The sequence below is a fragment of the Abrus precatorius genome, unplaced genomic scaffold, assembly GCF_003935025.1.
Source record: "Abrus precatorius isolate BTA unplaced genomic scaffold, Abrus_2018 Scaffold10, whole genome shotgun sequence".
NCBI classification, from domain to species: Eukaryota; Viridiplantae; Streptophyta; class Magnoliopsida; order Fabales; family Fabaceae; genus Abrus; species Abrus precatorius.
This window is the reverse complement of record NW_020874292.1, coordinates 28,122,328-28,243,976: the sequence shown is the minus strand read 5'-3', so window position 1 is coordinate 28,243,976 and position 121,649 is coordinate 28,122,328. Positions and strand designations below refer to the sequence as shown.

General features: G+C 32.5%; 19 protein-coding genes and 2 non-coding genes across 29 annotated transcripts; 11 read left to right on the top strand and 10 right to left on the bottom strand.

Moving 5' to 3' along the window:
* Positions 1–659: 659 nt before the first annotated feature.
* LOC113852468 (pentatricopeptide repeat-containing protein At4g16390, chloroplastic-like) lies at positions 660–3,897 on the top strand. The gene is made up of 2 exons (XM_027482749.1): positions 660–2,301; positions 2,449–3,897. Exons 1-2 carry the CDS (start codon positions 675–677, stop codon positions 3,717–3,719), a joined length of 2,898 nt encoding a protein of 965 aa, XP_027338550.1. The 5' UTR covers positions 660–674; the 3' UTR covers positions 3,720–3,897.
* Positions 3,898–6,034: 2,137 nt separating this feature from the next.
* LOC113852193 (pentatricopeptide repeat-containing protein At4g16390, chloroplastic-like) lies at positions 6,035–13,698 on the top strand. The gene is made up of 2 exons (XM_027482433.1): positions 6,035–8,138; positions 13,547–13,698. The coding sequence occupies exons 1-2, from the start codon at positions 6,035–6,037 to the stop codon at positions 13,573–13,575; spliced, it is 2,133 nt and encodes a 710-aa protein (XP_027338234.1). The 3' UTR covers positions 13,576–13,698.
* A 2,139-nt stretch (positions 13,699–15,837) lies between these two features.
* LOC113867614 (microtubule-associated protein 70-5-like) lies at positions 15,838–21,042 on the bottom strand. Of its 2 annotated transcripts, XM_027503023.1 has the most exons (12): positions 20,906–21,042; positions 18,674–18,759; positions 18,393–18,458; positions 18,126–18,296; positions 17,875–18,045; positions 17,631–17,786; positions 17,377–17,523; positions 17,025–17,096; positions 16,645–16,942; positions 16,361–16,458; positions 16,132–16,280; positions 15,890–16,034 (listed from the first exon to the last, which is right to left on the bottom strand). In XM_027503023.1, the coding sequence occupies exons 1-12, from the start codon at positions 21,003–21,005 to the stop codon at positions 16,016–16,018; spliced, it is 1,533 nt and encodes a 510-aa protein (XP_027358824.1). In that variant the 5' UTR covers positions 21,006–21,042; the 3' UTR covers positions 15,890–16,015. The 2 variants fall into 2 exon arrangements, with proteins under 2 accessions (XP_027358817.1, XP_027358824.1); XM_027503016.1 differs by having other exon boundaries at positions 15,838–16,034; positions 16,361–16,942.
* A 9,077-nt stretch (positions 21,043–30,119) lies between these two features.
* Positions 30,120–32,933, top strand: LOC113874854 (putative protein FAR1-RELATED SEQUENCE 10). 4 transcript variants are annotated; one of them, XM_027513078.1, is made up of 4 exons: positions 30,140–31,270; positions 31,460–31,540; positions 31,619–32,045; positions 32,105–32,912. In XM_027513078.1, exons 1-4 carry the CDS (start codon positions 30,521–30,523, stop codon positions 32,767–32,769), a joined length of 1,923 nt encoding a protein of 640 aa, XP_027368879.1. In that variant the 5' UTR covers positions 30,140–30,520; the 3' UTR covers positions 32,770–32,912. The 4 variants fall into 4 exon arrangements, with proteins under 4 accessions (XP_027368876.1, XP_027368879.1, XP_027368884.1 ...); XM_027513083.1 differs by having other exon boundaries at positions 31,619–32,062; positions 32,158–32,906; XM_027513075.1 differs by having other exon boundaries at positions 30,120–31,540; positions 31,619–32,062; positions 32,158–32,933.
* A 3,791-nt stretch (positions 32,934–36,724) lies between these two features.
* Positions 36,725–37,710, bottom strand: LOC113853023. Its single transcript, XM_027483453.1, has one exon. The coding sequence runs from the start codon at positions 37,549–37,551 to the stop codon at positions 36,850–36,852; it is 702 nt and encodes a 233-aa protein (XP_027339254.1). The 5' UTR covers positions 37,552–37,710; the 3' UTR covers positions 36,725–36,849.
* Positions 37,711–41,481: 3,771 nt separating this feature from the next.
* On the bottom strand, positions 41,482–41,861 carry LOC113852192. The gene has a single exon (XM_027482432.1). The coding sequence runs from the start codon at positions 41,818–41,820 to the stop codon at positions 41,482–41,484; it is 339 nt and encodes a 112-aa protein (XP_027338233.1). The 5' UTR covers positions 41,821–41,861.
* Positions 41,862–47,272: 5,411 nt separating this feature from the next.
* On the top strand, positions 47,273–54,261 carry LOC113868886. Its single transcript, XM_027504861.1, has 6 exons — positions 47,273–48,253; positions 51,248–51,342; positions 51,438–51,554; positions 51,667–52,482; positions 52,679–52,895; positions 53,033–54,261. The coding sequence occupies exons 1-6, from the start codon at positions 47,959–47,961 to the stop codon at positions 53,590–53,592; spliced, it is 2,100 nt and encodes a 699-aa protein (XP_027360662.1). The 5' UTR covers positions 47,273–47,958; the 3' UTR covers positions 53,593–54,261.
* A 1,000-nt stretch (positions 54,262–55,261) lies between these two features.
* On the bottom strand, positions 55,262–60,864 carry LOC113870023 (transcriptional adapter ADA2b). 4 transcript variants are annotated; one of them, XM_027506622.1, is made up of 13 exons: positions 60,474–60,864; positions 60,155–60,210; positions 59,389–59,567; positions 59,037–59,102; positions 58,784–58,909; positions 58,627–58,702; positions 58,226–58,286; positions 58,088–58,146; positions 57,890–57,997; positions 57,254–57,476; positions 56,907–57,117; positions 56,287–56,553; positions 55,262–55,984 (listed from the first exon to the last, which is right to left on the bottom strand). In XM_027506622.1, exons 1-13 carry the CDS (start codon positions 60,524–60,526, stop codon positions 55,793–55,795), a joined length of 1,677 nt encoding a protein of 558 aa, XP_027362423.1. In that variant the 5' UTR covers positions 60,527–60,864; the 3' UTR covers positions 55,262–55,792. The 4 variants fall into 4 exon arrangements, with proteins under 4 accessions (XP_027362423.1, XP_027362427.1, XP_027362435.1 ...); XM_027506626.1 differs by having other exon boundaries at positions 55,573–55,984; positions 57,890–58,000; positions 58,103–58,146; positions 59,389–59,570; positions 60,474–60,837; XM_027506634.1 differs by lacking the exon at positions 57,890–57,997 and having other exon boundaries at positions 55,573–55,984; positions 56,287–56,382; positions 56,422–56,553; positions 58,124–58,146; positions 60,474–60,837.
* Positions 60,865–63,395: 2,531 nt separating this feature from the next.
* On the top strand, positions 63,396–65,472 carry LOC113852191. Its single transcript, XM_027482431.1, has 6 exons — positions 63,396–63,893; positions 64,096–64,314; positions 64,573–64,671; positions 64,953–65,042; positions 65,134–65,332; positions 65,423–65,472. The coding sequence occupies exons 1-6, from the start codon at positions 63,396–63,398 to the stop codon at positions 65,470–65,472; spliced, it is 1,155 nt and encodes a 384-aa protein (XP_027338232.1).
* Positions 65,473–66,696: 1,224 nt separating this feature from the next.
* Positions 66,697–68,188, bottom strand: LOC113853100 (probable stress-associated endoplasmic reticulum protein). Its single transcript, XM_027483555.1, has 3 exons — positions 68,070–68,188; positions 66,917–67,064; positions 66,697–66,761 (listed from the first exon to the last, which is right to left on the bottom strand). The coding sequence occupies exons 1-3, from the start codon at positions 68,070–68,072 to the stop codon at positions 66,715–66,717; spliced, it is 198 nt and encodes a 65-aa protein (XP_027339356.1). The 5' UTR covers positions 68,073–68,188; the 3' UTR covers positions 66,697–66,714.
* Positions 68,189–72,279: 4,091 nt separating this feature from the next.
* Positions 72,280–74,589, bottom strand: LOC113852696 (CASP-like protein 2B1). The gene is made up of 3 exons (XM_027483040.1): positions 73,750–74,589; positions 73,528–73,660; positions 72,280–72,691 (listed from the first exon to the last, which is right to left on the bottom strand). The coding sequence occupies exons 1-3, from the start codon at positions 73,971–73,973 to the stop codon at positions 72,443–72,445; spliced, it is 606 nt and encodes a 201-aa protein (XP_027338841.1). The 5' UTR covers positions 73,974–74,589; the 3' UTR covers positions 72,280–72,442.
* Positions 74,590–79,930: 5,341 nt separating this feature from the next.
* On the top strand, positions 79,931–80,407 carry LOC113852190. Its single transcript, XM_027482430.1, has one exon. The coding sequence runs from the start codon at positions 79,931–79,933 to the stop codon at positions 80,405–80,407; it is 477 nt and encodes a 158-aa protein (XP_027338231.1).
* Positions 80,408–82,236: 1,829 nt separating this feature from the next.
* Positions 82,237–82,683, bottom strand: LOC113852189. The gene has a single exon (XM_027482429.1). It carries the CDS (start codon positions 82,681–82,683, stop codon positions 82,237–82,239), a length of 447 nt encoding a protein of 148 aa, XP_027338230.1.
* Positions 82,684–86,641: 3,958 nt separating this feature from the next.
* LOC113868181 (NADH-ubiquinone oxidoreductase 20.9 kDa subunit) lies at positions 86,642–87,434 on the top strand. Its single transcript, XM_027503788.1, has 2 exons — positions 86,642–86,867; positions 86,948–87,434. Exons 1-2 carry the CDS (start codon positions 86,714–86,716, stop codon positions 87,097–87,099), a joined length of 306 nt encoding a protein of 101 aa, XP_027359589.1. The 5' UTR covers positions 86,642–86,713; the 3' UTR covers positions 87,100–87,434.
* Positions 87,435–96,071: 8,637 nt separating this feature from the next.
* On the top strand, positions 96,072–100,012 carry LOC113868175 (scarecrow-like protein 13). The gene is made up of 2 exons (XM_027503774.1): positions 96,072–96,261; positions 97,929–100,012. The coding sequence occupies exon 2, from the start codon at positions 98,132–98,134 to the stop codon at positions 99,785–99,787; it is 1,656 nt and encodes a 551-aa protein (XP_027359575.1). The 5' UTR covers positions 96,072–96,261; positions 97,929–98,131; the 3' UTR covers positions 99,788–100,012.
* A 1,262-nt stretch (positions 100,013–101,274) lies between these two features.
* Positions 101,275–102,275, top strand: LOC113852188. The gene is made up of 3 exons (XM_027482428.1): positions 101,275–101,629; positions 101,912–102,091; positions 102,211–102,275. The coding sequence occupies exons 1-3, from the start codon at positions 101,275–101,277 to the stop codon at positions 102,273–102,275; spliced, it is 600 nt and encodes a 199-aa protein (XP_027338229.1).
* Positions 102,276–103,855: 1,580 nt separating this feature from the next.
* TRNAT-AGU lies at positions 103,856–103,929 on the top strand. The gene has a single exon. It is a non-coding gene; the product is annotated as a tRNA-Thr (tRNA).
* Positions 103,930–104,751: 822 nt separating this feature from the next.
* LOC113846975 (thymidine kinase a-like) lies at positions 104,752–114,170 on the bottom strand. Its single transcript, XM_027475780.1, has 4 exons — positions 113,715–114,170; positions 107,328–107,472; positions 107,002–107,123; positions 104,752–105,998 (listed from the first exon to the last, which is right to left on the bottom strand). The coding sequence occupies exons 1-4, from the start codon at positions 114,017–114,019 to the stop codon at positions 105,743–105,745; spliced, it is 828 nt and encodes a 275-aa protein (XP_027331581.1). The 5' UTR covers positions 114,020–114,170; the 3' UTR covers positions 104,752–105,742.
* LOC113846967 (pentatricopeptide repeat-containing protein At4g16470) lies at positions 110,537–114,157 on the bottom strand. Its single transcript, XM_027475768.1, has one exon. It carries the CDS (start codon positions 113,270–113,272, stop codon positions 112,139–112,141), a length of 1,134 nt encoding a protein of 377 aa, XP_027331569.1. The 5' UTR covers positions 113,273–114,157; the 3' UTR covers positions 110,537–112,138.
* Positions 114,171–114,623: 453 nt separating the features above from the next.
* Positions 114,624–114,704, top strand: TRNAL-CAG. Its single transcript has one exon. It is a non-coding gene; the product is annotated as a tRNA-Leu (tRNA).
* A 3,443-nt stretch (positions 114,705–118,147) lies between these two features.
* On the bottom strand, positions 118,148–120,374 carry LOC113874549 (U-box domain-containing protein 4-like). Of its 2 annotated transcripts, none has more exons than XR_003506091.1 (2): positions 118,779–120,315; positions 118,148–118,694 (listed from the first exon to the last, which is right to left on the bottom strand). XR_003506091.1 is itself a non-coding variant. In XM_027512773.1 (2 exons), exons 1-2 carry the CDS (start codon positions 120,191–120,193, stop codon positions 118,632–118,634), a joined length of 1,374 nt encoding a protein of 457 aa, XP_027368574.1. In that variant the 5' UTR covers positions 120,194–120,374; the 3' UTR covers positions 118,148–118,631. The 2 variants fall into 2 exon arrangements, 1 of the variants encoding a protein (XP_027368574.1); XM_027512773.1 differs by having other exon boundaries at positions 118,883–120,374.
* Between the last annotated feature and the right edge of the window lie 1,275 nt (positions 120,375–121,649).

Genomic DNA, 121,649 nt, shown 5'->3' with positions numbered 1-121,649 from the left:
TTTAAAAGGGTTAGTTTTATAATCTAAGTATTATTGTTGAGATTAATTTGGAGTAAATGAGAGACCTTTATGGTGTGTTTGAATGTCACAAAAATACAAAGAAAAAATAATAATTTTAAGATAAAAAAAAGGCAGTGAAGTTCACAACAAACTTTTCCCTCTTACACTTTGTTTGATGTATCATCATATAGATTCTTTAAATATTTTATGGTTAAAATAATTCTTTATGACATTAAGTTATTATTAAATCAGTCTCTTATAAGTGTTTTACACAGTATTTTAATCTTTTGAAAACAAAATATAGTAACGTACTGACATTTTTTATAATTTTGAAAGACAAGGAATTTACTCTCTTATCTTCTAATATAAAATTAGTGGAGTCCAGTTTTTGCCAAATATTTAAACTTAAACTATGTATAATTTAGAAAATACTTTGAATTTTTTAAAATTACATTCACATTATTTATGTTTTATTTTTTATATTTTTTCTCACATTATTTTTTTCATACAACTGAGAAAGGCAAGCAATATTATGTTATTATATGAATTAAAAATATGTATATTCTATTAAATTTTTAAAAAATGTGTATAATTTGCTTGTTTTTGTTTTTTATCATATTATTTTTTTTCCTTATCGGTATCAACTTTCAGGAACAGTAACACGGAGAGGGGAAATGGCTAAGGTTTACCCTCTCTGCTCTTCTTCTTCTTCCTTCCATTATCGCAAACCCACCATCACCACTTCTCATTCCAAAACCCTTCTCTGCGCCTCACGCTTCTTCTTCCAAGCTAGCAATGCTCTACAAGACGAAAAACTCGACGAGCCTCATGCAAAGTCTTCATCTTCCTCCAAAACTTCCATCTGGGTCAACCCCAAAAGCCCCAGAGCCAAACAACTTCTCAACAATTCCCATGAAGCTAGGTCTTCTCTTGCCAAACTCGCCAACTCTTTGGACTCGTGCAGTCCCACTGAGGTACACGTTTCTGAAATTTTGAAGCCTTTAGGGGACAATGTTTCAGAGCGTGATGCTGTGTTTATTCTCGATTCCATGGTGAATCCCCACACTGCACTCGTTGCTGTTAAGTACTTGCAGCGAAAGGTTCTACCCGCTGAACATGTTGTTCTTTACAACGTTACCCTCAAGCTGTTTAGGGAGATTAAGGATTTTGAAGGAGTAGAGAAGCTGTTTAATGAAATGCTTCAGAGAGGGGTTAAGCCTAATCTCATTACATTTTCAACTATAATTAGCTGTGCTTCCATGTGTTCTTTGCCACATAAGGCTGTGGAGTGGTTTGAGAAAATGCCCTCCTTTGGGGTTGAACAGGATGGCAATGTATCCTCGTATATGATACCTATTTATGCACGTACTGGTAATGCTGATGTGGCTTTGAATCTGTATGATCGTGCAAAAGCTGAGAAATGGCGCCTTCATACAGTGGCATTCTCTGCATTGATTAAGATGTATGGGATGTTGGAGAATTTTGATGGATGCTTGAATGTTTACAATGATATGAAGGTTCTTGGTGTGAAGCCTAACATGGTAACTTATAAAACTCTGTTGTATGCCATGGGGAGAGCTAAGAGGGCCTTGGAGGCCAAGGCTATATATGAGGAGATGATAACTAGTGGATTTTCACCAAATTGGCCTACATATGCAGCTCTTTTACAAGCCTATTGTAAAGCACGTTTTCATGAAGATGCTCTGAGAGTTTACAAGGAAATGAAGGAAAAGGGAATGGACGTAGATGTAGTTCTTTATAACTTGCTTTTTGACATGTGTGCGGATGTTGGCTGTGTGGATGATGCTGTTGAGATTTTTGAAGACATGAAAAGTTCTGGGACTTGCCCGCCAGACAGTTTTACGTATTCATGCTTGATCAACATGTACAGTTCTCATGTCAGACTCACTGAGTCTTTGGACTCGAGTAATTCGTGGGAGAAACGGGTCTCCACAATTTTGATGGGTCTTGGGGATGAGGTTTCACAACAAGATGCTATATTTATTCTCAACAGGATGGTGAATCGCAATGCTGCATCCTTTGTTCTTAGATACTTCCTGAACAAGATTGATCCCACTAGAGACAAAGAGGTGGCTCTATACAATGTGACCCTGAAGGTGTTTAGGAAGTATAAGGATTTTGAAGGAGCAGAGAAGTTATTTGGTGAAATGCTTCAACGAGGGGTCAAACCTGATAATATTACATTTTCAACTATGATCAACTGTGCTTGTATCTCTGGTTTGCCTGATAAGGCTGTTGAGTGGTATGAAAAGATGCCTGGCTTTGGGTGTGAACCAGATGGTAAGACATGCTCGACTATGATATATGCTTATGCACGTACTAATAATGTTGATATGGCTTTGAACCTATATGATCGTGCAAAAGCTGAGAAATGGAGCCTTGATGCAGTAACATTCTCAACATTGATTAAGATGTATGGCTTGTCAGGAAACTACGATCAATGCTTGAATATCTACCAAGAAATGAACGTTCTTGGTGTGAAGCCCAATGTGGTGACATATAACAATCTGTTGGGTGCCATTTTGAGAGCTAAGAAACACCGACAGGCCAAGACTATATACAATGAGATGAAAAATAATGGAGTTTCACCAGATTTTATAACCTATGCATCTCTTTTGGAAGTCTATGTTAGAGCAGATTGTAGTGAAGATGCCCTCCATGTTTATAAAGAAATGAAGGGGAACGGAGTGGATATGACTGCAGATCTTTATAACAAGCTTTTAGCTATGTGTGCTGATGTTGGCTGCATAGATGAAGCTGTTGAAATTTTTGAAGACATGAAAAGCTCAGGGACATGCCGGCCTGACAGTTGGACATTTTCAACCTTGATTACGATATATTCCCGCAGTGGAAAAGTTTCAGAGGCGGAAGGAATGTTGAATGAAATGATCCAATCTGGATTGCAGCCTACTATTTTTGTTCTGACATCGCTTGTCAATTGCTATGGAAAAGCAAAGCGAATTGATGATGTTGTGAAGATATTTAATCAACTCCTGGGTTTGGGCATTGTTCCAAATGACCACTTCTGTTGTTGTCTTCTGAATGTTATGGCTCAAACGCCAAAAGAAGAGCTTGGTAAGCTAAAAGATTGCGTTGAGAAGGCTAATTCAAAACTTGGGTCCGTGATAAGATATTTGGTGAGAGAGCAGGAGGGTGAAGGAGATTTTAGAAAGGAAGCATCAGAACTTTTAAATTCTATTGATGCTGAAGTAAAAAAGCCTTTATGCAATTGTCTAATTGATCTTTGTGTCAACCTGAAAGTGCTGGACAAAGCTCGTGACCTTCTGGATCAAGGACTGATGCTTGAGATATATACAAATATACAATCCAGATCACAAACTCAGTGGTCTTTGCATCTGAAGGAACTGTCAGTAGGAGCTGCTGTGACTGCATTAGATGTTTGGATAAATGACTTGTCTAAGGCATTGGAGTCTGGGGAGGACCTTCCTCCAATACTTGGAATTAACACTGGGCAAGGAAAACACAAGTATTCAGACAAAGGTTTAGCTAGTGTACTTGAATCACATTTGAAGGAACTTAATGCTCCATTCCCCGAGGCTCCAGATAAGGCTGGCTGGTTTTTGGTTGCAAAAGAAGTAGCTAAATCGTGGCTGGAATCTAGGGGTTCAAGTGAATCCATTGCTGATTTGAAGTCTTTGACTTTGGATGTTTCAAATTCGGCTCTTCAATATCAATAGTGCTGTTCTTCAGTATCAATAGTATTGTTTATGTACCATGTTAATTTTATGCATTTTTCTATTGCTTTTGTGGAAATTTTGTATTCATAGATTATGTATATGAAGATAACAATGCTGGAAACTTTTCCCATATCCATACCTTGTGCCACGTTAATAAGTTTGACAAAGTGGATGTATTTTTATGGCATTCAGCATTTATTAAAGTTGAACATGTATATTGATAAACAACTTTAAAAAAAATGAAAGAGATCAAGTGGTTACTAGCTGCATATGCACGACTAGAAAAACATCAAGTAACTGAAGATCTTGCAAAAACAGAATCTGCATTTAAAACGGAGAGTATCCCACACTTCGTAACCCAATTCTTTCACTTGGTTTTCATTGGTATAACAGATAAGAATAGTAAATAAGGAACTTCACATAAAAGGAGGCAATGAGAGTAGTGAAAGAACATCATTCTTGTTATTTTTTAAATATCTTATCTAGGATAAACTCTTCTTCACTGATACATTCAATAAAAAAAAGAAAAGAATTATTTCATTTCATAAGAAAAAAGCAATATATATGTCAATGATATAAATTTACGTAAGTATCTAACTAATTCACATATTAACTTCCTTTGTTATTTAAATGGAAGAGAATAAATAATAATAAACATAAAGGGGTCATGATCAAATGATATCAAACAGAATTGAACAAAATCTTTGTTGATTAAAATTTTAAAGCACAAATAATTTTAAAATAAAAATAATGTTTTAATAATTTTAATGGTTGAATAAGAAAATAGAGAGAAACTTATTTCGATATTAAGTGTCAAACTTAACAAAATGACATATTTAATAATTTTCATTAAAAGTAAAATTTGTTAATTTAACCATTCAATAGAATATTCAATTTTTTTTTAATTTTATATAATTTAAATACTAATTAATATTTTATTACTTAAATATATTTTAACAAATAATACATTTTTAAAATATAAATAATTACTATTTAATTTAATATCTATAAATATTTCTATTACATAAAATTGTGTATAAATTATTTTTCTAACGATGTTACATGAATAATTTATCTATGATAGAAAAAGTGAAGTAGTCATACTTGGCAAAAGAAAAAATGAATTTTGTTAACTTTGATTATTGGGATTGAATTTTAGCATTTAAATCAGTAATTTTTTATTATAAAATATATTTATTACCTTAAAGTCATAAAAATATAATAAATATATTTTATTAATAAAATCTTATTACTTTTAAAACTCAGCTCTTACAAATGAAGTTAACATTTTTTAAAAATTATTTTCTTTATAAAAAGGACTAATAACACAATTTTTAACACATTCATAATTATTGACTAATTTTTTAGAAAAACATAAAAATAGGAATGATAATCAATAAATTAAAAATATAAATATTAAATTAAAGTAAAATTTACATATTTTTATAATTTGTAATAAATTTTATCCAATTAAAATAAAGAGTAAACTCCTAAGTTTCAAGCTACTTACTAAGATGAAATAAAATCATCTTTAAAGAATAGAAATTTTGAAATGGAAAGAAAGAAAAAATTAAAGAGAGAGAAAGAGAGAGGGAGAAAAGGGTAAACGAGGTTATAATGTTTTTGGGTTAGAGGCAAAGAGCAACAAACTCAAAACCTTTCAATAAGGTCACCGCGGTGTAGCGGTCGAACAGTGGAGACTTAGCGACAAAATATTTTTAAAAAAATGTCTTTATGAGAAAGAAGTTAAAGCTAAGAAGAGTGAGAATGGTGAAGAAGTTATGGAAGAAAATGTTTTTTTAGTCACAAAAATGTTTCTCAAGGCTACGTAGCTAAATGGAAAAGAAGATGATGTTAAATACAATGGTAGTTTCTCTTAATAATAATATTAAAGAAAAACAAAAATAAATAAATAATAAATGTTAATTTTTTAATAAATTTTATAAATTAAAATAAATATAATATATATATATATATATATATATATAAATTTTTATGTAAATTTAACTTAAATCTAAGTTTCAATAAAATAATAAATCATGTATATCTTCTGTTATTATCATATAAGACATATTTTTATCACGCATTTGATTATGTATATCTTCTATTATTATATCTTATATCTTAATTTTAAGGACTGAACCAAAGAGAAAATAATAATAACTATCAAAGACATTTAAATCGACTAAAATTAACTATATCTCAAACTAAATTTAAGAGTTTACTGAAATAACGAGTGTTAAAGAATTAGTTGCCATTGTCTCTCACTTGGCCGTAGGCAGCCATGTCAATCTGAATCTGGCAGATTTAGGAAAATGGCTCAGTCTTATCCTCTCCCTTCTTCCTCATCTCCTTCTTCTTCTTCTCTCTCCCACTGTGGCATACCCATTGCTTCATTCTCCTTCGCTGATTCCTCACTCAATCTCAAACTTCCCTATTTTCCTTCATCCCTTAACCTCTCTCTTATATCCCCTCATTCCAAGACCCTTCCCCACGCCTTTAAAAACTTCAATTCTCTCTCAGATGCAGAATTTGACGACCCTCATGCAAAGTCTTCGTCTTTCTCCAAAACTTCCAACCGTTTCAACCGCAGAAGCCCCAGACCTAAACACCTTCGCTACAATTCCGATGAAGCTAAGTCTCCGCTCCCCAAACTTGCCAAGTCTTTGGACTCGTGCAACCCCACTGAGGAAAACGTTTCTGAAATCTTGAAGCCTTTAGGGGACAACATTTCAGGCCGCAATGCTGTGGTTATCCTCAATGCCATGGTGAACCCCTATACCGCACTCCTCGCTGTTAAGTACTTGCAGCAAAAGGTTCAACCCGAAACGCATGTTATTCTTTACAACGTTACCCTCAAGCTGTTTAGGGACGCTAGGGATTATGCAGGCGCAGAGAAGCTGTTTGATGAAATGCTTCGGAGAAGGGTTAAGCCTGATGTCATTACCTTTTCAACTATAATCAGTTGTGCTTCCGTGTGTTCTTTGCCACATAAGGCTGTGAAGTGGTTTGAGAAGATGCGCCAATTTGGGTGTGAACCGGATAGCTTTGTGTTATCATCTATGATATTTGCTTATGCACGCACTGGTAATGCTGACAAGGCCATGAAACTGTATGATCGTGCAAAAGCAGAGAAGTGGCGTCTTGATACAGCAGTGTTCTCAGCATTGATTAAGATGCATGGGATGTCAGGTAATTATGATGGATGCTTGAATGTTTACAATGATATGAAGGTTTTTGGCATCAAGCCTAACATGTTAACTTATAACACTCTGTTGTATGCCATGGGGAGAGCTAAGAGAGCTTGGAATTCTAAGACTATATATGAGGATATGCTAAATGATGGATTTACACCAAATTGGCAAATTTATTCTGCTCTCTTACAAGCCTATTGTAGAGCACGGTTTCGTGGAGATGCGCTGGGTGTTTACAAGGAAATGAGGCAAAAGGGAATGGATGTGGATTTATTTCTTTATAACCTGCTTTTTGACATGTGTGCTGATGTTGGCTGTGTGGATGAAGCTGTTGAAATGTTTGTAGACATGAAAAGTTCTGGAACTTGCCAGCCGGATCATTTTACATATGCATCCTTGATCAACATGTACGCCTGCTTTGGGAAAATTTCGGAGGCAGAAGCGTTGTTGAATGAAATGATGGAATCTGGATTTCAGCCTAATATTATAATTCTGACATCACTTGTCCATTGTTATGGAAAAGCCAAGCGAGCAGATGGTGTTGTGAAGACATTCAATCAACTCTTGGATTTGGGCATCAGTCCTGATGATCGCTTCTGTCATTTTCTTCTGTATGCAATGACCCAAATACCAGAAGAAGAACTTGGTAAGATAACAGTTTGCATTGAGAAGGCTAATCCAAAGCTTGGGTCTGTGATAAGGTATCTGACGGAAAAGCGGGAGGATGCTGAAGGTTTTAGAAAGGAAGCAACAAAGCTTTTTAATTCACTTGTTGATGATGTAAAGAGGTCAACGTGCAATTGTCTAATTGATCTGTGTCTCAAATTGGGTGTGCCGGACAGAGCACGTGACCTTCTGGACCTGGGGCTGACTCTTGAGATATATCCAAATTTACAATCTAGGTCTCAATCTAATTGGTCTTTGCATCTGAGGAGACTCTCGGTTGGTGCTTCTCTAACTGCCTTACATGTTTGGATAAATGACTTGTCTAAGGCTTTGGAATCAGGGGAGGACCTTCCACTACTACTTGGGATTAATACTGGGCAAGGGAAAGACAAAGTTGTGCCTACTGCATTGGAAACTTATCTGAAAGAACTTAAGGCTCCATTCCGTAAGGCTGCTGATAAAGCTGGCTGGTTTTTAACTACTAGGGAGCCAGCCGTGTCATGGCTGCAGTCTTGGGGTTCAACTGAAATGGATACTGCTTTGAGCTCCAAGGTTATAGGTGTTTCACTTTCAACAGAGTCTCTTCCCTATTGATTTTGTTGTTTTATTTTTAGGGAGTCTTGTGCTATGTTAACTTTATGCATTATATTTTTCCTTTGGAGAAAATTATGGTATAAGTAGATTCAGAAATTAATGTTTTATTTTGGATGTCCTAATTTGTGAATGAAAGGTTCATCGATACTAGTATCCTGTGTAGTGGCTAAATGGAGTTGCAGCTGTTCAGTAAATGATGCAAGTTTCTTCCAGATTATATTATGTTCACGTCCCCAAGATTCTTTTATTGTTGTGTTGCAAATTTCGTGGGTCGTTCTCTGTAGAGGTTACTACACCAACTGGGAAAATTGGTTCAATGATTATGTTGGGCAAAATGCAAGAATGTTCTAGTATTCATCCTTGATCAACGTTTACTGTTCTCATGTCAGACTCACTGAGTCTTTGGACTTGAGTAGTCCGTAAGAGCAACATGTTTCCACAATTTTGATGGCTTTAGGGGATAAGGTTTCAGAACAAGATGCTATGTTTATTCTCAATAGGACGGTGAACCCCAACACTGCATTCTTTGTTCTTAGTTACTTCCCAAACCAGATTAACCCCATCAGAGACAAAGAGGTGGTTCTTTACCATGTGACCCTGAAGGTTTTGAGGAAGTGTAAGGATTTTGAAGGAGCAGAGAAGTTTTTGATGAAAGCTTCAGCGCAGGGGTCAAAACTGATAACATTACATTTTCAACCATGATCGACTGTGCTTGTATGTCTGGTTTACCTGATATGGCTGTTGAGTGGTTTGAAAAGATGCCTGGCTTTGTCACTGCATGCTCCACTATGATATATGCTTATGCACGTACTAATAATGTTGATATGGCTCTGAACCTATATTTTTCGTGCAAAAGCTGAGAAATGGTACCTCTATATAGTAACATTGTCAGCATTGATTCAGATTTACGGCATGTCGGGAAACACCAATACATAACAATCTGATAGGTTGCCATTTTGAGAGCTAAGAAGCACCGACAGGCCAAGCCTATATATGAAGAGATGAAAAGTAATAGAATTTCACCGGATTTTATAGCTTATGCATCTCTTTTGGCAGTCCTGTTAGAGAGCATGAGGGTAATGGAGATTTTAGAAAGTAAGCATCAGAACTTATAAATTCAATTGATGCTGAAGTGAAAAAGCCTTTATGCAATTGTCTAATTGATCTGTGTCAACCCGAAAGTGATCTGGACCAAGGATTGATGCTTGAGATATATACAAATATACAATCCAAATCACAAATTCGGTGGTCTTTGCATCTGAAGGAACTCTCAGTTGGAGCTGCTACGATTGCATTACATGTTTGGATAAATGACTTGTCTAAGGCATTGGAATCTGGGAGGAGCTTCCACCAATACTTGGAATTAACACTGCGGAGGGAAAATACAAGTATTCTGACAAAGGTTTAGCTATGTACTTGAATCACATTTGAAGGAACTCAATGCTCCATTCCTTGAGGTTTCATAAATTTCATAATGCAGTGCAGTCTTGCCGTGTGTCACATAAACAAATTGGGGTGGATATGTTTTTGCGGCGTCCAGCATTATTGAAGTTGTATATTGATGAACAACTTTAAAAATATGAAATAAAATAAAATGAAAGATATTAAGTGGCTACTGGAAGCATATGCTACCGGTCTACCATGAACAAGTGAAGGAACCAAAAGCTCTTGAATTTCCCACTTTATATGCAAAAAAGCCAAGGAGGCCCATAAGCAAGAAAAAATCATTGAGGGAATAGAAATAGAAACTGCATGAAAACGGAAGAGAGGATATCCACTTGATGGGTTCGGTCAGTGTCGGGGCCAAAACAATTCGATCCGAAGAAAACAAAATATGTTTATATTCTGAACAGCTTTCCTCCATAATGATCGTCGAGTTGACCAGGTGATGGGTCTAACAAGTCGGGTTTAGCGGTTTGGTTAAAACGGGTCACAATCCCAAACCAAAATGAACACAGTTATTTGTTGAGACTCAACAAGAGCTATGATGTGAGAATGAGCATGGTTCTGCCTCTACATGTCCTACCAAAAAAACACCTTTTGCACTCATTTTCTTGAATGTTTTTGCCCTCGATAGTCACCTCCTATATTTGTCGTGTTCTTTCTCATGGTTCTATTGACCATCGGTGGTTTGCTTGCACGACAGCACAACATCCATGGGACTTCTTTGGTGGGGATGATGCAGTAGACGCCCGAGGGATGGATAAAAACTAAGAAACATGTAGAGGAGCAGATGATGCTGTGATAGAGGCTAAATCAAATAGAGCAGGTTTGCAGGTGCACTTACACACAACCAAAATGACTTACACTTGAAATATAAAGTGAAAACCCGTTTTTAACTAACTTTTCATCAGAACAAAATCGATAATCACCTGACTTGCAAATGATGCATGTTTGCATGCTTCGAATATTGCAGGTTCGGTCAGAGACTAGTATGCTGCTCACCCCTTACGCAAATTGGGTTTCCTCAAGTTCTTAATGTATTTGGAAACGAGGGAAGCATGCTATTATCTCTTTCACTCGATTTTCATTCGTATAACAGACACGAAGAATCATAAAAACTTCACATGACAAAAAATTGAAAGGAGGCAGTTAGTAGTGGAAAAACATCATTCATATCTTATCTTTGATATATATATATATATATATATAACAAACTCTTCTTCACTCATATATTCAACAAAAATATAAGTAGTTTTTATTTCATTTCATAATAAAACACAGTAAATATGTCAATGAGATATAATATGCGTAAGTATCTAATCAAATCCACAAAATTATTTTCTTTGATTTGTAAAAGGAAGAGGATAAATAATGATAAACTCAAAAGGGGCATGATCAAAGGACGCCACGTTTAAAAATAAACATATTTAACAACTTTCTTTTTTATAAAAAATGAATTTTATTTTTTCATTATTTAATTTAAAGTTTCTATAAAGTAGAATAAGTTTATAATATTTTATACAATTTAAATACTAATTAATGTTTTATCACTCAAATATATTTAAAGAATAATATATTATATAAAATATAAATAAATAACTACGATTTAATTTCATATGTATAGAAATTAAATTTATAAAATTTTATATAAACTATTTGCCAAATAATATTACAAGAATAATTGATGGAAAAAGTGAAGTAAATGGAGAAAAAAAAGTGAAGTAATCATGGTTGGCGAAAAAAAAAAAACCATTATTTTCTCTCCGAAAGCCATATCGATTTATGGAGGATAATTGACCGTTGCAGTGACTGAGATAGGAAAAATGGCTCAGTCTTACCCTCTGTGTTCTTCCTCTTCTCCTGCTGCTGCTACTGCTGCTGCCTGCAAACCCATAACTTCAATCTCCTTCTCTTATTCCTCAGTCAATCTCAAACTTCCCTACTTTCCTTCTTCCCTTCACCTCTCACTTATCGCCTCTCATTCCAAAACCCTTCTCCACGCCTTTCAAGACATTAATTCTCTTTCTCTCTCAGACGCAGAACTCGACGACCCTAATGCAAAGTCTTCGTCTTTCTCCAAAACTTCCAACCGGGTTAACCGCAAAAGCTCCAAATCCAAACACCTTCTCGACAATTCCGATGAAGCCAAGACTCCTCTCGCCAAACTTGCCAAGTCTTTGGACTCGTGCAACCCTACTGAGGAACAGATCTCTGAAATCTTGAAGTCTTTAGGGGACAATGTTTCAGGGCGCGATGCTGTGGTTATGCTCAATTGCATGGTGAATCCCTATACCGCACTCCTCGCTGCTAAGTACTTGCAGCCAAAGATTCAACCCGATTCACATGCTGTTCTTTACAACGTTACCCTCAAGCTGTTTAGGGACGCTAGGGATTATGCAGGCGCAGAGAAGGTGTTTGATGAAATGGTTAAGAGAGGGGTTAAGCCTGATGCCATTACCTTTTCAACTATAATTAATTGTGCTTCCATGTGTCGTTTGCCACATAAGGCTGTGGAATTGTTTGAGAAGATGCCCCACTTTGGTTGTGAACCGAATCGCATTGTTTTATCACCTATGATATTTGCTTATGCACGCACTGGTAATGCTGATATGGCTTTGAAATTCTATGATCGTGCAAAAGCAGAGAAGTGGCGTCTTGATACGGCGGTTTTCTCAGCATTGATTAAGATGCATGGGATGTCTGGTAATTATGATGGATGCTTGGAAGTTTACAATGATATGAAGGTTTGTGGGGCCAAGCCTAACATGTTAACTTATAACAGTCTGTTGTATGCCTTGGGGAAAACTAGGAGAGCTTGGGATTCTAAGGCTATATATGAGGATATGCTAAATGATGGATTTACACCAAATTGGCAAATTTATTCTTCTCTCTTACAAGCCTACTGTAGAGCACGGTTTTGTGAAGACGCGCTGAGTGTTTATAAGGAAATGAGGGAAAAGGGAATGGATTTGGATGTATATCTTTATAACCAGCTTTTTGAGATGTGTGCTTATGTTGGCTGTGTGGATGAAGCTGTTGAAATTTTTGAAGACATGAAAAGTTGTGGGACTTGCCAGCCTGATCATTTTTCGTATGCATTCTTGATCAACATGTACGCCGGCTTTGGGAAATTTTCGGAGATAGAAGCCTTGTTTAATGAAATGATGGAATCTGGATTTCAGCCTAATATTATAGTTTTTACATCACTTGTCAATTGTTATGGAAAAGCCAAGCAAGCTGATGGTGTTGTCAAGACATTCAATCAACTCTTGGATTTGGGCATTAGTCCTGATGACCGCTTCTGTGATTGCCTTCTGAATGTAACCACCCGAATGCCAAAAGAACAACTTGGTAAGCTAACAGGTTGCATTGATAAGGCTAATCCTAAGCTTGGGTCTGTGGTAAGATTTCTAACGGAAAAGCGAGAGGATGCTGGAGATTTTAGAAAGGAAGCAACAAAACTTTTTAATTCAATTGGTGATGATGTAAAGAGGTCAACATGCAATTGTCTAATTGATCTGTGTGTCAACTTGGCTCTGCCAGGGAGAGCACATGACCTGCTGGACCTGGGGCTGACTCTTGAGATATATCCAAATTTACAATCTAGGTCTCAATCTAATTGGTCATTGCATCTGAGGAAACTCTCAGTTGGAGCTTCTCTAGCTGCTTTTCATGTTTGGATAAATGACTTGTCTAAGGCTTTGGAATCAGGGGAGGAGCTTCCACCACTACTTGGGATTAGAACTGGGCTAGGGAAAGACAGAGTTGTGGCTACTGCATTGGAACCATATCTGAAGGAACTTAAGGCTCCATTCCGTAAGGCTGCTGATAAAGCTGGCTGGTTTTTAACTACTAGGGAGCCAGCCGTGTCATGGCTGCAGTCTTGGGGTTCAACTGAAATGGATACTGCTTTGAGCTCCAAGGTTATAGGTGTTTCACGAGAGTCTCTTCCCCACTAATTTTGTTGTGTTACTTTCAGGGAACCTTATGCCATGTAACTTTATGCATTATATTTTCCCTTTGGAAAAAATTATGGTATAAATTCAGAAGTTAATGTTTTATTTTGAATGTCTTAATTTTTTAATGAAGGCTCATTGATGCTAGTATCTAGTGTAGTGGCTGCATTGAGTTGTAGCTGTTCAGTGATCTTGGAAAGATGTAAATTTGTTCCAGATTATATAATGTGCACGGCCCCAAAATTCCTTTATGTTGTGTCGCAAACCATTTGGGTCGTTCTCTGTTAGAGGTTACTACACCAAGTGGGAAAATTGGTTCAATGATTATATAGTGCTCAGTGCATGAATGTTCTAGTATACTCTCCATGAATGCTGTAAAGCATACATGTGGTGGAGATCCTTATGCTCAAATCAAGGACCGCAAATTTAACGTGGCGGAGATCTACAAAGTGAGGAGGACAACCTAGCAATCAACATTACTGAGTTTTCGATTTCGGAGAGTTAGTTACAAGAAACATAAACGGCTTGGTTTTACGCTATGAATAGAAAGTCATTCCATTTCAACCGTTTCGATTTCCTAGAGCACGGTAAACAACTGAAAAGAAGCATGTGAATTATATGCCTTCTCTTCTCTTGTTTTTCAAAGTGCTTGAAACAGAAAAAGAAAAGAAAAGAAGACAGACACGGTTGAGGTTGACCTATATTGAATATGTGATCGGACTTTATTAAGTGAGATTGACTTTGACTTTGAGTTTATGGTTTGAATTTTTGTTATTATTATTATTATATGGAAAAAGGTTGGTAAAACGAAGAAAGAAGAAAGAAAGGGCTTTTGACTTTTGTTAAGAACAATATTTTAGAGGTGATGTGCTTGGAACATGAGTGCCTGCTCCAGTCACACCCCATTTGACTTTTTCTGGCCAAATGAAACTTCTGCATATTTTTATTTTAAAAGGAGTCAAACTTTTTACAAAAGGTATGTGATCAGTGATTCAGTGGTGGTTTGCACGTTAATATTATATCCAACTCAAGTTGACCCAACCCTCTCTATATAATGGGAAGTCTTTGTTTGTTTGATCATATGCACAATGGGAAACTGTATGGCTTGCCACTCTCAACCGAAACAAAGCAGAGTCCTCTAATCGAAGCAAGGAAAATAGAGGTTGATGCCTCAGTGCCACTTGAAAAGATGAACTCTGCTTCAGGTAAACGTTACATATTGGTGCGTAGGAAGCTGCAGCAAGGGGAGTTTTACCAGCTTGCACCATTCATGACGCAATCTGGTAGGACAACTGACAACAGAAAGATAAAGGCAGGGAATGTGAAGATTGTGGTGACTGCAGAACAATTGGAATTGCTGTTAAGTGGATCAAAGAAGTTCCATACCAAAAGTAGAGTTTCCTGTATCAGGGGAAGTTCTGGGTTGAGAAGGTGCCGAAAATGGATGCCTTCTTTACCAACTATTCAAGAGGTGCAGAACTATTAAATGGTGGGATGGGTACAATTTAAGCATTCCTATTCTCAGTTGTGCAACTAGTTTTATTTGTAGTTTTTTTGCAAATTTTCCTGAAAGATGTCAGGTTGTATTTGCTCAGGAAATTAGGATGTTTACCTGCTCAATTTTTTAAGTGTAACAGCAGGGGGAAGAAAAGAAAAAGGAAAAGCTTCTCAATATACATCCTCTTTTGTTATCTTCAGGTTTAAGAGTTCTTCATTCATGCTGTAGTAGTAGTTAATGCTGACTGCTGTTTATGTTCTTGAATGAACAAAGAGAATGAGATTTTTGTCAATTTCTGTTGTTTGAGTGCTGTTAGGGGTACCAATTTACCACAGGGCAGAGAAGTTTTCCTTCTCAGATTGGTTTTGTCTTTCATTCTCAGTTTCTAAACTTTCTCCGTTTTAATCACAGCACTGTTCTCTATTAAAACACAGTGAACTTCAGTTCTATCATACTTCTGGTAGAATTTATCCTTGCTATTTTTAGATTGAAAGATAGTATGGAATGCTCAGTTGTGTATAGATATATTCTTTAAAGACTTGTAGTGATCCATGATTGTTGTGGGCTGATATCCTTAAATGCCCAATTATAAGTGAACTTATTGCCATACTCATGGCATTAAGCAGTTTTATACATGAATGAAATACATTTGTTCATAATGCAGACATGTAACCCAATTGTTTTTCGCGTGTTCATCACATTTCATCTCTCTGCTGATACATTTGACAAACTTGGCTAGTATGTAATACTCACAACACAATCACGGAACACAAAGGAAAATCATTTAAATAAGTATAGTATATGTACAGAGTCAGATCCCAGACTCCCTTACCCCAGCAGAACTTTATTTCAACACACTACCTCACTAATTTTTTGTATTTACAAATAAGAATCGCAAGACATCATTGATTAATAAATCGCCTTCAATTGTCCCTCAATAAAGAATCAGTAATCTTTCACCAACCTGCAGTAAATTTATAAAAATGTTAAGATCTGGAATTAGACAAACTTGACAATCAACAGTAACGAGTATCAGTTATTCACAAGAAAAGTTACAGAACCTTCTAGAGGGGTTTGAGCTTCTGTTTTTCCTGTTATCATCTGATTTTGTTGATGCAGCTTCCTTCTCTCTAGCAGCTGCTTCTCTTTTCATTTTCTTCCACTCCACTTCCATAGCTTTTGTCAGTGCATCAACTTTCTTCGTGAGCATCTGAAAAGCATGTATCGTATCTTTAGGTCTAAAGTGATAAATGGGAGGGGTGGGATTGGGGGCATAACTGGTACTAGTACCTTTATTTCTTCATCTTTTGTGTGCAAGCTACTGTCTTTAATTTCACAGAACTTCCTCAAATTGATCACCTCTTTTTGAAGTCTGTCATATAGAAAACCTGAAACCACATCATTGCTGCCTAAATCATTACGGCTATTGTTTTTGGAGTCTTCATCAACACTGACTTTAATTTCTCCTGCTTCTCTTTCATCATTACATTTATTTGAATTCATGCCTGTATTCATCTGCGTCTCATTTTCTTTTTCACCACTATCAGCAACTTTATTTCTTGATGCCCATATACCTTTCTTCAACACATTTTCGGCAGAACCATGCTTCTTTTTTACAATGCTGTCCTGTTTTAGGTTCCCAGCAACACTGTCTATGTTGCTTTTTATATTTGGCTTTTGAAAAAAAGAGCTTCCAACAGTTGATGCCCTTGGTTGTGATGAGGATCTGTTTCTCAGTCCACCATTGTTTGTTAGGAAACTTAAGATGTTAGATTTTTCTGCTTTTGCAGACCCAGCATTTGAATTGATTGGGTTACTTGAGAAATTCTTTAAGCCTTCTTCTAGTGTTTTTAACCTCAGCTTCAGTTTATCCTGAGAAAAACACAAGATAACATTTGCTATGGCTAAAAAAAATTATTACAATTTTACTTGGAAGGAAGACAAATAAGTTTACCTTCAGTTGTGACTCTGCCTTCGCTGTTCTCTCTGATATAGCTAGCTTTTCTTTCAACCGTTGCATCTCTGCCTACTTATGCATGGACACACTTGATCATAAATTTTTCTTGCTCATAATCAAATTCCCAAAATTTAGGATAAAAATTCCTTTTGAGTTGCCTTCTTCAGCATTTTAAAGTATAATTAGGACTTGAAATTAGCTTTTCTTTATTGGACTTTGGACCTTTTATTTATTGCCGTATATATTGGTCTTGGATTCATAAAAGGAAAAGCTATGTTATTAACGGAAAGAGTAGTATTTTTGGATTGAGGAGGCAGGATCATATGAGCTCCAAAGAAGATTTTCATACCTGCATGATCTTTCTCTCTTCCAGCCATTGCCTGACAGGCATGACCTTGTCATTCTCATCCTTCCACTCATTAGCCACAATAGTTGCAATTCTATTGGCTGAAACTTTTACCCTTGCTAGCTCCCTCTCCAGTGTCCTCTTCTCCTCCTGAAATTTTGTGCTAAATTATGTTACTAAATAGATCAACCACAAAGCAGAAAGTGAAGATATCCAAAATTATGTTCAAAATGTCAGTGGCCATAAGATATGCCTACTTGCAATTCTGAAATCTGTCGTTGATAATCGCGAATGGCATTAGCATTGGCTCCACTAGATAAGATGACCTCCTCAAGTTCATGGATGGTTTGGCTTAGTTTCTCAACTTCCAAAATCTTTTGGCGATGCGTTTTCTCTAAGATTTTGTTCTCCTCCTGTTCATGAAAGTTGTAAATTGGCTGAACTACTTACAACAGTTCATTGTAGAAACTAAATGTGAAAATGGAAACATAAAAAATATGCCTGGCATATCTCAATCTGTCTCTTCAAGTCAAAGTTTTCATTCTGAACTTCCTCAACTATCAAAGCTCTCTCTAGTGCACTTCTTAGAATCCTCTCCGCTTCAAGCAACGCTGACTCTTTGGATTTTGTGAGCCGTTCCAAAGCTTTCTTATCTTCCTGCAGTGCTGCAATCTGAAGACAGAATGAATGTTAGTATTGTCACCATGCACAATTTGTAAAGGCATCTTCATTGGGCCTTGCATTGTTATTACCTCATTCCTATAAATCTTAATCTCAGCCTCAAGAGGAGAAATGACACTCTCAAGAGGAACAAAATCATCTTCCTTTTGATCTGTGTGTACCCTTCTAAGAGCTGCTTCTGCAGCATATTGTGCAGCCAATGCATCTTTCTTTTCTTCTGTTAGTTTCTTGATTTCTAGGTTCTGCATGTGAACAGATTTCGAAGTGTGCATTGTAGAATTTAGCATTGTTTAACATGGTTCTAGTTTCCAAGATAAACTAGTACAAGTTTGGGGTACCTTGTGTTTAAGATGATCCTCAGCAAGTTGAAGTCTCTCCTCTAGCTTATTGACTTCATTTCTCAGCTGGAATTGGAGAAAGATAATTATATTATATAGTCACTGAGAAATTTATATATCTTGTTATTTATGAACTGATGTGTAGTGTAACTGAATCAGTACTATACTAAGGAGAGTGTAATAACTGCATCTAAAAAACAATATTTGATTTTAATCTATTAACACTGTAAAAAAATTAAACTAAATATCAATGGATCAAATTTTACTCTTAAAAGAAATACCTCTTCTATTGCCTTATCCTTCTTAGCTTCGGTTGACTTTAAGGCTTTGATTTCACTCTGGCAACTCGCCAGTCCCTTAACCTTTTCTGCAATGTGAATAGTATTTAGTCATAATTTCATATATGAAACATTGATTTAAAAATAATACGAAAGCACATTCATTATGGTGTGAAGGAAAAGAAAACTAAATTATATTTTTCATGTTGTTATGTGAGGGAAATACACATGAATAAATTCCTATATAAATAATAATAAATCTTATTGCATGCAATGAATGTATTAGATACTTTAGGCAATCAATGAAACATAAAGCGTATCAATGTTGTAATATCAGGTTTCAAACTGTGATAACAAAATCCAAGAGGGGAGAATATACCTTGTAAGCTTAAATCTTTTTAGATATAAGCTTGTTTGATTGCCCTCTATATTTTAAATTCTCCCCTCCCCACTGTCACTCACTTATTAGCCAAGATGTGTAAAAAATAATTAACAAAATAAGCTACCAATTTTCTTTTCTTTTACACATTAATCATAATGATAAACAACCAAACTTTATTCCACTGTACGTGATTCATGTAGCCACCTCAGCTAGAGGAATAATACTTTATTATTATTATAATTATTATTATTTGTTGTATTAATCATAATAATAAACCTATATCTTTTTTATATTTGTAAACCCTACCAATGTTGAGTAATCTCCTTTCTTTTATATATTTTAGCTTAAAAAATATTAAGTTAGGGAATAGTTGACTCAACATTATTCACAACTTTATAATAAAAAACTCTATAATAAAACAGAAAAAATTCAATTTCTTTAAAATAATTTTATGTCAACTTTTTTTCTCTTAATATTATTATTTTTTGTTTAAACCGTAAATATCTTTTACTGAAAGTAATCTTGTACAAGTCAAGTAGGATTATTATAGGAAGTTAAATTTTTTCTTTAAGTATTTAATATAATTATATTTACAGGGATTCAAATATAAGAATACACGTTAAGTTAAAATAATTCTCTGTCAATTGATCTACGTACTTTTTAGTTCTCTCTCATTATTTGCCTCGATTAAATTTCACATTTTCTTTTTAATAAGAATTGTTTCTTTTATAAAAAAATGTTTCCACAGGGGTCATCGCCTTTTTATAAAATGAAGACATGCGACACTATTAAAGTTTGCTAAAGATTGTCTTAGTCAATTAGAACCTTCCGTTAAGGCGTGTTTACTCTAGCAAAATATTTTTTTTTCATTTATGTTTTTTAATAATTAAAAAATACCATACTATTTTGACCTTATTCTCATTTTAAAGGATTTGTACAAAAAATAATTTTGTAACTTTATTTTCATCAATCTGGTATGATGTTTTAAAAATAGAAAATCAAGTAAAAATATTGTATCTTCTTTATAATTATTGATAAAAATAGAAAATCAACGCACAATACTTGTACTCAAACTTAAGGTTCCCTTAATTTTTAAGATATTAAATACATCTATATTGTATTACCCAAAAGTTCAAGTCTCTGTTTGTTTTGGTTGAAATTCTTATTTTAGTGTGTGTTTGTTTTCACATTATATTTCACCAAATTTATGTCTATTTCAACATTCTCAAGAGCAACTTTCTAGTTTTGAACGCGCAATTGCTACCTGTGAATGCGTATCTGGCGAGGCTATTAACTGTAACTCCCTCAACGTAAAAGTCACATTTTCTTTTGTGTTGAGTAAATTCTCATTTATATATATCCATTGTCAAAACAATTTTTTTAACTTTACATTATATTTGACAGTATCAAATAAGAAAAACGATGTCCTTTAAGTAATTATACATCAAAATAATCTTTATTAAAACCATCTAATGTTAAAAATTAAGTTTATCTAAAACAAAAAAAAACAAACATTATTAACATGTTTAAATTCACGTTTAAATAGAAAAAATTATATTTACTTCAACATTATTAACTATATCAACATAACTTTTACGTTTAATTCATGTTTTCAGATTTTTTGAAGTGTTTATAAACTCTCGAGTGTTTAGGACGGGTTGCTTACAGAACATATTCATGTTAAACTGAATGCAATAACATAGCTTTAAATTAACGTGAAAGTGGAACGGGGAATGGAACACGCACTAAGATGCAATTGAGTGAATCCCATGGTTGACTCACATGCAGGAATGAAAAGCCAAGTGAAAAGGAAAATGGTGAAGCAGAGAAAAGAATATAACAAAGATAAGAACCTGAGAGTTGATTTTGCAAACGATGAATCTCCAACATCACAGGGTCTGGTTGGATAAGTGGAAGCTCTTCTCCACCATATAGCTCCTCACAGCTCACCATTTTGTTCTTTCCAGTGTTGGCAAATGCTCACACAAATAGGCTTAGTTCAACAACAAATGGGGTCTTGTTCAATGGGTATATATAGTATTTTTCCTTTGGTTTCCAATTTATTGGTGCTGACAAGTGCACTGCTAAGGGTGAGTCCTAAAACACCAACTACAAAAGATGGCTCTAAAAGGGTAATATAATAATAAAAATGAGAGGTATATGGCAGAAAATAAGAAAGTCCATTTGTATAAGGAATTGACCGCAAAGAGAGGAATGAGCTTCCCCTGCAGTGAAGCAAACTTAACAAATGAAACACATAACAGGTCAGCTAAGCCGGCTACTAGTTTAGCTTATTAGCTCCTAAATTCTACCTTTGATAGTAAAAAATCAGTATAAAAAATTAATAAAATTCTTCTTATAATTTTAAAAATAATTTATCTTTTTAAATTTTATAAAAATTAAATGAGAAGCTTTAAAAAAATTGAAAAACATAAATAATTTTTTACTTATAAAAGAATTTTATTTATTTTTGAAATTCATTTTTTTATATATATAAATTTCTCTATAAGTATATTTAAATTGAGCCTTAATGAATCAATTAATTCCTTAATCTCCCTGACCCTCCTCTCAGTAGACAATGTCAATTATGTATTTGATTAAACTTAAAAGCAAGGTTTGTTAAGTTACTTTTGACTTTGTTTGCTTTGTTTTATTTTTGTTGGGGTACATTGGAAGGGAAAAAGAGCATTACAGAAAATTGCCAATTGAGCCTAGTTACTGTCGGCTTCTAAAACAACCATCTTTTTACTAACCTAAACAACAAAAATCAGCTTCAATCATATTGCAGAATAGCAAAATAGTTCATTAGTTGGTTGCAGTTTTTCCTTTGGATATTTGTTTTTCTGCTGACAAATTTTGCTTCAGTCTCAAATCTCAATTATTAGTGTTAAGAGTATGAGGTATTAAGGGTCCTCACAAATAATACCAAAAAACACAATATAGTTTGCAGCATGTAAAGTAGGCATAATTAGAACATATTATCGAGCTTTTGAGTATTGGGTTCTTTTACATGACCTTAAAATCAACGTGACTCAGGTAGGTGTCGTATGACTATCTTTTTAGTTCTTTACTTGCTATGGAAAAAATCTCCATAAAGGGTACAAATTTATTTTATTTGGGTAAAGTGAGTAATTCATTACAAATTTAACTCTCCTAACTCCTTGTCATATTCATTCTTTATCAGTGAAAGGATGTGTTTCTTTGGCAGACTCACAAATTCATTTGAAATTCAACTCTCCTAACTTGTCATATTCTATCTGTGTCAATGGAAGGATATCAATTTGGACTATTGTATTGCTTAAGCGCTAAAAACGTTCTGAGATCATTTTTATTTTACTTCATGAAAGTGCACTTAGAAAAGACTGCGACTATAACAAAATAAATGAGGTGTCAGGACTCAGATTTTGAAAGCGACCAACTAATTAAAGTGGCTTCAAAGAACAAATAAATTTTGATCAATATTCAGAGAAGTAGTCATCTTAGCTTAAAAGTATAATAATTAAATAAAGTAAAAAAAAGAAAAATTTACGGTTTCTACACACAAAGCTAAAGGGTTTTGATCAATATTCAGAGAAGTAGTCATCTTTTGTTTAGATGGTGACAACAAACTGAGGGCTTTACCAACAACCAATTTTCACTTTAAAATTAAATGAAGGGAACCACATACAAAACATGATAAATACTATTCAAAAGGGTTTTTTATTAAATATAATTGAATTCAATGATTTCTCAATTGAATTAATCAGTTACTAGCAATGGGTGGATTGTGATGTGATGAAAGAGGGATGTTATGCTTCTAGTGGTTCCCTTAGTGGCATATATTTTATGTTGGATTGAGTTGGTATGTTTACATTTTATAAAATGCCTCTAACCAAAAACCAAAAAGGACTTGAAAATTATATTATATTATATTATATTATATATATATATATATATATTGTTAACAATAATATGTACATGGTGCCTTAGGCTAGAATCTTCTGCCAGGTGTTGTTCAAAGGAAAGATTGGATGGAAGCGTATAGCATAATTAAAAAATAATTTATACAAAACTCATACATATTCATATTTGACCATATCTAGTTAGGTTGAATCCAAATAAAACCTAAAAATTTTGTATGATTTAATTTATTAATTTTAATGATTTATAGATGTATTTTCACTCACAGATGTCGATTCATGTGTACAACATATGTTGAACTTCGTAGCGACTTATTATTATAAACAAGGTCTCTTAAGTCAAAATGAACACTTATATATAATATTAATACTAATTATTTGAACATAATTGAGTTGGGATTCTTTTAGGATAATACTTAATAGCAGCCTCTACGCATAATGGTAGTTGTAGAAAGGGATGTTTTTATCTTTATCTATCAATTGTAATGTGAAAGCATGAAAAACAAAGAAGGGAAGAAAAATGTACCCAATTGCCCTTTAGTACTAATCCTTGACGCCAATTATTATTAAGATCCTTGTACATTTTGCAAAGTGAAAAATAAAATAAATACTACTTTAATATTTTTCTAATCAAAGTTGACCTAAAGAAGTGTTATTTGCATAAATTTTTTATATAATTATATGAATAATGAGAATAATTTTAATATGTCCGTAATTAACTTGAATGATATACACATCCATTTGTGAATTATGTTAGTTATTTAATTTGCCGATATGATTTTTTTATTTTTACATTAAGAAGAATGTTATTAACAAACTTTAAAATACTCTAACTATTAATTAAAATTTATTAAAAATTATAAAACTATGTAAATTTTACTATTTTTATTATTAAATTAATATTTTTTTTCATTCTTTTATAATTTTTAATAAATTTATATCAATAATCAGAAGAGCAGAAGTTAAGTCTTTTTACTAACTGCTTAAAGTATACAAATATCCATGTTTTCTTCTATGTCTTTTTAATTGAAAAAATAGCATCTTAGTTAGCAATTAAGAAAGAAAATGTGCAATATTTTGTAAAAATTAAAAGCAACAAACAAATGATTTCAATCTAGAAACTGCCCGCAATGAAATATGAAAAAAATTCATTAACAATTGGGCTGTTGCTGATTTTACAGGTTTGAAAAAATTGAGCCCATTCTAATTCTATAAAGTATCCATTGTTGTCCATTTCAGCGTGACGCAACGAATAATGATATTAAATCCAAGTTTACTGAATGGTCTTAAAGAGCATGAGTGGAACTCAAGCAAATCCTTGGTGGGCTTCTGGTTCCTAAATAACAAAAATCTAAGTCCGAACCATAACCAATGCTTAAGGGCCCACATGTGTATGAGATTAGTGCTTAATGTTAGAAGGAAAATTAAATTTTGACTTGTGTTTTATCATTTATTGACTTTATCTATTGTCGTTATCTCTTTCATAACATTGAAGAATACATCCTACCTCAAGCTGAGTCACAAATTTGAAATTTAATCTCCTTTATGAGACTGAAGGTTACCCCTTACCTCAAAGTGAGAGATGCATATCTATTGAATCAAAAGTCATTAACATAGATTTTATTTTGTTCAAGAATGATTAACTTATAATTTTTTATTTGCAAAAATCAAAATTTTTAAATAACTACACAAATACCATTACATTGCATTAGAAATTTGATTCTCACCCTTCTTAAAAAAAGAAGGCATAGAGATTTGAATTTAATTGAAATTGATTTTAGAGCTCTACTTACTAGAGTTTGCATTTTCCTTTAATTTCAGTTCTGCCAGCAAATTGTGCTATAATATTTGTTACGGTGAAAAATAATTTTCTCTTAACTTTTTTTCACTAAATGATGATTAAGGCCTGGACTTCCCACGTGATTGTTTTGGGGGGATGATGACAGTGTGTGGTTTAAAGATACCTTAAATCCAAAGGAAGAACAGAACTTAGCTCAAATGAATCTCAATTGTTCATTGATTAATTTGATGAGTTCATGATACACATCACTATAAAGAAGAACAAGATCGAAGATATGCCTTTCCTGAAGGGTAGGTTAATCTTCAATCCAAATTTCTAATTAAAAAGCATCCACTTCCAAAAAAGACACCGCAAACCGACCAATCAGGAATTTGACAAAGAATCTATACCAAAAACATTCCATCAACTTATTTTAATGACTAATATGCCCTTCACAAATTGGTCCTGAAAACAATTATTGAATGGCTTATCCTTCCCCTTTCCTGGCCGTCCATGAGAACCTTTGGAGTCACTACTCTAATGCAAATGGATTTGATGTTACGATAATGCCATCTTCCTTATCTCATTTGAAAGTTAGATTTGTGGTGGGATTCATCTATTGTGGTCATGGCAAGGGACATTTTTATTAGGTAGATTACAGAGAGAATTTATGCATACCAATTTTACAGCACTGTATAGATTTTTATTTATTTACTACCTATATAAGTCCTGAAAAAGCTAGAGAGAATGAATGTGTTGACAAAAACAGTCCAATACCACCCCACCCGAGATTTCTGTCTAACTTTTACTGTTTTTAAATTTCTTAATTTGTTGTTCAACCAATAACATGTAAGCAGGTTGCTACATAGTGATTTTGTATCAAGAGTTTTCATACTATATAGCAAAACTATTTCTGTTGCTACATAGTGATTTTGTATCAAGAATTTTCGTACTATATAGCAAAACTATTTCTAATTCCACTTTGTCCACCTATTAGTGGAAGGAGAGTTTGGGAAACACAGGTGCCTTTTAGCAAAACAGTGGCAGATGGGCCAAGCAAGCTTTGAAAATCATTGAGACCATCATTTCCAACACAGAATCTCTTCAGATATATAATACTTGCCAACACTAAACTCGTTAAAGAAATAAAAATACTCTCTCCCCCTCCATCAACCTTTCTCTCTTCAACCCTTTTTCCCATTCTTCCTCCTCCTCCTATCTCTCTCATTGTAGTGAAAGAAAGTGCTATACAGAGCCATGGATGTATCAGAAAAGCTTCAACAATATAGATACCACATAACCATAGCAATAGTTGTTTCACTCTCATTTTCCTTGCTGTTATATGCAGCTCCTCGGTTTCTGACCATTCTGGCCTATTTTTGGCCTTTGTTTGCTTCCACTACTGTCTTCTTGGTTGCAATAATAGCCTTCGGAGGAGTTTCAAAACTCTCAACTGAAGAACATGGTGAAAAGGCTGGTGAAGGACTCTTGGATTATGTAGCAGGAAGGGCAGAACTTACTCAGGAGGCTCAAAACTTCTAAGGGAATGAAGGGTGTTTGAATTTCAGGCTTAGTTTAGAAGGACTTAGTACCTTTGAAGTTCAAAATCCATGTTCGATGATGTCATGTTCTATGTGACCAGATTGGTGCTGAAAAGACAATTGTATCTATCCAATGTGCATAACAATTGTCATCGCAATATGAACAAAAATAAACAAGTATAATTAAACTCTGGAAATGTTGAGTATAAAATTTCTTCAGTTTAATCTCATTGTTTCATGCCTTCTTAAGTTGGCTAAACGTAATGGTTTTGGCATTAACCCTTTATTCTGTGGTAAAATCTGTCTTCATTTTTATGTACTACAGAAAATTTGCTTTCTGGACCTTCCCTTGTTATTTCAATCACCGAGCCTTGGATTTGTAATATTTTTTTCCCGATTATTTTGTCCAATTTTAAGTCACAAATTAATACAATTGAAAAGATAACATGTATTTTTTATGGGGACAAGGTTTTGCGGAAAAAAGAAACAGAATTATACAATGAGTTATGCCTTTGAAAATTGACAATTTTAATCTCCTTTTCCGAACGATAAAGTTAAGATGAGAGGATAAAAATGACCATAACTATATTCTAAAACGATTTTCCTATTCTATTCATTAGGTGCGTAGGTTAATAACTTTAATAGAAAATAAATGAATTTTGTGGTTAAAATTTTTTTGTTTTCCTAACAAAAGTTTCTGTTTTGACTTCTGCACTTGGTGTATATCATAGAAAAATCGATTCTAAAAATAAGCTTTTGGGTTTGGGTTTGGGTTTGAGTTTGAGGGGGAACTTAATAGCCTCTTGAGCAGATAGCTGCATGGAAAACTAAATTTAAGGCCTTTATAATTATAACAAAAATTGATTAATGAGCTGATCTCATGGTTTTAGTTCTTAAGATCATTTTCCACTCTGACAAAACTCTTTCTTCATTTTTTTTTCTTTTGAGAAAAAAACCTAAGAAAGCATCTAACCTTTCAAGTGGCCCTCCGCAAACACTAGCGCTTGATTTTGTTCACTTTCTTTTTTCGTTATGAAAATATTTAAGACAGCATCTACCTTATCAAGTGGCCTACACTTGGGAACAAACTGTTGAGTTATCTTTTACAATTTTGGATTTTGCTTTCATATCCATGTGTTCCAAGTAGTGTTAAGCTCATGAAAGTGTGCTTTGTACCCGATAAAATGTTATATATTATCACAGAAATACATTGATTCACTAAAAATAAACAAATCGTACAAAAAAGATTTTCCCTTCCCCCTTGATCTCCAAGTTGTTTTCTTGGGCCTTGGCCTATTTGATTATAAAAAAAATTGTTAATATTATAAGAAAATATTAGAAAAAATCTATAGTTAATCCCATGATAGGTAAACATCAATATATCTCATGTGATGGGCATCAATTGTCCAATGCAAATATGTACCACATTATCCGTGACATAACCAAGAACATGTGCATTGCCACCAAGCATGTGGGGTGGGCAAAGGATTGCTTACTTGCCACAAACACGTTGCCTTGTAACAGCATTGCAACCTTAAAAGGGTTATTTGTTTTTAATGAGGCTGTTGAGGAGTAAGTTTCCTAAAAACTTCGTTAGGTGAAGGAACATGAAACATGGCTATGTTGAGGACCAACATCCCTATATTCTTAAGTTGTTAAATGAAGATACATGAATTGTTTTATATGTCTAAACAAGTATAGCAAATTAATGGTGCTTGCTATTTACTTTGTTCATGTGCTGCATGCTGTGCCTACTTACCTTTATTCTCCTTGCCTTTAGTGGCTGAATTGATGGTTACCTGGCGTGTTCCTCTTGGGTGAGAGAGCAAATGCCCACATGCGATGCAGATAAATTGTCCACCCATATGACATAGTGGCAGGAAAGTAGCAGACTAGAGATTCTAATTTCTATTTGAGTTGTAATTTTTTCACATCATTATTTTTACACATTTCCTTTAATTCATATAAAATGTCACATCTTCTAATAAAAAGAGAACGAAATTGAAAAAATCACACTTCTTTTATATGGATGTAAATAAGGGTCTCTTCACTCAGTCTACTATTATTATTTGCTCATTGCCCATTAATTAAAATCTATCTAATATTTAAGTCCCCGTTAATGTCCCAACACTGTCAGGCAGTAGATCTCCATATTCAACGTTAGTCATAGTAAAAACACAAATTAAGAAACCTGTTAGTTTTTGTACCATTGATCTGATACTTGATGAGAAAGAAACATGGGATACCTCCACCTGCATAGGGTGCTAATAACAATACTTCAATAACACTTGTTTGAAATTGAAATCCGGTCTTGCAGTTATAGATTGAGGGTGTAAAGGATTGTGGACAATATTTTGTTCTTGGTAATTGATCTCAGTCTCTGAAGCACTGTTACATTGGAGGATTCTTCTCTGTATCTCACTCTTCTCATTGAGATGAGAATATTCTCTTGACGCTGAAAGTAATGGTTGTTGACCTTCATTTGTACCCATCAACTTTCTGAACAAAACTTCATATTTTAGCAAGCCACCTGAAAAGTTGAGGTTATGAGAGACATAATTTTAGCAGCTGCCATGTTTCTGATCTCTCGTTTGATTTTGATGACCAAAATGAAGCTTCCTTTGAGTCAATTATGAAACTAGTATTAGTAGAGTTACTTTTGATGACAGCATTGTTGATAAACTAATGGCAAGGAGTTATCTTTCTGAAGTTTGTGAATATGTGGTTATTCAAAGTGTTTGCCTCAAAATTAGTTTGCATCCTCTCCAACTGAGATACGTCCTTGCCCTCGTTATTAGTAAAATTTAGGATAATATATTATATCATTCCCGACATTTAGTCCGTATAGCTGCAAACTCTTGTGCTAGAATTATTAGAACAAATTCACGAACAATTCAACTTTATTTCATTGAAGAAACTAATGCTTTGGCAGCCTAATTTATATGACTGATAACAATAATTCTGAATGGATGCATTAAGTATCAACCAATAAATTTATTTGAACTGACAAAGGAAACATACAAAGGAACATTGTTCTTCAATCCACTACGATCAGTGGCATCACGATTCACTCGTATAATCAATCCCTAGTGTCTGACCTTTCCTCTTTCCTTTAAGTAGAACTACTTTACAATGCATATGAAACTTTATGCTATATCATCTTTTTGGGCCCATATGAACAATAGCAAGTGTATTGATGTTTTATAAGATGCACATAAAAGAAAAGAAAAGAACATTACAACCAATCGGCACAAGAATAAGAACCTGAGAAAGTTACTTATTGTACCTCAACTTATCCAGAAAAGAACTAGATTTCCATTTTGCACACTCGAGCAAATTCTGTTACATTATCCTAAAAGAACAACTTTTTTTTCTCCCTTTTGAGGAAGTTCTAAATTGAAAATACATGACCAGATTCAAACCATTGTCTTAGCTGCCAAATGGACAATTCAACACCAGACAAAATTTAGATATGGTAAATTGGGTGTGTTATTTTTTCAATTAAAAACGGTATTTTATTTTATTAATCACAATTGATTTTAATTATCAAAATGAAAGAAACAGATTTTGAGATTAAATGTCAACTTTAATTAAAGAATAACATTAACAGTATCTTTTTAGAGACAAAATCCGCAATAATACCTAAGTTTTGTCCTAAGACCTCAAAATGCCATGTCGGCTTCGGCCCTCTCACTACAAAGCCTTATTACCTGAATTTCGTTTGGCCCAAAGTAGCCCAAATTTAAAATTCCAAATCGGAAACCAAAAACTGAAGAAAATCCAAATTGGAATTATTTTTTCTTGGAATTCTCGGAATAAGTTAAAGAACAGAAACAATCGACAAAAAGAAGGTCAAAAAGCAGAACTGGAGTTGGGAATAAGATGAACCAGAGGGCAAGGGTTTGAGCTCCCTCTCTCTCTCTGGTATGCTACTCAACACACTTTCATTAATTTTCCCGAAACCTCTGCATCCTTGTGTTCTGCCACGTTATTTATCTTGTAACCAAACTTTTCAAGCTTCTGTTTCTGGCAGCCGAAGACCCCTTTCTTGTAACAATTTCAATATCTGCTTAGGAACTTTCTGGGTATAAAAAAAAGTCTTTTTTATTATTTAGTTTGCCCATTTTCGTTTTGTTTATTTTTCTGTTAATGTTTAGGATTTTGGTTTCGTTTCTTAACATTACCTGTTTCTGGGTCACTTAAAGTTTGAAACTTTGAGTGATTTAAATACTCCATTCAAGTGGGAAAATGACATCCATACCTTCGAAAAACCTATGGATTCGGAGGCAACAATGCCCTTGTGGAGATTGGAAGTGTTATATTACATATGAGGGTGATGCTGAGGAGGGTTCTACACCACCAGAATTGGTGAAGGCAGAGAAAGCATCATCTGCAGCTATGATTACTCCCTATGTTGGGATGGTGTTTAAGAGTGATGATGATGCTTTTGAGTATTATGGCAATTTTGCTAGGAAGAATGGGTTCTCTATTAGGAAAGAAAGATCTAGAATTAGCCCTCAATTGGGTATTTACAAGCGTGATTTTGTTTGTTACCGATCTGGTTTTGCCCCGGTGAAGAAGAAGCCTAATGGTGAACACCATAGAGATAGGAAGTCCGTGAGGTGTGGATGTGATGCAAAAATGTATCTGTCCAAGGAGGTTGTAGAAGGGGTTTCTCAATGGTTTGTTGTGCAGTTTAGTAATGTGCACAATCATGAACTCTTGGAAGATGATCAAGTGCGCCTTCTGCCTGCGTACCGTAAAATTCATGAGGCCGATCAAGAGCGTATACTCCTGCTTTCCAAAGCCGGGTTTCCAATACATCGGATAGTGAAAATGCTTGAGTTGGAAAAGGGCATCCAAGGGGGGCAACTTCCTTTCTTGGAAAGGGACGTGAGGAACTTTGTTCAAAATCGCAAGAAGGTTGTTCAAGAGAATGAGGCATTGCTCAGTGAGAAAAGAGAAAATGATATATTGGAACTTCTTGAGGCATGCAAAGCCGTTAAAGAAGCAGACGATGACTTTGTCTATGATTTTACAGTGGATGGGAATGATAAGGTTGAAAATGTAGCTTGGTCATATGGTGACTCTGTTAATGCAAATGCTATGTTTGGTGAGGTAGTTTATTTTGACACTACTTATCGATCGATCACTTATGGATTGCTTTTCGGTGTATGGTTTGGTATTGATAGCTATGGTAGAACCATTTTTTTTGGTTGTGTTTTATTGCAGGATGAAACACCGCAATCCTTCTCATGGGCATTACAGGTTTACTACTAGCATCCTCTGTATAAGATTTTACTTGTGCCTTCATATTCTTCTTATGGTGATCATTGCTTGATACAGACTTTTGTCCGGTTCATGAGAGGAAGATGTCCACAAACTATACTAACTGATCTAGAGCCAGGGCTCAGAGATGCCATTAGAAGTGAATTTCCTGGAACTAAACATGTCATTCCTCAGTGGAATATTCTATACAAGTTACCCAGTTGGTTTTCTCTTCGTCTTGGGTCTCGCTATGCAGAATTTAAATCCGAGTTTGATGCCTTATTTCACATTGAGAGTACAGAGGATTTTGAACTTCAGTGGAGCCAAATGATTTCTGTTTTTGAACTTGGTTCAGATAAACATACTGATTTATTGTTTTCTGTTCGAGCATCCTGGGCACAATCCTATGTAAGAGGTTACTTTTTGGCTCAAATGGTGACAATAGCTTATTCAAAGTCCATAGATGCTTTTTTGAAAGGGATTTTCACTACACACACATGTTTGCGTAGCTTTTTTGAGCAGGTATGTTGGTAAGAACTATTTTGTCTTGCATGCTTGCGCTAGCATTGTTGCTCAGTTGTTGTTCTAATGATTTTCTTCCCTCATGTATATTGAAGGTTGGCATTTCTGCAAGTTTTCAGCGTCAAGCACATCAGGAGACTCAATATATTCATCTCAAAACTTGCATACCTATTGAAGAGCACGCACGGAGTATTCTCACACCTTTTGCTTTCAATGCTTTGCAGCAAGAGCTATTACTGGCAATGCAATATGCTACATCTGAAATGGCCAATGGATCATATATTGTGCGGCATTTCAAGAGGATGGATGGAGGACGACTTGTGATATGGTTGGCAGAAGACGAACAGATACACTGCTCTTGCAAGGAATTTGAATCCTCAGGAATACTATGCAGACACGCTCTTCGTGTATTCGTGATAAAGAACTACTTTCAGCTGCCTGACAAATACTTTTTAAGTAGGTGGAGACGCGAATGCTCCTTGCTTATTGATGATGATCATAATAATCAAGGTATTGGTGGGGATTGGTTTCAAGAATATCAGTCCCTAGCAGAAACTTTATTTTCAGAATCATCAATTACAAAAGAGCGATCTGACTACGCCCGTAAAGAACTGACAAAAGAACTAACTAGGATTCTTAATGAGGTTAGAAATATGCCTGAGACTGATGCAGTCTGCATGACCATGACTGTTTCACCAGCCAGCTAGTTTTTAAGTGCTGAGTTGTATATATGTGATAGCATGCAAGTTTGCAACCATCGGTTCATGATAATAAAATGTAAAGTGACTAAATAAAGAATGCTTCCACAGCAAGTGACATAGGGAAATTGTTCAAACCTTTTCAGTTTGTTTTGAAATGGAATATTTTACATGGACATTGTGATTTGTTACTTCATGCTTTGTTTGGGAGTTTGGAGGGAGAGAAAAGAAAGAATTTGAAAAATAAGAGAAGAGGAAAGGGATTAATACAAAACCTCTCCAAATATGGAAATAGGAGGATTTTCACCTCTTATTTAAAAACTCCTATTAAGTCTTTTCCTTCCCTTCTTTTTCTCCTGAAAATTAACTCTCAAATAAAGCTTTAATGTCATTGTCTCCTATATTAGTGATCAAGCTACAAAGAAAGTTCATAATGCCCAAGAATTTTCTTGACGAGCATAATCTCTAATTTTTTCATATAGTATTTATTTATTTACTTAACTTTGTTTATGGTCTCATAGGCAGCCCTAAACTTGGGTAACTCGGGTAAAGGAAGAGAATTATGCTAAGTCTTTGCCAACTAATGTAAATTTGTCGAAACTTTTTATATAAATTTTATGAATGAATTTATTTATTTACTTCATTGTCTTTTTTGGGCTCAGGTTAAAATTTAGTTCTTGAATTGTTTAATAAAAATGTTTTAATATAAATATGCAATTCATATTAATTTATGTGCACATTTTAATTATATTTAATGATATGGAATTAATTTTATTAAACTTACAAATAGAAAGACACTAAACGTGTGATGTTACTTTCAAATTGAAGTCAACATTTTTCAGGAATCTCTGAACACGATAAAGGCTTAGGCCTTTATTGCCCTGCTTAGAAGTTAGAGTGACTTTTATAAGAGAGCTTTGGGCCCAAACTCAATGAAAGACTATAAATTGTGCATGGTGTGCTTCTATATCGCACCGGTGTGTAGAGAGCCGTTAAAGTGAGTTAATTTAACTCATTTGAGTTGATCGAACAAAAAAAAAATTCATGAGTTTACTCACAATGGGTTAATTCAATAGTAAGTCAACTCAATTAAGTGAGTTTATAAAATGTCAATTTAGTTGAGCTTACTAATTTGCTAAATTGACTCACAAGTTGATTTATTAAACTTTAAAAAATAAAAACATTTTTAATAAAATTTAAGATTATTTTTAAAAAAAATTATAATTAGTAATACTACGAAGTAACTAAGTAGAATTTTTTTACTCACCAAAAAATACTAGTAAGTATAAATTATCAAACACTTTAACATTTATATTATTCATATATTTATTTTTTAGCATGCGTACTTTTTAGTAATTGTTAAACTTAAATTTTATTTTTCAAAATAAAATCTCAATTATATTTCACCAGTTATGCAAAAAAATATAGTGTAAAAAAATATTATATGCCTATAAATAAGGGAAAAAATTATTAAATTTCACACAAATAAACCGACAGTTAATTATTACTCAAGTCTAAATTAGGCTTCCAATCAAATCTATCTTATGAATTCAAATCCTAATTTGACTTATTTTAAATGTGTGACCATCTAAATTCACGATATATTGCCACTTGCCGATGATATTAAAATGCACATAATATAATGTATAAATTATACTGAAGTGACAAGAATGTTTGTGAGATTGACATAACATATTTGTGATCAATGTTACCGAATTTCTCTAGTCAATTGTATATGTGAGCTGAACCAGTGGCCACATTCTCTTCAATTATCTTTTAAGCTGAATATTTGGACCCACGTGAGTGAGTGATTGATGAACGAACGTAGGGCGGCGAGTTGTACACTTGTCTTTCTAAAATCAAATGTCATTTTTTTCAACAAAGTTGTTATTTTGTTAAAGATCATTGTTGTACTGATCCATGCTATTGGCAATTATGCAGCACGCTTCTGTTTGTCTGAACATGCAGACAAAATCTATTTTGTTCGTGCTCCTCCCTCATCAAGCTGGTGTCCTTGACCCTTCTAGATTTCGCCTTTTAAGCCTGAATAGATGAATGTTTGGGGTGAAATTTTGATGTGATTCTTCAATTTATCAAATCCTCATGTTCTCTTCGAAGAGGGTCCCTCCCTGATCTAGGGAGTATGGAGAACCTCACCATGATATTTGGTCACAGTTGAAAGGTTTGACAAAGAATACTGTTTACATTCTTGTTTGAAATCTTTTATTAGTTGATGAATATTTATTGTACTGTCTAATTTAGTGATGACAAAAAGGGAAAAGTAATGTAGTTATAATTATTTTTTAAAAAGTGTTGTAATAATTGATTAAGTCCTTCAATTATCAAATAAACATTTACCTTCAATACTAACAGTTATGTTTTTTGTGTGCCACGTTCTACTTGCTTGTTTTCCTTTTCTTTCTTCTTCTTCGTGGCTCCTTTTCTTTCTTCTTCTTCCTCTTGAAAATCTGTGTTTAGGGATGTTAGTTTAAGTACAATGAATTCATTAAATCAGATTTATTTTAAAGATGATTTACCTTAATGAGACATTAAGAGGGTGTAGGAATTATTTGATCTTGGCTTCCACGCATCCACAAACCATACAGATCTTGAAATATGTAAACCTTGAAGATGTTACTGTTTGTGCCAGCAATGCTGGATTTGACAATAAGAACAAAATACTCAAGTCTAAATTTTAATAATATTTTATTTTTAATTTAATATTTTTTCTTGTTTTTTATAACTTTGAATAAATTTTAATCAATAATTAAAAAAATTATCGAAAAACATTACTAACATTCCTCTTATAACAGTTAACAAAATTTACTCCCTGTATGGCTATTATAAATAACATAGATACCACATATTTTGTGCCGTATTCTGCTATAAAATCCTTCCATCCAACCAAACATTTTTGACGAAAACGACCAAACAAGATAACATGTCTATTCAGGAAATTTTGATTGTCATTTCGACAAATTTCATCATAGAATAAAAAAATACATTGATATTGTTGAATTACATGGATGTAGCTGACAAGAGTAGAAAATGCAGAAAAAGTAAAAATAACAAATATACTGTTCTGGCGGATTATAGTGTTATTAGTGTTATTTATTAATGGAATTTAAAGTTTTACGTCAATAAAATACTTAAGTTTTGTCATTATTTACTTCCTTAGTTCATAATAATATGTAAAGAGTGTTTAGGAGAACATGTGGATTATATAAAATAGATTTGCATAAAAACATAATTATTTGTGATTTTTAGTTATTAATTGTAAATCATAATATTTTTAACTTGCAACGAATAACTATTAGTTATAAAAAGAAAATTGCAGTGAGATACTGCTAATATTTATCAAGTATTTGTTTTATTTGCGCAACAATTATATACAGTTTTAACGGCTAAGAAGTCGTAATATACGTTAATATATATAAAGTTTTTTTATACCCTATATTTATGTCAATAAAAATAGTATGTAATAAATTTTTATTAAAAATTATAACATTTAGTGTATCAATGCATTCAGTGTAATTGACTTTTAATAGATTTTTTTTTTATATGTATAATGTTAAATAGGTTACAAAGTTTACACTAAGAACTCATTTTTGTAAAAAATTAAATTAAATTCCGTTGTAGTTGTGTTTGGAATATTATACAACTAAGGAGAGAAAATTTAATGACAAATCCTTGGTAAATTTGATTTTTTTTCTAGTGTGTCCTTCCCGGCATTTCCTGCTCATAGAAAGAAACTGTTAATGTTTTTCACTCATATTCAAATTCTTAAACAGTGGGATTGTTCTTGGAATATATCACTAGCGATTGAAACGATAATAGTAAAGGAGAGAAAGACAAAGACAAGAGTAACATACAAGTACAAGGCCAAGATGCAATATTACATAAACTTAACTAAAACGACATGACAGAATTTTGCAGACTGAAAAGGAAAGAAGGGTACAGAGGGTGGAATAGCTCTACATATCCAAACAAAAGGGACGAAATTGAAGTAAACAGAACCATATGACTCTACTCATTTGAAACAGACTAAAGCACTTTATTTCTTGTCATCTTTTGATTAATTAAGATGTACTAAACTGCAATAAGTTGTCTTTGAGCTTCAATTCTTATTTCCTCTTTCATTTTCCTTATGAACTCTTCAAACTTTTTGTTCAGTTCATCTGTATTTACTAACTCCTCGTTACTTGTTATTATTGATTCTTCTAGTTCATCATCTTGTGCCACCTCCACCTCACTTTCTATTTCTCCTTCTTCATCCTCTTCTTCTGCAATGTAAACTTCACTTTCTTTTCCTTCACTTTTGGTGCTTTCTTCTTGATCTTCAGCTTCTGAATATTCTTCACTGTATTCCTCTTGCCATTTAGCTTGTGCTTCGTCCATAAGAGGAACATTCTCTTGGGACTCAGAACTTCCCAGAGAGACAACAACCGTGTCAGAAACCGGTGCCTTTGTCTCCGACAGATTGGAAGCTTGAAGCTGATAAAAGTCAGAATCCGATACAGATTGGAGTGAGCTTTTGGCTAAAAATGCAAGGATTCCATTGCAAATGAGAAACATGTATTTTCTTTCAAGGGTGTGAGTGAACATGGAGAAAAGGCACGTGGAGAAGTAGGCATTGAAGGACTGAGGGTGTATGGAAAAGCCAGAAGAGTACCAAACTATGATAGAAAACACAGACACTGAGAAAAAAAGCTGTAATGTTCTTTTCAAAAAGTGTTTCTTGTTGAATTTCTTATGAATCTGATCCTCGCTTTGATTTTGATTTTGATCCATCTATGGAGGCTAGCTAACTCTTCTTCTATAAAAGCACTTATGAGCTAGTCTTAATTATTAATGGAAGGTAAGGCTCAAATGAGGATTTGTGAGAGATAGAAGAGGTGGCTTTGGAATAAAATAATGAGTTGTGTTGAAATGCTGTTGTTTGCGACTTAAGTGCACTTGTGGTGTTGAGTGAATACTGAACTCTAAGCCCCCTTCTATTTATACTAAGCCTAAATCTACAATAACTTATTGTGTTGTCAAATAATTTGATAAAATCAAAGCAAAAATAATTTAATAAAATGGACGTATTTTTATGGATTATACTGACACGAGGGAGATATGAACAATTACTAACCATAATTACGTGGGGGTGGCTAGATTAGTAGCAAACAACTATAGAGACCAAAATAAAAGTAAGTCAATTACTATATATTTATGAAGAAAGAATAGAATGTAAATAATGGAAGGTGATGCTGTTATTTGGAAAAGAAGTTCAGTGAAGTTTCTAGATGTCACCCTTCCTTGCCATAACCTGTTTAACAAGGTAAAAGAATGAATGAAAAGTGTTTTCCCTCAACAATACGTAGAGACTGTAGCTCAATAATTTGTGTGCATTCTAGTTTGTGGGTCCGATGATTCTTTATCATTTGAGGACTACCACAACTCCTGCCTCAGTTCTTCTGTTACCAGTGTTTTAATATTTTTGTCTTTATTTTTTTAACTTGACTACACTAAAGTGTTTTTTTCATATTTAAAAGTAATTTAAAGAAGTGAAAGTTTTTGAAAATGTATGAATTTTCTTGAGGAAATTAGAAGGGATGCCAACAAAATTGCATTGGCACATACATATACTAGCTTTAGGACTGTTTGGTATAGCAACTGAAATGGAAAGTGAACAAATATAGCTGAGGAAAAATTTTCCCTCACTGACTTCGTATATCTTTCTCTAAAGAAAATATTTTTTTGAAGTTTTCTGAAAAAAATAATAGAAATCTGATTCGTGTAAATACATGAATATGTATGTCTAAATACTTGGTGGGTTTTACAATTCTTTTTCTTTCAAACAAAATATTAAAAATAATAAGAGTCACAAAAATGTCATAACTTGTAATGTTAAGTGTGTAGACATGTTAAAGATATTTTGTGGTGCCAATTAATTATCCCAGCTAATCAGCCGAATAAATTAACAGACTGTAAACACACTTTTAATCAGGTAATTTTGTTGAAAAAAAATTCTCCAATTAAGTTTATAGACTACTTCAAAAATGCCTAGAGTGAAGATTAATTATGTTCTAAGTTTGCATTGAAGAAAAATAAAAGTAATAAAAAGCAGTGATAAGCAAAGCTCTAAATTGTTGGAAAGTAAAGGAATAAAAAATGAAAGGGAAATATAAATATTTATATTTGACTGTCATGTTCGAAGGGTGACTTCTATCATGGTTAATATACAATTGATATTTACATATCTACAAATAGTTAATTTCACTAAACATGTTTATCATATTCTACTTAAACTCATCAAACTCATATTTACAATAATATAGAATTATGATCGATGATAATAATAATAATAATAATAATAATATTGTGAGTAGCTATTACTTCATTTGATTTGTTATCAAAATTTTATCTGATGATTGAGATTCCAATTGTTTCTCTAATTAGACATACAATCACATATCTGCTTTTAAGGAAGTAATCCTTTCACACATGCGCTGGTTTCAATATTGTATATATATATATATATATATATATATATATATATATCTACTTTAAATCTTATCCCTAACTTTAGGGATTGGTTATCCAACAATTTCTTCTTCCGTGTCAAATGCTTTTTGTTGTATAACAATTGATATATTTGAATTTAAAATAGCAACCTTAAAAAAATCAATTTTTGTATTCTAAAAATACTCCTGTAAAGTCACCTTTCAAGCTCATGTGCATTTAGGTTAACATACTTCTCTAGCTGAGACTTTATGTTAGATTCATCTCATATATTTACCAATAACTCAACTAAGATGTTCCTCCTCTAATGAACTTAATATATTTGTTAACTATTTCTCTTAGTCTTTTTAATAAGATACTTTTAATTAAATTATATAAATTAATAAAAATAATTAAAATATTTTGTAAATATTATAACATGTATAATAATTTTGTTCTTATTTAATTTCATTGAACTTAACCTTACTATTAATATATTTACTCATTAATTAATTTTAATTTAAGTTTTCATCAACTCTATTTATTAATAAATAATAAACATTTCATAAAAATTATAGAATATTTTATATTTAGAAAGGATAGAAAAAACGTTAACCACCAAATTTATTAACTTTTTATGTCAAATGTCAGTTACCAAAAATATCAAATAGAGGCTTTATCGTCTAAAGAGCTAGTTCATGAATTGAACTCATATTCTAATAACAGCTTCTAGGTCCAAAGAACAAGCTTGCACAAATGTCACAACTTCTTAAAGAGAAGAGAAATTGAGAAATCATCTCCACCAATAGGCAAGTAGTACTTACTAGCTATTACGATGGACTGGTCGCTATGTTACAACCATGTACTCGTTTCATAATTATTGAGATATTTTGAGTATAATAATAGCCTACACAAACTTGTGGATGTAGACATTAATTGTTTTTATTATTTTTTAATCACCAATGAAGTTTTACCACGTGTCTATTTGTCCTTTAATTACGACGGTCGTCAATGAACACCTCCCATTGGAGGCCATCAAACCATAAAACCAATTATTTGAGTTGCACAATAATCGAGTCTATCCCAATCACACTTGTCTCAAGCACAAGCAAAATTATGAAAGCCTAGAAACATGTTTTTCTGGTACCAAGTTCATGAATGGAAACTGGAAAGACTGTTTACTGTTATATATGTAGGAGTAACTTTTTTTTTTCTTTATCTTCTTTTTGTTTTGATCACATGATTAATAACCAATCTGTGACCTTATTTTTATTTCCCCACTACCAAACCAAAATATTTAAAGGAACGCCATCGGAAGTTAATACAATTTTTAACTCTTATTTTCACAGCTTGTGAGCAATGTTTTTCTTCACAAGTTGAGCTGTGTTAATTACTCGTCAATGTTCTACAACTCCGGCCAAAGAATACTTGGAATAATGTTTTAAATGACATTCCTTTTAATTATTATTTCCTTCATGATGAGTTGTTATTTTTTAATTTGAGAGATAAAAGAAAAAAAATTGCTGGCAGTTTAGAATAATCATCCCCATACTCTTCATTTTGGGGGTATTAGAGGTGAAAAAGTAAGAGATAAAAAAAATAAACAACGTAAAAAAAAGGCAGGGAATAAATAAAATAAAAATATTACACGTGTATAAATATCAGTGTTAAAGCTTGTAATTACCAAAATTAACAAAACAAAAATATGGAGCAATTATATAGCTATTGCGACCGTCATGATTCAGGACAAGGTACATCTCCAAAACCTTAACATTGAAATCAGCATCAGTTATACGAATTTGTGTTTGAGTACGACACACTCACCCCTATTTCACCACATGTAAACTAGCCAAAAACCAATGATTGTGAACCAGATGCGTAAACAAACACAAACTAGCCACAGATAGTGCTTTCCGTGGAAACAAAACTGCCACATTGCCGACAGGTGTCACCATCAACCATCAACCCCGAAAAAGGAGAGCAAACAATTAATCAACGCAATGCAACTCTTCTTCACGTGAAAACACTAACTATATCTATTATACATAAATAGGTTTAAGAAAAATCACAAGTTAGCGCTCACACATAAAATTCATCATATGACCTTATCATAACATAAAGAGGCACATATATATGGTCTCTTACTTTACTATTCATGGTGCGAGTATACAAAACTTGAAACTAGTAAAATATTATTTATTAGCATTTAGCTTAAAGGCATTTCGAAAAACTCGTTCAATATTGATCGGGCCACAAGAATGTTCCCATTGCAAAAGCTCTCTTCTCATCAAGGGTACCCTTGAAACTTAGTCCATATTGCATAAGAAGCAAGTTCACCTTCCACTCCTCCATGCTCTCATAATCCGGTTTGGTGTAGCGTGGATAGTGAAGTGGCATTTGAAACCCAGAAGAAGGGTACTCATTTGCAACCTCATTTGAAGAAGACCCTTTCAAGCTCTTGGCCTCTCCATTTTGGTAACATGCAATCTGAATCTGCTTACACTGCTCTTCTGTGTTGTTCATTGGGTACCCAAAAACATGGCAAGCTGAGTGGAGAAGCCATCTAAGAGCCATTGTTCTCAGCCTCTTAGAGAAACTAATACTATACTAGTGTTTTGCTTAAAGCAAATGCTGGGTTGATAGAGCTAGTGCGTATATATATATATATATATATAGAAGCAATGCACATATAGTATCCCGTGAAAGACAAAAAAGTGCGTATTGCATGCGTTAATTAAGCAAATTAAGAGTCCCTTACGATATGTCTATGAATTTAGTATTTGTATATTCTATGTGAAGTTTTGGAATTTGGCTGCCTTACTTGCTCTGATTGTTATCTTATATTATTATGTGTAGTTTCTTGGAGTGCTTTGATAGGTCAAATTTTCTTGGAGTGATTGATCATTGATGGTCTAATATTTTTCTATGCTATATTATGTGTTACTGTCGACGGGTGTCTTCGATGCTTGTTAAAGAATTGAGTGCCTGTTTCCTTAGTTTATTCCCTAGAAATAATCATTTGTTCTAATTAAGTTTTTTAGGGAATTCTTAATGAAAAATGATAATTACTAAAAAAAATAAGGTGTTTCCAAAGAAACAAGCTTTAAGAAATAAAACGTAATATTTAATATATTAACAATTTTAAAAAACTAATTTTATTTTAAAGTTTTTGTAAATATTCATTGATACTCGCCTCACAAAAAAAATTATATTATTCATACAATTATCTTTTTTTATAATACTTTATAGATAACACATTTTTTAATATTTTTTATTACTATCAATTTTATAACAAGTTACAATAATATATATTTTTAAATTATTTACAAAATAAATATTTTAATTTAAAAATATATATTTTTAAGAAAGTGTATTCGTAGAACTTGTTTGTTTCTCTTTTTACATATACTTTTTTTCTTTTAAAAAAATAATAAAAACTTATTTGCCAATCTAAGTTTTTAAAAACTGTTTTTAAAAATAATTTTTCATTTTCAGTTTTTAAATATAAAAAATACACTCTAAAGTGTTTTGTTTTAAGTTTTTTTATTTATTTTTTTATCTTAAAAACAGTTTTGAAAATTAAAGAAACAAACAAATTTTATTTTTTATTTTTTATTAAAAACATTTTGTTAAAATTATTTTAAAATATGATTTTTAATATTTGTTCTCTTTTCTTTTCTCAATCATATTAATCATCTAGCTTTATATTTATATTTTTATCTTTCCTTTTTATATTGTACAAACACAATATTTTGTATAACAGCCAGGGTCTTACGTGTCTGAGCATCGAGTTGTGTATTTATATGATATTCATGGCCTTGACGTCACATATCAATAATGTTAAATGGCTTTCGCATTACGATAAGAATTTTTATATCTAATTTGAAAAGTTGTGCATGTAGGTATCAATCATCACTGGTTATTTCTTTTAACCCATCAGGGGGATTATAAACATAGTCATCAAGGGATTTAATTAAGCATCTCGAGGATGCCAACACAATAAAAATATATAAACAATTAATAAATAACAATCATTAAATATTGGAATATATTAATAAAATATTTATCTAACTAAAAAAATTATTAATATACATTTAGTATATTGATAGTATATATTAAGATTTGCATTAGTAAAGCTATTTATCGATATAGTGTATTATTTTGTGAGTATGAAATTTTAATATTTATAATGATACTTTAAACTTCATTAAAAAAATATATTATTAAAAACCAATCTGGTATTAAATTATTAATAGATAACCTTTTTTATAATGAAAATAACCCATTTTGGTGATTATTTGATAAGCAATGAAGCAGTTGTGTTTGTGTACATGATATCAAATCACATGCTTATTTAATAATTAACTAAGGTTGATAAAATATATAATAAGGTCAATTTGAATAATTTATGTTTACATTATTTAATATGGAGATACCTAAAAGCCAGAAAATGTAAAATAGAAAAGAGAGTATTAATTTATATTTTTAAGATAAATAAAATATAATTTCTAAATCGGCAAATATATAAAACTACTGAATGTAGTAAAATTTAGAAAAAAAATCATATTATTAAGATGAATTTCGAATAAAGAAAAAATTTTACTAGACAAGACTATCCTACAATAAAATTTTGTAGATGAAATCTAAAATAATTCTCAACATCTTAATAGTAAATGAGAGAGCCAATGGAAGTTAAGACCAAGAAATAAGACATTTTCTCCAAACGAGGCGCTCAATAGTTTATGAAAAAAATATTCTAAAATATTTTTAAAAACTAACATTGTCATTTGAATTTTGATATGGCAAAGGTTTATTACAAGTTGTAACTATATTTAATTTTTTATCTGCAAATTGTAATTATGATCAAGATTATTTTTTAACTGCTTAATATAATCGTGGGCTGCTCTGCATACAGTTCACTGACAAACCAAACATCTGGAATTCCGAGCCCATTGGGCTTCAGAGACTACCTTATAGTTATAGGGCCAGTCAGAGTATTTTACAAGCAATGAATTGAATCATATGATTGTTGTTTGATGACCCAAAAAAATCATAGCACTATTTAATTCAATAATTCAATTAAAATACATTGATAATATGAAGACTTTTTATAGTATTATTTAATTTTATACTGTTATATTGATGAAAAATGTTAATTTTTGTAATAATAAATTTTAAAATTATATTTATTAAATATTAATAGATTTTTTTGACGATACATCAAAATTAAATTCGTAGTTCAATTCTCGAAAAGAGGATCCTACCAACCAAAATAAGAATAAAGGACAGTATGTTGATAAATTCTAAAACTGGAAACTCGATGGATATTGTGGGCAACTTTGAGGATTGCTGTTTTCACTTATATTGATGTATTTTTTATAGTACTTATGGTGATATGTTAATACATAGATAATTTTTTTTAAATGAACTTAAACAGACTATATAACTAAGCATTCAATCAAATTTTAAACTTTATTAATATACATTTTAAGAATATTTAATAAAGAATAAAAAAACTGTATTTCATAAAAATCAACATTTTTTCTTATTAGTTATTATCTTTTAAATCATTAATAGGTGATTTAAAAGTACTCATTATTGTTTACCTAATTCAAAACAGTTTTTCAATTTTAAAAAATCAATCAGTTAACTTAACCACTCAATGTCAATGCCAACTAGGACGAAATCTTCTTGGTGTCCAACTCACCATTGACAGGATTGCAATGCTCTACACACAAACCTTAACATTCTCTAAGATCAAACACTTTCATCCTTCAATCTCTCATTTCTTTTTTATCATGATTTTAGGAAGAAAAACTTACCCCCAAAAAAGGTATAAAAAGCAATTTCCATTTAAGAATTAGGCCAATTTTAAGTCTTATAAAATTCAAATTGACTCAATATATTTTTATTCCTATTTGTCTCTAACTTTTAATAAAAAAATCTATTAATTAACTGTTTAACTATTATCCTTAACAAGATTGTATGCGTAAATTAATTTGACTCACTGAGTGAAATGCTTCAGAAAATAAAGTGGTTTAATAAATTTAAATTTTATTACACATTAATCTTATTTGTCAATTTAAAATCAATAATTGTAATAGTACTTTTATATTCTATCATCAAGGTTGTTATAAGGTAACTATTCCCCAATGTATGGAGGAGGCTGAGGAAACCCAGAAAATAAAAATGAAAAAATTCCCAGAGTATGGATGAAGAGCTATGAACATAACAAAACAACAAAGGACACATTTATTATTAATATTGCCTTAGAGATACCTGAAATGAGACGTGATCAATTGGCTGTAAATGTGCTATAGTGTAACTTGTATTCTGGATTTCATATTTTAATAAATATAATGGCATTAAATATTTATAGAAAATACCTGAGATTAAAAAAAAAATACTGCAGTATTGGAAAGACGGGCCTTGATGAGTGAGGGCCCAAAAGCAAGGCCCTAGAAAGACACAAACCTCGAGATTCCATTTTCCAGGAACTCATGATGAGATGTTGAAGGTGCATTTGAGGTTAGTGAGGGCTTCAATTCATGGGTTTTACAAATAATGGAGTAGAACAATGGATTGAAGGGCCTTAATTAGAATATGAGAAGCTCCTTGTCTTTCTTTCATCATGTTCTATTTAATTCATCTTCTCACACTCACATTAAAGCCATATTCATCTTGTGGATGGAAATGAGGGTGTTGTAATGACAGCAACTTTACTACCAACAATTACACCAAACCTTATCTTCTTCGTGCCTTATCTTTCATTGCCCTCTGTTGAGTAAAAGGAAACCATTTGTGTGGAACCCACCACCTTACATGCCCCCTCGTAAACATTGTTATTGTCGTTTCTTTATTGGGTTCTCATCAAATTTTTCAAAGCTCAACTTGCTTTAATACTTATAATAGATTTCAGTTTCCAACATTTTATTATATACCAATTTATTTATCATCTAAAATATTATTATAAAAAATTGTACATACAAAATGCTTCAAGTATCCTCCAACAACGTCGTATACACTATACAAATTCTTAAAAAACGAGATTCTGAGGACGATTCCGCATCACCCTAAATTCTACTGTTACGCTAAGAAATATATATTGTGACGCCACCCTTTATTATCCTATAATTGAATCTAAATAATTATAAATATTTTTTTTATCAATTTCCTAAATTCATAATTTTATAACTCCATTTTCACCTTATAAATATCGAATAAAAATGTAGTTTACATTAATATTTTTTATTATAATATTCACTTTAAATGAATATACCCCGATTCTCAGGCACGGTTGTGGAGGAACTCGGGTTCTCCACAGTTCAAACCATAAAAACTAGAATGTTCAGTTGTAAAATATAATTATGAAAGTTGAGAAAAAGAAACCAACTTTTGAATTTCAAAACTGTATCATATAGCAATTTTTCTTCATCGCATTCCATTATGAAGTTTTTTGTTCATTTCTTTTTTTCTCACACACGACCCATTTCTTTCTATCATACTCATACCTAATAATGATATATTAAACTTTTTAAAATAATATTAAAAAAGGTGTAAACTATAAACGTTTGAAGTGAAATTACAAAGAAGAGAGTAAGAATCATTGAGTTAAAATTATTCAAATGGGGTCAAAGGACATTATAATTAAAAGTTGTTAAGAACTAAGGAGTATAAATAAATAAATAAAAAATTGAAGTGTTGATATACTCGTCTATTAATACTCTCATTTAAAATTGAATAAAACTGATATTGAAGTGATAATGATGATGAAAATTAGAACCATAAAGTTGTTAATAATGAGAGTGGAGGCTAGGGTTTAATTTTAAAACACCCAAATAATAAATAAAAATTGACGCCGATAAAAAAATATAACAGATTTATTATGGTAAACGGAATAGAGTACACCCGCATAAGCATGATGGGGGAGCGAAGTCAAATAGAATCGTGCAGAAAGCCCTGAGAAGGCCACGTGTGATGAAGGTACAATGCATGCGCAACACCGGAATATCCCTCAAAGAGAAAGAATTAAAATTCCGGTTATACCCTTGAGGTTCTGCTCTTCCTTCTCCTCCTTTCTGGTGTGGAATGTTGAATCACCACATGGCAGAGAATAGAAGAGAAGGTAAAGAGTCAGCAGCTTCAACACCAACACCAACTCCTCTCTCTCTCTGCAACCCTTTCTCCATTACCCAATAAAAGGGACCTAACAAAAACTCTTAACCCTCCAAAAAAGTTTTTTTTTTTTTTTTCTCTGGGTCGCTTCACTCTCACCCTTTCATTTGAACCCACCTTGCCCCACTTCGCTAAGTCTCAGTTTCGTTTTGTGACACCAACCTCTTATCACTCCTCGTTACATAGTACGATGAATGCAGTTTAACATTTGTGTTTTTTGTTTTTTGTTTTTTTTTTTGCGGCTGAAACTTTCGTTTTTGTGGGGCATTGTTTGACTTCACTTCCGGTATTTGAACCCCGTTCTCTCTTCCCAATTCTGGGTTACGCTCTGTTTTCCCTCTCTTGACCTTGATCCCCTTTTACTTTCTGGGTTCTCTTTCTTTTTGTGGGGTTGTTGTTGGTTTCGTTCTTCTTCAATGGTTTGAGTTTGGGAGCGGTGTTTGGCTTTTCCTTAGGGTTTTTCCTTGTCCAATTTGAGTTGGTCGAGGAACGACCCATCATTGTTGTGTGTGGGGTGGTGAAGTGGGGTTAGTGAGAATGTCTGGTGGAGAAGTTGGTCCTGTTTTTGTAGCGTGGGAGGAGAAAGTGATATGCCAGGAGCGTGGGAACCGAGTGATTCATTTCTATTTGAAGGATGCATTGGGGAATTCAGTGCTTGCTGTTGTGGGGACTGAGAGGAGTGTGAGGCACATGATGTATGTTGTCCCTGATAATTTCTTGCAGGCTTATGGATCCACACAATCCATCAATGCTTGTAAATGGAGGGCAAGGAGAGAGGTTGTTGACTGGCTCACTTGTTTGGTCTCGCGAAATCGTCAACAACATCATGCAGGTAGTTTGGTTTTGAGTATTCAATTTCGTGTGTTTCATTTCTTGGATGATTTGTCTCTGAGAAATGTTAATTGTGGATGAGTATGTTGTGCTGAATCAAGTTACTCTGTGCATGGTTTTTGCCTCTTGGGATTTGTCATGTAGGTTTTTAACTTTTTATCCCCACATAGAGGGATGAATTTTGGTTGTTGCTAGTTGTTGATCATAAACTGTTTTCTTGTGCTCTTGTCTGACAGCTACACGACTTATTATGATTGCGTAGCTGCACTTCCTATGAGTTACCTTTTCATGTATTTTGGTCGAGCCTACGCTGTATGAATTGTACTGTTTATGTCATTCTTGCCTACGTGAACATTATATTTATACACGCCCTTTTTGTGGGATGCTGTCTTTGGACTTTCATATTGAGGACTTACATTGATGGGTGAAAAAAATTTCGAAATTAGAGCATTTTGATGATTTATTTGAATGTATTTGCTTCTCTATAGTGAGGAGATGAATAAAGTGAGAAAGTAGTGGTTTATTATTTAGTTAATGATATTTATAAAATACTTAAATTCAAATGAACCGTTGATAGGTTCTCACTTTCCGCACTTTTACACTTTAGAGGAGCTAAATCCAATTGGAATAGAGTATACTAGTTTATTTTAAAATAGCATTGCTACCGCACTAAATGCTTTATTTATGTTACTTAAGTGCCATCTTATGGAATTTATATGATATCTTTTACATTAAGGTAAAATATGCTATTACCGGATGATTAATAATCACCATGTTAGCATTTGTAGCTGTTGTATTCATGGTAAGTCAATAAATACGAGAGTAGCCATGATTGGTCTGTTATTCTGGATTCTGGGATGTCATTTTGCTAATATAATGTATAAAACCGCACATTATTTTAACCATCACATACTCATTCTTTTTCCTTTCTCGAGAACACGGCTTACGAGGTATTGTAATATAAATTATGATATTACATTATAGTTCTACAAGTGGTTGGAAACGGTGTGGGTTCAAGATGTAAGTAGGCCCTTATGACTTGAACAATTTTTATGAAGATTGAAAGGAAGAGCAAGTTATATCACATCCTTGCCAGCTACCCTTGTGAAGCAGAGCAGGCAGAAAAAGCATGAGCCTTGTGACCGAATTAAGATTAAGAATCAGGAAGTTGAGGTAGTAATAACAAAATTAGGATTCTAGGGTTGAGAAACCACTCAGATGTAAAATATATCATATGATTTTCTTAATGCAAGCCTTATGGATTACTTGTTCTATATTTACTTGCATAATACCAAGCCCTGCCCAAAGAATACTAGTCCCATCTAAAACTTTGAGCATTCGCCATTGAAAGACCACATGCTAGTTACACGACTACCTAATGCAATAGGAATTCACATTAAACTCGCCTCAGAAAGGACAAAAGCAATTCTTTTATATATTTTTTAGCCTTTGTAAGTCCATTCACATGTTACATGCAATAACGGGCATGTAGCTCAAGTGGCACTGGCCTCAATCTGCCTCTCTAACCATCCTGGCCCCCACAACCACTTAATGCAATAGAATTCACATTTAAATCACTATAGAAAGGAAAAAATTAATAAGTATATCTTTTAAGCCTTGACGCAACCGTATTCATGTGTTACTATGAAGCTGTTACATTGCACAAAATTACATGTAACGGACTTGTAGCCTAATTGGCACTGGCCCCACACTCCGTCAGTTACCGTCCTATGCCCCAGCCCTGCTTGAAAAAACAAAGAAGTTACAGGTGTCTCTAAATCGTTGGTTTAGCATATTTGTTTTTCCAGATTTTGTTTAATATTTATTTACATGCCTTTGCTTCTTTGATATTGCTGTCACACTTATAGAGAATGGAGATTGCTGAGAGAAAGATGATGTTTTTTTCGGCCAGATTTCTGGTGCTTGAAGAAATCGGTACTGGCAAATTGATTTCTTTATTTCTTTTTCTCTTAGTGCTAGGCTTTGCCATTTTTTGTGATCTGTTAAATGTTTTAGATCTGTAGATTTAGCATTTTTTATTTCATTCTTTTTGCTTAAGATTGACTCATTAAGGATGGTATGATCGTGTTTGGTGTTCTGCTGATTGATTAGCATTTCTGTTAAAATCTATCGATTTTCTTTTCGCTTGAGCCTTGATGCATTGATAAGGTTGCTGCCTTGTGATAATTGTAAAAAAAAGCCGCTCCCTTTATTGGGGTTAGGTTGCATACTTTTGACCCTTCACAAGCCCCATGTTGTTGGGGTCCTCATACACACAGCTGTCCTTGTATATTCCTCTTTTAAATTGGATGTGAGCCTGCATTAATTTGACATGGCAAGAATGTTTTATGCAGTATCCTTTGATCGATTAGTATGAAATTTGTTATTGTCTCGAGTTATGTGTTTCTATGAAGACAGTTAAGGTATTGAGTTGGGCAATTGATGTCCAATCTGATTCCTGAATTTATTTATTAACAATTTTGTTGTAACAAAATAAATTTGATGTTGATGAATTTGATATTTCATGCCAGTGTGGCATTTTTCCCATTGCATTATCTATTTGTTTAGAAACCTAATTTTTGGTTCAGAATGCATAGGGACTTTCTGTTCACCAAGATTGTGGTTTAATCCCACTAGATTCACTATTTTGGTTGTTCCTAGAACTTAAAATGAATGCCTTATATAGTATGAAGTGTATTTTACTCAGGTACAAACACTGAGAAGACCAATAGTTTGAAGTTGTTGTGAAAAGGGACCAAAGATTAACTAACATTACAACTGAATTGCAGTGAGCAGTCTTTCAGTCCAAATAAAATGCTGTTGATGCCAAACTGAACTACCAGTTTTTCTAGTTGAATCTTGTCTTTATCTAGTGGATATTTTTATTGTTTGTCATGTTCTTTTTGCTTTACTTGATCTATCAATCCCTTTTGAACAGCTTTTCCTGTAGACATGGAAAGAAAAGTTCTCAGCAATCCCAATTTTTGTGTGACAGGTGTGCCGCTGGATGATTCAGCACTAGCAATGGAATCTCTCAAGATTTCAACAGCTGGAATCAATGCCAATAAAGAAATTTTGCCTGATAAAATGGTATAGAAATGAGAACTAATTTAATCCATCTCTATACATTTCCCTTTTTATTTTTATATAATTATTTCACCATGACTTTGTTTTTTGTACTGCAGATTTCTAGGAAACTGAAGTTTCATAGTTCAGATATTGAATGGTCAGGGGTTGCTTGGTTTTGTGCTAAACAGCTGAAGCACTACCCAGGCTTTTGCAGGAATGGGACAACCATATATGTAAGAGAATTATTTCATTTGTCATTATGTCTCAATTATTTCCCCACATTTTTTTTTTGGGGGGGGGGGTGTTAATTTTTATGATTCTCAAGATATTTCTTCTAATTTTTAGGTTCATTCATTTGTATATATTATGGCTGAAGAAGAAAACCACTACCTTGGTTACCTGGAAGATATGTATGAAGATAAGAAGAAACAAAAAAAGGTGAAGGTACGGTGGTTTCATCATGGTCAGGAAGTTAAGCACGTGATTCCTCAACTGAATCTGCAAGAGGGAGAGGTTTTCATCACACCTCATGTTCAGGTGATCAGTGCTGAGTGTGTCAATGGTCCTGCAACAGTTTTGACTCCAAAGCATTATGAGAAGTATCTGGCTGCTGTGCCCCATACCTCTTTATCTGAGATCCATACATGCTTCAGGCAGTTTAAAAACAATAAGCTTAAGCCCTTCACACTTACTAAGTTGCGTGGATATGGTAACCAATCTATACTTTCTTGTTTGAATAGTCCTATTCTCTCAAAGAGAAAGGCGAAGTGTCAAAAGTTGCACACAGAAGATGATGAGAACTGCACTCAAGATGGTCCTTTGAGGTCCAGCAATAAGAGAAACAGAAGCTCTAAGGGGTGTCAAGTACTTGAAAAGGATGCTTCTGTTCAGCAAATCTCTGTTCCTATAAATGAAATGGCAAAATGTGAACCAAAATACCCAAGTTTAAAATTGAAACTATCAAGAAAAACAATGGGTATTACGGTTATTGGACCAAAAGCTCAACTGTCTTTTAGAGTCGATGAAAAGGTTGAGGTTCTCTGTCAAGATAGTGGAATTAGGGGATGCTGGTTTAGCTGTAAAATCTTAAGTACATCTCAGAAGCATCTGAAGGTCCAGTATGATGATTTGCTGGATGTAGATGGACCAGAGAAACTAGAGGTATGCAATTGCTTAGAATTTTTTTTCTCTCACTGTATCTTTTTATCTATCTCTTTTTTCTAACCTAATAGAAATACTGATTGTGGTGATTTTTGGGCTGAAAAGTCCAATCATCTCACTAATTGTCTATGGAACCCAATTGGCAAATCTAGGGAAAGAGTACGGTTCTCAGCCCTGTTGTTATTAACGTGTGTAGGAATGGGTCCCTGCATCTAGAGTGGCAGCTCCTGACAAACTGGGTATGCGATGTTCAGGCCGCTTGACAGTACGACCATGCCCTCCTAAATATACTACAGATCACACTCTTGAGATTGGCACACCAGTGGATGCCTGGTGGAGTGATGGATGGTGGGAAGGTGTCGTAACTGCAGTCAGTGTTTGTCGAGTTGAAATCCTGCAGGTTTATTCCCCTGGTAGGATATAATATTCATGCAATTGTTTACTTGTTGTGCTATATTTCACTGGCTCATGGATAAACAGTCCATGATTTTGTGAATCATGTCTGTTTGGCTTAGGCATCTCATGGTTGGTAACATGATTTTCAATTTAGGTGAAGATAAGTTCCTAATGGTTGAGAAGAAGAACATTCGGATTTCCCGAGATTGGATTGATAACAGGTGGGTTGATATACCAAGAAAGCCTAACATTTGCAGCTATTTATCTTCGAAGGTCAGCTCCAGCATCAGGCTGTCTGCTAATTCTGCAGTGGTAGATGGATCTGTGTCTGATTGCTCTGCAATATTAGAAAGTAAATCATCATCAATTGCCAAAGTGGAAGTTGCTCCAAAGATTGAGCTAGAATTATCTGGTTTGGAAGCACCTGAAGACCCGATGAAGAGAACATATTTGGGGAAGCCACTCCATGCCATTCATGAAGACAAGGATAACAACTCTGATGGTGGCCTTGATGGTGAAGCTGACAATATTAATGAAGATAGAAAGCCACTTAGTGTCGTTGAGGAATACAAAGATAATAACTCTGGCAGTGGCAGTGAGGGTGACACTACTAACAATGATGATGACGCTGACAATGTGGAAGAGGACCTTGAGGAAAATTTTGATTGTTCTGAACCAAAACTTGATGCAGCAGAAGCAATACAGGTTACATGAATATATGGTAGAGCTAAATGGGGAATTTTTTTCTCTCCTGATTATACCTGAAGGTGGAATCACCTTGTATATAAAACAAGATGAAGCCCTGGGGTGGTAGTATAAGCAGAGGATAATGATTTACAAGTTTCTGACTCATGGATAATCGTAGTGTATAGCTCCTATAGCTTGTGTTTTGGGTTGAGAGCCTTTAATTAGATAAACTTTCTATATATAATATACCAGGATCCATGTTTAGGTCATGTGGTTGGTGGATGCACAATTGCACATATCAGTTGGAACTGCTTATCGTAGAGTTAGTGATTAGACATGAGTAAAGTTTGTAATTTATGATTTTAAGTAGTTTTGACTTTTGACCATGAATCTTACAAGATCACAGAATTACAATCTGCCATGTCTAGATTCTTCTATTTCAAATTACTAGGGATTGAATTTTGAATCAAACACTTGCAAGTCCAAGTGATAAAAACCTTAGTTTTCCTTAAGGATTAGGTTTGAGATTTGTGGATGGAAAAGTTTTGGTGTGTGAAGAGTTTTAATTGATTAATTGGGTGTGCCTAGTTTAACTCAAAAGATAAAATTTAGGTGCAGTTTTTGAAGTATTTTATTTGTATTGTTTTGTAATTAAAATTAGAATTTTACATTAGTAAAAGCTTCACATTTAAGGCCGTCATAGATTATTAAAGTAAAAAATTTAATTTTGATAAAAATAAAAAATAAAACTACTAACATTACTTAAAAAATTCTACCTAAATTTTATCTTAACTGGTAAAGATTTAAAGTGCCTTTTGAATATTGAAGATTCAGAACAAAAAAATTACCTGGAATGAAATTGTAAGAATGATTGACTACATGATTCCTCTATTGTTGTTTATGATTAAGTTGACTTGGCAATAAGTCCAGGTGTTCTTCACGAAGATTTTCCTAAAAAAAAAAAAAAAAAAACAAGTGCATTAAGGTTACCATATTCTTTTAGAGCTTTGATCAAGGTATTCTTACGAACTTTTGTTATGAAATTAAGCTCCTAAAAGAAGTCACAACTAGGAGCCCTTTTTGAACAGTTACCTCTTTCCGGATTTAACCGGTGATAGTCTCTGAGCGTGCGGTTCATACTTGTTGGTTGCTATAGCATTTTATATACAATTAAAGGGCATTGGGTGGTTTTCATAATCGTGAATCCTTAACATTTCTTTTTATTGCTTTATTGATTTTTATTTTAGTTTTATTCATGCCTTGTCTTACTTAAGCATTCATTTAAGCAAGTTTTTTACTCTATTTATGCAAAGGAGAGAAAAAGAAAGAATTAACAAAAAAAATCAATTTAAAATTAAAAACGTGTAGAAGAGTACGAGGATTTATAGAAACTCATTTAAAAATTCAAAAATTTTATACGCCACTCTTAATAATACACGTGACAAAATCTAAACACCTTTAGTCACAGAAGCAATAAATTAAAGAATGTAGATAAAATCCTCTGGCACAAATATTTCGAATTCATGATTATAGTTTCTGCCGACAATTCATTTCCTGGTTAAAAAAATGTTGCACTTCAAGCTTGGCTTTCAAAGTTATTTAATCAAATATATGTGTGATCCATATGTTGTTCTAATATAATGTAACTTGGTAAGGGATGGCAAAAAAAGCCGCAGAAATGGCCTTTAGAACAAGAAAAGGAAGGTGTTTCTCAATAGACGTTCCAGTATGGTAGGGCATTTCTTGTGTCAAACATGAATAAGTTGCTGATTATACTTTGAAAAGTAACCAATAAACGTGCAAATCATCAAGGGTATTGTAACCTAAAACTAGCTGCTGTAGCAACTCCTACACAAATAGACAACTTTGAATAAACAAAATTTCAAGAATCTACCCAAGAAAAAGTTATCATTTTTTTGCATCAACACCCTGACTACATTATACATTAATATTAGCTTGCCACGACTATCGACTCCGTACATATGCCACATTCATGGATTTGGTCAGTTGGGTGGGTAGGTGAGGGGCATGATAGATGTCAAATAGAATCATGATTAACTTGGTGTGTATAGTCCATCCTTTATCTAACTCAGTCCATTACTAAAACTTGATACAGCACTTCAAAATTTTCTAGTAATGTTGATATACAAGATCAATTTATTTCGACTGTGGGTAGCTCGCAGAGAATAATAGATTATGAAGCGACACATCTGAAGTAAGAGAGGTCTCAGGGTAAAGCAATTCCCTTTTTGATGAGCATATCATACACCCTGTCAATTTTCATGGTATCTATCTTGAACAATTGATGAGCATCCGATTTAGCAGAGACATTTCCAGCAAGTATTTGTAGAGACAGTTGCTCTTGCATTTTTAGATACGTGGCTGGAGGCAACCTTAGCTCACAGCATAAACGTTTCTCCTGCCAATACAAAGAAAACGATTTCAGAAAATCAGTGAAGAAACAAAGGACTAATTTAGAAAGCAAACTTGTCATAGACAGTGTATAATATCTAAACACAGATGATATCAAACAGTACTATAGTAAAAAGAAAAAAGAATAGAAAAACATTACAAAGTTTCTGTATTCTCCCTCTCATCACAACATAAAAATAACAGCATTTTAACTATCAGAATCACTTCACCATCAAAAGGAATCCAATTTAAAAAGATTGGGAGGAAGAGAAGGGTTGGGCGGGGCAAAGAGAGTGACTACATGCTTACTGGTTCAGAAAGTAAATCGGCCCCATAATATCCTGTCACATCCATTTCATTGACAGAGCTCGAAGTAGCAGGCCCTGCAGGTCTTGCACTCAAATCCTTGCCAGCAGAGTCTGGAGACATTAATGCATTTGGAACCCCCTGATTGCTTGGACCAACCTGAGCACTTTCTTTTTTCCTGCGAGCACTTTCTTCAGCTTCCCTTCTTCTCTTTTGTACCATATATCTATCAGCTTCCATGACATTGCGGCAACCAGCTGCGCGTGCTTCCTGCAGTACCATGTAATACAAATGTGACAGCTAATGTCAATTGTTTGATTAGTGTGTGCAGTATTCACATCATACAGTCTATAATAGCAGTATCAGAATGAAGCATCCATTATATACAATATCGAAGATTTGATGTATTGAGACAACCAATTCTTGCAACATTATATAGTACTAGGATAGATTAACTGGAATTCTTCAATTCAGATTCTTGTAAACACTTCAAAAATGGTAAAACCAGACTGACTAGTATGAAAATTTTCCTAATCCCCATAAGCAGTAAAATGTCCATAGCAGATTCTGCCAACAATAAAAGTGAATGTCCACAATAATTTAATGCCATCAATGTCTCAAACCTTTAGCTCTCGAAGTCTTTTACGAGTTCTATGTTCAGAGATAACTGTTCTAAGCAATTCCTCATGCTCTTCCTTGGTATGAAAGCGCATGAAAAAGTCATATTTCTGACATATTGTCTTCTCCTCAGTTGTTAAATCCTTCTCAAATGAATTTGGGTATAACAAATTTCTTTCAAGTATGAAATCCTTCCTACGCTTTCTTTCATCGAGCCTGCAACATATTTCAATTTAAAGATGGAAGTGTGAGCAATAATACTCTGCCACAACCCTGATAACATCATTACTGTTAATGGTTGATTGTAAATTATTCCAAAAGATAAAAGTAAGAAAATAAAAATGTTTCTTACCTTTTTGAATAGAAACGCAATACACGTAGTTTCAGCTCTCGCTCTTCCTCAGTGTCAGTATCCTTAAATTCCATTTCAGCAAGTAGTTGTTCAGCGTCATTATCATATTCAGGATCAAATTCCTGTCTTTTTGAATTATAACCACTTGATTCTACTAATGAAGGACCTTCATTTCCTGAGGAAGTTGGCTTTTTTCCTCCAAAATCTCTGTCTACTTGAGAATCTGCCAGTGACAGAGAAACTAGGAAGTTCAATACATAGACTGTCAATAATATCATCAAAGAATATGCATGTTGATAGACATGCTAATCTCAGTGAGAAAAAGATAAATAAGTGTCAAGAATTTTCATGCAAGAAGCCACTCCCGCTTTACCCTACCTCAGTATACACAATCTGAGTCTTAATTGTACTAGTGACGGAAGAATTGCAACATTTCCTCAAATTTAACTTACTGCCATGGTTGAAAAATTGTGCAAAACAGACACAGATATCTTCCTTCATATTTTTTATAGGAATAAAAGTAAAAGGTATCATTCCAGTGAAGTTGTTGAATTTTTAAAATTTTCTATGGAAGTGAAAGTCCAAAGGATAGGATTTATAAAATTGGGATCCAGGACCAAATATATAGATGCACACCTTCCATTTTAATGACTCCTGGACCACCTTTTCCCCCGGTCGCATTAGATGCCTTTTGGTTTGCACCAGCTCCAGCATGTGTGTTACCAGAAGGACCAGAATCTGACTCTGCAATGTATTAAAAAGATAGAGATGCATTGAAGATGAACATGAGAAACTTTACTTATGGATGGTAGCTATGAACTTATGTTGCTTTACCTGAATTCAAACAGGAAGGCAAACGGTTAGCAGAACCAGCTTTATGGGAATCTTCAACTCTGAATCAATAAATAAAAGTCAAAGAATGTGGTATATAAGATGGCAAGAGATAATGCATATAAAAACATACAGACTTACTTGACTCTAGATGGAGAAAAGGGAGAATCTTCCTTTAAACTAAGATCCCCCATGGAAATTCCTGTGTCAATCACAAGTGACCAATGATTATAAAAATGTCACCAAGACACAAAACCAACCAATCATGCAAAACAATCAGAAGCCACATATGAATGTAAATTCGTTCTCCCTTCATCTAAAATATTTTAAGCTAACATCAGCAACAGGAAGTATATTAAAACAATCTGTAGCAGCAATGCCTCCTGGCACTATTATTTATTACTTGGAGATACAGTAACTTAAGTTAATGGCTACAAGTTCACGTCATCCAAAAGAAGTTATAAATGAGGCATTTCTGTGTATACCAACATACTAAAAAATAATAAAAATTAATGAATGCAATGTTACGCAATATGACAAACCTTTCTTGTCCTCGCCCTGCCCTTTGGCCATGGCAAGGAGTTCTTTTCTGTTTTTCCCAACAACATGAGTCATGTCCTACAAAATAAGAAAGGTCAGGATTTAAAACACCATTATGACAATGAATATAATAAGAAGCATTGACTGCAGCTTTCTTACCGGAAGAGGAAAGAATGGGGAGTTCAAGTATACATTCCTATAGTGCTCTATGCATGATTCTTTGTTTTTTGTTCCAACATGCTCAGCAACTTCTGTCCAGTTTCCCAAGCCATACATTTCAATTCCCTAAAACCAAAAAAAAAAAAAAAAAAAATATTGCAAGAAAAATCAGATATAAATACCAAATACTAAGCTTTAAAGTTTTGAACCACCAGTCTCCACTAATCCTCGGAAATAAATTTGAAGAATTTACCTCTAGAAGCAATATTTCATCATCTGCATTCCAGTCTGGGCAAATAAGGGGGAAAGACAAATTATCCTGTCAAAGTGGAATCATATTAAAGGAATAAAGCAATTATAACAACAATGTTGATAACAACTAGCAGTAACACAATATTCTTAACAGCAGTTTGGGATAGATTCCACATATGATAACAAAACAGTTTCAGAATAAACTTCTTCTACCTTAACTAATTAATCCTGTCATTGACCTGAGACAGATCAACTAGCAGTCTAGCAAGAAAAATAACAGATAATTTTCCCTAACAAAAATTTTAAAATAATTAAACATTAAATACAAACATTTAACATTAATGGTTACTTACCATAACCCTATAAGGGTGATTACTTTTATGAGGTGTCACCTCAGCACCAACAGAGAAGCACTCTATACATAAATCAAAATCTGGGCACATTGCACACTTAATACGGATTTTTCCTGTTATATCTTTATTACAATAATTGCAGTGATACAAAGCCCTTTTGCCTTCACTTGTTCCTTGGCCTGCTTAAATGAAAATCAAGTGAGATTATTTTCAAACATTGATACCCACGAAACAACAATAATTAAAAAGACAATTAAAGCTTTAAGTAACTATCACTGCTATAGTTTCATTTCTTTTTTCAAAATAATAGCTTTAGTTTCTCTAACCTAGCATACATTCCAAAAGCTTGATAGTAAAACTTCAATAAATCAATAAATTTTTTTCTCATTTCCTTCATTAAAAATGGAAAAAGAAATTCCAGGCAACACTTACATTATATCTTCAGCAAGAGATTGTTCTGTGTATGCATTGAAGATACGTTATATTTGTATTTGATGGATGTTGACAACATAATCAGAAGGTTACTTCTATATACAGTTGACTTAGAATTACAGACTTACGTGTACGAACACATCCTAATAATAATATATTCATTGTTGATTTGTTCTATGGAATTGTAGATGGTTAAGATTGTCTCAATTTAGTAAAGTAAAATTAGTGCAGACAACAAAATGTAATAATACACTATAATTTCATAGTGCATTATAAAATTGTACTCATTCAAATAATGCATAATAATGAGAAGAGAAAAAATAAAATAAACTACCTGCTGCTCCAGATTCTGAATTCTCTCCACTGACAGAATTCTTTTTTCTCCTTGACCTACACAACCAATAAAATTTTAAGCAGAGAAAACACGAAAACAAAGAACACAATCATTTAATTGAGCATCATAGAGCAAACTCAGCATAGCATTTTCACTGCATTCGTGATCAGTCATACACATTCAGGAAAACAACTTATGCAAAATTCAATTGCAATTGGCATCGTTGCACTTGCAACGAGACTTACATTTGGACAAAAGAGTAAATTGTTCGATATTAACAATAGCGATAATGAAAGTATAGTAAGATAAAGATCAAAACCTTTGGTTGGGATCCTCATCGGCGTGGTGAAAATTTCCACGAGAACGACCCATTGATTCTCAGCACGAACTCCTCAATGAATTTGAGTTCGTTGGAACAAACAATCACGATGAAAAAAAGGGGGCAAGTAGAATTTATTCTTCAAAAAATAAAAACCCTAGATTTTTAAGGGTACGATTAATGGATATCGCAATTGGGTCACTTGGGTTTTGACAAATACCGAATCTTTCACGTTGCCCCGAAAAGGTTTGGGTTTGGGTTCTGTATTGCGGTGTGAAAAATATGAAAGAAATAATTGTCGAAGAAAAGTGCGACAAAGGAGGATGCTTTAGCATAGCATGTGTCAAACGCCTCAAACCAAGTTTAGTTTTGTTGCTGTAAGTGGAACTGGGTTACGAGGAATCTAACATGTGGAACTGGTTTTTTTTTTTTTTTTTAATCTCTAATTTAAATTGAATTTGATTTTGGTTTGCACGTTTTTTCACTGTCTATCTGAACTACTAATTTATCTTAAAAATTTTAAAAAATAAGATAATAATTTTTAAATGTTATTTACCAAACTTATTGTAAATATGTGATGATTCAATTTGGTTTTTCGAAATAATTTATAATTAAAATATTGAAGAAGATTGATGTTTCAACAAATTCGAATAGTTACTAATTATTGACAGGTTTAACGTTGATGGAGTACACGTTTGAGTTCATAATATGTCAATATTCATCGTTAAAAAAATTGACCGTAAGGAAATTAGCTTAAAAGTTGTATGATACATGATCGAATAACATGTTGTATAATTTTCCCTAACAAATTGCTTAAATTTGTCTTTTATGAGAAAATAATTCAAAATCAGTTACATTATTATTATTATTTATCTTGCTGGTAACTATTTTATATTATAGCCAATATATAGCTGATGTGTATTTCAATAGTTTATTTGGATAAAATTATTTTGTTGCTAGCAAAAAAATAAAAAACAACAATTTCTGTTATAAAAATATTTTCAGAAAATAAGTTGAAACAAATATGAATCAAACGATGAAATAAAATTTATATATTAACAAGTTTTTTTTTTTCAAAACAGTTACTGCAAAAAAAAAAGGTACAAATATTTTTTTTTAAAGTAAACAATAAATAGCAGAGAATGAATTAGTGATTTCATTGCGTTTTATCCTTTTCTACATGATTAAAATATTTATCCAAAAAAAATATCATCACTTAAAATAATCTATCAACTAAAGCTTTTTTAATAAATTAAAAAAAAATCAGCAATGTTTAGTTAAAATAAAAGTAATTTGTGATTCAAGCAAACTTTATCTATAATATCAAGAGTTCAATTTTTTCAGCTATAAGTCTAAAAAGTAGTTTTTTATAACTATCTGACAAACCCTAACTTGAAAATTGATTGCATAATTATAATTGTGAAAATAGTTGGTCAAATAATATATATATATATATATATATATAATATTTTTAAATGTAATTTGACGAAGTTATATTTTGTTAAAAACATTGTGACTCAATTAATGATATCGATCGTGAATATATTAAAATGTAAATAATACTTTTAACTTCATACTTACCAATATATTGAATTATTAAAAAATTACAACAATGGTAATTATTTTTTTATGGGCATTAATTTCGAAGTGAAGAAAAAAAAGCGTAATAAACATTAATCTTTATGAAATGTATGACTTCATAATTTAAATTAACAACGAATAAATTTTTTTAGAATATAAAATATATTTTAGGATCTTGAATAACTATTGGCCTTTAAAATTACCTCGCTGGACCCTGCACACCCCTCTTGATTCACTGCTTCCAAGAGAATAGAATGTAGAATCAATGGAAATGAAATACCCATGAAGACAACAACCATTAACCTTCGTGCCAGAAAAATTCTATCATTCTTTTGTTGATCCAAGAGAATTCCTCGTATTAAGGGTATTTAATAAATTAGTTATTAGGTTTATTAATTATAAAATGGCATATGTATAATGACATAAACTATTGTATTTCTATTGCTTCAAATTTGACTCTGTTTATAAATTACAATAATTTGTTTAAAGTACAAATTATTATTATTTTTTAGCAAATATCTATGAATTTTTATGAATGTCACAGACACTCATAAAATTAATTTAAATTTCGTTTAACAAGCACTTGTATAAATACAAGGCTAAATTTTATTCGCATGTGGAGATTATGGGCACTTAGTATTCGTGTCTGCTCTACCCTTTGCCTTTCTTGGTCGCTTCTATGGTATTATTATGCATAGAGATTGAAACAACACTTGCCTAACCTTTTTTCGACTTAAAAGTTTTAATTAGAGTTAATAAAATATACTATTTATCTTAATTCGGTTTAAGTTTTTGGCTTTACCAGGTTGGGTCGAAAAAAATAACTTGTTATTTCAGCTTTAAATAAGATTAAATGCGACCTAAATTCATATTCTATATTTTAATGGTAAAAATTGAATTTTTCACTATTGTGAAATTAGGGTGTACTTGTATGGGTCCTCATAGATGATGATATATAAATAGAAAGCAAATTTTGGAAGTTGAAATTTGAGAAAATGATAACAATGACACAGGTTGGTTGCGCGTGTAGTGTGTAAATAGGAGAAAAGAAAAAACGTGAAGAAGAAGAGTATCTTCGAAGGGTATCTTCACAGTTCATCACTTACTGATTGGTATCTTTGTTTTCTTTGGTAATTTCCAAACATAGCAAACGCAATCAATTGAACAGAGCCCGCGCCCAGCACGTGAAAATTTGAATTGGCACAGCGCCAAACGGCACTTTCCTAATCACCCGCCACGTGTCCCCAACAAGACATCCTGGGACTAAAAAAACCTCACTCTCCTTGTTTCTCGCTTCAAACCCTCTCTCTTTCGCACACAATCTGAAGCTCTTCAGTTTCAATGGCGTCTTCTGTGAAGCCTTCTTCAAGGTACAGTTCCTACGATTCACGCTCCTCAACTTCCTCTCACTTCTCCGACCCTTCTTCTTCCCATGAATTCGTTCACCCCAAACCCTCTTCTCGTGCTCTCGTCAAAGCTAAACCCTCTCACACCGCCAAGGTGGACCCCACATTCACCACCATGGTGAAAAAACTCATGGATAAGAAACCCAAATCAGCGAACACCGCCACTAGGTTGATCATTCCCTCCGATTTCGTTGCCCAAGATCTGAAAAAGGACGCTAAGAGGGTCACGGGTTTCTCTGCTCTGCAGAAGAAGCTCTTTGGAAAGGGTTCTTCCGAGAAGAAAGAGAAAGTTAAGGCCTTGACGGAGGTGAAGGGTAACACCAGAACACTTGCCATGGTGCTTAGGAGCGAGAGGGAGCTTCTCAGCATGAACAAGGAGCACGAGGCGGAGATTTCTCAGCTCAAGCTTTTGCTTGAGGACAAGAACAAAGAGGTAATAAAAAAGTAATGTTATTTTGGATCTGATTTATGTGAAGAATGAGAAATGGTTTGCATTTCAATAATGGGTATTTGAATTTTGAGTTTGTTAACTCCCCCTTGTCATCAAAATTGAAACTTGATCGAATTTTAAATCCTTGTCAGGTCAGGTTCTGGTTCCATTTGTAAATGTGGTGATTGGGTTTTGAATTTTGCAGGTGGAGAAGTTGAAGGATTTGTGTTTGAAACAAAGGGAAGAGATCAAGTCGTTGAAGAGTGCAATACTGTTCCCGGATGTTATGAATTCTCAGCTTCAAGAGCTTCTAGAGAAGCAAGGTTCGGAGTTGAAGCAGGCAAAACAGGTTATTCCAGCTCTGCAACAGCAGGTTTCTTCTCTCACTGGTCAGCTTCAAAGCCTTGCGGAGGATCTTGCTGAGGTATATAATGTGTTACTTGTTTGACAACAAATCATTATCATTTGTTAGGCAAAGACTGGTTATGGAAAGTCTTTACTGATTAAGATAAACATAATCCAGCAATATTTTATTATGTTTTTTAATTGAAAATTTCGCAAATTGAATCTTCCTTTTAGCTTAAATAGAGAAGAAAAGAGAAGATATTATCACCTATTAGGATCTATGGTAGTAGGATAGTTATTGTTTTCTTTATTTGTTTATATTTCGTTTGCTCGACAGGTGAAGGCTGATAAGTATTCAGCAAAAGCAGGTCTCCTAGGTTATGGAAATTCTCCAAGAACACCAACGCATGCCCGGGAAGATGCTTCTAACTCTTGGGTAAGTTTGGAATTAGAATATAATTGAAATTTGTCATTATATGATTGCTTATGGATCAAAGAAACTGTATTACCACTTCTAATAAATCTCTCTTGTCACTTCTATTTAAGTGAATTTTCTTTGAAATACCTTTTCCCCCACTCTAATAGCTATATTAATATAGAGGTATTTTAAACCAAAAGTCACTTAAATAGGAGTGGTAATAAACACATGATAGTGGCAATAAACACTTCCTTTGATCTGAAATGCAATTTGGTTAATTTGCTCAACAATTCATGTAGGAATTCAGCTCTGATGACCAATCTGACGACCTATTGCTCAAAGATCTAAATCCCTGCTTAACACCCTGCAATGCCAAATCAAGATCCAGAGTAGCTAAACTTCTCGAGCACTTTGTACTAAAACTTCCCTCATCTTTCTTAAATGTGTTTCTCATCATATTAGAAACTCCTTTTCCTGCAGGAATTTGAAGGTAGGGGCTCTGGCTCTATGCATGATGAAAGCTTATCTGAGGATGATGCTAAAGTCTATCCTGAGGTGGATTTGAGCTCTTATGATCGGAAGTTCTCCAAAAGTTCTGACTGTTGCCATAACTCCCGCCAAAGAAGCATTACAACCAAAGCAGGTCGAAGGTCTGATGAGAGCAAATCAGCCTACGGAGGTAGAATGAACCATAAATTTGCATAAATAACCCTAATCCCATCCTACCCCTTGAGATTTCTTATCTCTTTTCCTTGTTGCCATCTTTCAGTTTTGTCAATTATACCATGTCTGTTTCAGAAATTGAACATCGTCTCTTAGGGCATGTAAGATTAAATTACTCCTCTTTGTATATCATGCACATGAGCAATGAATAAGTTCTCGAAATCAACCCCTAAACCTTAGATTTTAGTTTTGCACAGAATAATCGCCACCTCATATTTCACCTTTGGTCTTGCATTAATAAAAATCGAACATACTTCTACTTCCTTTAAATATCGAGCATTGGGTTCAATTAACAATTTTCTATGATACTAATAATAATGGCAACTGAAAAGTGTAAATTTCAATTGAACTACTAATTTTAAACAACAAAAAATATTTTTTTTAATAAAAAATTATTTATTACATTAAAATATCAAATATAATAAATTTATTTTTAATCAAGTTTTGTTATCTATAGAAATATGTACAGTTTGGTTGGAGGAAATAACGGGAATAAAATTTTATAATTTTTTCTTATTTGATTCAATATTTTATAATGGAGGAGGGGAGAAAAGGGAGCCTAAATTCTTCCTTGTTCAAACTTCAGTTTTGCTTCAAGAGCAGGAAAATATTTTACTCTAATTGGATACAATTATTCTTAATTTAATGTATGCATTTCGTTATTTTGAATAAATAATGATAAATTCTTTATTTTACATTTTGTTTCCTTTCCCTCTGCTTGTGAAGGAAAAAAATGAGTTCTAACTTGTGAGTCAGTTTAACTCTGAATTGGGTTCTAAAAAATTAGGCTCATGACTATGGTGAGTTTTTTCGATTTGATTTACAGTGGATCAACCTACCATAAGTTAGGGCAGATACTTCATAATAATAATAATAATAAATAAAACCATTGCCCCTAAAAGCCTTTACTCAAGTGTGTTGGGAAAAATTTGTTTTTAAAAAATAAATAATTGGTTGTGAACATTATAAAAAGGCACTGATAAATGATAGTAAAAGAAATTGATTTTTCAAATTTGTTAATTTTCAGATTCATGCATAGCCTTACGATTAATCATAGGTCAATTTTAATGAGTCTTGTCTCCACATCATCACGTATGGCTTTGACTATTTGGAATCGTTATCCTAAACGCATTTATTTTTAAAATGCACAAATAAAAGAAGCGCTCTGACTTGTTGAGAATTGAGCGTAGAATATACAGAACGAAATGAAATATTCATTTATTAGCAAAGCTAAGTTCTCCTTTGACACTGTCAACATACTGCAAATCTAAAGTAAATTACGACATTTACTAGATACCTATTTTTTATATATATTTATATATGAACATTCCTCCTGCTTTAGGCCATCCCACGACTTGTCGCAGTTCTTATGATCTGAAACAGAGCTGTCAAACAAAAATAATCACTCTCACATCTTTGCTAATCACATTTACAATATATATATATATATATATATATATATATATATATATATATATATATATATATAACTGGTGTGGAAAACTGAATACAAAGATGCTAAGGAAGCAAAAGAACGTACATGATCCAACCACAACGAAGATGAAGAAGCCAAGCAAAATTGGGCCAACAGGGTAGGCATATCCCTTCTTAGAGTTCTCAGATCCCCTCTTTGTAATGTTCCTCTGAAACCTTGCGATTTTCCTGTCTGCTAGGCGTTTTGAAGTAGTCTATGAAACCCAACATTACATGCCACAAATAATTTCATATGAGAATAAAATAGCAACATCAACAAGCCTAACAGACAACTCATTCTATCATGTTTTTAGGAAAAGTTTTCATTAAAAATAGGATGAGTTAAAAATGAAGGGGTGTATTAATAATATTTTTTAATTCTTTACCCAATACATTTATAAAATATTGAAGGGATGTATTAATGTTATTTTTATAATAAAAATTTTAATACCTCAAGGAGGATGTAGCATTTGGCAATACAAATAAGTAAAAAAAGTAAAAGTAAAAATTAAAAAGTGCTCGCTTCTGATAATCACTTTCATGGGCCATCACTGACTTGAACAGCCCCACTTCCCTCATAAAATCAGAAGGCTCCAAAACATAAAGATGAAATTTCTGTAACAGCAGAAAGATCACATTTAAAAAAAAAAAGTTACAAAAAAGGATGTAATTGGGAACAGGAAAAAGGTCGGGGAAGAGAAAGAAAAATTGCGGACGTGGTTGCAGCTTTATCAGTGACCTTTTTTTCACAATTTTTTTTTATATTTACAACACAACCTCAATTTAGAATTACAATTTTGCCCATTCGTTTTAAATTACAGAATGTATTTTTATATATAAATATAAAATTTAGATAAACTAAAACAGGCATCTTAAAAGCAAAACAACGCTATTTGCTACAGTAAACTTTTATGATCGCAAGCTAAGATAACCATGAACAAATAGAACTCAAGAAAACTGGGTTGCAAACGAGTCCTCGCTACATCGGCGAATCAAAACTCCAAAATCCAATTTTTTCCTATATAATATTTACCAAAGATTTTTGTACCCAGTCAAAAAAGCAAGATTATAAAGAGAAAAAATCAGAAACAAAAGAGGTTTCTAGAAATTAAAAAACTGGCTCCAAAAGAAAAATAAAATTGATGAGAAACAAAAAAAAGAAAAAAATGAAAAACCCACCAAAGTAAAAGAATAAGAGAGACGAAAGAGAAAAAGTTTACCATAGTTGTGAAAAAATCAGAAACGAAACAACCCTTCCTTGAGACGCACTTCTAAGAGGAACAGAGATTATTATTATTAATATTATTTAATTTGGGTGGAGAATAATAATGTGATGCAAGCTGAAAGCAGAGTCCACAGTTTATGTGACATTTAAAGGGAGAGGAGACTTGTATGTTGGGTTTTGGCATTATATGTGAGTGTGTCACCTCGTCACGTTGACTCGTGGAGTTTATGTATAAACTTTTAGGTACCCCTTTTCTCTTCTATTTTCGGACACTTAATTTTATTTTAGTTTGAAAAATATATGAAATCGGTGAGATAGCTCTTGCGTTACACAACTTATAATCTTATTCCAATCGATGCGTTGTGATCCGGAGTTGACTACAAACCATAAATGTACTCACCCCAAAATAACGTGCTTTTTGGTAATTCTATTTCTAAAGCATTATTTAAAGAATTATGGTAAATATATATTAGTAGTTTTATTTCTTAATTAGTATCATTCAAATATTGGTTAATATTTTCTACAATTTGTTATTTTTAATTTAAAAAATTATTCTTCACAACACACCGTAAAAACATATTTTTTTTATATTTTTATAACAATAATTTTGTAAATCTTAATTTTTAAGATTAATTTTAAGCAGGCGAATACAATAATTGTTTATTTTATAAAATATTTATTACTTAAATATATAAAATCATAATAAATATTTTTAAAAAATCATTATTATTAATTGCTTAAATTAAGTTTAAAGAGCCAAATTAATATTTATTACTAGTGTAACATTAAATGTTATAAAGTTTAAAATAAAAATATTACTATTTATTAATTTTGAATGAAGACATGTTAAAAATTAATTAAAAAATATAAATTCATAATATTTAATTAATATTTCATAATTTTATTTAATTATATTATTTATATTAACAAAATATTTATTCATTTTTTAAGTAAATAAATTATTTTATTTAAAATATTAAAATTTAATGTTATTAATAGTTAAATTTTAAGATATCTTATCGTTACTAATTAAAAATTTATTATACATATATTTTTATTACGCAGCTTTGAACGCGCGTTAAAAAAAACTGTTAATGTATAAGTTATCTATTCAACCATTAAAGATTATGAGTATTATTAAATAAAATATAAAATTTTAATATACAATTATTTTCATTATTTTTTATCAACCAAAAATCATTTATTGTAAAAATGAATAAAAACATATAAATAATGAAAAAAATACCGGTAAAAACAAAATAATTAATAATATATACAATTGACAATATTGTAGTATTAAATGAACATTTAATACTATAGTGTAATATATATAGTTGAATGAATTGTGTAACGTTTAATACTTATAAAATGTACAATAAATGAAAATAAACTACTACAAAGTTTAATAACTGAAAATATATATTAAATTTTTATAATTTATTAATACTTTTTATTATTCATAAATAATTTATTTTATAAAATATATTTTAATATTAAAAAATGAAACACGTAGTAATATAAGACATGTGAATTGACGAGGACGATAATAATAATAAAAATAAAAATAAAAATAATAACTATTATTGTTATTATTATTTTATTAACATTAAAATATTATAGTATTATTGATAAAAAATTATTTCATTAATATCACGTTAACTACTATTTTATTAAATATAGTATGTTGTCAACTTAAATTTTAATATTAAATACTATATTTATTTAATGTTATATTTTATTAAGCTTGTATTAAGTTTAATATATATGCATTAAAGGTATAACCTTTAATATTTATTGTTTTCAATGTCATGTTAAATATGCTTTTAATATTTTTTTTTGAATAAATATTTATAATAAAAAATAATAAAATTTTAATATCTATTAGTTATTGTAAGATATTTTTAAAATGGTCATAATAGGTCATAAAATAAAAGAAAGAAAAAGGAATATAAAAGAGGCAGAGCACATTTAAAAAAAAAAATCAAACTCATACAATCACAATTTATACATTGTGGTCGAATCAGTTGGACTATTTTATTTTATTTTTCAATTAACTGACCTGAAGCAAGAAATTTGAACTATTTATAATGTTTCAGTGCATTCTTAAACATATTGGAAAGATGGCAAGAAATAATCTAATTTTTATTTCCTATTATAAGAAGATTCAGACATTAAGCTACTGGCTTAAGATATTAATAAATTTAAATCAACTCCTATATTAAAACTTAAAAGTACTCTATTTTAGAAATAAAATATTTTATAAATTATTTTTTTGACAATTTATTATATATACTTTTTAAAATTAAAATTGTTTAAGAATAATATATATATATATATATATATATTTAATTTTTAAATTATATATATCTATATATATATATTTGCTTTAGAATAAACTACTTAGTGCATTCTTAAACATGTTGGAAAGATGACTAAAAACAATTTAATTTTTATTTCCTATTATAAGAAGATCCAGACATTAACTACTGATTTTATATACTAATAAATTTAAAATAATCCTTGTATTATAAATAAAAATATTTTAAAAAGAAGTAAAGTATTTTGTGAGTTATTCTCTTTCACATTTTCTCATATATACTTTTTAAAATTAAAATTGTTTGTGAATTATATATGAATTACATTTCTTGTCACTGTAGTAATTTTATCTCTTGTTAACTTTTATTTTTAAATTTTTGGTTCTAAAATGGGATAAAAGTTGTTACTTTATTTTTTCTTGTTAACTGTATAATCTTTTAGATGTTCATGAATTTTTATTTTATATTTATAAAATTTCTCTTATCATTTATATAAATTTTTAATTTGTAGTGAATACCTCTGTTTATATTTAAATTTTTTTATCACTTTGTATAAACTTTCAATTATTCTGAAAATTTCTTTATGTATAAAATTTATAATACTTAGTATACTTTTTATTATTTTTAAATAAATTATATTTAAATTTATTACATTTTTATCATTTTAATATATATTATTTATGATTATAGAGTTTAAATTAAACTAATTTTTTTAAAAATTTAATATTTTAAATAATTTTATTGTGTACATAATTATTTACAAAAATATATAATATTTATTTAATTATTAAATTGTATATATTTACATTAAAATTAAATACTTATACATTACACATTGATTAGTTAACCTATAAAAGTTGGTCTAAGTAGTAAAGTTCAGTATCGCTTAAGTAAGGTGTTAGATTCAAGTTTTTGTGTACGTAAAATTTTTTTAATGATAATTATTTTAAAATCTAATATAGTTATAATTTTTTTAAAAGATATATAAAGTGAATAAAGACAATAAATTAATTGTAATTAGCTTGAAATACATATAGATAATTATAGTATGAAAAATAATTTTAACTTTTGTTCAAAAGATAAATTTAAATAAAAAAAATTAAACCACACAACAAAAATTTAAATATTCAAAGATTATACTGAACATATTAAATATAGATGCTGACATTGTTAATAGATCTATTTGTATGCTCATCACATATGTTTCCCTTATATTCTATTATATATTTCTAAAATATATAAGTATTATCGATCCTTAATTTCACCATACAATATTTTACACCCATTAAAAGAAAAAAAAAAGTAATGTAGGACAATTTTTTTAGAATTTGATTACTATACATTAATAATATAAATTAATATATTATCATACATTATTAACTTTATAAAAATCTATTTGAATGTTATCTTTATCATACATTATAATTGATTGATAGTATATAAATTTTTATATGAATTTTACATTAAAATTAAATTATTAATAAATAAATATTATACATCGATATATCAGTAATACAATGCTTCATGTTAATAGAGAATTTTATTAGAATAAAAAATTAGTATAGATTACCAGCACACTATACCGATGATACAATATATTGTACTATTAATTTAAAATTAGAACATATATCATGTTACCATACCATGAGAAGCCCCAAGTTAAAAATCAATGATATTCAATGTCACGTAGTATTTTAATTTTTAGTTGTTCAAATATATCTCTGCTTTTATATTTACAATCATTCAAATGTAAAAAAAATTTGCCTCTCGTTTTCAACTTCAGCACAATGGAATTGTGTTAATGTATTGGCAAACATAGCCTTAGCCATTCGGGATATTGGGATTGAACATATAGCATTACCGAAGTAGCTAACTTCAACTATACTGCCATTAATTATTAACTGATCAGTACAATAGTTGGTATTCCATTCCCATAATACCATCATCATTTACTGCTACATGTATAGACGAAGAGCCTTGTAAATTACTGAACAATTATGTTGAGGGGGTGAGTGGTGGGTTATTTAACTAGAACCTGTGGTAGTTTTCTAACCTACCAATTTGCATTTTTAGTTTTGTTACTGCCATACAAACGGAAAAGACTGAAAGCAGAAATACAAGACAGGACCACTGTACTAAGGCTAACCACAAAAGCACTAGCTAACCCTTCTCCCACTTGGTTGCAGAATTTCCCATACATGTTGCATACTTTCATCCATTGAAGTTCTGGCTGGCCCATCTTTGCAAACACAGCAGATTGCACTGCAGCCGCCACCGAAGCCACTGTTATGTATGCCATTACCTGCATACATAGGAAAGTTATGTTTTTCAGTATCATGATCTATTTCTATAGCATTGATCTATTAAAAAACATAAATGAATATAAAAATATTTCTTTAAGTAAAGATGTATTCAATTTATAGGATAAGACCATATCTACCGTACTCATTGTCTTGTAATTGTAATTGCTTTGGTCATTACTCATTCCCAACCACTACTAAAAATCCCAACAACCAGCACACATTTGTGATACCTCCCAATCATGGAATTAAGTATGTCTTATGGTGAACGATTCTCTACTCCTAACATCAATTAGATACGGTTCCCTATAAGGTCCCACAGTACTGGTTACCCTTGCTTGACAAGACAAACTTGAGATCATTATGATTTGTTGTCTAAATTTGAGCCTTAGATTAAACCATATCCAAACCGACCCTCTGACACAGGATATGTATGCAAAGACCATATATTCCAAACAAATCGAATTTATGAATTGAAACTCGATCAGATGAGTCAACCAAATACACTCTCCCTTATGATTTTTTTCTCTAATTAGAATTTGATATGGCTTCATATTCCATTCCATTAATCAATTAAAGTCTTCAACAGAACTAATTGGATGCAATTAACAAATTGTTGATGTGAACTCCACTCCTTAGAAACTGAAAGCAGCCTCCTGAGCTAGACTTCAACTTTGGGCAATTGACATATGGAAAGCTATAAGGAATTCAATAAAAAGCAGTGAAATGAGCGCGCTGCGAGAATTCAGATGGTGATGCAAGCATCTTGATACTTGAGTTTTGGTCACTCTACAAAAGTAAAACATGTAAATAGTCTTTTTATGTAAATAAAATGAACCTGATCACCGGAAAAAACAGCCCAAGCTAAGGGCTTGCTGAAGAGTACTCTTCCCCTGATCATACTCACAATACAATGCAGCCCTTGGATTAACGAGTAGCCAGCAGCTAACCCATTTGCAACTACCAGGAACCTGCAAAATTAATGGCCATCAAAATAAGAACACTACAACTTGCAATGCTTTGGCAATCAAAAGAGAAGATTAGAGAACAGAGAGCTAACACTAAAGCCTTCATGTCAGTAAATTTAGCTTTCTTCTGAATTGAGAAAATCTCTTTGACTTGGGAATCAGTCCCCACAAGAACAGCTGCAAGAACTCCTAAACCAAGGATCACAGACCTTAACACCAGTTCTGTTATCCTAATCCTTCTATCAAACACTTTTAAGTTTGTGCTGTGGTAAACTGGGACAGTCCCGGGACTAACACCAACGCCCAAGTAACTCATTTCCCCTCCAAAATCAACACTCAAAACAACAAACACGAGCAATATAAAGGAATGCCTCAAATCCACCTAGAAAGAAGACTAGTGAGAACTATGGATGAACACCAACCGTAAGCTCTCCAATACTTATATAGACAATTTTCATTTTCTTTTCCAAATTAGTTATGATAAAGCTTAGCTACAATGCAGCACAGCTTGCCAAGTGGTCAAAATTTGAGGCTGCTAGGACAGAGAAAAATGTGTAGACAAAAAAGGGCACTTCAATCTATACATACATGGTCATTAAATAGGTGTGCTCTGACCTCTGGTTCTGCATTTAAGGACTTGTAAATGAAAAGAAAAAAATGTGGTTTTTAGCGCTCCTTTATTGTTTCTAGGAAGAAGTAGCATTTTCTCGTCCCTAGAAAGGATCTGATAACATAAAGGGTGTCTTAATTCTGATCATATAAGGAGAGTGTGATTCAATTTATGATGCCCCATTTCTTTTGCCTAGGCCATACCAATTACCGATCAGATAGTGAAAGAAAACAGGGTAATGGTATGGTGCCTAGTTTTTTTACCATTTCTTGTTCAGTAAAAATAGAAATTTGCATGAAAAGGTAGAATAACGGTATGTTACTCTTGTCTGGCCTAGTGGAGAAATTTGGTTGTTGAAAGCTTACGCAAGAGAAAAAAAAGGCTGAAATGGGCCATTAAGGGTATTAATTATTTGGTAGGCCAAGAGTGTTTATGGCTATTCACAAAATATCTGTAAGTCATTATTCATTAGTCTCATAAATAAAGAACACAAGAATGGATTGCAAAGCAAACCATGCCAAGTATAGATGAAAATAATGCCGTCCCACTACATATCAACAACTTCGTTCCACTAAACGAAGATCCTGATCCTCACCACTAGCTAAATTTACCTTCAAAAATTGTAAGATTGCCTTCATGTCATTCCAAGAAGATGCACGTCGCTTTTTCCTTTGCTTTTTCAGTGATGAAGATATTTGACTATGTTTTTTTCTATCACATTGTTTATGTTACAGTCAGAGCCCACAAGATCATAGTCCCTTTGAACCCATTTGACAAAATCTTAGGTTTGTAGTTTAAATTTTAAGATCAAATTAAATTTAAAACCTTTTAATCTGATCTAAATAAACTTTAACGTAGGTATAGCTAGCAAAAATTTGTAAAAAAACTTTAAAAAATTGAGCTTTTGTTAAGTTTAAATATTATTTTAAGAGTCTAATTTGAATTTGAATTTGAATTTTTTAGCCCATCTTATTAAAGTTGATGACTATCATGGGTTGAATAGTTTTTTTTTTTAACCTTAATCACTTATATTTTGGTTTAAGTCACAAATATCTTTTACCAAAAGTAATTTTATTTAAATTAAGTATAACTATTATGAATGATAAAACTCCTTTTTTAATATTTAAAATAATTATATTTATTAAAATTTAAACTTGAAATCACACATTATTTGCTATTGAGTAAGGTTATTTTCATAATATTTTTAATATATTATTTATTTTATCTCACATTTATTTTTTTAGTTATAAAAAGTACGGTAAAATTATAATTAGTTTATACTATTTCCCACCATGCATGTCCATTCGAAGTAAAATTTACTCTGACCTTTGCTTATGGTGGACCAAGTGCACTGGGCCTATGCTTACGGTCTGTCTCTCGCTCCCGTGTTTAATGTTGTGCATAAAAAAAAAAACTATGTTGTGCGTTAATTTAATTTAATTTATTTTTTATACAAAAGCTGTCAGTTTTAATTTGTATTTGCATGAAGTAAAAAAAAAAAAAAACTTAATATACCCTTTAAATAATTGAACGTATTTGTTTCTATTTTTTTAAAATACACATGATATTTAAATAAAGGAAATTTTAGAAGCAAAGTACTCTAGTGCAATAATTTAATATTGACTGGATGTTTTGAATTAGTAAATAAGGACAATAAATTAATTATAATTAATTTGAAATATGTATAGGTAATTATAATATACAAAATAATTTTAAATTTTGTTTAAAAGGTAAATTTAAATAAAAATAAATTTAAATCACACAATAAAAATTTTAAAAGTTAAGAAATATAAATAAATATCAAATAAAAAAATTAGACAGCATCATTAAAATTGAGAAAAAAAATAATGAAAAAGTACATTAAAAGGCCATATGTATATTGTATAAAAAAAGTAAAAGAACTATTCTTATTTGATATGTAGTCAAGGACACACACAATTCAATTGACACTGATTATTAAAGCTCGTAAAGTAATATTATTAATAATGTTTTATGAAAAGTAAATTTTATTGATTGAACTTTTGAGCAGTAAGATATTATCTTAAATGATTAAACTATATCTTTCGTTTTCATTTCTTATTATAACAAGCGAGAGAATAGAACAAGAAATTGTAAGTAATCATATTAATTCTACATAAATGATTAAAATTAAGATTAAATAAAATTAGTATAAAAAATATTTATGCATTGTTATAAAATAAAGATTTATTGTTTACATAACAATAAGTAAAAGCAATTCTGAATTCAAATATGTGTGTATAAAAGTAAAAGCAATGATGATTGTTGAAAACCTACTTGATGGAGATGTTGGGGAGGTGGGGTTAAGAGTGAGCAATTAACATTGAAGCATGAATGTCACAGTTCATGGCTTTTGGGTGTATCCTTCACAATTGATGAAAATGGAGTCCCAATTGCAGTAGTGGAACCCATTAAAATGGAAATTATGTTTCAGAAGGAATGAATCTTTCTTCAATTGTCACACTCTAACATTAACTATAGAGAAATGACTTGGAAGCAGTATATTACTAAACTAGCCCCACCTTATCTACCAAAGTCTAGGCTAAAAGATGAACCTGTATATGGATAAAGTTAGGTCTACACACATATCAAATTCCCATTATATTTTCTCACAATCAAGAACTTGTATGGTAATTTTTTTACATGTACAAATATTGCTTGCAAGCATTTTTAGTTGTATTATTATTATTTCAATCAAAATTACTATTCCAAATTACACAAATTTATTTCTAATATGTGAAACATATTTTTTGTAGATGTTTGTAAAATTTTAAAACTTGTTAATTTTTTTAAAAACTAACATCCTAAATATAAAATTATCCTATATATTACCCTACATATAAAATACTTATTAAAATTCTGAATAAATAAATTAATTATGTCTATTTTATAAAATTTTATTACAACAAAAAATAAAATAAGAATTTAATTTAAACATACTAATTATATATAACATTTTATATTCTTTTCCAATTTTGAATTGATATTAATATTTATAAAAATTATTATAAAAATATATATTTAACATATTTTAATTAATTAATAGTATAAAATTTATACTAACAATAGACTAATGTTAAACTCATAAAATAACTTCCCTCTTCAACTATAATTTCTAACCCCCAATGTAAATCATCAATTGGAACAACATAAACAATAATAATACAACCCTATATTTTCTTATACTAATAAATCTCTATTTTTACTACAAAGTACAAACTGCTTTATTTTATGTAAACAACATGGGTTTTAAGGAATGAGTTCATTTTTAAAAATAAGATTCTTCATAATGATATTTCAAAGAATTATATGTCTGACAATTTATTATACCCATATTTGATAATTTTTTTTATAACTTATAAAAGTTATTCTTAATAATATTTGATTGTAAGGTAAAAGTATCTTTAAAAGTTAATAGAATTTCTTGTTTCTTTCTCACAATTGATTAGTCACTGTTACACTAAGAACCTACTATTTATTTTTCTAAATAAAAAATCATTTGCATGAGAAATAGACTGTAAAGTGGTATCCTCAATCCCATAGCACTTTTCACATCAACATATGGATTGTTAAGAGTTTTAACAGAGATAGACAACATATGGTTTATTACTGCCTTCGGATGCAACATATGGTCCTTGCAACCTATACAATAAAAAGATATTTCAAAAGTTCAACTTTTATATACAGAAATTCACGTTATTCGTTACCTGTCATTAAACAAAAGAAATATCATTTGCAGTGATATACTAAAAATTTAACCATTTTGTTAATATTAATTTTAATTTATTTTTAAATGATTAAAGTTGGTATAATTTTATTAAAAAATATTACATTAAAAATTATAAAGTTATAATTTTTTTTAATTAAAAAAAATCTCTCTAAATATTTTAAGATAAATTCGAGGATATTTTTAAAATAGGAAATATTTTATGCTTTCTCATATAATTAGGTTAGTGATTTATTTAAAAAATATATAAATACTTTTGAATTTTTAATATATTAAAAAAACCACACCTTATAATTCAAAATAAAAATAAAAATGCAATGCTCCTCAATTTTAGAAGTACAGCAACAAGTATCCTTTTTGAATTAAGCTCTGAAAACCATCATTAATATTTTTAAAAATTTAAATAAAATAAAATATAATGTGATTTTCCTTTATTATAAATTAACTCACTTATGCTACTTAAACAATTTTGTAATCACAGGACTCAATTATTCTTTCAAGGACCAGCTGAATTCAGATAGGGCAATTCGCTATTTACTGCAAATTAGTTGCACAAATGTCAAATTAGTTTCACTTATTAGCTTTTAATATCCTTTAACTCAAGTAGCTATTAACTGAAAATTAGATGTAAATTTTGTAGATGCATTACACTTTACCGCAGACAAATTTTGGGATAAATGTGATTTGTGACTGCTATTTTAACTGCAAAGTTTTATCAATTGCTTTCAGTAGATTTGTGCTCCTGCTGGTATTCACTGTCTTTTTTTCTAAGCATGAAACAAATAAAACATAAAACTTTGAAAAACTTTAAGATTAGTTGATATATGATATGATTAAGACTAACATGATATTGTAGAGATCTCACTTGGGTGAATATAAGTGGTGGTTGCAGCAGGTTTGGAATTTTGAAATAGCAAAGCAAGAGGCTCCGTTGCTTTGTAAACAATGTGATATTTGTTAATGAAGGCACGAGAGGTTTGGTTCCCATGGAATTTGGTAGGTAAAAAGGTTGGCTCACAGTTCAGTTCTAATTTTGCTGCAATTATTCCACAGCCCAATTCCTGGCCCTACCCTTCAGCTATCCGACACTCAAAACATTGACCTAATTATTTTTCCTCAAAACTATGTGGCCCAGGCCCTATGAGATATGAACACCGTCCTATTGAAATTTCAATGATATGGACACCATATACCACTCCCATATTTCATACAAGGAAATATATAAATTTTAATAATTATAGTATCGTGATGTAAATCGCATGTGTAATACTTGACATTTTGGGGATCATTCTCTCACAAAACATGAAACATCAAATCTATATTAATATTTTAAAGAAATTTTCTAGACTTATTACAGTAAAATTAACCATATACAAATGCCAAAAAAGCTAATGAATCATTGATATTTTGGATCACTGATTCTGGGGGGTGGATGAAATTCTCGTGTCATAATATAAAAATTGCTAACAAAGCCATGTTTCTCTAATCACATAAGAGAATGCTAGATCTTGAAATGGGTTTGGGTGTAAAATGTAAGTCATGTTCGGATAAAAATAAATTATTTAAAGATTTACTTACTAATAAATTCATAATTATAGTTATAAAGTTTCTTGAAATATATAAGTTTTATAAAATTGTAAAAAAACTCGTAAGTTATCCTGTTAATAGCACACCATACAAACCTAAACTTTGCAAAGCATGCCACAGTCAAGCTTTGCATGGTTTCCAAGAAAGTGCTTCCTCGTGTACAACCTACTCTCCATTAGGTTCTGATAAAGAATTTTATGATGAAATCCTCATGCTTTTTACCCTTCAAGTGCTGACATCCTTAACTGTTCCTCCCTATCTTCTTATTTATTCACATACATCCCAACCTTCACCTATCAATTTTGCAAAAATTCTCTTCTCTTTTCTCTAAATGGGCATGCGATGTTTGTTTATGCTTCTTTTTCTGCTTGGATTTGCAGAATCACAGTCTTCTATACATTCCTTTAACCATACAGACTTAGAAGCAGCGATAGGTGACATGAGAAGCAAATCTTACTATGGATTTGCAATGCTTTTGCAGATGCTGAATGGAACATCACAACCAAGTAGGGAGCTAACTTTCTTAATGCCAGATGATAGAGAACTATCTGCAACCTCTATTTCTGTTGATCAAATAGAAGAGTTCTTACTACGCCATGCTATCTTAATGCCTCTCTACTTCAATGATTTATCTCCTTTTCCAACTGGGACCCTTGTTCCCTCAGGGATTAGCTCCAAAATGATTAGGATCCATAACCGTGGTAGGGGGGATTTCTTTGTTAATAATGCACAAATAGTTTCAGCTAATGTTTGCTTGAGCTCAGTGATTAAATGCCATGGAATTGATGCATTAATTGAATATGATTGAGAATTGAGATTACGTCACATTATGTGGAGGTGTATTAGCAACCTTCAGGTGCAAGCAACCTTGGCGAGGAATACCTTTCCTATGGACCTCCAATATCAGAAAGGATTCCAATGTCCTCATACTTGTTCCAAACTCTATCTGACAGAAATAAAAACTTTACATGATTTAATTTGTTTGCTTGCACTTTTTTATATTTATATTATTTATTTGGTGCCATTCTTTGAAGTTTGAAAAACAGGAGTTGATGTGATGAGAAAAAATCGTGGATGCATAGCATGAAGCATAATATATGTTGCATGGATATGGGTATACTATTGATACTCCATATGAATACAGGAACAATAATGTTTGGAAGTTACGTTAATATAATTTTTCAAATTTATTAAAATAAGATATAATAAAATATTTGTAATTAATTGTTATGAGAATATTTATATAAAAAAAAATTAATAAACTCGTATCTCACAGTTTATAAAGATAAATGAATTTGATCGAGAAGGAAAATAAACAAGTAAAGAAAAAAAAATGAAAAATTACAATTTTCTGAAAAAAAAAATGCACAAGGAAAATTTAGTCATATCTCAAGCCACACTTACTTTAATTGGAGTCATATACAAGTCATCTAGTCATATCGCAAGCCTCACTTACTTTAATTGGAGTCATATTCCAGTTACGTACTTACTTTAAAAAAAAAGTAATGTTGATAAATATTCTGACGTACGTGTAGGTATGACACAAATGAAGCAGAAAATTGCCATATTTCAGAACATACAACTCTTGTTCTCTTAATAGGAAAAGATGAACTCATTTTATCAAATTAGATATAATTGTTTTTTAAATAAATTGATATTAAAAGCAATTTGTGCTCCTCATTTTGGAACAGTTAAAGAAGATCCATAGCTTTTGCAGTAAATTCCCGGCACAAAGCTCCACAGTGTTTATTTCAATATCCCCCCTCCCCCTTTCTTATCTAGATAGATAGATAGAGTATTTGTATTTAATTAGTATTGAAACGATAATATATGATAATATACATTTCAAGTGAAGTGCTTGGACTTTGTGAGGTTTCTCATATCCAAACATACAGAAAAAACAATTTGGATTCATTGAACTTTGAAGTCATCTTCATTGTTGTATTTTTTTGTAAATCTTTTTGCATGAAAACCGTTTACTTGTTCAGAGGGATTTGTTCCTTTATATATATATAATTATTATTTTATCTCATACATTAGCTTGACCAGTACTATATTTTCTCCTTCCTTCATTATTTTCTGAGACATCTCATTACTTATAAAAATTTCTTATAGTGGCCATGTCAATGATCATTTTAATCAAGTGCAAAGACTGCCATATTCCAAATTGCATTAGGGTACATTACCATTAAATTACAAATGTACAGATCCTATTGCATGTTCCTTTTTTTTAAAAGTAAAAAAAAAAGTTGATTACTAAGCAGATTGTTTGCAAGCTGTAAAGGACTGATGCTAACTAAAACTACACTACAACAAATTTATAAACCAAAACCAGAAAGACAGAAACCTAAAACCAACCAAGAAGAAAAAAACAGATGGTTCATTGATATTCCGTGACTCACCAAAATATCCAAACAGCCCCCATGTTCATGCTATTTCAAGCGTTATCATTGAATCTTTCCGTAGTACTAGCTAGCTAATAATCACAGGTAGTGATTTCAAATAGCTAAAAATATGATCAATACATGATGATACACTCGTGCCAATTAAGCCACCATAGAAAAGCCGTTTGTGTCACAATCACTAGGTGTTACATGACCCATCTGAAGGAACATCATTAGACAAATATAGATTCTTTCAAAGGTGAAGAGAAGTGTCAACACCAGAATCAGAGCCAGAGTCACAATCATAGACGTTCTTCCATGAAACCTGAAGGGACTGTGAATGTGCATAATTATTATAATCTGTGGGGCATAGGTTCAATGAAACCGGGGTTTGAACACTTGTATAGTCTTCTTGCTTGACCTGTGATGTTGGCCAAAGAGAAAGAGAAACATGGGGTGGCGACCTTGATGGCTTGGTCAATTCAGGGTTTGAAAGAAGCCTTGTTGGTTCATAACTCATTGTAGTATTGGAATTGAATTGCTTAGGTTCATTGAGCATTTTCTGAAGCTCCCTTTCCTCTCTCATTTCTTTTACTCTCTGAAGCTGTCGAAACCTCTCTTGTAGAAGAGCAATGGAGGAGTGAAAGACAGTAGGGTCGTGGTCATGGTCATGATCATGATCATGGCTTTGCCTACCCATTATGATGAGTAATAACAATCTGTTGTTGTAGGTAGCTAGGAATGAGAGAGAGGTCTAAGGAAGCATGAAATGATGAACATGTGTATATATAGTGTGATGGGCATGGTTAAGAAATCATAGTAGATAATAAAATAATTTACTTTAAGTCTAAAGATAAAAATGGTAAATGATTAAAAAAAGGGGAATGAGAATCGGCAGAGAGGCTGGAAAGTCCAAAAAGAAGATGTTGATTGGGCAATCTAACCGAGTTTTAAGGGTGTGTATGTGGGGGAAGGAGGCACAAGCATATCTTTCCTTTTTTTCGGTACGAAGAGGCAAAAGCATTACTAAAGCAGAAAAGGACTAAGAGAAAAGGCCAAGGGAATGTCGGAAGTAGCACATGGAATGGTGTGTTTGGAGGAATAATAAGTCGAGTGATGCCCTGCCAACATGTCCCAAAAGCCTTCTTAAGCTTTGGGGATGGTGGAGTCTTTTTGGTAGGCTTTGTTTGGATATCACATTATTTATTTATTTTTTCCTTTTCCTTTTAGATTTACTTCTTTCTTTCTAATAGGCTCCTAACCTTTTCCTTTTGTTGGGAGAAGGGGAAGTTGAGGAATTGGGGGCAGTGTAATAGCAAAATGACAAGGCTTAGAAGGGGGAATAATCTTGGGAGGTCATCATGCTTTGATTGAACAATTATGTATGACAAGGACAAACATACCAACATTCTTCTCTCTCTCTTTACCTCTATGCAACTTCTTTGTCCCTAAGTGTTTGGATGTGAATGGCATGCACAAACCAAAGCTGCAGATACCACTAATGGTTGGATTGGATGCTTCTCTTATGCGGCAGAAGCGCCCCCCTCCTCTATTATTTTCCTTAGATCTTTGGACTTTGAAACATACATTGACTGATTGAGATTAAATTAGACTCAAGATAGACATGGCGTGCATTATAATTCCTATTATATATTCAGTTTCATTGGCTGTTTAGTTAAATAAAAGCTTATGTTGGTGGAAGGATGTGAGCAATCTTGGCCAAATTAGCAACATACAAGCATAAGAAGTTGATGAGGCATTACAGGTTAAGTGACTACATTTCACAGATCCAATTATCTGAAACAGTAACACTGAGTACTGAGTAGTTAGTGCTATAACTTGTGCTGCGCTATGTCCAATAAAGAAAAAGGCATTTGGAGCTGAGTTTGAATGGACGTAGCAGCCTGAGAAAAGAGGTTAGGTGACTTCAAACAAAATAGAAAAGTAATATCTCATATCAACAAAATGCCTAATGAACACATTTGATCCCATTGTTGGGGATGGCTACAATATGGTAGGAATGTATGCATTAAGTACATGATTATACATCACTGATATGTCTTCCTAAAATCCTAACCACAGTGTTCATTTTCAAATATGAGATCTAAAACTACTGTCAAATCAAGTTTTAGAAGCATACATAAGTGGGATCTTGAGATCATCAGTGCCACACTTTCAATCTTACCCCCTCCATTTCAAGTTATCTGTTGCTTTGAGAATGTTTTTTTAGAAAAATCTGTTACTTTAAAATATCAATATAATATTACTTATTTTTTTCTAAAAATACTTTTATTTATTATCATTTCATCTAAATATTTAGCTAATCATAATTATTTTAATTCTTGTAATAAGGGTATTTTAGTATAAAATTTTTTTAAATCTTAAACCCTAAAATTATTTTATCTTGGTATATGTTTCTTTCTTAAGATATATAAATTATCTTAAATGGCAAATCCCTTGACATGGAGGGAATAATTGTCTTCAGCTTGGCTGAGTACATTATATATTTGATTATTACCTTGAGTGTGGGCTCAAGTTTCTGTCCAAGTCATTATTAAAGATTTTTTTGTTTAAATATATTTTAAATTTTTTATTAAAAAATTAAATTCATGTACAAACACATTTAACAATTGAATCTGATTTGATGGTCCAAGATGCCCTCAGTGAGATGGACACAAAATGCGGTTGACTGGTTGCATGGATGATGCAAGAAGGGATATGACCCCTTACTTATTTGGATACTATAGAAGAAGTGAAGAAACCACCAGACTCGCGGTTTCCTTCATGACTTGTAGGCTCAGTTGATATTAAATAAGTATTTAATTTCTAAAAGTGCTTCTTAAAAAGTTAGATAAAATAATTTATAAAAAAATTAAGCTATATAAATTAATTTTAACTTATGAGAAAATTAAGATATCTTTATTTGAATTAGGAGCTTCTAGAGGGCCTTGAAATCAAGGATTCTCTAAGGACTAAGATGATAACTTACGTAATTAAACCAAATGATTTTGATGAACAATAAATTTGCAATCCAGAGTAATTAAAAATTCTAATCGGGCAATTAAATTGATTTGCATAGTTTACCAAAAGATGAATGTTGGCAAAGAGACAGAACGGAAATCATTGCTATTTGAGTCAGTGACCACGTTAACTGGCAACGGGGAACGTGGCATTGAGCCACGAGAACAGTTGAAGAAATTGCAGAGTAAGGACCACCAATGACTAGACAGTGGAGTTTTGCACTCTCAAGCATAACTGATGTTTTCCGACATCTGGTTCGTACTTTATGCTGCAACGGTAAAAACACACAAGGATTTAAACAAATGTCACCACTAACAAAAGGACTTCCATCTATTAGCTCATAACGACACTCCAATATCGCTCTATGCCACTAGTTTCTTGTCGTGAAACATGAAAGAATCACCGTTTACCATGAAGTCAGGGAAAATATATTCGCCACTGGAAACGGTGAAACTGAAAATGAAAGATATTTATAAGTACAGAATGATACTATGCAGATTTCTTTTTATTTTTTGGAAAATGACTGTTTCACATTCTACCTTGGAGTTTTAAATCAGTGAAGAAAAGAGTAAAATAAATAAACAAATGAATAATGTGATAAAAAGAGAGTCCATGTTCATTTTAGCAGCTAGATGGTGTAGTACATATAAATTACTTAGTTTTACATTTATAATGATAATTCTTTCTCCTATTTTAACTAATCTTAAGCATTTAGGGTCATGGTTTTGCTATAGAGAGGCTGCACAAAATTTGGCAGGAGAGGATTTCTTTTGAATTGGGAGATGAAAAATAGAAATAATAAAAATAAAAGTGAAAATATAAAAGTTAGAGGATGTTTGTTTAATTTGTATTATATTATATTTTTAAAATAGAAAATTGTTTTTGAAAGGAAAAACAAACATCCCCTTCTTTTCTTTTTCTTTTTCAAAACGAGCTTTCATTCTCCTGGACTAATTATCATTTTTGTATTCTATGTGTACAAATAATTTTCTTCTAGACCCCAGATATTTATGCCAAAAAAATGGTAACATATTATTCAATTGTGTGCTAACACTTCATCTAAAATGTTTGATTATTCTTTTGACCAAGTACCTAAGTTGAGGTTCACTTGGTTTTTAGATAGATAAAGGTGGTAGTTTAGAACTGCCAGTGCAAGAGCAAGCAACAGTGGTATCTAAGATGACATTTCAACACTAGGACATAGCATATTAAGAGAGAACGTTTGGGATTATGTTCTTACCAGTATCATCTTCCTGCATAAATTGGTACAATTATGAATTGATTCTTGTCTATATTCATGATAGAGTCCCTCTCCCATAAATATGAGATTATCAAAGTAACTAGTTATAACATCATAATACTAGTACACTTATGTTGCATATTATTTCTTCGTCATGATCAAGATTTTTATTTGTCAATTACTTGGGGTCACTTAATAGTGATTAACCTTGTAAAAGTATATTTACTTTGAAAATTATTTTATATTTAATTACAGTGATATTAATAAAAATGCCAACAAAAGTTAAAACAATTTTAGTCTGTAATGGTGTTGAATTAAGAAGGCCAAGTGATTGGGCCAAGCGAAGTGAAAATGAAAGGCCCAACAGAGCCCAAAGACGAGGCATAGTAACAGGGTTGTGGAGGATGTAGTGTGGGGGGTGGAAGCAGAGAGAGGAACGATCGATAGAGTGAGAGTAGAAGGAGGAAAGATGAATACAGACATCACAGCGTCGACGAAGCCAGAGTACCCTGTCATTGATCGAAACCCTCCTTTCACCAAAGTGGTTGGCAACTTCAACACCCTCGATTATCTCCGATTCGTCACTATAACCGGCGTTTCCGTCACCGTCGGCTATCTTTCCGGTGAGTGTCCTCTTCTCTTTCCTTGACACGTGTTATGCTGAATCGAATTGAATTAGGAAATTTGGAATTTTGTTTGTTAGGGATTAAGCCTGGAATTAGGGGTCCATCGATGGTGACTGGGGGTTTGATTGGAGTGATGGGTGGCTTCATGTATGCGTACCAGAACTCGGCTGGTAGACTTATGGGTTTCTTCCCCAACGACGATGAGGTAGCTCGCTTCAACAAAAAATAACCCTTTTTCGGATCTCATTCAAAAACCCTCTTTTGTACCCGTTTGATTGCAATAATCACTTTTTCTTAAGCTATTTATTACCAGTTGAATTTTAAGCTTTTATTTGTAATGAATTTACTTCGTTCTCTTTATAGAGGAATGATAAACCTTGCTACTTTGGGGCTCTGGGGCTTTCATATTTTGGTTTATGTTGAAGTAAGGGGGGCAATGTAGCATTTCGTGGGTCAATTTGGTATGCAAGTTTGTGGATTTTGGTGTTTTGTTTTATAAGCTTCATTGTCAAGATAGAACAAGATAAACTTTAGGGCTACAATGTAGTGTTGAATTGAATTTTTCATTCTCTGCAATGCAAGTCTAGGAATTCTGTGTTGCGTGCCCTTTGTCAGCAATGGAACAAATATTGTGTTTCACCTTGCTTTTGAATGTACATTGGCAAGCCCTCACAATCTTGTTTGATGATCAAAACCTGATTTTACTGAAAATTTATGTTTTCATGTGTGCTTGAAAACACATTGAAAATTTTGTAAATATGGATCTAATGCAGAAACTACAATTTATAGTCTGTTTGGTTCCATGTTCAAATCCATACGAATTCATGTTTACTTCAATGCTACTTGTTGTTAGTTTTACGTCGGATTCATGTTTACAATTTTTTTAATGTGTTTCCAAATACATATTATTAGTGTTGAAGTGAACATGGATATGTGACCAATTAAACATTGATCCATTGCTGATCAAACATGATTTTGCACCCAAAGCATGCAAGACTAGAAATGAAAATGTAGCTTTTGTATTGGATTGAAAATTTCATATTGAGTTTTGCTGCTTACTTACTTTTGAGACAAAAGTTGAACATAAATCATTTTATTTAAAAACTTATTTTTAACCAAAAGTCAAATTTTACAAAATCAAGTTTGTAAATGCTCACCAAAATACACACTTATAGACATCCCTACTAGTGGTCATGCGTTTGTCACCGCTGTAGGCTTGAAACTTAACATCATTGTCCTCTCAATAATCTTTAACTTGCCACGTATATTTCTTTAATCAGAGTGTACTTATCAAAAGTTCATTTTTAGAGCAGGAGGAGGGTATAGATTCTCATATGTTGAGGATTATTAACAGGCAAAAGAATTATTCTATGGTGTGCTATTTGCATTCTGTTTAACTTCTTTATTGTATCTATATGAATAATAAATATATTATAGGCTCTATATATTATCAAATTGGAATCTAAAAGCACTTTTTTTCTTGCGGTGTTCTAATTTTAGTGCAAAATGGAACTCCATTCCCTGTATAATTGAAAACCATGTATAGATATACTAAAAATATAATAATTGTAGTACTAATAATACATTTTTCTTGCAGTGCTGAATTCTTAAGTTTTGCTTGTCCTTGCTGTAATTATGTAACTATTTAAAATTATAAGATATTCGTGTCATTCTAGTCTTTTCCTCCTTCAGTTAATGTATAAAAGTTAGTTGCCGTGTTTGAAATGCCCATTATGGCTCCTTTTTTTATCTTTTTATTTTTTTTTTCGTTATACTTCTTGCTTTAATGCAGTCTCTCTATCTATTTGACCAAACTGAAGATAATAATATATTATCATTGTTTTCCTGTCTTCCTACAACATCTTCGTACATATCTCAGTAAGCCAATAATCACCCAAATTGCTAAGTTGAATAAATCGATCATTCCCACAGTATAGTTTGAACCTCTGATTTAAGGCTTGTATTTTACTAGACCAAAAAAAAAGTCTTGGATTTTGGATTTTGCAATATTTGAATAAAGTGTTTCGCGAGAAGAATGTGTCATAATACTGAAGACAAAGCTGACGATTATTTCAATATGGAAACACGAAAAAGAAAACGGATTTCGGTGTTTTGCTGAAAGATTTTAGCAGCTTAGTGTCTGGCCTTGTTTACACTTAAAAACTGACAAATGTTTGGGTTTATGCCTGATGGAAAACAAGCTAGAATGACAATTGGAGTAGCGTTTCGCATTTTCTTCAACGTTGAGACTGAACTTTCACCACAAAATGCTGGACAAAACGGAAGCATAAATATTGTTTTTGTTTATTGTGAAGCTTATCTTATTTTTTTGTTAATCGAGATGTTGGTATTTCACATTCCTTGCCAATGATACTTTTAAAGTAGCTTTGTCAGACCGATTACGAAAACAGTTTGCTAACAAATTATTTGGAAGATGGTTTTATTTTGGGATCAAATTCTACCCCAAGCCTTTCCGTCTACGATCTTACATTTTAGGCAAATGATGATTTATAATTATATATTGGTGTCTGCAATCGAGGATGAGGGATAGTGTGGAGTAAGATAATGATAACTACAGTCACTTTGCTTTATCAAGACTTGTTGGCTTATAAGAGAAAGAGTTCACATTTATTTGTTGAAAGACAAAATGAGACAACAGGAGAATTGGACTATTTGAAGGAGGAAAAGGGGCACTTTCAAAATCGTGTATGAATTGTCTTTATTAATCGTTGATGATGGGTAAGTATCCATCATTCATTAGCCGCATACAGATTTATATTGCTAATGATAATACAAGCAAAAGTTTTTCTCTGTCCCCTTTTTCCCTTCCTTTTTCTGTTGGGCCCCTGCGCGCGTGTGTATGATTAGTGGGAACTAAACTGGGGCCCTGTAGTGTTGGTAACATAAGCCATTGAGTTGGCTTCAGAAAGCAGTTCACACCTGATTTGCTGAACTGGGCAAGACTAGCAAGTATATTTCAGTTGACAAGGATTTCAAAAGGTGAGGCTAGCATTGCCAGCAAAGGATGAGGGAACTTCAACAATAGAAAAAAGAGAGGGAAAAGACAGAAATTGTTTCACACCCATTTGTGATGTCTACACCTTGAAGAGGAAAGAGACGTGATGTGAAAAATTATATACTGAAAGGAAAATAGAATTTTTAAAAAAAATGAAAAAGAGGGAAGTGTGATAGTATTAAAATTGAAGGGAAAAAAAATATCATCCCTACATCTTTCGTATGCCTCACTACCTAGCTACCCAATTCCGATACCCCAGATGGTTCAAACAAGTCAAGAGAAAACTCTCAATTTTATCTGTTGCCATTGCATTAGTTTTTCAATATTTTTTACTATTAAATTATTTTTTCAAATCTTATTTATGAAATAAATATTTATTTCAGTCCCTTAAAATCGTAAGGGTGGATCTCCTTAGTTCTTAAATTTACAAAAATTCTAATTTAATCTTTATTTGAAAAATCACTCATTTAAAAAAAATATATCATATTGTAAAGTTAGTGATTGAAGTATATTTTTTATTATGTCAAAAATTAAGGTGATAAACACACATAATTTGAAAGATGGTGTTCAAAATCTATTATAATGGTGTTAATTTTTGCTAGGGTATCATGATAAATAATACCTATGATTGTTTAGGTGGTCAAAATGACGTTGCTTCATACTTGTTCTCTCTCTCCTCTATCAACTGGAGATTTACTATGGTAACCCTCTTCACTCAAATCATAACAAGCCACATTATCTGCACATAAAAAATGTCGTCCTCCTTGATGCAAAATTCTAAATAAAAAATGAGACATGGATCGATTAGCTTTGGAGAGTTTTTAACATGAGCGTGACAAGCCGCCAAAGCTAACTACACGAAAATAGTGATGTGTGGGTCACATTGGTGATAATCTTTTAGTGATTGTGCATTTAAATTACATTGTTGTCATTAGTTGTGTTAGAGGAGTAGAATTTGATATTATCCCAAGTGGTTAAGTATGCTTGAAGATGCTTGGAAAAGAAAATAATTATGCTTTCTCATTTCTCTTTCACTTAAATGCACTTGCACGAAATTTTCTCTCTCCCATGCCTTACAATCCTTTCGTTTATTGTCTCAGTAACTTTGTTATTGTTTCTCACTTCTCTTTATGATAGTGACAATAGGAAAAAAAAAAAGAAGAATAAAACCACGTATTAGTCCTTAAAATTGTAACTTGTATAAAATGATAGTTTAAGATGACAGAAAGAGAAGGAGAATAAGTGTTAAATAACGTTGTTTTAAGCATATAAATTGTAAAAATTATTAAAATTTTAAAAAAAATGTTATTGACAAATTAATTTTTTATTAGTAAAAAGAGAGAAAAATATAATGATTTTTGTCACTTAAACAATTTCATATGTTATTTACCATAATATCTTAATAAAAATTAATATTATTGTGATTAAAAATATTAATTAAACTATGCGTTTGAAGTTGAATAAATCAAAATTTACATACTCCTTTATAAGGTTCAAATTAAATTATTTGACAGTTAGCATCCCATAAACTACTAGGAAGATTAACTGAAAAGAAACCTCTACACAAATCGATTTCTATCAATCGTAAAGGCTGATGACGAAAATATTGTCTTTTTGAACGATCTAGAAAATCAAAAGTAGCAAACGATGGAGTTGTGGAAAAGGAAGTTATCATGCTTTGTTGGTACACATATTACATAAGCACCATCACTTTAATTAATCATGTCAATCTTAGCTTTTAGAATGAGCGAGTGGAATTTTAAACTTGATGCACTCCTGTCTTTGTCATACGACACTTAGAGTGGGAATATGCATATAATGATTATTAATTAATGCTTAGATAAATAAAACATCCCTTTCTCTATTATCTCTTCTTTTTCCCAAATTAAAATGATTACCATTAACTAATTTAGACATCTATTCTAAATACGAATTGAGATTTGATAAAGAACTTTAGAATTTCAACTTTTTTAAACATTCCCATCTTTGTCTTATTGTTAGATTATTTAATATTTGATTAAATATATTCCCACATGACATGACGTTCTACCTGACACGTCTGCACCCATTTTTGTGACCTGCGATAGTTACTATATATGTTTTGCTTTCTCTCTCCTAATTTTTTTTAGAGTTCATTTTGGTTGTTGCAACAGTAACTATTACCCAAAACACTCACATACTTTTAGTTTGGTTCAGTTTAAATGTAATATAAAAATTGAATTAAATTAAATTAATATTCTGTGAGTCAATTTATATTTTTTTATTTTTTAAATTTATTTGAATTTCACTCGCGTTCTTACCTCATCAAGATTCTAGGTATTATTACCTTGAGACTTGGTCATAACGAGTCACGTCGAGAACTCTATTAACAAATTTGAACAAGTTTTCAAATTAAAATTTATAATCGTGAGTATTCTTCATGGCAATGTTTGAAAGGTAGAGAAGTATCCTTATTATATAATAAATTACTTTTCACATTAAAATTTATATAGTATTTTCTTTTAATATCAGTATTTATAAAAAAATTCATCTAAATAGAGCCATTGTCGAGTTTTTTTTTTCTTTTACTTTTATTGTAATATGTTTATTCTAATCTTTTTAGGATAAGGCTGTAAAGCATTTTTAAACTCTTTAAGTGTAGAAACTAAGCCTTATTTATTGTAAGTTAATTACACAGTACTTCAAGTTGATTTTCTGATCTTTCATATTATGTAAAATTTTATAAGATAATTAACAGTTCCATTATTTAAATATAAAAACATTAATATGGTATAAGTATTATTTGTTTATACATATGTACAAATTAAAGAAAAAAATTTCTTGATATCGCACTTTAACGTTTATGAAACGTTTTCCCAACACTTGTAATTTTTTGAATTTGCTGGCATTATCTGTTTCTTATAAGTTTTCTTTTTAATCAGTGGCTTTGATTCTAGGTATGTGACGACTATTGACTATTATATTTTCTTCCGAAGCTAAAAGGAAAGAATGAGAATCTCTTTAGTCTTCTTTTGATGAGATCCTTATCAAGTTATCATATTTCCACTATCTTGATATCTATGTAGTAAAGTGGGTCATTTTTAATTCTCAGCAAGTTGAAATTAATTCTAACACTCCTATTCACTTTTTTACAACACTTGTAATTTGTGGGTATTGTATTGTTTGAAAGCAGTCAAACAAATATACAGATTTTCTAAGGCAGAAGAGTATGCCAAATGTGAAATTAAAGCATCGCATATCATGACAACTTATTATGTCTCTATAACTAATTATAAGCATAATTGATTTATATTTTTCCTGTTCATTGAGCCATTTGAAAATAATGATATAGAATCTTTAATCTGTCACTTCAAAATGTTTTTTACTGTATAATTAGGTTTGAAGTAGTTATATGGTTTATCTAAAATATTTATATTTATATAGTTCTTAGTTATATTTCTTTACTTTTATTATTTCCAAAACCCTTTTTTTTTCCGACAGCCTTTATTATGCATAATAGTAAGTTGATGAGTCTTCAAAGACATTTTTATTCTTTTTAAATTTATTAAATTAGTATACATTTTAAATTTTATCATTATAATGAATAAAAATAACTGTACCTTTATTTCTTGTGGGTAAATAAATGTGATATTTTAATTTTACAGAAATATTTGTGACAGTCAATAACTATCAGCACTACTATGAAACTCATCACAAATAATTTAAGGACAAAACGTTTTTTAAAAATTAATAAATAAAAATTTATATACAATATTTTTTATAAAAATTATTAATATGTAATATATTAATATATTAAAATGTAATATATTAAAAAGTATTGATAATATAATTTTTATTACGTGTTATTTAATACATTAAAAAAACTCAACTCATAAAATACATTTATATTATTTTATAATTTTTAAAGAAAAATATTAAGCTTAATTTTAGAGTTGAAAATACATTAATACATGTCTAAAAACTGATATTAAAAAATTCCAATAATTAAATGTTACATTAATTTAGTAAATTTTAACAGTGAAAAAACCATCTTGAAATTAACGTGGAACATGGCAATACGTAGTGGGTATGGCTTTATTGGTCGCAGAGAGAGGTTAGCTGTTACTGTTAGCCACTTTAAAAAAAATGAATTATGTAATGAATAATACGAAACTTGAAAAGCACGTGACATTGACGCTACCGAGTAAGCGATTGAAGGAAAGGGCGAAGGGGTTTCCTCAACCTCACTCTCTTTCTTGCTCTGTCTTTCGTACCATAGCATCCACAGTATGAAGCCACTTTCCCGTGTCATTATCATTTTTATATATTTAAAATAACTACAAACTAATTAATTTGTCTCTTGTTAATAATAATATTCTAGCTAAGCCGTTGACACACATGTCTTACTTTAAAAATTTGGTTTCAAGAGTAAAGAAATTAACTAGAAATCAAAATTAAAACGTGATGTTTATTTTTCATTTTTAATACTTATATTAATAAAAAACATTAATTTGTTAAGAAAAATTGTAAAAATCTTTGAGTGGTGTTTGCTTTATGTTTTTCATTTTCAATCTTTTAAATTTTCAATAAATTTTATTCAGCAATAAATACAGTGTTAGGGAGGAAGTTGTTAGTATTTTTCATGTATTTTATTATAATTGCAAAAATGCAATTTTATTGTTCACGCATTAAATTATAGTCAAAATTTTAAAAAACTTTAAATTTAGTAAAAATGATCTACTAAATATTTTAATTTTAAATATTTAAAAATAATTCCATCAAATATTTGGACAGAATAATAGTTTGAGAATTTTAAGAAGAATGCAATCAATGGATGAACCATATTTACACAATTTTAAAATGCTTAATTATCTTTAAGGGAGAAGAGGAAAAAACAATTAATAAAATCTAAAGAATTTTGTATTTCGAGGAAGGAGAAATTTTTTTAAAAGTAAAAATATGATATTTATTTGCTTAATTCTGAGTAAAAGAAAATATAAAATAGTTAAATTTGCTTAAATGATGTTTTATCGTTCTTTTTCTTTGCTTTTCTCTTTGAGAAAGTTTTGAGGTTCTGTTAAAATGCATTCGAATAAGTTTTACAAAAAATAATGGTGTAAGGTTTCTTGGAACTTAATTTGTAGCTTACTTTTTAGTTTATGATATAAACATTAGAGCTATTTTTTTAGTTTTGACATTTTTTTAATAATTTATATAAATATTTAAAAAATTTTAAGCACGCTTATAACTAAAATATTTTTTTATTTGAAAATAGAAACACAAATCAATGAGGCTTCATCATCAAAGCTTTCATTTTCTATTGATGAATGATCAACATCAAACTTAATATTTATATAATTATATATCTGCTGGACGCTAGATAACTGTTATTAAAATGCAACATTAACATTTAATAATTTATTTTTAGATATTATTAAATGGATAAATTATATAGATAACAGTACCGTTCTTTGAACAAAAAGGGTAAAATTTTCTCGCTAAAGCTTATGGTATTTTTGTAACTTTTAATATTTTCATTCATAAATAAACAATTAAAAAATGTTTTTTTTTTTTTACATAATGTCTGTTTTGAACTGTTTATACTTTTTGCACAACGTATAAAATTTAATTGGGTGAAAAATAAAATTTCTTAAAGGAATCTTATTTAAGGTAATTTTGAAGTCCATTTAAATTAAATTATATTTGGATAACCAATATGTTAAAATGAAAACTTAAACTTTAGTTGATTCTTAATGTGCGTTTTGCATAGAAAACTTAATTTTAAAAAAATAATTTTGATCTCTTGCAATTTAAAAATGAAATAAATTTATATTAATGAGTTGTTAAGTAAAAATAATAATGGTTTAAAAATTAAAAGAAGGGTTGGTAAAAAAGTGAGCAAATATATGAGCATGTGTTTAATTGTTTTTGGGTAGTTAGTGCGATTCACATTTTTTGTGTTGTTTAGGATGTGGTTGTAAGATTACTCGGATTCGGAGAAGAAGCTTCTAATGAATTCGGTAATCGTATTTTCGTTACATAGATCGTTTTTCTGACGGCTGTTGCTGACCCCGAAACCGAGTGGAACTGTGACATGCGGGTCCCACATAAGGTTCACAATGTAATTATCATTCATTTATAGGGCAATTCTAATCTTACTTTTATATTATTTGTTTATAAATATATGATATATGATGTGATATGATATGATGTAATATTAAAATCACAACAACGCTCACTGATTGCTAACCAATACATCGTTTTGGACTCTGGAAACGGCTAACACCTCTCTCTCTCTCTTCAAAACTACTCTCTTCCTTCCCAGGAATCTCTGCCACATAACACATAACTGACCCAAGAGCTGCCTCTGAATCTGAGCTTCAGTCTCATTAAAAGGTATGTTATGTCCTTTCACTTTGTTTTTCTAAGGTTTCAGGTTCATGGGATATTGGGTTTGTGTTGTGGTGTGAGCAACTAGTGGCACGTGGTTTTTCTTTCTATTTCTGTTGGACTTGTCTCATGGTTTTGTTGGAGGTCCATGCTTGACTGGAATTATTAACCTGGCTCGAGTTAGAATTTGCTATAACTTTTATTTCTGTTGTCAAATTTCAGAATTTTTGGGTCTGATTTTTTGTCTGAAGATATGTTACCCGTTTCTCAAGCCTTTTGGTTCCGTTTCTTTGACATGGGACTTTTAGGTTGCACTTGGACCGTGTTTGGGCTGCCTTTTCTCTAACAACTTGTTTTCAGAACATTGTTGTGTGTTTGACTGTTTTGGTCTTTTACTGTTGTTTTCTTTCCCACCCTGTTGATGGTCTGATATTAACAATTAAAAAAAAAACTAATAGAAAAAATGAAATAAAAATAGTTTCTTTCTCTTTAGTTTGAGTTTTTGACAGTTGCTTAAAATTCTCCTATCATAAAAGTTGAAGAATTTACATTTTTTTGGAGGTTTATATGTGTGGTTTTGGTTTTTATCTCTACCAACAATTATGCTAGTCGCACATTTCCTTTGTTTCTTTTTATTAGTTATTTTTACTTGATGAGCTAATGACTCAATTTTTCTAGTCCTTCTGCTCTGTATGTGTATAGTATGAGCCTTTGAAATTACGTGCTAGCTTTTGTTGTTGCTGTAAAGTGAATTACGTGCTAGCCAACTTGCTCCAAAGTTATTTCCTAGAAATAAGGAATAAAGACTTGTTTTTGCTCCGTACTTTATGATCTTTGTTTTGTGGCTATTGGCTCTTTTCTGATCTCTGATTGCATAAACTATTACAAGTTTTACTTGTGGATGGTTTTTTAAAAGGTGTAGCTTACTTAATTGATGTTAGAGTTCTGACAGAACAACCTCAGTGTTCCGTGAAAGAAATCCAAATTGATTGGAGTGCGCATCTGTTTGCCCTTCTCTTTCCCTTTCTTTTTCCCTTTTCTAAATGTGATTCACACTGAGTTTTTTATCCCGTGATTCCTGCAGCAACTGAATAGGATTCTTCATATGCTTTGTGGTAGAAAACTTCTAAAACAGAACCAAAATGAATTGAGCATGTTTGTTTGCATTTTATAAAAAGAAAACTCTTTTTAAAAATGTAAACAAACATGAGTCTTTTTATTTTTCTTTTGCACCTCTAGAAATTGTGCTACACTTTCAGATCATCATCACCAGGCATACTATATTACTCCCTTGTGGTGTATTGTATAACCTGGTTCATAGGAAACGTAACATATCCTTGTCTTGTTATTTGAGCATGAAAAGACCAGAGCATTTGAAACTATTTTCTGCCACAGTAATGAAGTCCTTACTCCTTTCATTTTACAGTGCTAATTCTGCCTTAAGGGTTGGCCTGATGGATTCCCGCATGATTTCAATTTTTTTGGCCACGTGCAACCTCCTCACTGACCTGAAATTTTTGTATAGATTGCATCATGATTGCAAGTTTGAATTTTCTTTTCTTAAGCACATCTCCGTTTTATCAGATCTTGCTTAACATTTATTCTTACTTTATTTAATCACTTATTTAATCAATATTGAAGCTCCATTAACAATTTATTATCTTATTATGCAGGTTGTGGCTCTTTGCTCATATTTAAAGAATCTAGCTTCTTACCCAAATGGAGACCGACCGTCCAACAGAACGGTACAATTGAGCTTTATGCATTTAATAAAAGGGTGACCTCCAACAGTTGGGAAGCTTTTTTACAATTACAAAGTTTGACTGCTCATTATTCTGATCACTTTCTCTCAACTGAGTATATACATTTCTTTTAGATGCAAACGTCTCAGAAACACCCAACTTCAGCTGGTATCCATTTATACCACCAGCCAGTGCAAGGCATTGATCCCTACACTCATTACCAAATATTACAAAGCAATTCATGCCATGATATCCATGAGAGTGGCAGTCAGGGAACCAATATTTCTTTTGAAGCATGCAAGGAGCAATACTTTACCCTGGAATCATCTCCACCAAACACAGGTTTCATAGGTTGTGATTCTCCTTCTTGTGCAAGCGTATCATCCAATAGGAGTACTTTTTCTCCACAAGCTTCTCAGTCTTACCATTCAGATCAACATCATTCATCTGACAACACCTATGGATCACCAACAAGTGTACACTCCAGTGCGGATGATAGCTATGAATTGAAGCACAAACTTAGAGAACTAGAGATTTCATTGTTGGGGCCTGAATCAGATATTGTTGACAGTTGTCACTGCCGCTTTGAAGGTGGTCTTAAAGGAGCATCTCCATCAGCTAAATACAATTGGGATCATATTGCAGAAATGATTCCAAAGTTAGACTTGAACGAAGTCCTCATTCGATGTGCACAAGCTGTGTCTGATGATGATATTGAAACTGCTGTAGGCTTGATGAATAATGTATTGGCAAAGATGGTATCCGTTGGGGGTGATCCAATTCAAAGGTTAGGTGCTTACATGTTGGAGGGTCTAAGAGCAAGGTTAGAATCATCAGGGAGTCTAATCTACAAAGCCTTGAGATGTGAACAACCAGCAAGCAAAGATCTAATGAGTTACATGCACATCCTGTATCAAATTTGCCCATATTGGAAGTTTGCTTACATATCTGCAAATGTTATCATTGGAGAAGCAATGCAAAATGAATCAAGAATTAACATAATTGACTTCCAAATTGCACAGGGAACACAATGGTTGTTACTTATCCAGGCTCTAGCAAGTCGTCCTGGTGGGCCTCCATTCATTCGAATAACTGGTGTTGATGATTCACAATCATATCATGCCAGGGGTGGAGGACTTCACATAGTAGGAAAGCGCCTCTCAGATTATGCCAAGTCCTGTAAAGTGCCATTTGAGTTTCACAGTGTTGCCATGTCTGGCTCTGAGGTTGAACTAGAAAACCTAATGGTTCAACCCGGTGAAGCTCTTGCTGTAAATTTCCCTTTTGTTTTGCATCACATGCCAGATGAGAGTGTGAGCACAGAGAACCATAGAGACAGGCTATTGAGATTGGTGAAGAGCTTGTCGCCCAAAGTCGTGACCCTTGTTGAGCAAGAATCCAACACCAACACTTCTCCATTTTTCCAAAGGTTTGTTGAGACCTTGAACTATTACACTGCTATGTTTGAGTCAATAGATGTGGCCCTCCCAAGAGATGATAAACAAAGGATTAGTGCAGAACAACATTGTGTGGCTCGTGACATTGTTAACATGATAGCTTGTGAGGGACCAGAGAGGGTGGAAAGGCATGAACTCTTGGGAAAGTGGAGGTCAAGATTTTCAATGGCTGGTTTTTTACCATGCCCTTTGAGTTCCTCAGTGACTGCTGCAGTTAGAAATATGTTGAATGAATTCAATGAAAATTTTAGGCTTGAGCAAAGAGATGGTGCTCTGTATCTAGCTTGGAAGAAGAGATTTATGTGCACCTCTTCTGCTTGGAGATGTTACTGAGTGTATGTATATTTCTTTTTGGACCTTCAGAAATAATTCAGTCATTTCCGCAGTATCTTAACAGGACTAGAGCCTAGAGACTTAGCTCTGTTCCATGCTGAATCTTTAAACTTGTTGTAATGTACATGTCAATACTAGAATGAAAGAAAAAGAATCCTCATAGTTACGTGCCACTTTTGCAGTCTTTATATAATATAGTAATTACTTGGTGATGATCTGACTACACATTTTACTATTTTAATTCTTTTTTCTTTATTCGTTTATTTCTTTTTACCTTGACCTTAGAAGCGATAGCTTTTAATTTATACTTCATGGGTCACAAAATTTTGGCCTACTGTTTCCCTTTCTGGAATCACAAAACAGTGTATATAATATGAATGGACACGTGTAGGAGACCTTGTATGTAGACTTGGTGAAAAAAAAAAACGATTACACGTTGGTTCCTATATGCAAAACTCATGAACAATTGGTAAATCATAAGTCGTGTGTGATGTACTATTATCTGAAGTCGTGAAAAAAGTATCCATAACTTTCCATAGTTTTAACAATTTCCATTTTATTGTGTAAGATAATAATATTTTTTTAAAAATAAACATTAAATAAAAAGCTGTGTGCAGAAACGTAAAAAGGATGTTGCGATTCGTTTCTTGCAATGTAAAACGTATTTAAATAATCTATCTTGTTTTTCGGATATGCTACTAAATTTAAACAAATAACAGTCTTATTAATTACAACTTAAGATCAGGCATGTTGGACCTTGTACATAGTTTCAGATTCAGATTTAGAAACGACCACATTGTCAATCACTAATTTAACAAACTCTCTATAGAACGGTTATTATGGGGTGAAGAATCGAGGGAAGTCCACGAACCTTGTCATGCAAATCTCAACCCAAAAACAAAATTAATCAATTAATTATTAAAAATATTTCTTATCATTTACCTCCCATATAGCCCTTTTACATAACTCACGCAAATTGCTTCGTTCTGGCTCCCAAGTATTCAAATCCGCAGTAACAGGTAAAATTGTCTTCCATCCCAATCTGCATTGTCAAATCCACAAATATTTACCCTTTTTCTCAAATTTGAATTATATTATCATCCTTAAAAAAATGATCCTCGAAACTTAAAAATGTTCAATTTTTATCAACGATCCTTCTGTTATTTCATGTGATACTACGGATTTTAGTTTGATCATCATGAATACCACCATTTGAGACTTTACCAGATTTTCATGAATTTTATTTTTATTGTATGAGGCTTTTTATATTTTAGGATTTCATCCATATGAAATTGAATGCATGATATAAGTTTTATCTTAATATTCAATTTTTTTTCTTTTTTTTTTATCAGGAAGTAACATCATATCAGTGTGGTATACTCATAGGAACTATCGAAATCAGTTAAGGATCAATAATTATATTTGTCATTTTTGAAAAAATAAAAGTTTTGGGGTGGTTATAAAAGCAGTGATAAGGGTGAGTGAGGATGGAAGAGATTGAAGAGAGAGCAGAGTTACAGAGAATGCAGAGGGAGCAAGAGAGGGAGAGAAGGCGCATACGTGATAGGCAAAGGAGACAATCAATGACTCAAGAACAAAGAGAAAGACATCTTGCAAGACGCCGCAGAAACTACCAACTCCGAAGACAGAGAGCTGCAAATTCTCATGCTCCATTCATTCCTCAACTTCAAGCTCTAGAATCAAGTGTAGGTGAAGCCAGTACCAGTGATGAGTTTCATGGTGTTACTGCTTCTACCTCTCTAGTCCTCTCTCATGCCTTCGCTTTCCCTGCCCTCAACCAAGCACAACAAACACACAACTTTCAAACCAATGTTGTTGAAGGTGCGTTCTTGTTATGTTCATAAATCGTAATCAAAAGACAGAATGTTTATTTAATTTTTAATTTTCTTAACTTTAGTTAGACCTCGGAGCTGAGTTTAAGCATCTTTAGCTGCATTGAAAATACAAAAGTATAATAAATATTTTTTTTTAATAAAAGATGATCAACTGAATACGAAAGATTGAGGTTAACAGATTTTTTTTTTTTCTATTTCATTTTCTGTTCATTAAACTAAATTGTGGGTTCTTATTTTTTAATGTCAGATGCTGCAGTGCAATCAATAGGAGCATCAGTTGAATTGGAAACTCTAGCTTATAAACCAGCCAATTCACCAAGAAAGTTACGTCTAAGTCGTATTAGAGGTCTTGCACGAAACCTTACACGTTCAATGGTTGATCCTGATGGTCCTCACCATGTTGCAGCAGAGTTGATAACTAAGGAAGATGCATCAGTGACTAATTTTGGTGAGTAATTAATTGGTTAAAGAGAAATGTCAGAGATCTTTTTAGCGGAGGAATATTAGTTTGCACCTTTAATTATTATTATTATTATTAGTTTGAATAATCTTAAACAAAAAATTCAGGTAGCATGCAAAAATCCTTGCGTTTGAATTGTGTGAAGCGCCTTGCACGATCAAAAATTTGCTAGAAGAAGTGATTCAGTCACTTGGCAACAAGAGCTTTATAGGCTTTAGCTAACTTTATTAGATGAAAGGTACATTGCAAAAAGTTACTTATCTGTGAACATAATTGATACATAGCTAAATTAATTGTGTCTGTGAATTTATCAATCTTTACTTGTATCACTTTGTTTTTTCTAAAATGATTACATCATGATTTTCAGGGAAATGCCTGTCATGGCTTATGACAGAGAGAGGGAGATAGCAATTCCCAGTTGACACTAACAACATATTTTATTGGGCTAGCTGGTAGATGATGATGGATAGTACTAGACTGATTTTTTATTTTTCCTTATTGACATGGATAAAATAATTTCATTTTTTTTATTTGTATAAAATTAATTATATTATAATTTATTTATTTATTTTGGTAATTATTGAATAAAATTTTTAAATAAATGACTTAATTTGAATAATTAAAAAATTATAAATATTTGCTATGAGTAATTGAAATAAAAATAAAATAAAATCACGCATAAACAAAAAGTGTAAAGACTAAAAAGGAATTAAACCAATAAAAAAAACCTTCTAGAACTTCCAATTTGAAGAAAAAATTAACACTTTAAAATTGACTTCAGCAAATGTAAACTTGTTTCTTGCTTGTTTTAAATTGGGTCATGCTATAAGAACTAAATAAAATTTTACCAAAGAGATTAAAATAAAAAATAATTATTAAAATTTTTTAAAAATTAAAAATAAATATTGAAAACATATTTAAATCTTAAATATATTTTAACTTCACAAAATACAAAATAGAACAAAGGATTCTATTTCATCAGAGCAATAATACCTTTTTTTATTATATTATATTTTATCTGCATGTCAAATTTCACATGAATTAAAGTTTAAAGGAATAAGTTAGTAATTAGTTTTAAAAAGTTGACTAATGTAATAAATTAATAAAATCTAATTTGTAAAACATATTTGTCTGTGTATCATTCTTTCATATTATAGTTACATATAAAAAAGGGATATCAAATGGCGTCAATTATCAAATTTAATATAATGATATATTCAATAATTTATTATCACAAATAATTAATTAATTTATTTATTAAAATGAATGTTCTCGCAAAATAGATTTAAATCTATAAATTTCACATTATTTAAAAATAAATAAATACTTTATTACTACTACTATATTTAAAACTTTGTTAGAATTAATTTTGAATATCTAAAAATAATATATTTATTAAAAAATATTTAGGACATTCTTATCACCATTATATTATTCCAATAAATTATCACCATTTTAATATTTCAAATTCAATCATAAGAACTTAAGTTAATTCTTTTATTTTTAATGTACAATGTATCATTTAAAATAAAAGTGAGTAACTATTATTTGATTATATATTTACAAATGTTTAAATTTGTAGAATTTCATAAGCGTAATAATCATGACAATAGCACACGATTAATGAATCACAAATTATTAAGATACTAATAGACTGTTAATTAAAATAAAGTGCATCATATATTCCTTAAAGATTTGAAATATTTGGGTGAAATATTTAATATCTTATATATTTGTAATACACATCAAAAAGCTTTCATAGCTCAGTTGGTTAGAGCACCCGTTTAGTAAGCGGGAGGTCTTGAGTTCGACTCTCAATGAAAGCATCCTATTGTTTTACTGGCGTCGCCTCCATTGTTTTACTTAAGCTATTGAAGGCAAAGTAACCAAGTTTTGAAGTCAAGTTTGCAATATCACTCATCGCTTTTGAAATCGTCAATGCCAATTGTCACCGACCAGTATCCTTATGGTTCTTATTCATTTAGTTTTATTGAAAAAAGAAAAAAACAAGCGCATAATTAGTCTAAATATATAACATTTTAAACTTTCTTTTACTTAAAACACAACATCATTCGCAATATCAAATTTTACTAAATATGAAAAAAAAATTAGTCTAATTTTTTTTCTCTTCAACTTTTCACTTGTCTTTATAAAAAATCATCCACTCGATGATGATATCATATGCGAAAACTATCTTTTGGGACTGAATGGCTTTGCTATGCCTTGCGATTGTTCTTTAATTCTGAGACTGTCCGTGTCTACCTGAGTTTAATTTTATTTTCGCAAAATAGTCTTTTTTATTTTTCTTACTCTTATATTAAGCTGCTCCAATTGTCTAAATAATCTTAAGGCTTGCAGATTTCTTGTGACTTGCTATTAGTTTTATTTTTGCTTTCCTTAGTTATGGTTATAATAGTTTGACATGCCCCAAGATAATATTAAATTACTTTAATAAAATGTTCATAAGTGGGAACTTATACTTATCATTATATTTTAAAATTTCAAAAGATTATTAAATTAATTTTTTTATTAAAAATGATAAATTATTATACTCTTTCTTTTCCCTTTAAAGCCTCATTCCTAAACACATCTTAAGTCTCTTAACACTGCTACCAAACAGCAAGCTTTGAGATCTGAAATAGCCGGGTAGAAGACACTGAAACTGAAAGGACTAAGAATTATGCTGTAACAGTGCTGAGCCTAATGTGCTATATTCCCTGAAGAAGAAAACAAACTATTTTTGACGAAGTACAACACTTTACTTTAATATGATTAAATTCTTGCTTGTCTTAATGTTGCTTTTACTGAGATTTGTGGTTGTTTCTGAATGTCTAAAGAAGCAACATATCTTTGCCTTCATCCATGCAAGGACTGATTCAGAGGACTTGGAACTGCATCATTGAAGTTTGTACTCATGCAAATCTCTGATGCTACACACTCCGAAAAAGTACCATCGTGTTTCCAAAAAAGCCATATAGTAGTCCAGGCAAATACTGAGGGCTTGGAATTTGGAGTACCATGATATGCTGAACCCTGCAAAATCCATAGGAACAACAAATGCTGCAACATTGTCATAGATGGCAAGGTTGGACACATTAAGATTGGAGACTTTAGGTTGGCAATGGCAATAGAGTGGCAGAGCATGCTGTATCACTGATGACTAATGAATTAACGGGCCGTTTTTAACAGTGGTACCTCATGAATTAATTTGAACAGGATTAATATTGCAAAGGTCATTGATAAACATTACTAAACTGTTTTGAAAATTATCATATTGTTACATAAACCTACAGTACGTAAATTAGTATATTCAGATTGATTAATCCCGTATATATAGTTCGGAGCTGCACCAACCTCAAATCTAAACACAATTTACATCAATTGTTTTGGCTTCAAATTATAATGGTAAAGAAGGACGGTATATAGTCCCCGGTCCACCTCTCTTATCTGTTTGAAGTCCACGTCCATAAGATGAAGCAAGTTCAATACTAGATTTTCATTTAGAATTAAGCATTGAAACTATATTGACAAGCTTAATTGAAAAAAGATCCCACTTGACAGTTCTTTGTAATATGTAGATATGGCACAACCATGATTGAACACTAAGCAGGCATGCAACCGCTAAGAATGTGGACCTATTCATGTATGGGAGCCACATTCAACCTTTTGAGATTCAAGGACAAGTCTTGCTGCTTCGATGGCTACCTGTCCATTGACATAGTGCTGTCGACACACTGGCATGTAAACATCCTCTCCACCAATTAACTCAATCTTTATCTCTTGTGTCTTCCTCAGGGTAAAGAGAGCATGCTTCCCACAGATTTCACATCTAGCAGTTAACTTGGTTACAGAATCAGCAAGGGGAATTATATCAAGGACAGAACCAAAGCTCCTCCTGCCAGTAAATGTAGAAACACCATCAGCATGAACTTGATGGTGTAAAATTCAACCATAACCGATTGATAAAACCCCAAGCAAGACAAGATTTGTTCAATAAGCACGTGTACAAACAAATAGAGCTTTATTAAACTCAAGTTTGGGCTTGAATATGCTAGACTGAAATGTTGGACTTGGCTCTAATCAAGTCTAAACTTTGGTGCTCACATGTTAACAGTAATCCTTTTTCCAGAATAAATAAGTACCAGGAAATAAAAAGTGAACTTGCCCCAGGAAGTCCCATTTGTTAGTCTGTCCTACTCCAGAGATTCCAAGAGCCATAAATATAGGCATAGCAACAAAAATTTAGCTTAGTCACTATCATTCCGCTGAGTACTTAGTTTTGTGGCTCAACAGCTCAAGATGATTTTCTTTTCAATACTCAGTTTTAGAAATGGTTCTATATCTTATTGAAATCTATAAAGTATTCAGCTAATGAATGGATTCTGGTTGTTACAGTGTGTATTTTCTCCCAACAGAACTTGTAACCATGACCATTATTAAATAGACAATTCGTATGGCCTGGAGAGAATTAATATTTACTTACTGGGTTTCTTGATATTTGGAATTTAGCAAACCGATTTGCAAGGCGTGTCATCTGTCAATTACAAGTAATGATGAAAAACAACTTGAAATTTTAAAAGAACAAAACTTTTATGTTGTTCTTTAGGTGTTGTTAGTGCGGTTTACTAATTAAAACTGAAGTTTTATTTTAATAAAAATTGTATTTGATGTTATTTCAAATTACTGAAGTAAAACTTCATTCTCGATTGAAGAACAGCACCAAAAAGGGTACTGCATTTAAATTTTGTCTATTTTAAAACTAAGTATATATAACTCAAAAAACAAAGTCAAACTGATATTAACTTGTCACATTACGAAATAATCGAAAGTTTGGCTTCTTTTGAAGCTCCACCAAAACAAAAGGAAATTTTAAAACTTAATATTACAAGTAATATTACCTCAAATAGTTACCATCTAGTCCTGCAACTATTACTGTTTTTCCATCGTGATCAGCAGCTTCACGACAGAATTCATAAAGGTCTTCAAAGAATTGAGCTTCATCAATACCAATCACATCCAGCTGTCATCATCTATCACTTGTGAGAGTCAAACAAAATGCAGGTGGCAAACTACAAAGCCTTGGAGGGGGAGAGGGGGCAAGGAAAATTATAAACAGATTAATCATATTATTACAAATTACAATCCATGTACACAACTACACATTAAATTTTCTGCAGCATAAATATAATTAATTAAATACTTATGGAACTTCAAAATATGATACCTGCTCATAAGCATCAACTCCAAACTTCTGCTTGAATGATGACAAATTTGTCAGTGCCCAACATGGTAATTTTGCACCATCATGTGTAACAATTGAATCTAGTCCATATCTTGTATCCTTGCTTGATTTAATTATTGCCACATTTCTGCATCAAAGAAACACAAAACTTAAATATGTACATCATGAATCAGGCTATTGCCAAACCATTCAGCAAATTTCCTGAAAGATAAACTATAATCGGGGAATTTGCCATACATCCACATACTAATCACAGCAACACAAGCTTCACATGTACATAAAACACATCCACATAGAATGTTGAAACCAAGGTAGTCAAAATCGCGTTTCAAATCGTAGAATCATACGATTCTACGATCTCCAGGCAAGCTTCCGTGTTGAATCGGTGGGATCGTGCTTGTCGGAGCGTAAAATCGTTGAAACGCACGATCCCGACGACGCGAAGAAGACGACCCTTTTGAGCCCTTGACCCGCGACACAACGCGCGAAGAAGATGACTTTTTGGCCCCTTGACCCGCGACCCGACCCGACTACATTAAAGGGGTTGGAACCCTAAAATCAGAAAACTTCTACGCAGGTTTCTACCTTTCTTCTTCCCTCTATTCTTCGATATTTCTTCCTCCTACTCTGCTGTTCGACTTGTCTGCGTCTTTCCGGCACTGCGACTTGGCTCAGGCGACTGGGATTTGGCTCCAGCAACTCAAATTTTTGTGCAATTGGGTCTGAGATTTTGTAATTTTTGTGCTCTGTTTTTTTCTTCTTCATCTAGGCTATTGTGTGTGACTGGGAATTCTGTTTTTGATTTCGTTTTTGTGCTCTGGTTTCTGTTTTTTGTGCTACAGTTTGTCTGTTACCATTAGATAAAATGACTTCAACCAGTAGTCATGCTCCTCCCTCCAAGTCATTACCAAAAAATGCACCGAGAAACAAAAGTGACGTAGCATGACAACATGGGATTGCAATTGAAGGTACAAAAAAAATTCAATGCAAATATTGTCAAAAAGTTGTAAGTGGAGGTGCTTATAGATTGAAGCATCACTTGGCTCAAACAGCCAAAGATGTTGGAGCATGCAAATCTGTCCCAGATGATGTCAAAAAGCAAATGTGGAATTTACTTGTAAGCATGCAAGAAAATTTGAATAAAAAATCAAATTCCTTTGCTGACTGTTCTGCTGAGAAAGAGACTTTAGATACAAGTAGTGAAAGCAAAAGAAAAACAAGTGAAAATGAGATGACTGGAGGAGGAAATATTTTTCGGAAAAAGAACACCCAAGCAACAATCAACAACATATTTAACAAAACTAAAAGAGACGAGGCTTGTCAAGCTCAAGCTATTGGAAGGTTTTTTTATAATAATGCCATATCATTCAATGTGGCAAGAAGTGATGAATTTTCTGTTATGTGTAATTTAATTGCTAGCCATGGTCCTGGATTTAAACCACCAAGCTATCATGAAATTAAAGTAAAGTATTTGAAGAAGGAAATAGAGTTAACAAAGGAAAGATTAGAAGAATATAAAGCTGAATGGAATACTGTTGGATGCACATGAATGACTAATGGGTGGACTGATAAGAGGAAGAAAATAATATTGAACTTCTTGGTGAATAGTCCTAAAAATACTATTTTTTTGAAGTCTATTGATGCATTTCATAGAAAAAACAGCTGATAAAATATTTAAAATTATTGATGATATTGTTGAAGAAATTGGTGAGAAAAATGCAGTTCAAGTTGTGACTGATAATGCAACAAATTATAAAGCTGCAAGGGAGATGTTGATGCAAAAAAGAAAACACTTATATTAGACCCCTTGTGCAGCACATTGCATTGATTTGATGTTAGAAGACTTTGAGAAGAAGATACAGATTCATGAAGAGACAATTCCAAAAGGTAGAAAAATTACAACCTACATCTATTTAAGAACGGGTCTTATTTCTCTATTGCAATATTTCACCAAAGGCAAAAATTTGGTAAGGCCAGGAATTACTCATTTTGCTACATCTTATTTGACTCTAGGGTGCCTTCAAGAAAATATAGAGTTGCTTTGATAAAAATGTTCACATCTAATGAATGGAAGTCCTCTAAGTTTGTTAAGACAAAGGATGTGAGAGTTATAGAAGAATTGATTTTGGATAGAGTTTTGGAAGGATATAATCACTTGTTTGAAGGCTGCATTTCCTCTTATCAAAGTTCTTCGAATGGTTGATTCAGATGAAGAAACTGTGAGCTTTATTTATGAGGCAATGGATCAAGCTAAAGAGAATATTCAAATTACTTTCAATGGTGTTAAGAAAAGGTAACTAACTATAATTTATCAAATTAAATTAGTCTCTATTTTGTGATCTATGTTGTATTATGTATTAAATCTTTGTAATTTGCTCTTTATCAGTTATGTACCTATATGGAATATCATAGAAATACTATTGATATGCGTCTACCAACTGATTGGTGGATGTCTCATGGAGATGAGTATCCTGAGCTTTAAAAATTTGTTATTCGAATACTAAACTTGACATGTAGTTTTTCTGAATGTGAACGTAACTGGAGTGCCTTTGAGATGGTAAGTAGAAATTCTTTTTTCTAAAACTATGTACCAGGCTAGCCAACTATTTTTTTTATCTTAAATTATAATTTAATATATTATTATTTGTTTAGGTGCATACTAAAAGAAGAAGCCGTTTGAAGCAAAATACAATGAATGATGTGGTATTTGTTATGAAAAATTCAAAATTGGCCAAGAAGAAGACAGCTAGGAGAGTGAAGGATCTTCACATAAATGTAGATGATATTTCATCTGACAATGAGTGGATAGTGAAAAATAATGATAGAAGAAATCATGAAGATTTAGGCCTAAAAGACAATTTGAAAGATGAGGACATTCAGGTTGATGCTCTTGAAAAAGATGGGGACTTGGATTTAGACCAAGGATCAAATCAAGATGTTGGTGTTGGTGATGTTCCTAATATAGACAATTTAGATGATGAAGGAGATGATGGACCAAATGAAGATGATGAAGGAGATGACGACTTTTTTTATTATCAAAATATTTTAGATATGATAAAATAGATATTTAAAGTTTAGATGTTGATTTTGTATTTCGTTTGGAACTTTATGTTGGACATGTTCTTAATATTCATCTTTTAAAGTATTGTGGTTTGAATTAATGTTTTTATTTTCTTTCTATTTATACTATTTTATATGTATATATATAATTTTGTGGGATTTTACGTTCCATGTTACGATCCTACGAGTTACGATCCTGAACCCCCTCTCCGATCCTACGTAAAATCTCAATTTTGACTACCATGGTTGAAACCATTCTATCAGCATTAACATCCAGAATTACCTTTCCTTGCTCTCTTAAAAGATGAATCCACTTGTTTCCAACCATTAGGTTTGACTCAATTGGAAAACAGAATTCAATGTGGATAGGCTTTATATTGAGCATAGGGCTTAAAAACCACTGGAAGCACTGTATGCTCAGAGCCTCTCCAATGTATTAGAACTTTTCTTTTAGGGAGGGTGATAGAGATAATAGACTAGAAAAGTTTATGTGAGAAGGATATGAAGCAAACTGAGACTCAGTAGGCCTGAATAATTAGTGTTTGTGTAGTATGTGTCTTTACTCTCTAAACAGTTATTTAGGTAGCTAAGGATCTGAACTATTACTTTTGTGTATTATTTCTATCTTTACACAGTTATTTAGGCAGTTACAGCACGGTTTAATGGTTGGTACATGATGCTTCATAGGTATGGGGCTTGGGTGTGATTATTCATTGGGAAGTTCCATTGTTTTCTGAATGTAGGAGGAGAAACTCTTTGTTAGGGGGAAACTCCATTGTCTATGTTCTGTACAACCAGATTAACAAATACATGATTCAGTGCACTTACTCCCAAGTTTAACAGAGGGGGAAGCAGCAAAAGCAACCATGGCAATATAATTCTAAAATTTCCAGCTTAAAAAATTGTGGGGGTTTAAGTCAAAATCTGAACTTTGTGTCAGATTGGAAAATTTAAGAAAACAAATGGAATTTTGGCTAGACAGCATATGATATAAACTGCCCTTCATGTGAACTTGCAAACTTCATTACAATGCTCATGAATTATAAATTGTCTCATACATTTATAGTCATTTGTATACACGTTTAATTTTATTTTTCTGTTTCAAGCAGGGGAGATAGCATAGAAGCATGAATGTGAATCTATGAAATTGAATTTGTTATTAAATGGAATATACCTAGTCAGAAACTTATCATGTTAAACTTGATACAAATTTTTTTCAGAATAAACGTTATTAATGATCGTCCAAGAGGATAAAGGATTTAATCTGGGAATTTTCACCATTGGTGATAATTAAAAACATGCAGGAATCCCAGGAAATCACTTCAAACATGTTTCTAAACTAAAAATATAACATCTCAGCCATGTATGTTTCTAAGAGAGTATAAAATGATTGTGATCCAATAAATATCAAGGAAAACAATGAGCATAAAGAACTGCATCATACTAACTGTGATGTATACTCAGTCTCTTCATAAATTCTGTATACCGATTCCTAGGAGGAAAAAAATAACAATTTGGCTATCACCCATCATCTTGCCAAATGCTACTATTGGAGACGCATTATTCCTATGTCACTGAACAAGGTACATGCTAGTACAACTCAAAGCCCTATATGTTCCTCTTCAAATCTACGTGTAATTCAGCAGCTTTCCTTACAAATCAGAACATTGTTTAAATTCCTAAAGCAGCATGTCTAGTTCATCCAGAACAATGCAAATTGCATATATCAAATTTTAAGCAGCAGAACGTTTGTATCCCATGTTTTCACTGCTTAAGCTGTGTTCATCATTTGAGGTAATCTCTCGAATTCCCGGATAAACTGCATCAACCTCATTTTGCACCTCAATCCTGCTATAACCTGGCTTCTTAGCCATCCCTGATTCCGTCAATGTAGCCCTAATCTCCTCACCATTGACCCACAGCCCAGAAGAAGCATAAGCATTTGCCAAGACAACATACTTTTCAGCATTAATATTAATACTTTCACACTCAAAGTACTTCTTAGATGCAATTTTTAACAGGTCTAAGTCACCATGAATCTTACAAACCCCAAGCAAAGCACTCCATATCAATGAGTTCTCCTTATAGGGTGAATTCAGAACAAATTCATAAGCCTCTTCTAACTTCCCAGCACGTCCTAAAAGGTCAACCATCGCTGCATAATGTTTTGCCTGTGGCATAATTTCATATTCCCTTATCATTAACTGAAAATATTTATGCCCTTCATCAATCAAACCCCCATGGCTACAAGCAACCAAAACTGCAAGAAAAGTAACATAGTTTGGTCTAAAACCTTCAGATACCATTCTATAAAAAGACTCTAAAACCTCCATTACTCTTCCATGTTGACCATATCCAGATATTAGAGTAGTCCAAGTAATGGTATTTCTACTCAAACATTTATCAAACAACAACTGCCCATCACAAATACAACTGCATTTAAAATACATGTCTATTAGGGCACTGCTGACTACAACATTATCCCTAATCTGACACTTGATCATTAAACCATGGGCTTGTTTCCCAGGTTCTAATGCTGCCAAAGTTGCGCAGGCTCTGAACACTGATGCAAAGGTATACGGATCCGGTCTCAAACCAGCCTGTCTCATCCCATAATAAAAGTCCAATCCAACTTCTTCAAGGCCATTTTGAACATAACCAGCTATGATTGCATTCCACGAAATCAATCCCTTCTCCATCAAGCTGTTGAACAGGAAGTGAACAGTTTCTAGACATCCCAACTTTGCATATAATATTAACAATTTGGTTTTCAAATATTCATTGGGAACATATCCAACAACAATCATGTGTGCGTGGATTCTTTTGCCCCTCTTATACTTTTTCCAGAATATGCATTCCTGCAGCATCAGAGAATATGTTCTTGGGTGCACCGGCAATCTTGTTCGGCACAAGAGCCCAATTGCCTCCACCAACCTTCCAGATATACACAGACCTCTCAAGACCTTATCCAAGTTGGGGTCTTCTTTGCAAGGCTTGACCTGAAAGCTGAGAATACCTGACTAGTGATGATTGCAACCATGGCATTCCAAAGCAAAAGCCTTTCCCATTCAGAATCAAAGTACAAAACGGATAATGACTTCAGACATCAATGCTTTTTCATAACTAGTTGCAAGCATGATGCACCTATAACAGTAAATGCATATAACCACGACAAACTACACTCAACAATCAATTATTCAAGCAGAGAAATTAAGATAAACACTAAATAAATAAACAAAAATCCATTTTAGGTAAAATGGTTGTTTTTTTAACAATGAAATTGAAGATAAAAACAGGAGAGGAGTTGACCTGCCGTTGGCGGTTTCCGATTGAATCCGACGAAGGAGTGAGGTGGTTTTGCCGGCGAACATGGGACCCACTATGACATGAATCTCGCCGGAAGGAGGTGGAGAGGGATCCGTTTGCAAGCTTTGATTTTGAGCTGTGCAAATTAAATTATTGAACAAAAAGGACGTTGGGTTGAGGCGCAGATGATTGGGGATTCGAAGTGGATTGTTGAGGAAAGAGAATGAAGTTGAGGATTGAGAAGGGACCGAAAACAGATCAAATTTGGGAGTTAAAACTGAAAACCTTGGGTTGAGGATGGACTTCATCCTACAAATGGCGGGTAGGAAGAAGATGGGTTTAAGGGTTTTGGAAATGGGAACACAAATTTCTCATCTTATGCAAGGGTTTCACTTTGAGTTGGAGGGAAATTTTGGGGACCGTGCTAAACTGAATTGTCAAGCATTTCCATTATTGAATAAAAGCGACTTTAAGAAATACTTTAATCAATTTGTAACCGTTACAAATGTTGTGATGTATAACCATAACGCTCAAAGACTTCGAGGTTTTGGATTCATCGCATGATGGATTATGAGTTAAAATATATATTGTTCTTGAAACAACTATTTTTCTCTCTTAAAATAAAATTTTCTCCTTTTTCTATATTCTCATTCCTTTACTCACTAAAAAAAATACTTATTCCTTTCTTTATTAATTAAAAACAATATGAAACTCCTACAGAAAGTCATTTACAACAAATAACACTATTTTAAAAGTATATTATATGTTAAAATTATATAATTAAATAATTTTTGAGAAAAATTATGAAAACGTATAATTTAATTATTTAATGAAAATTTCAATTTAGAAGGTCAACAAACGGGATAAGTATGTGAATCGTATTATGTAACTTAAGGAAAGCAATTAACATCTGTCAAGATGGCCGAGTTGGTCTAAGGCGCCAGTTTCAGGTACTGGTCCGAAAGGGCATGGGTTCGAATCCCATTCTTGACATCTATTTTGTCCTTTCTCATGTTTCTCGTTTATTGTTTTGGTTAAACTCGTAATACAAGGCAAAAGCAAGCAGCACACAATAAATGGGGATTTATTTTAGGCCCAAACTTTTTCATTTGCTGAAATTTTTCTACGCTAAAGTTCAAAACTTCTTGTTCATAAAAAAAGAATTTCAAATTTCTGGACATTACAATTTAGGCTAATATTTTTTACAAACATAAACTAATTTATCTTTTCGGGTTGGCCATTGTAGCCTTGCCCAATGGGCCTAGATTTGAGCTTTTATTATGTCATGGACTAAATAATGTTTCACTTGTAATAATTTTAAGGAATGGACTAATCTTCTCTCATAGATGATAGACTGAGTATTGTATAATGTTTCATTTCACATCAATATTGGTGAGACTCCTTTCAAAGTGGTGTATGGTCACGATCTTTGTACCATTGTTAATTATACACTTGGTTGTTATAATCCTCCTGCTTCACCAAAAATATATCATGTGTTTTACATTTCTCAATTAAAATTGTATAAAGGGAAGCATCAAGTACTATATGTTCCATTACTTTTGACTTTTAATGAATGGTGTCCTATTTTACAACCCATGCAGGTTCTGCAATTATGGGCCATTGTGAAAGGCAATAAGTTGGTTCTCATATGTTAATTAAATGGAAAAGCTTAAACATATTTGGTGTCTCTTAAGAAGACATTCACTCATTCCAACAAGACCATCCTAATTTCAATCTTTTGAGGAGGTTGATTTAAAAGGGAAAGGTAATGTCACGAGTATGAGGACAAATTTCAAAGACAAATTGAAAGAAAAAGGAAAATGACAGGTAACTATAAATCCAAAGGCAAAGACAATCAAGAAAAGTGTAAGGTTTAGAATAACTAACTCTCAATTACATAACTATAAATGGAGCCTCAAATGAGTATATAAAAAAAGGATGAAGCAATAGAAGGGTGTGTATGAATTGAGAGTTATGTTTTCTTCTTTCTTGAAATCTTTTTATATTATGAATTCTTCTATTCGGCTCTTAGTATTTTTATACTGATTCATTAATATTACCATCACATCCTTTCATTTTCCATTCTTCATTCTTTATTTTGATAGCAGTTTATTTAATACTTACATCTTAAGCATGTCAAAAACTTTGGGCAAATTTTGGTACATTCCTTCTCTTTGTCGGCTTCTCCTTCATTGGGCTTGTGGGCATCTAAGCGTGAGTGCTTGAAACTTCAGGCCTTCGATTCGAGTAGGTCGAGAAATTGCTTCACAAAGGCTCCAAACCTTTCCCATTTGACAAAAATGGAGGACAACAAAGGGAAAAAGTTAGACTAGGCTTGATGCTACTTTGTTGCAAAATCATGACTTGTTTTTACTTTGTTGCAAATTCTGTGTAGCATTAAAGTTCTTCCGCTAAAATTACCATATGACATTATAATATTAAAGTTTTGTTACTAAAATTGTAGGATGACGTTTTTGCCCTTTTTTAAATTTTTTCAATTTATTTATTCATTTACATTTTATTAATTTGTATTAAATTTATTTGTATGTTTCTTGATCTTTTATATTTTGATATTTATTTCTTAAAATAAAAAGAAATAAAAGTTTAATATTCTTTTACAAAATAGGAACTTCTTATTTTATACATATATATAGATCTTAAATAGAGAAAAATTAAAATTAAAATAATCATTTAATATTTTTTATTTTAATAAAAATTTATCTTTACAAGTGTTAATATATCTAACATTTGAATAAAATTTATTTGATATAATATTTGTATACTTCATTAAGATTGCTTAAAATTTATTATATGCATAATATTATCATAAGGCGAATCTAAATTCTTAAATTATCTCTTTCTTTGGACAAAATTTGGGGGAAAAGTTTACTAAATAAGTTTATGATGGATAGTCACCGATTATAATGGATTTCAAACAATAATATTAAAGATATTGTAATATTAAAAAAAACAGCGAAAAGAAAATTGTAGTTCGAGAAAATTAATTATTTTGAAACATCTCAGTATATAGGCAGAAATAGTGGAAACTGGAAAACTTAGTCAACATATATTATCAACACATGGAAATAATTTAAGTGTAAAACTTCTATGGGCAACCCCCCTCTCAACCAAAAACAAAAACTGATAGTTAGGGATTAAATTATTAAAGGTGTCCAATACTATGTCTAAATACAGAGCAGAATTCTCTTCTATCTACTACTAGTTTTATTTTACCTTTGAGATGACGTAGAAGTGAAAAATGACGAGTTTGAAAGCAACTTTGAGTAAAAGTTTTGCAAAATACTTGAGACTTGAAAGACAGCAACTTAATGATAGAAAACGTGAGAATTCATCTATCTTTGTGAAATCTTATATGTTCCAAGATGCTTCAAACTTTTGCTTAAGATAAACCACTGCCATCTCACCAAATCGATTCACCTTTTGATGATGCAAGCAATCAACCTAATAATATATATAAAACCCATACTTTTAAATGAATGAAAGAAGAGAACACCGACACCCGGTTCTTCAAAACTTGAAGATTTAAAAGTGCAACCATCCAAACAAGCGGCAGGACAAAACATACCTGCTCTGCCAGCTAGTTGGTGATTATTATAAGCGACAAGAAGATTTGAAACGGGAAAAGAAAATAAAAATCGCGAGGTAAGATGCTAGAAGAGGAAAAATTGTACTACAAAAAATGATGCAATCTGTGGTAGAACTAAACTGCAAGGTGGGGCTCTGATTTGCCATACAGATGTAACTTGGAACCTCATATGGTAGCACCCAGCGGGTGAGACGCTTTACAACAAGCATAAGCAGCCCCAGAGGGACCTACAGCATCACCATCCCATTTATTCACATAAACACCCGCCTAAACAGGTCCCAACCTTACCCAATACACAATTTCTTCCCTACCAAACATTTCTATCGATATAGATTAAATTAAGATCTTCCACTAGGAAAGCGCGCAAGATCTAAACGGTCCTTAAACAGCCAAGGATTAACCAAACTCCATCTTACAAGGCTTATCTTAACTGAATTTACCAGGTCGTGCTCTACTATTTTCAGAACGCTGATAAAATAGATTTTCTAAAGACTCCTCCGTCCTTTTTAATAATTCTTACGATTTTCAGTTATAAGCTGAGAAAATGTTTGCAAATCACACAAACTTGGGTCCTTACAGAGAATTCTCAATGCCATACAAGTTGCTGGTTTCGCTGTCAACTTTAGTAAGAACATATTCCATATTTTCTTTGTCAAGATTCCGGCCACTCAAACTCCAAAATTTCATGGCAAAGAAGCACGAAATAAGGAATTAAGTACTGGGTATGAAAACTACGTATATTTTTCAGAGTAATAGTTGAATCGTCAAAAACAGCGGATTTCAGTTTAGTGTATCATCCCGGGTGGTAATAAGCCAGAGGGAAATTCAATGGAAACAGCCTATGCAACTCATTCATTCAGCAGTATCAAATAAGCGAAACTTATGCTCGGTTTTGAACAAAAAAATAATTATGGACACAAACATTCCTGCTAGTATAGTACAAGCTTCGTATTTTCATTACGAGCGGGCAAATTAATTAACGGTACAGCAATACAATCAGAAACCCTTTTCACAAAACTAGGGTCATCTAAAGTAAACAAAAGAAATTTAGAAACCTAATCAACCCGAAACTCAGAAAATCATGTAATCCACCAGGAAACACAACAAATTGAAACAAGGGAAAGCAAAATCCCAAACCTAGCTATATCCATCCATACATCTAAGGGTCAGTCTATAGCTGGCTAGCTTCTTCTAACTTCAATAAACATCGTTCCAACTATCTCAGCCACACTGTACAAACCAGCAAAAACACTATATATACAATAACCAATTACATTGTATAATTATTACCTTCCTAAGTAGTAGTAATGTAATTACGAGCTTGAAGACGATGCTTCTTGTCTTGATTCTCTCAAATATCGAAGCAGCGTTTCAGCCTGCAAATCAAACCACCCAAAAGCTTCAATAAAAGGAGAGGTTGAAAAAATTACATAAATCGCCAAATACAAAAATTTACTTACATGGAATGCATAATGATACTCAAGATAAGAATTAATAATAACTTCAGCTTCCCAATGAAGATTTTTGTTTGTTAACATGATCCAATTGGTAGGGATTCACTAACCTTGTGCTTAGCTCGAACACTCCCAGTCTGAGAAAGAGCAACAAGAGGGGGTATCCCACCCTCTCTTACTAGAAACCCTCTATTTCTGACACTGTCAACACAGAGCTGAAGAAGGGTCAAAACGGCAAACTCCTTTCCCTTCACCGACCCATCTTCAATGGCTTCAACAAGCGCAGCGATTCCACCTTCTTCCACAATCGCATCCTTCCCTTCCTGAATGCCCGCCAAGCTGTTGAGCACCACCATTGCCTTCTCTGCCATGCCGGTCCCTTGCTCCGCCACCAGCTCCACCAGCGGCTTCACCGCGCCGGCGCTCACTGCCCTTTCCTTGTTCTGCTTCACCGAACACAGCTTATACAGCGTCGTCAGCGCGTCCTTCTTCCCTCTGTTGGAACCGTTCAGAAGCAGCGAAACCAGCGGCGGTATTGCCCCCGACGCGCCGATCGAGCTCTTGTTCTCTTCCACCAACGCCAGGCTCAACAGCGCGCACGCCGCGTTCTGCTTCGAAGTCTCCGTTCCCGTCTTCAGCACATATATCAGCGACTTAACCGCTCCAGCATTAGTTATCAGCATCTTGTTGTCCTCGTGTAGAGACAGGTTCAGCAGCGCCGTCACGGCGTGTTCCTGTGTCCATGGATCGCTACACCGAAGCAGAGGAACCAGCACGGGAACCGCGCCGGACTCCGCGATCAGAAAGCGGTTATCGGCGCGGTTCTTCGCCAGAAGCCTCAGCTTCGCCGCCGCTGATCGCTTAACCGCCACCGACGGCGACTGGAGACCGTCGATGCAAATCTTCACCGTCGGCTGAAGATCCTCCGGCGAAATGCTCTCGATAATCTCCGTGGAGAAGTTCTCCCTCTGCAGGAACCCCATGCAGGGTTCCGCCTCCGGCTCCTGCTCGGCGTCCCCGCCGGCGTCGCTCTTCTGCACGTATTCCGGCGACGGGAGGCACGCCAGCCTCTGCAGCTCGCCGGAGATGTCGCTGCTGCAGGCGGAGAAATCGCTGAAGGCCTGGGAGAGATCGAGTAGGTCCTCATCGGCGCTGGAGGACTTGACGGATTTGTTGTTCCGGGAAGCGAGCTCGCCGAGTCGGAGGTCGACGACAGAATCGGTGAGGTTTTCCGATAGACAAGCGGATTTCTCGGTGAAGGAGCAGCTACTGTTGTCGTCTTGGAAGAAATTGGAGCGTATGGTGCGCATGGACCTTCCGATATGTCGCTGCGTTTTGGAGGAAATGGAAGAGTGATACTGATAACTCCTCGTTAAGGGAAAACGGCTCGAATTCGAGCCTGATTCCTCCAGCGAAACCATTCTCCAAGCTTCCACGCACACTAATTGGCGATTAGGGTTTGAAGTTTTTCAGTTTCTCAAGTCTTAGGAGAGTTTCATAGTTAAAAAGTGAGTGAAGGCTGCGTCAGGGTGAAGACGACGAGTAATAAGGAGAAGAACAATAACTGTTTCCCTTTTTGTTTTTTTAATGTTTATTGTTACTATTATTTATTTATTTGAAGTGAAATAAAATGGCTGGTTTTTGCTGTGAGTGGTGGAGGCTTTGGTATCGGGGGCGGGCTACGATCACAGGGCGTTTAGATTTGTAGTGGTGACAGTCGGTGGTGATAAGGTGGGACCCGTGTGTTTGTACGCAGAATCGACGGTCAGAGAGGTGTCGGAAGGTGAACGAACTGAGGGGTTGGATTGGGAAAATTTTGTGTAGGGTCGTCGGCGTCGGCCAGAACCGTCGTCGTTTTGTGCGACCTTTCTTGACTTCACTTCATGTCTGCCCCAAATTACCGAAATATCCTCGTTCGAATTTTCGAGCTCGCTTTACCTTTACCTTTACCTTTCTATGGTTTGGTGACATGGAAAGATTCTGGTGCAGAGAGCTATACGAAAAGACTCAATTACAGTTGTCAAATCAGAGGAATGTGTGCCACGTGTTGGCGTCACCAGGCCCTGAGTTTTGTGCTTTGGTGTTAACTTATATCAGCGCCGTCTGATTTACTGATCTGTATTTTCTGACTTATTTATTGCAAGTCAAAATGATTTTATGGGACGAAAACGAAAAATGTTTTGGGTTTACCTCATTTAGTTAAGACAGCCACTGGCAGTGGTATGTCTTATTGCACGCGCCTGGGTGTCCGAAAATTCATCACATTCTTTTAAAAATATGAAGAATTAAATTTTTTTTATATTGAAAATACACTATGGTCTTGATTTATTGATATTTATAAATCAATATATTTTTTTTTCTATAAATAACCACTCAGATTTTTTAATAATTTCGAGTTTCTGATAAAACATTGGCATCTTCTTCGGCAGTTTCTGCATAAAGCCGTAAAATGAATGAATCGTAGTGAACAATAAACTTGGGGAAATAACAGTGGTGATTTTGTGGGAGTACCAACCAATCAAGAATCAACCATAGTGCATTGCAATTGCCAAACAAATAGTATTAGATTGGTGATATTTAGTATTAAGTCGATGTCAAAATTCAAAATGCACTCAACAAATGCATGCACCGATGTTCAGTCGCAAATCGCTGTTGTTACCCAAAAAAATAAGGAATTCCCTGTGCCCATGCGTGCTAATGTAGCAATTGCGGTCTCCTTGTCCAAATTTGGTGGGCGCTTCTAGATATTATGTTATTAATCTTTTTCAATATATTTTTAACTTGTGACTAAGGATTAAACTTTAATATTTAAGAAATATGATTTTCTATGTGCTAAGCTTTATTAGTATTACAACGATCACTTTGAAGGTAACAATA

Coding starts and splice junctions, on each gene's coding strand:
- LOC113852468 (XM_027482749.1), top strand. CDS start 675: ATGGCTAAGGTTTACCCTCTCTGCTCTTCTTCTTCTTCCTTCCATTAT. Junction 2,302..2,448: donor CTTTGGGTGTGAACCAGATG/GTAAGACATGCT, acceptor ATGGCTTGTCAG/GAAACTACGATCAATGCTTG.
- LOC113852193 (XM_027482433.1), top strand. CDS start 6,035: ATGGCTCAGTCTTATCCTCTCCCTTCTTCCTCATCTCCTTCTTCTTCT. Junction 8,139..13,546: donor TTTGAGCTCCAAGGTTATAG/GTGTTTCACTTT, acceptor CCAAGGTTATAG/GTGTTTCACGAGAGTCTCTT.
- LOC113867614 (XM_027503016.1), bottom strand. CDS start 21,005: ATGGTGAGCTGTGAGGAGCTATATGGTGGAGAAGAGCTTCCACTTATC. Junction 16,943..17,024: donor AGGCAGAGTCACAACTGAAG/GTAAACTTATTT, acceptor TGTTTTTCTCAG/GATAAACTGAAGCTGAGGTT. Junction 16,281..16,360: donor CAAAAGATGAAGAAATAAAG/GTACTAGTACCA, acceptor CATGCTTTTCAG/ATGCTCACGAAGAAAGTTGA.
- LOC113874854 (XM_027513070.1), top strand. CDS start 30,521: ATGACATCCATACCTTCGAAAAACCTATGGATTCGGAGGCAACAATGC. Junction 31,541..31,618: donor CCTTCTCATGGGCATTACAG/GTTTACTACTAG, acceptor TGCTTGATACAG/ACTTTTGTCCGGTTCATGAG. Junction 32,046..32,104: donor CACTACACACACATGTTTGC/GTAGCTTTTTTG, acceptor TGCTTGCGCTAG/CATTGTTGCTCAGTTGTTGT.
- LOC113853023 (XM_027483453.1), bottom strand. CDS start 37,551: ATGGATCAAAATCAAAATCAAAGCGAGGATCAGATTCATAAGAAATTC.
- LOC113852192 (XM_027482432.1), bottom strand. CDS start 41,820: ATGGCTCTTAGATGGCTTCTCCACTCAGCTTGCCATGTTTTTGGGTAC.
- LOC113868886 (XM_027504861.1), top strand. CDS start 47,959: ATGTCTGGTGGAGAAGTTGGTCCTGTTTTTGTAGCGTGGGAGGAGAAA. Junction 48,254..51,247: donor TCGTCAACAACATCATGCAG/GTAGTTTGGTTT, acceptor TTTGTGTGACAG/GTGTGCCGCTGGATGATTCA. Junction 51,343..51,437: donor AAATTTTGCCTGATAAAATG/GTATAGAAATGA, acceptor TTTGTACTGCAG/ATTTCTAGGAAACTGAAGTT.
- LOC113870023 (XM_027506622.1), bottom strand. CDS start 60,526: ATGGGTCGTTCTCGTGGAAATTTTCACCACGCCGATGAGGATCCCAAC. Junction 58,147..58,225: donor TTTTCTCCATCTAGAGTCAA/GTAAGTCTGTAT, acceptor TTATTGATTCAG/AGTTGAAGATTCCCATAAAG. Junction 57,998..58,087: donor GCCTTCCTGTTTGAATTCAG/GTAAAGCAACAT, acceptor AATACATTGCAG/AGTCAGATTCTGGTCCTTCT.
- LOC113852191 (XM_027482431.1), top strand. CDS start 63,396: ATGGCGTCTTCTGTGAAGCCTTCTTCAAGGTACAGTTCCTACGATTCA. Junction 63,894..64,095: donor TTGAGGACAAGAACAAAGAG/GTAATAAAAAAG, acceptor TGAATTTTGCAG/GTGGAGAAGTTGAAGGATTT. Junction 65,333..65,422: donor GAGCAAATCAGCCTACGGAG/GTAGAATGAACC, acceptor GCCATCTTTCAG/TTTTGTCAATTATACCATGT.
- LOC113853100 (XM_027483555.1), bottom strand. Junction 66,762..66,916: donor CTTCGTTGTGGTTGGATCAT/GTACGTTCTTTT, acceptor TTTGTTTGACAG/CTCTGTTTCAGATCATAAGA.
- LOC113852696 (XM_027483040.1), bottom strand. CDS start 73,973: ATGAGTTACTTGGGCGTTGGTGTTAGTCCCGGGACTGTCCCAGTTTAC. Junction 73,661..73,749: donor ACTGACATGAAGGCTTTAGT/GTTAGCTCTCTG, acceptor TTAATTTTGCAG/GTTCCTGGTAGTTGCAAATG. Junction 72,692..73,527: donor CTGTTTTTTCCGGTGATCAG/GTTCATTTTATT, acceptor CTATGTATGCAG/GTAATGGCATACATAACAGT.
- LOC113852190 (XM_027482430.1), top strand. CDS start 79,931: ATGGGCATGCGATGTTTGTTTATGCTTCTTTTTCTGCTTGGATTTGCA.
- LOC113852189 (XM_027482429.1), bottom strand. CDS start 82,683: ATGGGTAGGCAAAGCCATGATCATGATCATGACCATGACCACGACCCT.
- LOC113868181 (XM_027503788.1), top strand. CDS start 86,714: ATGAATACAGACATCACAGCGTCGACGAAGCCAGAGTACCCTGTCATT. Junction 86,868..86,947: donor CACCGTCGGCTATCTTTCCG/GTGAGTGTCCTC, acceptor TTTGTTTGTTAG/GGATTAAGCCTGGAATTAGG.
- LOC113868175 (XM_027503774.1), top strand. CDS start 98,132: ATGCAAACGTCTCAGAAACACCCAACTTCAGCTGGTATCCATTTATAC.
- LOC113852188 (XM_027482428.1), top strand. CDS start 101,275: ATGGAAGAGATTGAAGAGAGAGCAGAGTTACAGAGAATGCAGAGGGAG. Junction 101,630..101,911: donor TCAAACCAATGTTGTTGAAG/GTGCGTTCTTGT, acceptor TGCAATCAATAG/GAGCATCAGTTGAATTGGAA. Junction 102,092..102,210: donor TGCATCAGTGACTAATTTTG/GTGAGTAATTAA, acceptor CAAAAAATTCAG/GTAGCATGCAAAAATCCTTG.
- LOC113846967 (XM_027475768.1), bottom strand. CDS start 113,272: ATGCTGCAGGAATGCATATTCTGGAAAAAGTATAAGAGGGGCAAAAGA.
- LOC113846975 (XM_027475780.1), bottom strand. CDS start 114,019: ATGAAGTCCATCCTCAACCCAAGGTTTTCAGTTTTAACTCCCAAATTT. Junction 107,124..107,327: donor GAGTTGATGCTTATGAGCAG/GTATCATATTTT, acceptor AGATGATGACAG/CTGGATGTGATTGGTATTGA. Junction 105,999..107,001: donor CTAGATGGTAACTATTTGAG/GTAATATTACTT, acceptor ATTTACTGGCAG/GAGGAGCTTTGGTTCTGTCC.
- LOC113874549 (XM_027512773.1), bottom strand. CDS start 120,193: ATGGTTTCGCTGGAGGAATCAGGCTCGAATTCGAGCCGTTTTCCCTTA. Junction 118,695..118,882: donor GTGTTCGAGCTAAGCACAAG/GTTAGTGAATCC, acceptor TTTGATTTGCAG/GCTGAAACGCTGCTTCGATA.